Source organism: Phyllobates terribilis, unplaced genomic scaffold (assembly GCF_046119375.1).
Source record: "Phyllobates terribilis strain yellow unplaced genomic scaffold, ASM4611937v1 Scaffold_25__1_contigs__length_18738178, whole genome shotgun sequence".
Classification (NCBI taxonomy): Eukaryota; Metazoa; Chordata; class Amphibia; order Anura; family Dendrobatidae; genus Phyllobates; species Phyllobates terribilis.
Genome location: NW_027362785.1, coordinates 17,004,909 through 17,146,187, shown reverse-complemented (window position 1 = coordinate 17,146,187; position 141,279 = coordinate 17,004,909). Strand labels below are relative to the sequence as shown.

The 141,279-nt window shown below is 55.6% G+C and overlaps 3 protein-coding genes, 1 non-coding gene and 1 pseudogene across 14 annotated transcripts in view; 2 read left to right on the top strand and 3 right to left on the bottom strand.

The window, feature by feature from the left end:
* COPRS (coordinator of PRMT5 and differentiation stimulator) overlaps nucleotides 1-24,557 on the top strand; it is a 58,714-nt gene extending 34,157 nt beyond the window's left edge. The window contains exons 1-5 of one of the 8 annotated variants that reach the window (XM_073660379.1): nucleotides 17,653-17,715; nucleotides 21,207-21,294; nucleotides 21,837-21,894; nucleotides 22,012-22,215; nucleotides 22,606-24,557. In XM_073660379.1, the coding sequence (XP_073516480.1) occupies nucleotides 21,843-21,894; nucleotides 22,012-22,215; nucleotides 22,606-22,766 (417 nt within the window). In that variant the 5' untranslated portion in view covers nucleotides 17,653-17,715; nucleotides 21,207-21,294; nucleotides 21,837-21,842 and the 3' untranslated portion in view covers nucleotides 22,767-24,557. Of the gene's footprint in view, nucleotides 1-17,652; nucleotides 17,716-17,756; nucleotides 17,804-17,851; nucleotides 17,961-21,206; nucleotides 21,295-21,836; nucleotides 21,895-22,011; nucleotides 22,216-22,605 lie in introns of those variants that run through there. The other 7 variants (XM_073660380.1, XM_073660381.1, XM_073660378.1 and 4 more) reach the window with 7 other exon arrangements.
* A 14,726-nt stretch (nucleotides 24,558-39,283) lies between these two features.
* On the bottom strand, nucleotides 39,284-39,355 carry TRNAT-CGU (transfer RNA threonine (anticodon CGU)). Its single transcript has one exon. It is a non-coding gene; the product is annotated as a tRNA-Thr (tRNA).
* Nucleotides 39,356-66,706: 27,351 nt separating this feature from the next.
* RAB11FIP4 (RAB11 family interacting protein 4) lies at nucleotides 66,707-113,523 on the bottom strand. Of its 4 annotated transcripts, XR_012253144.1 has the most exons (16): nucleotides 113,283-113,523; nucleotides 108,355-108,442; nucleotides 90,758-90,846; nucleotides 76,334-76,542; nucleotides 71,346-71,534; nucleotides 71,142-71,276; nucleotides 70,966-71,001; nucleotides 70,793-70,892; nucleotides 70,612-70,715; nucleotides 70,313-70,453; nucleotides 69,903-69,984; nucleotides 69,623-69,760; nucleotides 68,971-69,129; nucleotides 68,639-68,782; nucleotides 66,937-68,430; nucleotides 66,707-66,876 (listed from the first exon to the last, which is right to left on the bottom strand). XR_012253144.1 is itself a non-coding variant. In XM_073660373.1 (15 exons), the coding sequence occupies exons 1-15, from the start codon at nucleotides 113,433-113,435 to the stop codon at nucleotides 68,314-68,316; spliced, it is 1,884 nt and encodes a 627-aa protein (XP_073516474.1). In that variant the 5' UTR covers nucleotides 113,436-113,523; the 3' UTR covers nucleotides 66,707-68,313. The 4 variants fall into 4 exon arrangements, 3 of the variants coding, with proteins under 3 accessions (XP_073516474.1, XP_073516476.1, XP_073516475.1); XM_073660373.1 differs by having other exon boundaries at nucleotides 66,707-68,430; XM_073660375.1 differs by lacking the exon at nucleotides 108,355-108,442 and having other exon boundaries at nucleotides 66,707-68,430; nucleotides 113,283-113,301.
* LOC141176435 (serine/arginine-rich splicing factor 9 pseudogene) lies at nucleotides 93,372-97,190 on the bottom strand (annotated as a pseudogene).
* On the top strand, nucleotides 113,519-115,455 carry LOC141176397 (uncharacterized). Its single transcript, XM_073660376.1, has one exon. It carries the CDS (start codon nucleotides 113,641-113,643, stop codon nucleotides 115,336-115,338), a length of 1,698 nt encoding a protein of 565 aa, XP_073516477.1. The 5' UTR covers nucleotides 113,519-113,640; the 3' UTR covers nucleotides 115,339-115,455.
* Nucleotides 115,456-141,279: the final 25,824 nt, after the last annotated feature.

Sequence of the window (141,279 nt, the reverse complement as noted above, 5' to 3'; positions counted from 1 at the left end):
GTGTGTGTGTGTGCGCGGAGCCCTGACTGCCCTGTGTGTGTGGAGCCCTGACTGCCCTGTGTGTGTGTGTGTGTGTGTGTGTGTGTGTGCGGAGCCCTGACTGCCCTGTGTGTGTGTGTGTGGAGCCCTGACTGCCCTGTGTGTGTGTGTGCGGAGCCCTGACTGCCCTGTGTGTGTGTGTGTGTGTGTGCGGAGCCCTGACTGCCCTGTGTGTGTGTGTGTGTGTGTGTGTGTGTATATGTATATGTATGTGCGGAGCCCTGACTACCCTGTGTGTGTGTGTGTGTGTGTGCGCGCTGAGCCCTGACTGCCCTGTGTGTGTGTGTGTGTGTGCGCGCGGAGCCCTGACTGCCCTGTGTGTGTGTGTGTGTGTGTGTGTGTGTGTGTGTATATGAGCCCTGACTGCCCTGTGTGTGTGTGTGCGCGGAGCCCTGACTGCCCTGTGTGTGTGTGTGTATATGAGCCCTGACTGCCCTGTGTGTGTGTGTGTGTGTGCGTGTGCGTGTGTGTGTGGAGCCCTGACTGCCGTGTGTGTGTGTGCGCGGAGCCCTGACAGTCGTGTGTGTGTGCGCGGAGCCCTGACTGCCCTGTGTGTGTGTGTGGCCCTGACTGCCCTGTGTGTGTGTGTGCGGAGCCCTGACTGCCCTGTGTGTGTGTGTGTGCGGAGCCCTGACTGCCGTGTGTGTGTGTGTGGAGTCCTGACTGCCCTGTGTCTGTGTGTGGAGCCCTGACTGCCCTGTGTGTGTGTGTGGAGCCCTGACTGCCCTGTGTGTGTTTGTGTGCGGAGCCCTGACTGCCCTGTGTGTGTGTGTGCTGAGCCCTGATTGCCGTGTGTGTGTGCGTGTGTGTGTGTGTGCAGAGCCCTGACTGCCCTGTGTGTGTGTGTGTGCGGAGCCCTGACAGCCGTGTGTGTGTGCGCGGAGCCCTGACTGCCCTGTGTGTGTGTGCGTGTGTGTGTGTGGCCCTGACTGCCCTGTGTGTGTGTGTGCGGAGCCCTGACTGCCGTGTGTGTGTGTGTGTGCGGAGCCCTGACTGCCCTGTGTGTGTGTGTGCGGAGCCCTGACTGCCCTGTGTGTGTGTGTGCGGAGCCCTGACTGCCCTGTGTGTGTGTGTGCGGAGCCCTGACTGCCCTGTGTGTGTGTGTGCGGAGCCCTGACTGCCCTGTGTGTGCGCGGAGCCCTGACTGCCCTGTGTGTGTGTGCGGAGCCCTGACTGCCCTGTGTGTGTGTGCGGAGCCCTGACTGCCCTGTGTGTGTGTGCGGAGCCCTGACTGCCCTGTGTTTGTGTGCGGAGCCCTGACTGCCCTGTGTGTGTGTGTGGAGCCCTGACTGCCCTGTGTGTGTGTGTGGAGCCCTGACTGCCCTGTGTGTGTGTGTGGAGCCCTGACTGCCCTGTGTGTGTGTGTGGAGCCCTGACTGCCCTGTGTGTGTGTGTGTGCTGAGCCCTGATTGCCCTGTGTGTGTGTTTGTGCGGAGCCCTGACTGCCCTGTGTGTGTGTGCGGAGCCCTGACTGCCCTGTGTGTGTGTGTGTGTGTGCGGAGCCCTGACTGCCCTGTGTGTGTGTGTGTGCGGAGCCCTGACTGCCCTGTGTGTGTGTGTGTGTGCGGAGCCCTGACTGCCCTGTGTGTGTGTGTGTGCGGAGCCCTGACTACCCTGCGTGCGTGCGTGTGTGTGCGGAGCCCTGACTGCCATGCGTGTGTGTGCGGAGTCCTGACTGCCGTGTGTGTGTGTGTGTGTGTGGAGCCCTGACTGCCGTGTGTGTGTGTGCGGAGCCCTGACTGCCGTGTGTGTGTGTGCGGAGCCCTGACTGCCGTGTGTGTGTGTGCGGAGCCCTGACTGCCGTGTGTGTGTGTGCGGAGCCTTGACTGCCGTGTGCGTGTGTGTGTGTGTTTGCGGAGCCCTGACTGCCGTGTGCGTGTGTGTGTGTGCGGAGCCCTGACTGCCGTGTGCGTGTGTGTGTGTGTGCGGAGCCCTGACTGCCGTGTGTGTGTGTGTGCGGAGCCCTGACTGCCGTGTGCGTGTGTATGTGCGGAGCCCTGACTGCCCTGTGTGTGTGTGTGTGTGGAGCCCTGACTGCCCTGTGTGTGTGTGTGTGTGTGCGGAGCCCTGACTGCCCTGTGTGTGTGTGTGTGTGAAGCCCTGACTGCCCTGTGTGTGTGTGTGCGGAGCCCTGACTGCCCTGTGTGTGCGGAGCCCTGTCTGCCATATGTGTGTGTGCGGAGCCCTGACTGCCCTGTGTGTGTGTGTGTGCGGAGCCCTGACTTCCGTGTGTGTGGGCGGAGCCCTGACTGCCCTGTGTGTGTGTGTGTGTGCGGAGCCCTATCTGCTGTGTGTGTGGCCCTGACTGCCCTGTGTTTGTGTGTGCGCGTGCGGAGCCCTGACTGCCCTGTGTGTGTGCTTGCGGAGCCCTGACTGCCCTGTGTGTGTGTGTGTGTGCGTGCAGAACCCTGACTGCCCTGCGTGCGTGCGGAGCCCTGACTGCCCTGTGCGTGTGTGTGTGCGTGCGCGCGGAGCCCTGACTGCCCTGTGTTCGTGCGCGCGCCCTCGGTGCCCCGACTGCCCAACACAAAATGCAGTTTATAAATGAAGGTTTTTATTATTAAGGGAAAAAGAAATCCAAACCTACAGGGTCCTGTGTGATAGTGATTGCCCCCCCATAAAACATAAATTAGCTGTGGTTTATCACATCTTTGGGAAGCGGAGTTCACTTTCCCAGTCACACACAGGCCTGATTACTGCCACACCTGTTCTCAATCAAGAAATCGCTTAACTAGGACCTGCTTGACAAAGTGAAGTAGACCAAAAGATCATCCAAAGCTAGACATCATGCTGCGATCCAAAGAAACTCTGGGACAAATGAGAAACAAAGTACTTGAGATCTATCTGTCTGGAAAAGGTTATAAAGCCATTTCTAAAGAGTTGGGACTCCAGTGAAGCACAGTAAGGCCACGGTCCCACTATCAGTTTTTGGTCAGTATTTTTTTCCCACGAGTGGGTGATAGATGCAGACTTGGTGACTTGTTTCTATTATGCCTTTTCTCTGATTGTTCCTCACCTGGTTTCGGCTCCCACTCCTGAGAATAATAACTGACCAAATACTGATAGTGGAGCCGTGGCCTAAGAGCCAGTATCCACAAATGACAAAAACATGGAATAGTAGTGAACCTTCCCAGGAGTGACCGGCCGACCAAAATTACCCCAAGAGCACAGCGACGACTGATCCAAGAGATCATAAAAGACCCCACAGCAACATTCAAAGAACTGTGGGTCTCACTTCAGTTAACGTCAATGTTCGTGACTCCACCATAAGAAAGAGACTGGGTAAAAATGGCAGAGTTTGAAGACGAAAACCACTGCTGAGCAAAAAAAGATAGGCTTGTCTCAGTTTTACCAGAAAACATCTTGATGATCGCCAAGACTTTTTTCTGTGGACTGACGAGACAAAAGTTGAACTCTTTGGAAGGTGTATGTTCCATTTACATTTGGCGTAGAAGTAACACATCATTTCAGAAAAGGAACATCATACCCACAGTAAAATATGGTGGTGGTAGTGTGATGGTCTGGGGCTGTTTTGCTGCTTCAGGATCTGGAAGACTTGCTGTGGTAAATGGAACCATGAATTTTGCTGTCCACCAAAAAAATCCTGAAGGAGAGTGTCCTGTCATCTGTTCATGACATCAAGCTGAAGCGCACTTGGGTTATGCAGCAGGACAATGATCCAAAGTACACCGGCAAGTCCACCTCAAAAAAAACAAAAAGAAGACTTTGGAGTGATCTAGTCACAGTCCTGACCTCAATCCGATTGAGATGCTGCTGTGGCCGGACCTTAAGAAGGCAGTTCATGCTCGGAAACCCTCCAATTTGGCTGAATTACAATTCTGCAAAGATGAGCGGCCAATATTCCTCCAGATCGTTGTAAAGACTCATTGCCAGTTATCGCAAACGCTTGATTGCAGTTGTTGCTGCTGAGGGCCCAACCAGTTATTAGGTTCAGGGGGCAATCACTATTACACAGGACCCTGTAGGTTTGGATTTCTTTTTCCCTTAATAATAAAAACCTGCATTTTGTGGTTACTCGTGTTATCTTTGTGTAATATTTACATTTGTTTTGTGATCTGAAACATTTAAGAGACAAACATGCAAAAGAATAAGAAATCAGGAAGGGGGCAAATACTCACTCTGTCCTCTCTGTGCCCCCTGGTTAATAATGTCTGCAGCTCCTCTAATCTCTCTGCTCCCCCCCGGGTCAGCGATGTCCACGGCTCCTCTCTGTGCCCTCTGGTCAATAATGTCTGCGGCTTCTCTCCTCTATGTACCCTCCCGGTCATTAATGTCTGCAGCTCGTCTCTTCTCTGTGCCCCTTCATCAGTGATGTTCGCATCTTTTCTCCTGTCTGTGCCCCCTGGTCAGTTGATGTCCGCGGCTCCTTTCATGTTGGGCACATAGCACAACTCCTGGCCACGTGAGGGAGGCACAAGTCGCTTATGATAAGTGAATACACAGACGATACAGCTGAGGATCGCAGCTGCTGGTAACACATTTCTCTGTCTGTTTTATCACAGGAACGAGGGTTTGTGCTGTGTCTCCAGCGCTCTGAACTCATGTCAGTGACTTGTGAGCTCAATGGCCGCCGGAGCTCCTACCTCACTGGCCTGATTCATGATGAGCTCAGGTTTGGGAGACGCAGGTGAAACACTCGCTCCTGTGATAAAACAGGCAGGGAAATGTTACCTGAGAGAGCAGCAGCTGCGGCTGTTTCCTCTGTAGACTCCCTTATAAGTGGCCACGAAATGTGGTATTGCTGTTCCTGCATGGTCAGAAATGGCCAGGACACAGCGGGGGAGGGGGCACAATATGTTCACACCTAGCAGGTTTTTTTCCAGACCAGAGAAAATTATCCACTTTTTGGTGTGTTTTTTGTGTGTTTTGCTGCAAAGGTGAAGATCAGACAGTTTCCTATGTCTTTTGTGTATGAATAATGCGTCTCAGGCCAGTAACGGCAGCAGGGTCACAGCTGTCTGGGGACGGGGTTCACATAGTTTTGGTGCTGAACGATTTTGATCTTAATGGATAAAAACTGCAGTAAAAGCTGAAGCAGTGTTCACATGGGCAGAAACGCTGCAGTTTTTTGTTACTATTGTGTAGGTGCCCTCTTCAAAGTCTGCGGTCACAATCTGCTCCAGTTGTTTTTGGAGTTTTCCTCTTTTGGGAAGTCGCGTGCTGTAGCGGCGTGGTGCAGCTCCCGAGAAGTGAGGGGATTTCTAGGAATCTCACGGCCTCTGCATTTATTCACGCAGCGTAATGCGACCGGCCATGCGTCCTACAACTTGTCCATTTCTCTTGTGGTAATTGTGAGGTTTCTTTGCTGATTTTACCCATAGACTTATATGAGAGGTGGGAAATCAGCAGGTAAAAATCACATGCAGCAGAAATGCTGTAAGAATCAGCTCCATCAATAACGTTTTACCAAATACCAAGAAGTATCCCCAAAAAAAGTTTTATGTACACCAGGAGCTACAAAAAGGCACAACTGCAGCGTCAGAACTGCAAGAAAAACTTAAGAAAAGCAATGAAAAGGCGAGCAACCAAAGGTATCGAATATCTGCAAGGTGAGAAACGCATCAAATCCTCATTGTGGGAACGTGGCCTATAAGGAAAAGCACAAATACCGATCCTGGGAACGTGGCCTATAGGGAAAAGCCCAGATACTGATCGTGGGAACGTGGCCTATAAAGAAAAGCACAAATACTGATAGTGGGAACGTGGCCTATAAAGAAAAGCACAAATACTGATAGTGGGAACGTGGCCTATAAGGAAAAGCCCAAATACCGATCCTGGGAACGTGGCCTATAAATAAAAGCACAAATACTGACCCTGGGGATGGGGCCTATAAGGAAAAGCACAAATACTGATAGTGGGAACATGGCCTATAAAGAAAAGCACAAATACTGATAGTGGGAACGTGGCCTATAAGGAAAAGCCCAAATACCGATCCTGGGAACGGGGCCTATAAGGAAAAGCACAAATACTGATCCTGGGAACGTGGCCTATAAAGAAAAGCACAAATACTGATCCTGGGAACGTGGCCTATAAAGAAAAGCACAAATACTGATCCTGGGAACGTGGCCTATAAAGAAAAGCACAAATACTGACCCTGGGAACGTGGCCTATAGGGAAAAGCACAAATACTGACCCTGGGAACGGGGCCTATAAGAAAAAGCACAAATACTGATCCTGGGAACGTGGCCTATAAAGAAAAGCACAAATACTGATCCTGGGAACGTGGCCTATAAAGAAAAGCACAAATACTGACCCTGGGAACAGGGCCTATAAAGAAAAGCACAAATACTGATGGTGGGAACATGGCCTATAGGGAAAAGCCCAAATACTGACCCTGGGAACGTGGCCTATAAAGAAAAGCACAAATACTGATCATGGGAATGTGGCCTATAAAGAAAAGCACAAATACTGACCCTGGGAATGTGGCCTATAAAGAAAAGCACAAATACTTATCCTGGGAATGTGGCCTATAAAGAAAAGCACAAATACTGACCCTGGGAACGTGGCCTATAAAGAAAAGCACAAATACTGACCCTGGGAACGTGGCCTATAAAGAAAAGCACAAATACTGATAGTGGGAACGTGGCCTATAGGGAAAAGCACAAATACTGATCCTGGGAATGTGGCCTATAGGGAAAAGCCCAAATCCTGATAGTGGGAACGTGGCCTATAAGGAAAAGCACAAATACTGATCCTGGGAACGTGGCCTATAGGGAAAAGCCCAAATCTTGATAGTGGGAACGTGGCCTATAAGGAAAAGCACAAATACTGACTCTGGGAACGTGGCCTATAAAGAAAAGCACCAATCCTGATAGTAGGAACGTGGTCTATAAGGAAAAGCAAATCCTGATATTGGGAACATGGCCTTTAGGGAAAAGTGCAAATACTGATCCTGGGAACGTGGCCTATAAGGAAAAGCACAAATCCTGATAGTGGGAACGTGGCCTATAGGGAAAAGCCCAAATACTGATCCTGGGAACGTGGCCTATAAGGAAAAGCAAATGCTGATCCTGGGAACGTGGCCTATAAGGAAAAGCAAATACTAATCCTGGGAGCGTGGCCTATAAGGAAAAGCACAAATACTGATCCTGGGAACGTGGCCTATAGGGAAAAGCACAAATACTGACCCTGGGAACGTTGCCTGTAGGGAAAAGCACAAATACTGACCCTGGAAACGTGGCCTATAGGGAAAAGCCCAGATACTGATCGTGGGAACGTGGCCTATAAAGAAAACAACAAATACTGATAGTGGGAACGTGGCCTATAAAGAAAAGAACAAATACTGATCGTGGGAACGTGGCCTATAAGCAAAAGCCCAAATACCGATCCTGGGAAAGTGGCCTATAAATAAAAGCACAAATACTGACCCTGGGGACGGGGCCTATAAGGAAAAGCCCAAATAGCGATCCTGGGAACGTGGCCTATAAAGAAAAGCACAAATACTGATCCTGGGAACGTGGCCTATAAGGAAAAGCCCAAATACTGATACTGGGAACGTTGCCTATAGGGAAAAGCACAAATACTGACCCTGGGAACGTTGCCTATAGGGAAAAGCACAAATACTGACCCTGGAAACGTGGCCTATAGGGAAAAGCCCAGATACTGATCGTGGGAACGTGGCCTATAAAGAAAAGCACAAATACTGATCCTGGGAACGTGGCCTATAAAGAAAAGCACAAATACTGACCCTGGGAACGGGGCCTATAAGGAAAAGCACAAATACTGATAGTGGGAACATGGCCTATAAAGAAAAGCACAAATACGGATAGTGGGAACGTGGCCTATAAGGAAAAGCCCAAATACCAATCCTGGGAACGTGGCCTATAAATAAAAGCACAAATACTGACCCTGGGGACGGGGCCTATAAGGAAAAGCACAAATACTGATAGTGGGAACGTGGCCTATAAAGAAAAGCACAAATACTGATAGTGGGAACGTGGCCTATAAAGAAAGGCACAAATGCTGATAGTGGGAACGTGGCCTATAAAGAAAAGCACAAATACTGACCCTGGGAACGTGGCCTATAGGGAAAAGCACAAATACTGACCCTGGGAACGGGGCCTATAAGGAAAATCACAAATACTGATCCTGGGAACGTGGCCTATAAAGAAAAGCACAAATACTGATCCTGGGAACGTGGCCTATAAAGAAAAGCACAAATACTGACCCTGGGAACGTGGCCTATAAAGAAAAGCACAAATACTGATAGTGGGAACGTGGCCTATAATGAAAAGCACAAATACTGATAGTGGGAACGTGGCCTATAGGGAAAAGCACAAATACTGATTCTGGGAACGTGGCCTATAGGGAAAAGCCCAAATCCTGATAGTGGGAACGTGGCCTATAAGGAAAAGCACAAATACTGATCCTGGGAATGTGGCCTATAGGGAAATGCCCAAATCTTGATAGTGGGAACGTGGCCTATAAGGAAAAGCACAAATAGTGACTCTGGGAACATGGCCTATAAAGAAAAGCACCAATCCTGATAGTAGGAATGTTGTCTATAAGGAAAAGCCCAAATACTGATCCTGGGAATGTGGCCTATAAGGAAAAGCACAAAAAGTGATAGTGGGAACGTGGCCTATAAGGAAAAGCCCAAATACCAATCCTGGGAACGTGGCCTATAAGGAAAAGCACAAATACTGATCCTGGGAACGTGGCCTATAAAGAAAAGCACAAATACTGATCCTGGGAACGTGGCCTATAATGAAAAGCACAAATACTGACCCTGGGAACGTGGCCTATAGGGAAAAGCACAAATACTGACCCTGGGAACGGGGCCTATAAGGAAAAGCACAAATACTGATCCTGGGAACGGGGCCTATAAAGAAAAGCACAAATACTGATAGTGGGAACGTGGCCTATAGGGAAAAGCACAAATACTGATCCTGGGAATGTGGCCTATAAAGAAAAGCACAAATACTGACCCTGGGAACGTGGCCTATAAAGAAAAGCACAAATACTGACCCTGGGAACGTGGCCTATAAAGAAAAGCACAAATCCTGATAGTGGGAACGTGGCCTATAGGGAAAAGCCCAAATACTGATCGTGGGAATGTGGCCTATAAAGAAAAGCCCAAATACCGATCCTGGGAACGTGGCCTATAAGGAAAAGCACAAATACTGATCCTGGGATCGTGGCCTATGAGGAAAAGCACAAATACTGATCCTGGGAACGTGGCCTATAAAGAAAAGCACAAATACTGATTATAGGCCACGTTCCCACTAAGAAAAGCACAAATACTGATAGTGGGAACGTGGCCTATAGGGAAAAGCACAAATACTGATCCTGGGAACGTGGCCTATAGGGAAAAGCCCAAATCCTGATAGTGGGAACGTGGCCTATAAGGAAAAGCACAAATACTGACTCTGGGAACGTGGCCTATAAAGAAAAGCCCAAATCCTGATAGTGGAAACGTGGCCTATAGGGAAAAGCCCAAATACTGATCGTGGGAACGTGCCATATAGAGAAAAGCACAAATACTGATAGTGGGAACGTGGCCTATAAGGAAAAGCACAAATCCTGATAGTGGGAACGTGGTTTATAAAGAAAAGCACCAATCCTGATAGTAGGAACGTGGTCTATAAGGAAAAGCACAAATCCTGATATTGGGAACATGGCCTATAGGGAAAAGCGCAAATACTGATCCTGGGAACGTGGCCTATAAGGAAAAGCACAAATCCTGATAGTGGGAACGTGGCCTATAGGGAAAAGCCCAAATACTGATCCTGGGAACGTGGCCTATAAGGAAAAGCCCAAATACTGATCCTGGGAACGTGGCCTATAGGGAAAAGCACAAATACTGACCCTGGGAACGTGGCCTATAGGGAAAAGCCCAAATACTGACCCTGGGAACGTGGCCTATAAGGAAAAGCACAAATACTGACCCTGGAAATGTGGCCTATAAAGAAAAGCACAAATACTGATCTTGGGAACGTGGACTATAAAGAAAAGCACAAATACTGACCCTGGAATCGTGGCCTATAGGGAAAAGCCCAAATCCTGATAGTGGAAACGTGGCCTATAAAGAAAAGCATAAATACTGACCATGGGAACTTGACCTATAAAGAAAAGTACAAATACTGATCCTAGGAACGCGGCCTATAAAGAAAAGCACAAATACTGATCCTGAGAAAGTGGCCTATAAGAAAAAGCCCAAATCCTGATCGTAGGAACGTGGCCTATAGAGAAAAGCCCAAATACTGATCGTGGGAATGTGGCCTATAAAGAAAAGCACAAATACTGATACTGAGAACGTGGCCTATAAGAAAAAGCCCAAATCCTGATCGTGGGAACGTGGCCTATAGAGAAAAGCCCAAATACTGATCGTGGGAACGTGGCCTATAAGGAAAAGCACAAATCCTTATAGTGGGAACGTGGACTATAAAGAAAAGCACAAATACTGACCCTGGAAACGTGGCCTATAGGGAAAAGCCCAAATACTGATCGTGGGAACGTGGCTTATAGGGAAAAGCCCAAATACTGATCGAGGGAACGTGGTCTATAAGGAAAAGCACAAATTCTCAAAAAGGAAAAGTACAAAAGGAAAAATCCACTGAAAGGCCAGTTATCGGGAAACTAACAGTGAGCGTATGGTATATACACCTCAGATTCCAATGCATAGAATATGTACATACCCCTGATATGGTCACTACTAGATCCACGATAACCCAAGTACTACTCGCTGCCAACACCAGTCATGTTTTATACCGGCTGACTGGAGGCCTGGTTCTGGTTCTGGTAGTGTATGGCTTCAGGGTGCCATTTACAGAACTAAAGGAACAGAACTATAAATGTTATATTTAATCCAGAACGATGGGCAGTGTTTATAACAAATATACAAAACATTTTACAATAAGGACAAAACAATACAGAATATACAGTTACATAAAATAAAAGGGATAAAACAGAAGAAACTTACTAGACAGATCGGAGAGACGAGTCAGCAGCGGATGGAAGCACTCCGATGGAAAACCTCTGGTTATCGGGATTAAGCCTCCACTGATGACATCTTCCGCATTGAACACCAATCATAATCTGCCTTCATCTTTTATCAGCCCCTGAGTTACACCCACACACACCCCCTTGATGGCGTCACGTGGGCCGGGTTGGGGGATGTCCTCAGCCCTTCAGGATTTTATTAAATCCCCCAACTTATACAATAGCTTCACTCCTGATGATCGCAAACGTTTGAGATCCACCAAAGCGCTGCACGACCAGCTGTAGCCTCACCTACTGTATCCTCACCCATCTCTTGTAGATTGTGAGCCCTCGCGGGCAGGGTCCTTGCTCCACCATAACGCTGTACGACCAGCCCTTCCTTCACCTACTGTATCCTCACCCATCCCTTGTAGACTGTGAGCCCTCGCGGGCAGGGTCCTCGCTCCACCATAGCGCAGCACGACCAGCTCTACCCTCACCTACTGTATCCTCACCCATTCCTTGTAGATTGTGAGCCCTCGCGGGCAGGGTCCTCGCCCCACCATACCGCTCCACGACCAGCTGTAGCCTCACCTACTGTATCCTCACCCATCCCTTGTAGATTGTGAGCCCTCGCGGGCAAGGTCTTCGCTCCACCATACCGCTGTACGACCAGCTCTACCCTCACCTACTGTATCCTCACCCATCCCTTGTAGACTGTGAGCCCTCGCGGGCAGGGTCCTCTCTCCACCATACTGCTGCACGACCAGCTGTAGCCTCACCTACTGTATCCTCACCCATCCCTTGTAGACTGTGAGCCCTCGCGTGCAGGGTCCTCGCTCCACCATACCGCTGTACGACCAGCTCTACCCTCACCTACTGTATCCTCACCCATCCCTTGTAGACTGTGAGCCCTCGCGGGCAGGGTCCTCGCTCTACCCTCACCTACTGTATCCTCACCCATCCCTTGTAGACTGTGAGCCCTCGCGGGCAAGGTCCTCGCTCCTCCTGTACCAGTCCCTCAATCGTTTTTGTACAAACTATTGTACTTGTTTGCTATTTATACCCTTTTTAAACATGTAAAGCGCCATGGAATTAATGGCGCTATAATAATAAATAATAATCGCCGCCATATTTTTTTATCAGTATTTTACCGTTGTACAGAGACCAAACATGAAAATGCTACTGTCAGCTATTTCCCACTATTGATTTGTGGCTTGTAGGCAGGGGTTACAGTTAGGAAAAAACATTGTACCTCTTTCCCCGATTTCATCCTGGAGCTGAAAATTAATGTCCCATTACTATCGGATTGATACAAATTCCAATATTCAATAGGGCTGCCTATTGTAGATAGAACATAATCCCTGGGGGAACAAAGCTTCCCAGGATGTACTTTTGAGAGAGACAATAGGCGTCCTGCCTTAAAGGGCTTGTCTTCGGGCTGCTCACAGGCGTCACCTGACCCCCGGCTGCAGCCGGCTCTTCCTTCCGCTGATGTGACATCAAGTGAGGCGTGACATCAGTGACGCGGTCCTGGCTGTGGATGCTGTGCTGTGGGCGGGGTTACCCCGCGTGTCACACCCAGCATCCACAGCGCACTTTCCTAATGAATGAGGAGAGGGAGAGTGTGTGGTGGATGCTGGGTGTGACTCGCTGGGTAACTCAACCTGGAGCGCAGCACTGAGTCACGCCCAGCTGCAGCCGGAACTTGACGTAACATCAGCGGATGCCAGAGCCGGCTGCAGCCGGGGGTCTCGTGATGCCTGTGAGCAGCCCACAATAGCGCCCCTCACAGGCAAAAACAGCAGCACAAGGTATTTACAAATAAACTTATTTCCACCATAAAAATACTTTGGCACATTATCAATAGTAGTGGACAACCCCTTTAATTACCTGTCCAATCTATAACTATTTGTCTACGCACAAAAGCCATCCCTAGTTTCCTACTCCATTGTAGCAGTCTAATTTCTAGGCGACCCTGACTGTCAGCTCTTTATTTCCTTACTGTAAATCTGTGTCAGAGGGGGTGAATGCCCCCTCACCAGGAGCTTCAGAGATTTCAATATTTTCTATGACCAGGTAGATAATGGATTTTATGGTTGCTTTTTATCCGGGGCTCTTACCTCTACCGGTCATAAATCTGCCCTTCTCCGCATTCTTGTGCATTCAAGCGAAGTATTGGCCTCACATCTGCTAGCCATTAGGATTTTCCTTAATTACCTGTTTCCAAATGAGGGGGATAGCTGCATAGAGGTCATGAAAATGTAACTTGTTAGATTGCAAGCTCTTGGTTAATTGAGACTTCTTATAGATTTGCAATCATATCTGACACCTCCCCCTATTAGAGACTACATGGGAGACCGTACAGGTAGCGAATGGCTTCGGGGATGCGGTTTATAAAGCAAGTGGAACAAAGCTATTAAATTTTATATATGTTTTAATCTGAAAAGTAGGCAATGTTATCCAAACCTTTTATATAGGGGAAAAAAGATATACAATTTATATAAAATAAGAAAGATGAACAAAATAATTTTACTAAACCTGGGTCACGGAAATGACTCAGATTTATGGAGGGAAGAACTCCAGTGAAACGTGGCTCAGTCCCACACAGCAATGTATCTTCCTGTCATTGAACAACGATCATAGTTGGCATTGGCTTTTTATTAACACAAGTTACACCCACATGCCTCCCCTCTGGTGACTGATAACAAGGCTAGACATCAGAGAGGTATAGGATGTGTCTTAGTCTTAGAAAGCTATGAGATTCCTAACTTCCACAATATCTTTGCCCCTAGAGGTCCCAGGTGGGAGATATTACCATCATCTTTCCTATCACTATTTTATCTGTCCATAGATGGAGTACAATATATATGCCATGTCTCCTATCTGGCCAGTATCCATTTGACAGACCCAGCGACGAGAAACTGTGCTTTGCGTTCTCCATTTTATCATGTTTCCGAAAATATGGCTATCCTATCTATTATATCGACGCAGTTCATAACGCGTTTCTGAAAATATGGCTATCCTATCTATTATATCGACGCAGTTTATAACACCTCACTTTATAATTTCCTTAAGGTGTAGTGAGTATTTTACATTTCTTTTTAGCTGGGGCTCTTATCTGTACTGGTCGTAAATCTGCCCTTCTCCGCATTCTTGTACATTCAAGCGAAGATTGACCTCACATCTGCTAGCCATTAGGATTTTCCTAAATTATATGTTTCCAAAGGAGGGGTAAGCTGCATAGCGGTCATATGTAAAGGTAACGTGTTAGATTGCAAGCTCTTGGTCAAGTATGAGACTTATTAAAGATTTGCAATCATTTCTATGACACTGATGTAAAAAGTTAGAGCTGCGCTAAGAAGTAACTCCAGAAGTAAAATGTAGAAATATCCGGATTTCATATGAATATAAACCAATTGGATATATAGGTAAAGGTTCCAGAAAACAGTGATTCCTACCTTTCAATATGATGATCCTTTTGTTCGCTCCAAATGAACTGTCCTGCAGAGCGTTGTACTTTGCTCGATGGAGATCCTGGCAAATGTGCTGCAGAACGTTGCGCTATGCTTAATACAGATCCTGGCTAAATGCCCCAAAAACTCCTCCGTCCCGTTGTACTGGGTACTGGATTGTGTCCGTGTGTCCCAATCTTTGGTGCACTCGTGGGGTGTATGTGTCCACAATCCACATGATGGAGAAGGAGCTGAGCGATATGGACGTGGTGCCGGCCGGTCACCGTATATCGCGCAGTGACTCCTGCCGGCTGCCGCCTTTGCAGGAAAGTGACGTCGCTCCGGCCATGTGGACTCTACGTCAGGAAATGAATTCCACAGGGAGTACCTTCATTATGCGGGACCTATGGCGGTGCTTATATAGGTGCCCGTGACCTATGGCGGTGCTTATATAGGTGCCCGTGACCTATGGCGGTGCTTATATAGGTGCCCGTGACCTATGGCAGTGCTTATATAGGTGCCCAAGACCTATGGTGGCGTTTATATAGGTGCCTGAGACCTATGGTGGCGTTTATATAGGTGCCTGAGATCTGTGGTGGTGTTTCTATAGATGCCTGTTACCTATGGCGGTGTTTATATAGGTGCCCAAAACCCATGGCAGAGTTTATATAGGTGCCTGGTACCCATGGCGGCTTTTATATAGGTGCCTGGTACCTATGGCAGTGTTTATATAGGTGCCTGAGTCCGGTGGCGGTGTTTATATAGGTGCACGAGACCTATGGTGGTTATATAGGTGCCTGGTACCTATGGCAGTGTTTATATAGGTGCCTGGTACCTATAGCAGTGTTTATATAGGTGCCTGAGACCTGTGGCTGTGTTTATATAGGTGCCTGGTACCTATGGCGGTGTTTATATAGGTGCCTGGTACCTATGGCAGTGTTTATATAGGTGCCTGGTACCTATGGCAGTGTTTATATAGGTGCCTGGTACCTATGGTGGTGCTTATATAGGTGCCTGAGACCTATGGCGGTGTTTATATAGGTGCCGGAGACCTATGGCGGTGTTTATATAGGTGCCCGAGACCTATGGCGGTGCTTATATAGGTGCCTGAGACCTGTGGCGGTGCTTATATAGGTACCTGCGACCTATGGCGGTGCTTATATAGGTGCCCGTGACCTATGGCGGTGCTTATATCGGTGCCCGTCACCTATGGCAGTGCTTATATAGGTGCCTGAAACCTGTGGCAGCGTCTATATAGGTGCCTGAGACCTATGGTGGCGTTTATATAGGTGCCTGAGATCTGTGGTGGTGTTTCTATAGATGCCTGTTACCTATGGCGGTGTTTATATAGGTGCCCAAGACCCATGGCAGAGTTTATATAGGTGCCTGGCACCCATGGCGGCTTTTATATAGGTGCCTGGTACCTATGGCAGTGTTTATATAGGTGCCTGAGTCCGGTGGCGGTGTTTATATAGGTGCCTGGTACCTATGGCAGTGTTTATATAGGTGCCTGGTACCTATGGCAGTGTTTATATAGGTGCCTGGTACCTATGGCAGTGTTTATATAGGTGCCTGAGACCTGTGGCTGTGTTTATATAGGTGCCTGGTACCTATGGCGGTGTTTATATAGGTGCCTGGTACCTATGGCGGTGTTTATATAGGTGCCTGGTACCTATGGCAGTGTTTATATAGGTGCCTGAGACCTATGGCGGTGTTTATATAGGTGCCTGGTACCTATGGCGGTGTTTATATAGGTGCCTGGTACCTATGGCAGTGTTTATATAGGTGCCTGAGACCTATGGCGGTGTTTATATAGGTGCCTGAGACCTGTGGCGGTGTTTATATAGGTGCCTGAGACCTGTGGCGGTGCTTATATAGGTACCTGTGACCTATTGCGGTGCTTATATAGGTGCACGAGACCTATGGCGGTGCTTATATAGGTGCCCGAGACCTATGGCGGTGCTTATATAGGTGCCCGACACCTATGGCGGTGCTTATATAGGTGCCCGAGACCTATGGCGTTGCTTATATAGGTGCCCGAGACCTATGGCGGTGCTTATATAGGTGCCCGAGGCCTATGGCGGTGCTTATATAGGTGCCCGAGACCTATGGCGGTGCTTATATAGGTGCCCGAGGCCTATGGCGGTGCTTATATAGGTGCCCGAGGCCTATGGCGGTGCTTATATAGGTGCCCGAGGCCTATGGCGGTGCTTATATAGGTGCCCGAGGCCTATGGCGGTGCTTATATAGGTGCCCGAGGCCTATGGCGGTGCTTATATAGGTGCCCAAGGCCTATGGCGGTGCTTATATAGGTGCCCGAGACCTATGGCGGTGCTTATATAGGTGCCCGAGGCCTATGACGGTGCTTATATAGGTGCCCGAGGCCTATGGCGGTGCTTATATAGGTGCCCGAGATCTATGGCGGTGCTTATATAGGTGCCCGAGGCCTATGGCGGTGCTTATATAGGTGCCTGCTTGAACTCTTGGATTTAGATGCAGATTATTCTTAGTGAATAGTCCAATCTCACGATGGTCTCGGTGTTTACAGTGAAGATCGGTCTATTTCTATTTTGACATTTGTGTAGATATCTCGCCTCCTCCGGAGTGTCTCACCTTTCTCTGTCCCCAGATACATTACCATTGTGAGCGGTGTTCTTGTGCTGCGATCCTGGATGGGAGAACTCAGTGTTATAATGATATTCTTCGTCTGATTCTTAGTTCCCACTTTGTCCTGTGTAGAGTCTGTGATACGGTATATACGGTATATTCTGCCTTTTCTCGGGGGCCTGTGATACGGTATATATGGTATATTCTGCCTTTTCTCGGGGGTCTGTGATACGGTATATTCTGCCTTTTCTCGGGGGTCTGTGATGCGGTATATACGGTATAGTCTGCCTTTTCTCGGGGGTCTGTGATACGGTATATACGGTATATTCTGCCTTTTCTCAGGGGTCTGTGATACGGTATATACGGTATATTCTGCCTTTTCTCGGGGGTCTGTGATGCCGTATATACGGTATAGTCTGCCTTTTCTCGGGGGTCTGTGATACGGTATATACAGTATATTCTGCCTTTTCTCGGGGGTCTGTGATACGGTATATACGGTATATTCTGCCTTTTCTCGGGGGCCTGTGATACGGTATATACGGTATATTCTGCCTTTTCTCGGGGGTCTGTGATACGGTATATACGGTATAGTCTGCCTTTTCTCGGGGGCCTGTGATACGGTATATACGGTATATTCTGCCTTTTCTCGGGGGTCTGTGATGCGGTATATACGGTATAGTCTGCCTTTTCTCGGGGGTCTGTGATACTGTATATACGGTATAGTCTGCCTTTTCTCGGGGGTCTGTGATACGGTATATACGGTATATTCTGCCTTTTCTCGGGGTCTGTGATACGGTATATACGGTATATTCTGCCTTTTCTCGGGGGCCTGTGATACGGTATATACGGTGTATTCTGCCTTTTCTCAGGGGTCTGTGATGCGGTATATTCTGCCTTTTCTCGGAGGTCTGTGATACGGTATATACAGTGTATTCTGCCTTTTCTCATTGCTGTCTGTGGGTTCATTGTACGTTTTTGTTATCGGTTTGTTCTCTGTAAATATTGTTTTGTCCAAAAAATTGAGTCTTTATTAATAGTCGATGTAAAATATAGATTAAAATCATTTTTATTTAAATTATTTGAAAATAATGTCAAAGAATCTTGGTCCTCCGCCCAAATAAAATATACATCATCTATGAATCATTTCCATAGGAGCAGATTCGCACCGACCTCTTCCCACCACCTCACGTACAGATTAGTGAAGCTGGGGGTGAATCTGGTCCCCATCGCGGTTCCCCCCGTCTGCAAGTAGAATTGTTCATCATATTTAAAATAATTCTGAGATAAATATGATATATACTTTAAATATGATGAACAATGTTGCTTGTTTATGTGGGGTGGTGGGAGGAGCGCACGCTCCGGCCTCGGGGAGAATCTGTTCCTATGGAAACGATTCATAGATGATGTTTATTTCATTTGGGCGGGGGACCAAGATTCATCCAAACCGAGCTTCATATATAGAAAAGCTCTTAATTTAGCGAGTAAAATAGCTCCCACAGTCGTAAGAAATCAACACCGGACTAATGGTACAGAGAAACTAATCAATATACAATAAAATCCCACATCACATGCCATACAAAAAGCGTAATATATTGTATCAAATGCCCTTACCAAAACTCTACAGGCACCTATATAAACACCGCCATAGGTACCAGGCACCTATATAAACACCACCACAGATCTCAGGCACCTATATAAGCACCACCACAGATCTCAGGCACCTATATAAGCACCGCCATAGGTCTCAGGCACCTATATAAGCACCACCACAGATCTCAGGCACCTATATAAGCACCGCCATAGGCCTCGGGCACCTATATAAACACCGCCACAGATCTCAGGCACCTATATAAGCACCGCCATAGGTCTCAGGCACCTATATAAACACCGCCACAGGTCTCAGGCACCTATATAAACACCGCCACGGGTCTCAGGCACCTATATAAACACCACCATAGATAGCAGGCACCTATATAAACACCACCACATGTCTCAGGCACCTATATAAACACCACCATAGGTACCAGGCACCTATATAAACACCACCACAGATCTCAGGCACCTATATAAGCACCACCACAGATCTCAGGCACCTATATAAGCACCGCCATAGGTCTCAGGCACCTATATAAACACCGCCACAGGTCTCAGGCACCTATATAAACACCGCCATAGGTACCAGGCACCTATATAAGCACCACTACAGATCGCAGGCACCTATATAAGCACCGCCATAGGTCTCAGGCACCTATATAAACACCGCCACAGGTCTCTGGCACCTATATAAACACCACCATAGATAGCAGGCACCTATATAAGCACCGCCACAGATCTCAGGCACCTATATAAACACCGCCACATGTCTCAGGCACCTATATAAGCACCGCCATAGGTCTCAGGCACCTATATAAACACCACCACAGATCTCAGGCACCTATATAAACACCGCCACAGGTCTCGGGCACCTATATAAACACCATCATACTGTACGGGCATCTATATAAAAACACTGCCATAGGTACCAGGCACCTATATAAACACCGCCATAGGTACCAGGCACCTATATAAGCACCGCCGCCGGTCTCAGGCACCTATATAAACGCCGCCATAGGTCTCAGGCACCTATATAAACACCGCCACAGGTCTCAGGCACCTATATAAGCACCGCCATAGGTCTCAGGCACCTATATAAACACTGCCACAGGTCTCGGGCACCTATATAAACACCGCCATAGGTACCAGGCTCCTATATAAACACCATCATACTGTACGAGCACCTATATAAAACTGCCATTGGTCTCAGGCACCTATATAAACACCACCACAGATCTCAGGCACCTATATAAGAACCGCCATAGGTAACAGGCACCTATATAAACACCGCCATAGGTACCAGGAACCTATATAAACACCGCCATAGGTACCAGGCACCTATATAAACACCGCCATGGGTACCAGGCACCTATATAAACACCGCCATAGGTCTCGTGCACCTATATAAACACCGCCATAGGTACCAGGAACCTATATAAACACCGCCATAGGTACCAGGCACCTATATAAACACCGCCATGGGTACCAGGCACCTATATAAACACCGCCACAGGTCTCAGGCACCTATATAAACACTGCCATAGGTACTAGGCACCTATATAAGCACCACCATAGGTACCAGGCACCTATATAAACACTGCCATAGGTACCAGGCACCTATATAAACACTGCCATAGGTCTCAGGCACCTATATAAACACCGCCATAGGTCTCAGGCACCTATATAAACACTGCCATAGGTCTCAGGCACCTATATAAACACTGCCATAGGTACCAGGCACCTATATAAACACTGCCATAGGTCTCAGGCACCTATATAAACACCGCCATAGGTCTCAGGCACCTATATAAACACTGCCATAGGTACCAGGCACCTATATAAACACTGCCATAGGTACCAGGCACCCATATAAACACTGCCATAGGTACCAGGCACCCATATAAACACTGCCATAGGTACCAGGCACCTATATAAACACCGCCATGGGTACAAGGCACCTATATAAATGCCGCCATAGGTACCAGGCACCTATATAAACTCTGCCATGGGTCTTGGGCACTTATATAAACACCGCCATAGGTAACAGGCATCTATAGAAACACCACCACAGATCTCAGGCACCTATATAAACACCACCATAGGTCTCAGGCACCTATATAAACGCCACCATAGGTCTTGGGCACCTGTATAAACACTGTCACAGGTTTCGGGCACCTATATAAGCACCGCCATAGGTCACGGGCACCTATATAAGCACCGCCATAGGTCCCGCATAAGGAAGGTACTCCCTGTGGAATTCATTCCCTGACGGAGACTCCACATGGCCGGAGCGACGTCCCTTTCCTGCAAAGGCGGCAGCCGGCAGGAGTCACTGCGCGATATACGGTGACCGGCCGGCACCACGTCCATATCGCTCAGCTCCTTCTCCATCATGTGGATTGTGGACACATACACCCCACGAGGGCACCAAAGATGGGGACACACGGACACAATCCAGTACAACGGGACCGACTTTTTGGGGCATTTAGCCAGGATCTCTATTAAGCATAGCGCAACGCTCTGCAGGACATTTGCCAGGATCTCTATTAAGCATAGCGCAACGCTCTGCAGGACATTTTCCAGGATCTCCATCGAGCAAAGTACAACGCTCTGCAGGACAGTTCATTTGGAGCGAACAAAAGGGTCATCATATTGAAAGGTAGGAATCACTGTTTTCTGGAACCTTTACCTATATATCCAATTGGTTTATATTCATATGAAATCCGGATATTTCTACATTTTACTTCTGGATTTACTTCTTAGCGCAGCTCTAACTTTTTACATTGGATTTTTGCTGCTTTCATTGGTCTGCACTTAGGTAAAGGTGCTCTTGAGTTTGCAGCTTGGAAGTTGGCAAACTCCGCGCTAGTGCAAAACCTTTTATCCATGACGGGACCGGGGGCTGGCTGACCGGCGACGGGACCCGGGGCTGGCTGACCGGCGACGGGACCCGGGGTTGCCTGACCGGCGACTGTCAGTGATTAAACAGGGATCTAGCTGAGCGGAGCTGGGTTGGCTGACCGGCGACGGGACCGGGGGCTGGCTGACCAGCGACGGGACCGGGGGCTGGCTGACCGGCGACTGTCATTGATAAGACAGGGATCTGGCTAAGCGGAGCTGGGTTGGGTGACTGTGAATGGTGGCACACTTTGGTATCTGCTTTCTCCTCTGGGTTCAGCGTTTCTTTTGCATTCTCTCCAGGCAGGTATGGTGGAGCTTCCTGACTGGGGAGTGAGGAGGAGCGACGCCATTGTTACCGGTAAGAGGCCATTGGCTCTGCATGTTTGGAATTAGTAGTTGTTGAGGGCTGCGGGTAGCAGCGTGACTGTTCAGATGCAGTGAGTTCACGCTCCCATGACCCTTCTGTCTGGACCAGACTCTGTGACTCCACAAGACGAATGCGTCAGAGAAGAGGACGATGGGTGGAGTGACATCTCGGAGGCCTCATCCGAAGCTTGGGTGGTGGACCAAAGCTTTCACTGTGGTGACAAATCCCCGAACATCAGTGACCCTTTCCCACGGGCCACGTATGAGCCGGAAGACTGGGAAGCAGAGATGCTGGCAAATGAGAGTCCTTATGGTAAGTAATGGTGGTGATTGGAGGTCCCACATGTCCTGTTAACATCACCTACCACCCTCATCGGTCCTCATCTGATTGGAAGTGTTGTCATGAGCGTCAGGTGTCTGGCATGTGTTGGGGCAGTTTGGTGTCTGACACGAGGCAGCAGGGCGGGAGCCTGGCATGGGGGAGTTTTGATGCCTGCCATGTTTTCGTGGGGCTGTTGGGTCCCGGCACAGGGAGGTTGGGTGCCTGGCACGGAGTGGTCGGGTGTCAAGCCTGTGGCGTCTGATTCCTGGCATGGCGTGTTCGGAGGGTGGTTAGGTGCCTGGCACGGAGTGTTTAGGGGGGGTCGGTTGTATGGCATGTACCAGTGGGGCATCTCTTGCTGACTGTCTCCGTTGCCTGTAGATGAGGAGGACGTGGTTGACCTATGTGAATGGAGGACTGGTGGCCAACAGAGCTTCAGCGAGGACTCCTATCAGCCCAGTTCACATCACACCCCGTCCATACAGCTTGCAGCATACAGCACGGGTCACATTGAGACCGGACAATTTGAAGATGCTGAATAGTGACCGTCTGTAAGGGATAAACTTCAGCCGTTGCTCCGAGGAGCTGCCCCGGGTCTAGACCATAAAGCCCGGATTACTTTGTCTGCCAATGTGATCAGCCACCTCCGATGTTCTCACATTGTATGCAGCAATCAGCTCTGGGGTGGAGGAATACACCCCCCATCAGACCAATAAACTGAGTTGGTGTTCAGGTTGTAGTGGTTGTGTTATAGCTAAAATAGGACCCCTTACATCTCGTATACATATAGTATACTATGTACTTTACATCCCGTATACATATAGTATATGTCATAGAGAAAAAAATAAAATCCATAAAGACCTCTCCAGAGAGGGGACATATCACCCTCACATTGAACATATGGGATTAATTGTGGCTGGGGAAGAGATAAATTAATTATAGCTGGGGAAGTGAGAGAGCTGACACTTCCATCTCCATTGGAGTGGGCCCCTCTGAAGTTACCAGGTAATTACTGCAGGTAGATTTGCTGAGCAGAACACATCAAGGCTGTGATTCGTTTACACAGAAGTGGGGAAGTAAGCTTACAAACCAAAGAGCTCCCTTTGATCAAAGAATCTTTCTGAGACATTTCGGAGCCAGTGGTCAGTGATGAATATTGGGGTCTGCATGGATGCAATATTTAATTAAGATATATTTTCAGCATCGTAGCAAAGGGACGAACATAACGCATTCACTCACATCACTGTAAGGCCAGTCTAACCCTTTCAACTTAATAACGGCTCGATGGATGATGCTATCCATGCCATGTTTCATTTTTATAGAAGGGTAAAATCGCCATAAGATACATGTAGGGAAAATATATGTATATTCTTCTAGCGTGTTAGCTAGTAGATAGAAAATCCCCAGCTACAATCCAAATCTGGAGGCGCTAAGAAGAGCTGCATGGAAACTACAACCCTTACTACAAAAAGATGCCCGATTACAATCCATATTTCCAGACCCCCCACTTCTGTGTTTCAGGCAGCCCCCAAATCTAAGAAGCATCATTGTCAGAAGCCCCCTGTCATCTCCTCCAGCTACAGGTACCTTTCCTTGTAACCAGAAAAAATGTAAAACCTGTCGGTTTATAATGACCACAGACAAGATCAAGATCCCCAACTCACATCAGGACTATAAGATCCCAGGTACGTTCAGCTGTATCACATCTAATGGGGTGTACTTAATTATATGTACCAAATGTCCAGCTGGGGGTCTGTATGTAGGGGAGACAGGGCAAAAACTTAGGACAAGGATGAATCATCATCGCCACACAATAAAAGAAAAAAGAATATATCTGCCTGTAGCCAAGCATTTTTGTTCCCCTGATCACAGCATAAAAGACATGAAATTACAGGTATCAAAAGGTAACTTCAAATCTCAAAGAGAAAGAAGAGTCTCGGAATATAAATTCATGGTGACCTTTCACACTTTCAGAGCAGGAATGAATGTGTCACATGGATTTATGTCATTCTACATCAACTAAGGAATGTGCTCCTCAGACTTGTGAGGCCATCATAACACTGGACCTGGTCATAGGACAATAAAACCTTCACACTCCTTATCTATTATCTGCTAAAACATTTATAGCCGGAACTGTTTATCTCTTCCATAATAACTCGGCTTTCCATCACCTGTCTCATATATTGCATTATTTTTGTGTCTTATTGTGTATAAATATGTGACTCTTCAGATTTTGTGGTATACTATGCCTGATGAAGAGACCTGAGTAGTCTCGAAAGCTTGCAATTTGTTACCATCTTTTCGGTTAGCTATTAAAAGGTATCAACCACTGAGGACTCTCAAATCTAAATATTTTTCATAAGATACATGATGACAATATCTGCCGCCTGGGACCTCCATTCGCTAAGATATCCTGTTAGGGAACTCATAAAATTCTGAAAGACCTAGCACATCCCACAACCAGCCCCCACATCAGCTCACCAAAAGGAAGTATGTGGGTATAACATTAATCTAATAAAAAGCACAAATTGGGTTTGGTCATTTGCCAGTCCTGGAAGGTACAGCTTGCTGTGGTTCTGTGGGTTTTCCTAAGGAGCACCTCCCTCATCTAAGCTCTGAGCCATGTCCGTGATCTTAGGTTTAGTAATTTTTCTTCGTTATTCTTTTTTATTCTATCTAATTGTGTAGACTGTATTGTGTTGTTCCCATTTTGCTTAATTTGTGTATATTTTTTTTTATAAACACTGCCTACCTTTCTGGATTAAGTGAATATAGCAAAGTCTCTGGATGGCCAGCGCTGTTGTCTCACAGGCTGGTGTAGCGTGTAGTGTCCAGTGTCCTGGCTTGGTTTGGAGACAACACACAGGAGGCCTTCTCCCTTCAAACACACAGTCCATGTGGCAAACAGTCTCCATTTTATAGGCTGTTAACCCAGAGGTGAGGTATGTGGGTAGCTAGAGCCACCCATTCTCTCCTAGCAACCCGTACCCCGGCTCCCAGGTGCAACGATTAGTCCTTTTAGTGCTTATGTGCACTAGAGAAAATACACCGGGTTACATCATAGAGACCAGCCATCTCTGTGATACATACCTCCTATCGACTACACGACCATTAGCCACCTTACATACCTCCCATCGACTACACGACCATTAGCCACCTTTGTTTATATAATTATAAACATTCCATGCGTTGGAATCAGAGGTATATATACAGTTGTGTTCAAAAGTTTACACACCCCGGCAGAACCTTTCCTTTCTTGGCCTTGTTTCAGAGAATATGAATGATAACCATAAACCTTTTCCTCCACTCATGGTTATTGGTTGGGTGAAGCCATTTATTGTCAAACTACTGTGTTTTCTCTTTTTAAATCGTAATGACAACCAAAAACATCCAAATGACCCTGATCAGAAGTTCACATACCCTTACTGTGAGTTCCCGAGTGGAAGCAGCCACCGTCTTGTCCATGACTTGTTAGTCAATTGCGTAATTGCCCTGATGATTCGAGGCAGCGGAGTTGCGTTCCCCTGACAAACTGGTGGCAGCGGTGAGATCTGTAACAAAGTGGTGACAGTGGTAGGTGTTACGCACACGCCCGGACTGACTGGCGTGAGCGTGGTTAGTGATCCCACTGTACCATGAACCGAGGAGTGCCTGGAGGGGCGTGACTAAGTATCAACTCGGTCCTTAGGGTCGCACGGCGGCTCAGTCCACTCCGTGAACCAGGGAGGAACCGAGCAGAGGGACCAGGTGCTACTCCAGGTCAGACCCCGGTCACAGCTGTTGACCCACACCGGGGAATGCAGGAACAGGCAGGTTAGGCTGACATACTGACAGGTGGGTACTGGCAGGCACGGCTGGTATGCAGACCGGTGGGTACTGGCTGGCACGGCTAGTATGCAGACAGGTGGATACTGGCAGGTAGGAACGCAGGCAGGATAGGGACCAGTACAGACTGGGATAGAAGAACAGAGCCGCAGATGCGGCAGACAAGCAGAGCAAAACCCGCAGATGCGGTAGACGAGCAGAGCAGAGCAAAACCCGCAGGTGCGGTAGACAAGCAGAGCAGAGCAAAACCCGCAGGTGCGGTAGACAAGCAGAGCAGAGCAAAACCCGCAGGTGCGGTAGACAAGCAGAGCAGAGCAAAACCCGCAGGTGCAGTAGACAAGCGGAGCCGAGCAAAACCCGCAGGTGCGGTAGACAAGCGGAGCCGAGTAAAACCCGCAGGTGCGCTAGACAAGCGGAGCAGAGCAAAACCCGCAGGTGCGGTAGACAAGCGGAGCAGAGCAAAACCCGCAGGTGCGGTAGACAAGCAGAGCAAAGCCGCAGGTGCGGTAGACAAGCAGAGCAGATACACACAAAGTACTTACAATGAAGTAGCGAGTGGACACTAAACTCACAAACAGAAGTGAGTACTGGCTGGCATGGCTAGTATGCAGACAGGTGGATACTGGCAGGTAGGAACGCAGGCAGGATAGGGACCAGTACAGACTGGGATACAGGAACAGAGCCGCAGATGTGGCAGACAAGCAGAGCAAAACCCGCAGATGCGGTAGACGAGCAGAGCAAAACCCACAGGTGCAGTAGACAAGTAGAGCAGAGCAAAACCCGCAGGTGCGGTAGACAAGTAGAGCAGAGCAAAACCCACAGGTGCGGTAGACAAGCAGAGCAGAGCAAAACCCGCGACAAGCAGAGCAGAGCAAAACCCGCAGGTGCGGTAGACAAGCGGATCAGAGCAAAACCTGCAGGTGCGGTAGACTAGCTGAGCAAAACCCGCAGGTGCGGTAGACAAGCGGAGCCGAGTAAAACCCGCAGGTGCGGTAGACAAGCGGAGCAGAGCAAAACCCGCAGGTGCGGTAGACAAGCGGAGCAGAGCAAAACCCGCAGGTGCGGTAGACAAGCGGAGCAGAGCAAAGCCGCAGGTGCGGTATACAAGCAGAGCAGATACACACAAAGTACTTACAATGCAGTAGCGAGTGGACACTAAACTCACAAACAGAAGTACAGAGACAGCGAGTTGGAGTTAGGTGCAGGTTCAGACACTGCAGGAAAAGGGAAGATACGAACATAGAGACAAACAAGTAATGGGCTAGGACACTGTTCAGACATGAACTGAACCAGGAATAAGATACAGGAACGAGCCTGGGAACATAGCCCCCAGGGTGGCGGAAACAGACTAGAAGTCACAGATACAGGTAACAGGCCTGGGTATACAGCCCCCAGAGTGGCGGAACAGACTAGAAGTCACAGATACAGGTAACAGGCCTGGGTATACAGCCCCCAGGGTGGCGGAAATAGACAAGATACAGAACAGGACCTGGCAACTCAGTTGCACGGAACACACTGAAAGAAAGTGTTGCTCAGGCACCTCCTACTGGGTGGAGGGGGTTTAAGTATCCAGTGACTTACAACAATAGGCTGGGGACGCATTAGGAGTGCGCACACAGTAACTATAAGAATCAGTCAGTAACCGCGACGCCGCCCTAAGCAATCAGACAAGAGACATGCACACAACAGGCACTGGAGCAAAGTGTGCAGCCTGGCTGATAGGTAAGATGGCGATCTTGCATGGTGGGAGGTGGTAAGCCATGCCAGCACGCCGCCAGGGATGTTACAGTACCCCCCCTTTACACCCTCTCTTCTTCAAGCCTGCAAGGATTTTCTACAGCGAATTTGGAGGCCGATCCTTCTCTTCAAGAAGATTACCTCTTCTGTCCACTAGAGGGAACGAAACTGGTCTCACCATCTTGGTGACTAGGATGCTTCCTCCCATCGAGCCATTCTCAGCAACAGATGAAGTGAGTGAAGTACCAGGAACAGAACACAGGAAAGTCTCTCTCCATTTGTTAATATCGGGTACCACCCCAAAGGATTCACGGGACAACTGGAGATCCTCCACCGGGTTGGAGGGGTGCAGAGACTCGGGGGTAACCACCGCCTTGACGTACATTTTGCCAAGCTTACTGGATGAAGTGGGCGAAGTACCAGGTACAGGGTGCAGAAAAGTCTCTCTCCATTTGTTATCAGGTAGCACTCCGGAGGATTCAGGAGACAACTGGAAGTCCTCGGCCTGGTTGGAGGGGTGCAGAGACTTGGAGGTAGCCACCGCCTTGATGGACTTATTGCCAGATTTATTAGAGATGGAGGATCCTTGCTTAGGGACCAACTTCAGTCTGGTTTCTGAGATGACACGTCTGCGAGGCGGGGCGGTACCTGAAGCCAGATCATTGGTACAATCGTCAAGACTGTGTGGGGACATTGCCTCCGCTTTCCTTCCTTCGGAGACTTCAGCACACAGCGAGTCAGCGACTAGCAGATCTGGTGAAGAAGAAGAAGACACTGCTGACTGTCCTGAAGATATGGGGACTGGACACCCCTTGTACCTCAGCAGTCCCCCAGGAAACACCATGCAGGATCTCCAGACCTGAGCGGGCACTAGATCTCTCGGCTCTGGATGACTTGTGGGTAAACCAGACAGCACCTGGAATGTGAACTTCTTCATGTGTAATGCTCCAATCTGGAGCTTAATTTGTACAGACATATTTTGACTGTTTCTGAGTAGGGCTCGTCCTTCCGCTGACAATGCCCAAACCAGATTCTGGAGTTGTCGGACGGGAATCAGACACCGATTCTTCAAGGCTTAATCCGAGGCCTTCACTTGCCACGGAGACAGTAACGGTCATCTGTGAAGAGGAAACACTAACGCCAAGGGCAGCCTCTCCTACAGGCCTAATGTCTTGGGTTTCTCCAACCTTCGCTGGACAAAGACCGTCAGGGTGTCCCAAACAACCGCAGTGGGACTGCAATCCGATTTTGTGACTGAGTTCCGGCCTCTGCTTTGCCTGACGAACATGGTCATCCTTCATGGATTCTGTGCAGGTAGCGGCCTCTACAGGCTGGGGAACTGGAGGTCTTTGGGAGGACAGAACCTGGCGTGACGCTTTACCTCTATGCCTTGCACGTCTGGACTGCCTCTTGAGGTTGGGAAGAGAAGTATTCTGTGGAGTATTGTCATCCTGTGTGGATTCTGGGTGGGCAGCAGTCTCTTCAGGCTGGAGAACTGGTAGGCTACCTACACACATCACCAATCGGGGCTGCTCCAGGATATTGGGAAGGGAAGCTTTAGCAGAAGCCTCAGGGTTACGGTCATCGAAGACCATTAGAAAGGCCACCAGGAAAGCCTGCAGGTCAGAGACGATAGGATCCCATGCTTCCCATAGGGGAGTGATGCAATTCAAGGCATCACCCGCTAAGTAGGACATCATAAATGCTACTTTAACCCGATCAGTGGGAAAATAGTGAGCATAGAATTTGAAATGCCGCATGCATTTCTCCACAAACTCACGGCTTTGTTTTGTATCCCCGTAGAACCGTGGTAGATCCGAGTGCTGATAGCTCCATTTGGGCTGGTGCGTAAATCGCCTGGACCTCAGCTTGAGAAAAATTTTTTTCCTTGGTGCACTTATTCGCCAGACAAGGATTCAGATGTCACCGAGAGCGAAGTGCCGTGGGGCTCAACGGGGACCATGGCCTGAGCAAACTGTTACGCACACGCCCGGACTGACTGGCGTGAGCGTGGTTAGTGATCCCACTGGACCATGAACCGAGGAGTGCCTGGAGGGGCGTAACTAAGTATCAACCTGATCCGACCAAGGTCGCATGGCGGCTCAGTCGACTCCGTGAACCAGGGAGGAACCGAGCAGAGGGACCAGGTGCTACTCCAGGTCAGACCCCGGTCACAGCTGTTGACCCACACCGGGGAATGCAGGAACAGGCAGGTTAGGCTGACATACTGACAGGTGGGTACTGGCAGGCACAGCTGGTATGCAGACAGGTGGGTACTAGCAGGCACGGCTGGTATGCAGACCGGTGGGTCCTGACAGGCACGGCTGGTGTGCAGACAGGTGGATACTGGCAGGTAGGAACGCAGGCAGGATAGGGACTAGTACAGACTGGGATACAGGAACAGAGCCGCAGATGCGGCAGACAAGCAGAGCAGAGCAAGACCCGCAGATGCGGTAGATGAGCAGAGCAAAAGCCGCAGGTGCTGTAGACAAGCAGAGCAAAACCCGCAGGTGCTGTAGACAAGCAGAGCAAAACCCGCAGGTGCGGTAGACGAGCAGAGCAAAACCCGCAGATGCGGTAGACAAGCGGAGCAGAGCAAAACCCGCAGGTGCGATAGACAAGCGGAGCAGAGCAAAACCCGCAGGTGCGGTAGACAAGCGGAGCAGAGCAAAACCCGCAGATGCGGTAGACAAGCGGAGCAGAGCAAAACCTGCAGGTGCGGTAAACAAGCGGAGCAGAGCAAAACCCGCAGGTGCTTTAGACAAGCGGAGCAGAGCAAAACCGCAGGTGCGGTAGACAAGCGGAGCAGATACACACACTGTAGACAGCAGCTCAGATTAGAGACCAGGTCAATGCCACACAGAGTTCTAGCAGCAGTCACATCTCTACAACAACTGTTAAGAGGAGACTTTGTGCAGCAGGCCTTCATGGTAAAATAGCTGCTAGGAAACCACTGCTAAGGACAGGCAACAAGCAGAAGAGACTTGTTTGGGCTAAAGAACACAAGGGATGGACATTAGACCAGTGGAAATCTGTGCTTTGGTCTGATGAGTCCAAATTTGAGATCTTTGGTTCCAACCACCGTGTCTTTGTGCGACGTAGAAAAGGTGAACGGATGGACTCTACATGCCTGGTTCCCACCGTGAAGCATGGAGGAGGAGGTGTGATGGTGTGGGGGGGCTTTGCTGGTGACACTGTTGGGGATTTATTCAAAATTGAAGGCATACTGAACCAGCATGGCTACCACAGCATCTTGCAGCGGCATGCTATTCCATCCGGTTTGCGTTTAGTTGGACCATCATTTATTTTTAAACAGGACAATGACCTCAAACACACCTCCAGGCTGTGTAAGGGCTATTTGACCAAGAAGGAGAGTGATGGGGGGCTACGCCAGATGACCTGGCCTCCACAGTCACCAGACCTGAACCCAATTGAGATGGCTAGGGGTGAGCTGGACCACAGAGTGAAGGCAAAAGGGCCAACAAGTGCTAAGCATCTCTGGGAACTCCTTCAAGATTGTTGGAAGACCATTTCCGGTGACTACCTCTTGAAGCTCATCAAGAGAATGCCAAGAGTGTGCAAAGCCGTCATCAAAGCAGAAGGTGGCTACTGTGAAGACCCTAGAATATAAGACATATTTTCAGTTGTTTCACACTTTTTTGTTAAGTATATAATTCCACATGTGATAATTCATAGTTTTGATGCCTTCAGTGTGAATGGACAATTTTCATAGTCATGAAAAGACAGAAAAATCTTTAACCCCTTAAGGACCGGAGCATTTTTCGTTTTTTGCTCTCCTTGTTCCCAGAGCCATAGCGTTTTTATCTTTTGGTCAATACGGCCATGTGAGGGTTTATTTTTTGCGGGATGAGTTGTACTTTTCAACACCATCACTGGTTTTACCATATCTTGTACGGGAAAATGGGAAAAAAATTCCAAGCGCCGTGAAATTGCAAAAAAAGTGCAATACCTCAGATGTTTTTTTTACATTTTTTTTACCACGTTCACTGAATGCTAAAACTGACCGGCCATTATTGTTCTCCAGGTCATTACGAGTTCGTAGACACTAAACATGTATAGGTTCTTTTTTATTTAAGTGGTGAAAAAAAATTCCAAAGTTTGGTAAAAAAAAAAAAAAAAAAAATGGTGCCATTTTCTAAGACCCGTAGCGTCTCCATTTTTCGGGATCTGGGGCAGGTGAGGGCTTATTTTTTGCGCACCAAGCTGAAGTTTTTATTGATGCTATTTTGGGGTAGATCCGATGTTTTGATCGCCCGTTATTGCATTTTATTGCAATTTTGCGGCGACCAAAAAACGTAATTCTGGCGTTTAGAATTTTTTTCTCGTTACGCCATTTACCGATCGGAGATTCTAATAAAAATATGAAGGCTGGAGCCCAGCCCACGTGAGGTCATCACAGGGGGTGTATGGGCCGGTCTCCCCCCTTCAGCATAAAAGACACAGACGAATGAGGGGGGGGGTCAGTGTTCATTGCCGGGGGGTATAGATTCTATAAGCAAAGGATCACGTTCGATAACGGTCAAATCATTGGGGCGCCCCCCCCCCTCCAGCTATACTAAGTCGTCTCTGCGAGCTTTATAGTAAGTTTCTTCTTTAATCCTGTTTTGTGTATCTGTATACTCTGTACTGCACATGTCCATTTGTGAAATCTTGTATATATTTTTCCTAAACACTGTCTCCCTTTTGGATTAAATATAAAATGTAATAGTCTTGTTTCTTTTGTTCGGCAATCGTTCCCTTCCCCGAAGCCATATACGCTACCAAAACGCAGGCGTCCTGCCAGGCCTGTATTATATTTCAAACTCGGCCGGTGGTGGCAGCGAATAATATTAATTGGGCTATGGTGAAGCTGACAGTGACCGTATGGGGGCGTATACACATATTCCAAGTGTTGGAATCCGGAGGTGTGACGCCATACGCTCACTGGTCGCTTGCCGATAGCTGCGCAGTAAGTAATTGGGATCTTAGGTGTGCGAATCCCTGCTCAATCCTGACAGAGTGACAGCAGCGGTGGGATATTGTGTGATCTCCCGGTGTCGTCCCTGACAGGGGGGCTGAGTGAGGTAGGGGAAATTCAGTGATGACTTCTGTTTTATCCATGTTAAGTGGACCTAGCAAAGAAGAAGGATGAGATAGCGGACAGACATTGTGGGATTCTGGTTAGTAGGGAGGAGATATCGGGTTCAGAGAGGTAGATCTGTGTGTCGTCTCTTTATAAGGGTTCGTCTCTAGGCCCCGTCCCTCAATACCTGGTTAACCCTTCCCAGTCTTGGAGACGATGCTCAGGCACATGTTAGGGGTGATTCTATGGTTACGGTGGCCATTATTGCGGTATGTTACGTACCACATCAGGCAGTCAGTGCGGTGCCGACTGTTTGCTCCCAGTTTCCACATTCAGTGTCTGGCTGCAGGACGCGCAGGTGTCACCAGCATGTGTGAATGATGCCCTATGTGATACCCATGTCCTGCTCTTCCCGCTAGTGTCTGGGCACAGAGCACCGGACCCCGTAACGCGGTGAGACAATGCTTCCAGATCAGACTGGACGCAGCGCTGTGAGTGGTCACCACGTGTCCTGCCATTCTCCTGATCTTCGTCCTCCTTGTCCCCCAGTCTGGATGACCCTGGCCTCCGTCTAGGACACGTTTCCTTCCGCCGCCATGAGCTGCCCAGTAGGGACGACGCTGGGCCCAGGGTGCGGCACCTGCTGCTGTTACCCGAGACCACTGTACACAGCGGAGGTCTGCCCCGGTCCTGCTTCTACCCTCCAGTGTACACAGGACTGATACCCTCCCGGTGCCATGAGACGCTAAGTTATCATTCACTGTTGATAAAATGTTGCGGGGAGTGCTCTTCCCAGATTATAATAATGTCGTCTGCGGGGGACGGATAGTAAGGAGACATTCCTCTTCCCACCAAGCAGCAGATGCCGTAAAGCAATGCTGCCGAGCCGCAGGTGTTGGCGGTATACAGTGTGTATCGCGCACAGCAAAAGGACAACATGACAGGTGGTCTGGGTTCCACCGCTAAACCCCTGTACGTCTGCAGTCAGGACCCCTCAACACCGCCCCTCACACAGGACGACATGGGGAAGGGGCACCGCACTTCTCATCCAGATGTCACCCTCCTATGATGTGTGATCCCCCAGACTGTGGCCTCGTCCCCCCACCCTGAAGTGAATGCAGTGGATAAAGCATCATCCACACCGTGCCTCTGACACCGAAGGCCGGAAGACCAAGCTGTGGTAGTACGCAGTGGTGAGAGATCTTGGGGCCCGTGGTGATGGGGGGGTCTGCGGCGGATGTCGGAGGTCAGTAGCGATGGGGGTGGTCTGTGGGGGATGTCGGAGGCCAGTAGCGATGGGGGTGGTCTGTGGGGGATGTTGGAGGCCTGTAGCGATGGGGGTGGTCTGTGGGGGATGTCGGGGCCAGTGGTGATGGGGGCGGTCTGTGGGGGATGTCAGGGGCCAGTGGTGATAGGGGGGTCTGCGGGGGATGTCGGGGGCCAGTGGTGATGGGGGGGTCTGCGGCGGATGTCGGAGGTCAGTAGCGATGGGGGTGGTCTGTGGGTGATGTCGGAGGCCAGTAGCGATGGGGGTGATCTGTGGGGGATGTCGGGGGCCAGTAGTGATGGGGGGCGGTCTGTGGGGATGTCGGAGGCCAGTAGTGATGGGGGTGGTCTGTGGGGGATGTCAGGGGCCAGTGGTGATGGGGGCGGTCTGTGGGGGATGTTGGAGGCCAGTAGTGATGGGGGGGTCTGTGGGGGATGTCGGGGGCCAGTGGTGATGGGGGTGGTCTCTGGGGGATGTTGAGGGCCATTGGTGATGTGGGTGGTCTCTGGGGGATGTTTGAGGCCAGTGGTGATGGGGGTGGTCTGTGGCGGATGTCGGAGGCCAGTAGCGATGAGCCGTCTCTGGGGGATGTCGGGGGCCAGTGGTGATGGGGGCGGTCTGTGGGGATGTCGGGGGCCAGTGGTGATGGGGGCTGTCTGTGGGGGATGTCGGAGGCCAGTAGCTATGGGAGTGGTCTGTGGGGGATGTTGGAGGCCAGTAGTGATGGGGGTGGTCTGTGGGGGATGTCGGGGGCCAGTAGTGATGGGGGTGGTCTGTGGGGGATGTCGGGGGCCAGTAGTGATGGAGGGGTCTGTGGGGGATGTCGGAGGCCAGTAGTGATGGGGGTGGTCTGTGGGGGATGTCGGGGGTCTGTGGGGGATGTCGGGGGCCAGTAGTGATGGGGGTGGTCTGTGGGGGATGTCGGGGGCGGTCTGTGGGGGATATCGGAGGCCAGTAGTGATGGGGGTGGTCTGTGGCGGATGTCGGAGGCCAGTAGCGATGGGCCGTCTCTGGGGGATGTCGGGGGCCAGTGGTGATGGGGGCGGTCTGTGGGGATGTCGGGGGCCAGTGGTGATGGGGGCTGTCTGTGGGGGATGTCGGAGGCCAGTAGCTATGGGAGTGGTCTGTGGGGGATGTTGGAGGCCAGTAGTGATGGGGGTGGTCTGTGGGGGATGTCGGGGGCCAGTAGTGATGGAGGGGTCTGTGGGGGATGTCGGAGGCCAGTAGTGATGGGGGTGGTCTGTGGGGGATGTCGGGGGTCTGTGGGGGATGTCGGGGGCCAGTAGTGATGGGGGTGGTCTGTGGGGATTGTCGGGGGCGGTCTGTGGGGGATATCGGAGGCCAGTAGTGATGGGGGTGGTCTGTGGGGGATGTCGGGGGTCTCTGGGGGATGTCGGGGGCCAGTGGTGATAGGGGCGGTCTGTGGGGGATGTCGGGGGCCAGTAGTGATGGGGGCGGTCTGTGGGGGATGTCGGGGCGGTCTGTGGGGGATGTCGGGGGCCAGTAGTGATGGAGGGGTCTGTGGGGGATGTCAGAGGCCAGTAGTGATGGGGGTGGTCTGTGGGGGATGTCGGGGGCCAGTGGTGATGGGGGCGGTCTGTGGGGGATGTCGGGGGCCAGTGGTGATGGGGGCGGTCTGTGGGGGATGTCGGGGGCCAGTAGTGATGGGGGCGGTCTGTGGGGGATGTCGGGGCGGTCTGTGGGGGATGTCGGGGGCCAGTAGTGATGGAGGGGTCTGTGGGGGATGTCGGAGGCCAGTAGTGATGGGGGTGGTCTGTGGGGGATGTCGGGGGCCAGTGGTGATGGGGGCGGTCTGTGGGGGATGTCGGGGGCCAGTAGTGATGGGGGCGGTCTGTGGGGGATGTCGGGGCGGTCTGTGGGGGATATCGGGGGCCAGTAGTCATGGGGGGGTCTGTGGGGGATGTCAGGGGCCAGTAGTGATGGGAGTGGTCTCTGGGGGATGTCGGGGGCCAGTGGTGATGGGGGTGGTCTGTGGGGGATGTCGGGGGCGGTCTGTGGGGGATATCGGGGGCCTGTAGTGATGGGGGGGTCTGTGGGGGATGTCGGGGGCCAGTAGTGATGGGGGTGGTCTCTGGGGGATGTCGGGGGCCAGTGGTGATGGGGGCGGTCTGTGGGGGATGTCGGGGGCCAGTAGTGATGGGGGGGTCTGTGGGGGATGTTGGAGGCCAGTAGTGATGGGGGTGGTCTGTGGGGGATGTCGGGGGCCAGTAGTGATGGGGGTGGTCTGTGGGGGATGTCGGAGGCCAGTAGTGATGGGGGTGGTCTGTGGGGGATGTCGGGGGTCTGTGGGGGATGGCGGGGGCCAGTAGTGATGGGGGTGGTCTGTGGGGGATGTCGGGGGCGGTCTGTGGGGGATATCGGAGGCCAGTAGTGATGGGGGTGGTCTGTGGGGGATGTCGGGGGTCTGTGGCGGATGTCGGAGGCCAGTAGCGATGGGCCGTCTCTGGGGGATGTCGGGGGCCAGTGGTGATGGGGGCGGTCTGTGGGGATGTCGGGGGCCAGTGGTGATGGGGGCTGTCTGTGGGGGATGTCGGAGGCCAGTAGCTATGGGAGTGGTCTGTGGGGGATGTTGGAGGCCAGTAGTGATGGGGGTGGTCTGTGGGGGATGTCGGGGGCCAGTAGTGATGGAGGGGTCTGTGGGGGATGTCGGAGGCCAGTAGTGATGGGGGTGGTCTATGGGGGATGTCGGGGGTCTGTGGGGGATGTCGGGGGCCAGTAGTGATGGGGGTGGTCTGTGGGGGATGTCGGGGGCGGTCTGTGGGGGATATCGGAGGCCAGTAGTGATGGGGGTGGTCTGTGGGGGATGTCGGGGGTCTCTGGGGGATGTCGGGGGCCAGTGGTGATAGGGGCGGTCTGTGGGGGATGTCGGGGGCCAGTAGTGATGGGGGCGGTCTGTGGGGGATGTCGGGGCGGTCTGTGGGGGATGTCGGGGGCCAGTAGTGATGGAGGGGTCTGTGGGGGATGTCGGAGGCCAGTAGTGATGGGGGTGGTCTGTGGGGGATGTCGGGGGCCAGTGGTGATGGGGGCGGTCTGTGGGGGATGTCGGGGGCCAGTGGTGATGGGGGCGGTCTGTGGGGGATGTCGGGGGCCAGTAGTGATGGGGGCGGTCTGTGGGGGATGTCGGGGCGGTCTGTGGGGGATGTCGGGGGCCAGTAGTGATGGAGGGGTCTGTGGGGGATGTCGGAGGCCAGTAGTGATGGGGGTGGTCTGTGGGGGATGTCGGGGGCCAGTGGTGATGGGGGCGGTCTGTGGGGGATGTCGGGGGCCAGTAGTGATGGGGGCGGTCTGTGGGGGATGTCGGGGCGGTCTGTGGGGGATATCGGGGGCCAGTAGTGATGGGGGGGTCTGTGGGGGATGTCAGGGGCCAGTAGTGATGGGAGTGGTCTCTGGGGGATGTCGGGGGCCAGTGGTGATGGGGGTGGTCTGTGGGGGATGTCGGGGGCGGTCTGTGGGGGATATCGGGGGCCTGTAGTGATGGGGTGGTCTGTGGGGGATGTCGGGGGCCAGTAGTGATGGGGGTGGTCTCTGGGGGATGTCGGGGGCCAGTGGTGATGGGGGCGGTCTGTGGGGGATGTCGGGGGCCAGTAGTGATGGGGGGGTCTGTGGGGGATGTTGGAGGCCAGTAGTGATGGGGGTGGTCTGTGGGGGATGTCGGGGGTCTGTGGGGGATGTCGGGGGCCAGTAGTGATGGGGGTGGTCTGTGGGGGATGTCGGGGGCGGTCTGTGGGGGATATCGGAGGCCAGTAGTGATGGGGGTGGTCTGTGGGGGATGTCGGGGGTCTCTGGGGGATGTCGGGGGCCAGTGGTGATAGGGGGGTCTGCGGGGGATGTCGGGGGCCAGTGGTAATGGGGGCTGTCTGTGGGGGATGTCGGGGGCCAGTAGTGATGGGGGTGGTCTCTGGGGGATGTCGGGGGCCAGTGGTGATGGGGGCGGTCTGTGGGGGATCTCGGGGGTCTCTGGGGGATGTCGGGGGCCAGTGGTGATAGGGGGGTCTGTGGGGGATATCGGGGGCCCGTAGTGATGGGGGCGGTCTGTGGGGGATGTCGGGGGCCAGTAGTGATGGGGGGGTCTGTGGGGGATGTTGGAGGCCAGTAGTGATGGGGGTGGTCTGTGGGGGATGTCGGGGGCCAGTGGTGATGGGGGCGGTCTGTGGGGGATGTCGGGGGCCAGTGGTGATGGGGGCGGTCTGTGGGGGATGTCGGGGGCCAGTAGTGATGGGGGCGGTCTGTGGGGGATGTCGGGGCGGTCTGTGGGGGATATCGGGGGCCAGTAGTGATGGAGGGGTCTGTGGGGGATGTCGGAGGCCAGTAGTGATGGGGGTGGTCTGTGGGGGATGTCGGGGGCCAGTGGTGATGGGGGCGGTCTGTGGGGGATGTCGGGGCAGTCTGTGGGGGATATCGGGGGCCAGTAGTGATGGGGGGGTCTGCGGGGGATGTCAGGGGCCAGTAGTGATGGGAGTGGTCTCTGGGGGATGTCGGGGGCCAGTGGTGATGGGGGTGGTCTGTGGGGGATGTCGGGGGCGGTCTGTGGGGGATATCGGGGGCCTGTAGTGATGGGGGGGTCTGTGGGGGATGTCGGGTGCCAGTAGTGATGGGGGTGGTCTCTGGGGGATGTCGGGGGCCAGTGGTGATGGGGGCGGTCTGTGGGGGATGTCGGGGGCCAGTAGTGATGGGGGGGTCTGTGGGGGATGTTGGAGGCCAGTAGTGATGGGGGTGGTCTGTGGGGGATGTCGGGGGTCTGTGGGGGATGTCGGGGGCCAGTGGTGATAGGGGGGTCTGTGGGGGATATCGGGGACCCGTAGTGATGGGGGCGGTCTGTGGGGGATGTCGGGGGCCAGTAGTGATGGGGGCGGTCTGTGGGGGCCAGTGGTGATAGGGGGGTCTGCGGGGGATGTCGGGGGCCAGTGGTGATGGGGGCTGTCTGCGGGGGCCAGTAGTGATGGGGGTGGTTTCTGGGGGATGTCGGGGGCCAATGGTGATAGGGGGGTCTGTGGGGGATGACGGGAGCCAGTAGTAATGGGGGGTCTATGGCTCAGCAGTAAAACTCTGGCTGACATGTGACCTCCCGCCTCTCTCTGTGATTCCGGTATAAATGATGACCGTGGATTAAAATGTTTCTCTTCCTCAGGCGCGGACGGGGCTCGAACCCGTGATCTTCGGTTTACGAGACCGACGCCTTACCACTTGGCCACCGCGCCTGCGTGCTGTATGGTAGGAGGGACACGTGCTGACGGCGCTGCACGGGGGCGTGGTCAGTGCTGCAGGGAAGGAGAGATTAAGCGGTGACGTCACTGGGAGGGCGCTGGCCATCAACTCAGGCGCGTACACCCAGCGGGGAGGGGCCAACCGCATCCCCTGCCATTGAGCTTACCATATAAGGGAATGAGGGGAGGGGCAAATGGAGATGTGTGAGAAAAACTGGAGACTGGAAGATGCGTAATATAGCACGTGACCTGCGATGTACCACGTGATGTGCCTGTACCACGTGATGCCCACCTATATATAACATCTCAGCTGCAGGGGATGAGGCAGAGCTGTGTTCACACCACGCCGTTGATGTTTCCGCTCTCGTGGTTTTGCCGTCATGGCTTTCTCAGGACAGTTTATCAGTTGCGCACAGAATCTTTTCCCGGACACCTCCTCATAATGGAGCCCTGGAGCCGGGAGACGCCACCGCGACCCGAGGAGCCGGAAGACGCCACCGCGACCCGAGGAGCCGGTAGACTCCGCCGCGACCCGAGGAGCCGGTAGACGCCGCCGCGACCCGAGGAGCCGGTAGACGCCACCGCGACCCGAGGAGCCGGTAGACGCCGCCGTGACCCGAGGAGCCGGGAGACGCCGCCGCGACCCGAGGAGCCGGGAGACGCCACCTCGACCCGAGGAGCCGGTAGATGCCGCCGCGACCCGAGGAGCCGGTAGACGCCGCCGCGACCCGAGGAGTCGGGAGATGCTGCCGCGACCCGAGGAGCCGGGAGACGCCACCTCGACCCGAGGAGCCGGTAGATGCCGCCGTGACCCGAGGAGCCGGCAGACACCGCCGCCGTGACCCGAGGAGTCGGCAGACACCGCCGCCGCGACCCGAGGAGCCGGTAGACGCCGCCGTGACCCGAGGAGCCGGTAGACGCCGCCGCGACCCGAGGAGTCGGGAGATGCTGCCGCGACCCGAGGAGCCGGGAGACGCCGCCTCGACCCGAGGAGCCGGTAGATGCCGCCGTGACCCGAGGAGCCGGCAGACACCGCCGCCGTGACCCGAGGAGTCGGCAGACACCGCCGCCGCGACCCGAGGAGCCGGTAGACGCCGCCGCGACCCGAGGAGCCGGTAGACGCCGCCGCGACCTGAGGAGCCGGCAGACGCCGCCGCCGTGACCCGAGGAGCCGGCAGACGCCGCCGCCGTGACCCGAGGAGCCGGCAGACGCCGCCGCCGTGACCCGAGGAGCCGGCAGACGCCGCCGCCGTGACCCGAGGAGCCGGCAGACGCCGCCGCCGTGACCCGAGGAGCCGGCAGACGCCGCCGCCGTGACCCGAGGAGCCGGCAGACGCCGCCGCCGTGACCCGAGGAGCCGGCAGACGCCGCCGCCGTGACCCGAGGAGCCGGCAGACGCCGCCACCGCGACCCGAGGAGCCTGGAGACGCCGCCCTGACGTGAGGAGAGTCACAGTCACCATCTTGTCCACAGGATGAGGCCGCTGGTTACTGACGTCTGGAGGGCGGTGGCCTCATCCACACATTCACCGTCTCATTCATGGAGAAAGCGATTGACGCTCTGACGACTGCGTTCACACTACTGTAATTCTTATTACTGGAGTCTGACCGTCCCCACTGACTAATCAGCTCCGTCACCTTCCTGCCAGGCGTCCATCACAATTCACACCTAAGCTGTTGTTCCTGTCAGTCCACACTCAGGCCGTCTCCTCAGCGCTCCCTTCTACACTCAGGCCGTCTCCTCAGCGCTCCCTTCTACACTCAGGCTGTCTCCTCAGCGCTCTCCGGCCGTCTCCTTGGCGCTCCCCTGTCTGCAGTCAGGCTGTCTCCTTGGCGCTCCCCTGTCTGCAGTCAGGCCGTCTCCTCGGCGCTCCCCTGTCTGCCCTTAGGCCGTCTCCTCGGCACTCCCCTCTCTGCCCTCAGGCCGTCTCCTCGGCGCTCCCCTCTCTGCCCTCAGGCCGTCTCCTCGGCGTTCCCCTCTCTGCCCTCAGGCCGTCTCCTTGGCGCGCCCCTGTCTGCAGTCAGGCCGTCTCCTCGGCGCTCCCCTGTCTGCAGTCAGTCCGTCTCCTCGGCGCTCCCCTCTCTGCCCTCAGGCCATCTCATCGGCGCTCCCGTGTCTGCAGTCAGGCCGTCTCCTCGGCGCTCCCGTGTCTGCAGTCAGGCTGTCTCCTCGGCGCTCCCGTGTCTGCAGTCAGGCCGTCTCCTCGGCGCTCCCGTGTCTGCAGTCAGGCCGTCTCCTCGGCGCTCCCGTGTCTGCAGTCAGGCCGTCTCCTCGGCGCTCCCTTGTCTGCAGTCAGGCCGTCTCCTCGGCGCTCCCATGTCTGCAGTCAGGCCGTCTCCTCGGCGCTCCTCTGTCTGCGGTCAGGCCGTCTCCTCGGCACTACCCTGTCTGCAGTCAGGCCGTCTCCTCGGCGCTCCCATGTCTGCAGTCAGGCCGTCTCCTCGGCGCTCCTCTGTCTGCAGTCAGGCCGTCTCCTCGGCACTACCCTGTCTGCAGTCAGGCCGTCTCCTCGGCGCTCCCGTGTCTGCAGTCAGTCCGTCTCCTCGGCGCTCCCCTGTCTGCAGTCAGGCCGTCTCCTCGGCACTGCCCTCCCGCTATAGTGTGAGCTCTGCAGGTCGGTGCTCTACAGTAATGAAGGCATGGCGGGACATTCAGCAGACGACCGGGACAGCAGAACACAGACCCAAATCCAGAACTGACCCACTGGACCCTGGACAGTTGGGAAATATGAATATAAGTGTATATACCATGCGTGATTTTTGTGTATATCTGCTATATGTACGGTATATAATGATTCTAGTGTCTCCACTCTCTGTTTCCTGATGGACAATCCTCTCTGTCCAGTGTCTACTCAGGGAAGAACAGTGCTCTCTGATGTCTCCGGAAGGATAATAATAATAACTTTTATGTATTATTTTTATGAAACATTTATGCGGGGGCATTTATACATACAGCATTTATGTATACTTTATCAAAGTGCCATAGCTCATCAAAGTGCCACGGCAGTTAGGTATGGCAGTTCTAATATTCATCTTTCTTCTCTTCTTACAGGTATATATATATATATCTCATTCCTCTGCTGTGTGTCACCCCTTCTGAAATCTTGACAAAGGAGAAAACATGAGTATAACGGCATAAAAAGCATTATTTTATTCAGGAAAGGTTACATAACAACATATACAAAAATCACATCACAGGATGGGAGACATAAAGTGCAAGGTGCCAGACATAAGAGGGTCACATGGATGATGGGTCATGAAAAATATACAAATGTGTATAGCTCTGTGTAGATATTAAAGGTGAGTGTGGGAATATGTGTCATGGGAGTCACCATTTCATAGTATACTGCTCAGTGCTAGTAGAAACCTCTTGGACTAAAGTGTGTAGGTAATCCCATTTCACACATAACACACCCCCCTAACCTGATAACATCGCAGGAAACACCCAGAGATTCGAGCTATAAGGCCCTCAAGCCCCTGTGACCCCCTGACAGGCGTGGTGATGGTGGCAGAACGCCCCGACGCGCGTTTCGCCTGTCTTTCTCAAGAGGCGCATGTCTTTGAACGCCAGAAGGACCTTCTATATAAACGCCCCTAACTGGTCACAGAATTCAGGGAAGCCTATTGGGATTTGATGGCGCGTGCGCCCGGAGCCCCACCCCACCGCCGCACGGACCCAGGCCGTCATACCCCAGACGCGTGCCTGTGAGACCTACTCTAAGCTATCTTATCCAACAGCCTCCTTCTCTGCTGCCCTTCAGGGAATTTTAGCTCGTGCCTGAGAGCGGGGGACGATAGATAAGAGGACTGTGGAGGCTTTAACTGTGCGCCTTCCTAAAACTGCTACTTTCTATTTGCTTCCAAAAATACATAAGGACACCGTCAAACCACCGGGACGTCCGATCGTGTCAGGTCTGGGTGGTCTATGTGGCCCTATCTGCCAATATATTGATAGCCACCTGAGACCACTGGTGGAGACTCTTCCATCATACATCAAAGACACGACGGACGTCCTGATTAGGGTTGACAGTGTCCTTTTGGAGTCTGGAGCTATCATAGTCACGGCCGATGTGGAAAGCCTCTACACCTGCATCAGTCATGATCTGGGCCTTGCAGCTGTCCGCCTTATCTTGGGGACCTCCGACCTGGACGGCCCATCGCGTGAGTTCATCCTTGAGCTCCTCCACTTCGTCCTCTGCCACAATTATTTCTCTGCAGCGGCATGGCCATGGGGGCGGCCTGTGCGCCCTCGTACGCCAACCGCTTTCTGGGAGCATGGGAGAGGGATATTTTTGGTGACGAGGGCGTGTGGGGTGGAGACCAGGTCGTGATGTGGCTCAGATACATTGATGATGTTCTATTCTTTTGGCGGGGGAGCTCGACGAATTCATGAGGCAGCTAAATACAAATTTGTGGGGGATCAAACTCATGTATTCTTATCATCACCAACGCATGGACTTTCTGGACGCCACTCTGGAGGTAAACTCACACTCCTTTATCCAGGCTGACGTCTACAGAAAGCCCACTGCGGTTAACTCTTTGGTTCATGCTGCCTCTGCACATAACTCAACGATTAGGGCCGTCCCGGTCGGACAGTTCCTAAGGGTAAGACGTATATGCTCCACTGATTCTAACTTTGAAAAACAGGCTGCAGATATGACTGATCGGTTTAGACAGAGGAGATATAGCAATAGGTGCATCGGCTGTGGCTATGGTAGGGTGCGCAGCACACCTCGCAGTCTTCTTTTGTACCTCGCCCAAAGGCATCCACAACAGATCCCTGAGAGAACCCGCTTCATTTAACCATGAATGGGGCACCATGAGACGGGTCCTCTCCCGACACTGGAATATCCTCAGCACGGAGCCCTCCCTGAGGGATCACGTGGGCGATTACCCACTAATGACGGCCAGACGTGCCAACAATCTGGGGGATCTCCTCGCTTCCAGCCATTATGCCCCCCCACCATCCAATCCCTTTGGTTCACGTGGTCCCATGGTGGGCTCTATTCCCTGTGGTCACTGCGTGGCGTGCGCCAATGTCCTTCGCTTTACGTCTTTTATTTCATCTGATGGTTCCCGCACCTTCAAAATCTCAAAATTTATTTCATGCAGTTAAACCCATGTGATGTATTACGCCACATGTGGTTGCCAAAATATCTATGTTGGATTAACCACCAGAGAGTTGAGGATTAGAGTGCAGGACATTGGCGCGGCCTAATCAGTGACGGACCCCCGGGAGCTGAAAACACTACCACGTCACTTTAAAGCGGCTCACAACTGCGATCCACGCACCTTGCAAGTGAGTGGCATAGACGTGGTACAATTGGGCTCCCGGGGAGGGAATGCCAAACAACTTCTGGCTCAAAAAGAGGCCAGGTGGATTACCGTTCCGGACACCATGGCCCCGCGTGGCCTAAATGAAAGTTTGGGATTTTCATCTTTTCTCTAGTTATGGTTTTTTGCTTTTGATGCTCTCCCGTTTCTCCCTCTCCGGATATTACATCCGGTTGTGGGGATGTTTTTAGTTGTTTTTATTATTTTCCTTTTTAACTTTCTTATGTTTTTCCTTCATTCTGCATAATTAGTGCCACTATTTCAACAAGCCTTTGAGTGCCCGACCTTGGCCCGGATGTAGAACCTGGGATACGACCGGACTGGTTTGGAGGATGAGCAGGAGATGCCCTTCTCTCTGATATGCTTGATGTTCATGGGATACTGCTGACTTCACCCTATATCTTTATTACATTTCTTGGTTTTGTATATGCATATCCTCTGTTTTTTGGTGGGGGCTTTTCGCTGTCCTCTTTGCCCACTGAACATGGGGCTGATGTGTGCATGCCCCTTGCCTTTGTACATGTGTGCACGCACCCACCCGCAAGAGGCAACTCGTGCCTTCTAAGCATTTTTTGACGCGCTCACGGGCGCGTGCCTGGGGCATGACAGCCTGGGTCCGTGGGGCGGGGCTCCAGGCGCACGCACCATATCAAACCCCAATAGGCTTCCCTGAATTCTATGGTCACATGACCAGTTAGGGGCGTTTATATAGAAGGTCCTTCTTGCGTTCAAAGACATGCGCCTGTTGAGAAAGACAGGCGAAACGCGCGTCGGGGCGTTCTGACACCATCACCACGCCTGTCAGGGGGTCACAGTGGCTTGAGGGCCTTTTAGCTCGAAACTCTGGGTGTTTCCTGCGATGTTATCAGGTTAGGGGGGTGTGTTATGTGTGAAATGGGATTACCTACACACTTTGGTCCAACAGGTATCTACTAGCACTGAGCAGTATACTATGAAATGGTGAATCCCATGACACATATTCCCACACTCACCTTTAATATCTATACAGAGCTATACACATTTGTATATTTTTCATGACCCATCATCCGTGACCCTCTTATGTCTGGCACCTTGCACTTTATATCTCCCATCCTGTGATGTGATTTTTGTATATGTTGTTATGTAACCTTTCCTGAATAAAATAATGCTTTTTATGCCGTTATACTCATGTTTTCTCCTTTGTCAATATGTTTATTGTATGAGTAGGCAACAACTGGTCCATGGTCTGGCACTCACGACCGGGTACCATGGTCTGTTTAGCTTCATAAGGTGGGCCACCGTTTGTGCCCTTCTGAAATCTGCATTGTACCTCCATGTTATTTACAATGCTCTGCAGGATGATGCCCTCTCTAGTGTTTCCTGAGAGACCATCCCTGCTCTCTGATGTCTCCAAAAGGACGATCCTCTCCCTCTGATGTCTCCCGAGGGACGATCCCCTCCCTCTGATGTCTCCCGAGGGACGATCCCCTCCCTCTGATGTCTCCCGAGGGACGATCCCCTCCCTCTGATGTCTCCCGAGGGAAGATCCCCTCCCTCTGATGTCTCCCGAGGGACGATCCCCTCCCTCTGATGGCTCCCGAGGGACAATCCCCTCCCTCTGATGGCTCCCGAGGGACAATCCCCTCCCTCTGATGGCTCCCGAGGGACAATCCCCTCCCTCTGATGGCTCCCGAGGGACAATCCCTGCTCTGTAATGTCTCCGGAAGGATGATGCTCACTCTCTAGTGTTTCCTGAGGGACAATCCCTGCTCTCTGATGTCCCCGGAAGGACGATCCTCGCTCTTGATGGCTCCTGAGGGACAATCTCTGCTCTGTAATGTCTCTGGAAGGATGATGCTCACTCTCTGTTTCCTGAGGGACAATCCCTGCTCTCTGATGTCCGCGGAAGGATGATCCTCGCTCTTTGTCTCTTGAGGGACGATCCTAGCTCTCTGAAGTCTCCTGAGGGACGATCCTCGCTCTCTGAAGTCTCCCGAGGGACGATCCCCTCCCTCTGATGGCTCCCGAGGGACGATCCCCTCCCTCTGATGGCTCCCGAGGGACGATCCCCTCCCTCTGATGGCTCCCGAGGGACGATCCTCGCTCTCTGATGGCTCCTGAGGGACGATCCTCCCTCTGATGGCTCCTGAGGGACAATCTCTGCTCTGTAATGTCTCTGGAAGGATGATGCTCACTCTCTAGTGTTTCCTGAGGGACAATCCCTGCTCTCTGATGTCCGCGGAAGGATGATCCTCGCTCTTTGATGTCTCTTGAGGGACGATCCTCGCTCTCAGAGGTCTCCCGAGGGACGATCCTCGCTCTCAGAGGTCTCCCGAGGGACGATCCTCGCTCTCAGAGGTCTCCCGAGGGACGATCCTCGCTCTCAGAGGTCTCCCGAGGGACGATCCTCGCTCTCAGAGGTCTCCCGAGGGACGATCCTCGCTCTCAGAGGTCTCCCGAGGGACGATCCTCGCTCTCAGAGGTCTCCCGAGGGACGATCCTCGCTCTCAGAGGTCTCCCGAGGGACGATCCTCGCTCTCAGAGGTCTCCCGAGGGACGATCCTCGCTCTCAGAGGTCTCCCGAGGGACGATCCTCGCTCTCAGAGGTCTCCCGAGGGACGATCCTCGCTCTCAGAGGTCTCCCGAGGGACGATCCCCGCTCTCAGAGGTCTCCCGAGGGACGATCCCCGCTCTCAGAGGTCTCCCGAGGGACGATCCTCGCTCTCTGAGGTCTCCCGAGGGCCGATCCTCGCTCTCTGATGTCTTTTGAGGGACGATCCTCGCTCTTTGATGTCTCCCGAGAGACGATCCTCGCTCTCTGATGTCTTTTGAGGGACGATCCTCGCTCTTTGATGTCTCCCGAGAGACGATCCTCGCTCTCTGATGTCTCCCGAGGGACGATCCTCGCTCCCTGATGTCTCTTGATGGACAATCCCTGCTTTCTGAGGTCTCCTGAGGGACGATCCTCGCTCTCTGATGTCTCCTGAGGGACGATCCTCGTTCTCTGATGTCTCCTGAGGGACGATCCTCGCTCGCTGATGTCTCCTGAGGGACGATCCTCGTTCTCTGATGTCTCCTGAGGGACAATCCCTGCTCTGTAATGTCTCCGGAAGGATGATGCTCACTCTCTGTTTCCTGAGGGACAATCCCTGCTCTCTGATGTCCCCAGAAGGACGATCCTTGCTCTGATGGCTCCTGAGGGACAATCTCTGCTCTGTAATGTCTCTGGAAGGATGATGCTCACTCTCTGTTTCCTGAGGGACAATCCCTGCTCTCTGATGTCCGTGGAAGGATGATCCTCGCTCTTTGTCTCTTGAGGGACGATCCTAGCTCTCTGAAGTCTCCTGAGGGACGATCCTCGCTCTCAGAGGTCTCCCGAGGGACGATCCTCGCTCTCAGAGGTCTCCCGAGGGACGATCCTCGCTCTCAGAGGTCTCCCGAGGGACGATCCTCGCTCTCAGAGGTCTCCCGAGGGACGATCCTCGCTCTCTGATGTCTTTTGAGGGACGATCCTCGCTCTTTGATGTCTCCCGAGAGACGATCCTCGCTCTCTGATGTCTCCCGAGGGACGATCCTCGCTCTCTGATGTCTTTTGAGGGACGATCCTCGCTCTCTGATGTCTTTTGAGGGACGATCCTCGCTCTTTGATGTCTCCCGAGAGACGATCCTCGCTCTCTGATGTCTCCCGAGAGACGACCCTCGCTCTCTGATGTCTCTTGATGGACAATCCCTGCTTTCTGAGGTCTCCTGAGGGACGATCCTCGCTCTCTGATGTCTCCTGAGGGACGATCCTCGCTCTCTGATGTCTTTTGAGGGACGATCCTCGCTCTCTGATGTCTCCCGAGAGGCGATCCTCGCTCTCTGATGTCTCCCGAGGGACGATCCTCGCTCTCTGATGTCTCTTGATGGACAATCCCTGCTTTCTGAGGTCTCCTGAGGGACGATCCTCGCTCTCTGAGGTCTCCTGAGGGACGATCCTCGCTCTCTGAGGTCTCCTGAGGGACGATCCTCGCTCTCTGATGTCTTTTGAGGGACGATCCTCGCTCTCTGATGTCTTTTGAGGGACGATCCTCGCTCTCTGATGTCTCTTAATGGACAATCCCTGCTTTCTGAGGTCTCCTGAGGGACGATCCTCGCTCTCTGATGTCTCCTGAGGGACGATCCTCGCTCTCTGATGTCTTTTGAGGGACGATCCTCGCTCCAGGGGAGGAGTCCTGAGGAGATAATTTGCATATTCCCACTGCATTTTGGGGTAAGTGAAGAGTCTCCGCGAGCTCAAAGAACACTGGATTTTGGCTGTTGGAGCTGAAAAGAGGACATCGGTAAACCAGGGGAGGAGTCCTGAGGAGATAATTTGCATATTCCCACTGCATTTTGGGGTAAGTGAAGAGTCTCCGCGAGCTCAAAGAACACTGGATTTTGGCTGTTGGAGCTGAAAAGAGGACATCGGTAAACCGCGCGCCTACCGGCGCGCGCATTTTGAAGTTTTTTTTTTTTAAGCTTTTTTTCACTGTTTTCAGAACATTAACAATAAAAACATGGAAGAGTCCAGGAGCCATTTGGTGAGCTGCATATCCTGCTACATGTTCACAGACTTGCCAGTGGAAAAGCCAGACTTCACATGCCAGAAATGCAGCTTGTGTCCCTGTTGGAGGAAAAGTTGCGAAATCTAGAAGAGAGGTTAACTACCTTGAAAATCATTAAGGAAGGTGAAGAGTTCTTAGACAGAGCAGAATTATCTCTTCATGATTCAGAAAGAGAAGAAATTCGAACTGCACCTGACGAAACAGAGGAATGGAAGCATGTGACCCACAGAAGCAGGAGGATCGAGAGGCAGTCAGCAACCATAATGCTCAGGAACCAGTACCAGGCTCTCACGCAGGAGAACCATGAAGAAATACAGCAAGATAAGACTTTGCCAGCAATGAAGAACCTTGTAAGCCCTCAGAATCCTCCTGGATGGAGAAAGAAGAATGTTGTGAAGAAAAAACGGAGAGTGGTGGTCATGGGGGATTCCCTGCTAAGAGGAACAGAGGCCGCTATCTGCAGACCAGACATAACCTCAAGAGAAATGTGCTGTCTTCCAGGAGCAAAAATTAAAGATGTGTCTGACAGGATATCAAGACTCTTCAGACCTACAGATCACTACCCATTCCTGCTAATACATGTGGGGACAAATGACACCGCAAGAAAGGACCTGGAAACCATCTGCAGTGACTTTGAAGACTTAGGCAAGAAAGTGAAAGAATTGGGAGCGCAGGTGGTCTTCTCATCCATCCTCCCAGTGGATGGCCATGGAACAATGAGGTGGAATAAGATTCTACAGGTGAACAACTGGCTACGTCGATGGTGCCGTCAACAAGGATTTGGATTTCTGGATCACGGAATGAATTACCTATACGATGGACTACTTGCTAGAGATGGGGTGCACCTTACGAAGACTGGAAAACATGTATTTGGAAGTCGCCTTGCTACACTCATCAGAAGAGCTTTATACCAGAACAATGTGGGAAGGGAAGCAAAAGGCCAGAAAAAGCCATACAGCTGACAAATACTATTGAGATCTCTGCTACTGGAAGTGGAAAGGAAGAACAAAGACTAAACAATTTAAATAATAAAAATATGGGAGGAAGAGAAACCAATCACAAACTAAAATGTTTTTATACAAATGCACAAAGCATGGGCAACAAACAAGGAGAATTGGAACTACTAATGCAGGAAAAGGAATATGATGTCATTGGAATCACTGAAACTTGGTGGGACGATACACATGATTGGAATAAAAGGCTAAAAGGATACAACTTATTTGCAAGAAACAGACTTGATAAACGAGGAGGAGGTGTTGCATTGTATGTTAGAAAAGCGTATATCTGCACAGAGATTGAAGCTTCAGAGACTGGGAGTTCTGTGGAAACTGCTTGGGTAAGAATACAAGGAGAGAACAACAGAAAGGACACCATTGTAGGCATTTACTACAGGCCACCTGGGCAAGCTGAAGATATGGATGAACTCTTTATGTATCAAATGACCAAGTTCTCCAAAAAATATGACGTAGTGGTCATGGGAGATTTCAACTATCCAGACATTTGTTGGGAATCTCTCTCAAGTAAAACTAACAGGTCAAGCAAATTCTTATCCTCTCTTGCTGACAACTTTATCTTCCAAAAGGTAGGGGAGAAAACAAGGGGATCTGCTACTTTGGATCTAATCCTTATAAACAGGGAGGAAATGGTTGAGGAGGTAAAGGTGGCTGGGACCCTAGGAGGCAGCGATCATGCTATTATAGAATTTTGGATAACTAGAGGAGGAAGACATGTGAAGACTCAAACTTCAAGGTTAGATTTTAGAAAGGCAGATTTTAAGAGACTCAGAAAGAGAATAGGAGGGATCCAATGGCTGGATGTCCTTAAGGACAAAAATGTCCAGGAGGGATGGGAAATTTTTAAAAATGAGATTCTCAAAGCACAATCGTTAACAATCCCGAAAAGTAGGAAGAATGGGAAGCATTTAAGGAAACCAGGATGGATGAACACAGAACTTAAACACATGCTAAAAAGAAAGAAAGAAATGTTTATTAAATGGAAAGAGGGAGGCATATCTAAAGAAGATTATAATGCAGTCTGCAGATCCTGCAGGGCACGTATCAGGTTAGCTAAAGCTGACAATGAATTAAGGCTTGCAAGAGATGTCAAAAGCAATAAAAAAGGATTTTGGGGGTATGTCAAAAGTAAAAGAAAAGTCAAAGATGCTATAGGATTTTTACAGGATGAAAATGGAGAAATGGTAAGAGGATGTTGAGAAGGCCGAACTTTTTAATTCCTATTTTGCATCTGTTTTCTCTCAGAAAGAAAATGTAACATCAGCTGATCTTCACTGTCCTTTTAAAGGAATAGAGGAATCCAAGTTATCAGTAAACAGAAAGATTGTGAGGGAATATTTAGCTAACATAAATGAGTTCAAGTCTCCAGGTCCAGATGAATTACACCCCAGAGTACTGAAGGAGATTGTAGAAGAAATTTTAGAACCACTCTCCATAATCTTTGAAAATTCTTGGAGAACAGGAGAAGTCCCAGAAGACTGGAAAAGAGCAAATGTTGTTCCTATCTTCAAAAAGGGGAAGAAGGTGGACCCAGGGAACTATAGGCCGGTGAGTCTGACTTCTATACCAGGAAAGATCTTTGAACAAATTATTAAACAACATGTATGTAAGTACATGGATAAGAATGAAGTGATTAACCAGAGTCAGCATGGGTTTGTAACTAACAAGTCATGTCAGACTAACTTAATTTCCTTCTATGACAGAATCACTGACTGGGTGGATCAGGGAAATGCTGTAGATATAGTATATCTTGACTTCAGCAAAGCATTTGACAAAGTATCTCACATCATCCTTATTGAAAAAATGACCAAGTATGCAATGGACCAGGCAACTGTTAGGTGGATTCATAACTGGCTTAGTGATCGGACTCAAAGGGTGGTTGTAAATGGCTTCACATCCAGCTGGATGAATGTCTCAAGTGGGGTACCACAGGGCTCCGTCCTGGGACCTGTATTGTTCAACATCTTTATCAATGATTTAGATGAAGGAATTGAGGGTAAACTGATTAAATTTGCTGATGACACAAAGCTAGGAGGGATAGCTAATACTAGAGAAGAGAGAGAGAGGATTCAAAAAGACCTAAATAAACTGGAGCAGTGGGCAGCAACCAACAGAATGGTTTTTAACAGGGAAAAATGCAAAGTACTACATCTGGGCAATAAAAATGAAAAAAGCATATACAGAATGGGAGGAATAGAGCTAAGCAACAGTACATGTGAAAAAGACTTAGGTATACTAATAGATCATAGACTGAACATGAGTCAACAGTGTGATGCAGCAGCAAAAAAGGCAAATACAATTCTGGGATGTATTAACAGAAGCATACAGTCTAGATCACGTGAAGTCATTATCGGTCTTTACTCCTCTTTGGTCAGACCTCATCTGGAATACTGTGTACAGTTTTGGGCACCACATTTTAAAAAAGACAGACAAACTGGAACAAGTTCAGAGAAGAGCGACCAGAATGGTGACTGGTCTGCAAACCATGTCCTATGAGGAACGGTTGCAGGATTTGGGAATGTTTAGCTTGCAAAAAAGAAGACTGAGAGGAGACTTAATAGCTGTCTACAAATATGTCAAGGGCTGTCACATTGTAGAAGGATCATCTTTATTCTCATTTGCACAAGGAAAGACTAGAAGCAATGGGATGAAACTAAATGGGAGGAGACACAGATTAGATATTAGAAAAAACTTTTTGACAGTTAGGGTGATTAATGAGTGGAACAGGCTGCCACGAGAGGTGGTGAGTTCCCCTTCAATGGACGTCTTCAAACAGAGGCTGGACAGACATCTGTCTGAGATGATCTAGTGAATCCTGCTTTGAGCAGGGGGTTGGACCAGATGACCCAGGAGGTCCCTTCCAACTCTACCATTCTATGATTCTATGATTCTTTGATGTCTCCCGAGAGACGATCCTCGCTCTCTGATGTCTCCTGAGGGACGATCCTCGCTCTCTGATGTCTTTTGAGGGACGATCCTCGCTCTCTGATGTCTTTTGAGGGACGATCCTCGCTCTTTGATGTCTCCCGAGAGACGATCCTCGCTCTCTGATGTCTCCCGAGGGACGATCCACGCTCTCTGATGTCTCTTGATGGACAATCCCTGCTTTCTGAGGTCTCCTGAGGGACGATCCTCGCTCTCTGATGTCTTTTGAGGGACGATCCTCGCTCTCTGATGTCTTTTGAGGGACGATCCTCGCTCTTTGATGTCTCCCGAGAGACGATCCTCGCTCTCTGATGTCTCCCGAGGGACGATCCTCGCTCTCTGATGTCTCTTGATGGACAATCCCTGCTCTCTGAGGTCTCCTGAGGGACGATCCTCGCTCTCTGAGGTCTCCTGAGGGACGATCCTCGCTCTCTGAGGTCTCCTGAGGGACGATCCTCGCTCTCTGAGGTCTCCTGAGGGACGATCCTCGCTCTCTGAGGTCTCCTGAGGGACGATCCTCGCTCTCTGAGGTCTCCTGAGGGACGATCCTCGCTCTCTGAGGTCTCCTGAGGGACGATCCTCGCTCTCTGAGGTCTCCTGAGGGACGATCCTCGCTCTCTGAGGTCTCCTGAGGGACGATCCTCGCTCTCTGAGGTCTCCTGAGGGACGATCCTCGCTCTCTGAGGTCTCCTGAGGGACGATCCTCGCTCTGAGGTCTCCTGAGGGACGATCCTCGCTCTCTGAGGTCTCCTGAGGGACGATCCTCGCTCTCTGAGGTCTCCTGAGGGACGATCCTCGCTCTCTGAGGTCTCCTGAGGGACGATCCTCGCTCTCTGAGGTCTCCTGAGGGACGATCCTCGCTCTCTGAGGTCTCCTGAGGGACGATCCTCGCTCTCTGAGGTCTCCTGAGGGACGATCCTCGCTCTCTGAGGTCTCCTGAGGGACGATCCTCGCTCTCTGAGGTCTCCTGAGGGACGATCCTCGCTCTCTGAGGTCTCCTGAGGGACGATCCTCGCTCTCTGAGGTCTCCTGAGGGACGATCCTCGCTCTCTGAGGTCTCCTGAGGGACGATCCTCGCTCTCTGAGGTCTCCTGAGGGACGATCCTCGCTCTCTGATGTCTCTTGAGGGACGATCCTCGCTCTCTGAGGTCTCCTGAGGGACGATCCTCGCTTTTTAGGGTTTCCTGTCCTGAGGGATGATCCCTGCTCTCTAGCGTCTGCTGTGTGACGATCTTTTGCCTCCAGTGCCCTCGAGCGGCATGCAATATATTCTCCTTCCAATCAGACCAGTCCATCCCCGTTCTCCATCTCTGAGGAATGGTTTGAGGGTCCTGGAGTCTGTATGATGGGCATAGCTGAGGTGGTCGCCTCTGCCTCTAGGACCTGCTCTAGATATTGAGACCCATATATCTCTCCCGGCCCTGTCCATGATATGACTGCAGACGGGCCTGGACGAGCTCTGTGTCATATTTCCTCTATCCCTATTATCTCCAGTCGCCACTCTTAGAGGGAAGATCAGGTGTTGCTTCCCATCTCATTTACCAGTAGGCGACAACCATGATCATCAGCCAATGTGTGCAGAGACTACTGGAGTGACGATCATACGATTTATCTGCCCAAGATGAGCACTTTCAGAATTTTATTTCATTATTAAATGTTCCTCTGAGTGACCTTAGCTCTTGTTGGCACCGTATGCCGAGCTGAGACTCATGTCTTGTAATGTCACATCAATTCCACCCTTACTCCGGGCACTTGATTTTGACATAACATGACCCAAACTTCAGAGCAGGCCGGAGGGCGGGGAGGCGACGCGTGGCGCAGGCCCGAGGGCGGGGAGGCGACGCGTGGCGCAGGCCCGAGGGCGGGGAGGCGACGCGTGGCGCAGGCCCGAGGGCGGGGAGGCGACGCGTGGCGCAGGCCCGAGGGCGGGGAGGCGACGCGTGGCGCAGGCCCGAGGGCGGGGAGGCGACGCGTGGCGCAGGCCCGAGGGCGGGGAGGCGACGCGTGGCGCAGGCCCGAGGGCGGGGAGGCGACGCGTGGCGCAGGCCCGAGGGCGGGGAGGCGACGCGTGGCGCAGGCCCGAGGGCGGGGAGGCGACGCGTGGCGCAGGCCCGAGGGCGGGGAGGCGACGCGTGGCGCAGGCCCGAGGGCGGGGAGGCGACGCGTGGCGCAGGCCCGAGGGCGGGGAGGCGACGCGTGGCGCAGGCCCGAGGGCGGGGAGGCGACGCGTGGCGCAGGCCCGAGGGCGGGGAGGCGACGCGTGGCGCAGGCCCGAGGGCGGGGAGGCGACGCGTGGCGCAGGCCCGAGGGCGGGGAGGCGACGCGTGGCGCAGGCCCGAGGGCGGGGAGGCGACGCGTGGCGCAGGCCGGAGAGGCGACGCGTGGCGCAGGCCGGAGAGGCGACGCGTGGCGCAGGCCCGAGGGCGGGGAGGCGACGCGTGGCGCAGGCCCGAGGGCGGGGAGGCGACGCGTGGCGCAGGCCCGAGGGCGGGGAGGCGACGCGTGGCGCAGGCCGGGGAGGCGACGCGTGGCGCAGGCCGGGGAGGCGACGCGTGGCGCAGGCCGGAGAGGCGACGCGTGGCGCAGGCCGGAGAGGCGACGCGTGGCGCAGGCCGGAGAGGCGACGCGTGGCGCAGGCCGGAGAGGCGACGCGTGGCGCAGGCCGGAGAGGCGACGCGTGGCGCAGGCCGGAGAGGCGACGCGTGGCGCAGGCCGGGGAGGCGACGCGTGGCGCAGGCCGGGGAGGCGACGCGTGGCGCAGGCCCGAGGGCGGGGAGGCGACGCGTGGCGCAGGCCCGAGGGCGGGGAGGCGACGCGTGGCGCAGGCCCGAGGGCGGGGAGGCGACGCGTGGCGCAGGCCCGAGGGCGGGGAGGCGACGCGTGGCGCAGGCCCGAGGGCGGGGAGGCGACGCGTGGCGCAGGCCCGAGGGCGGGGAGGCGACGCGTGGCGCAGGCCCGAGGGCGGGGAGGCGACGCGTGGCGCAGGCCCGAGGGCGGGGAGGCGACGCGTGGCGCAGGCCCGAGGGCGGGGAGGCGACGCGTGGCGCAGGCCCGAGGGCGGGGAGGCGACGCGTGGCGCAGGCCCGAGGGCGGGGAGGCGACGCGTGGCGCAGGCCCGAGGGCGGGGAGGCGACGCGTGGCGCAGGCCGGGGAGGCGACGCGTGGCGCAGGCCGGGGAGGCGACGCGTGGCGCAGGCCCGAGGGCGGCGCGTGGCGCAGGCCGGAGAGGCGACGCGTGGCGCAGGCCAGAGAGCCGACGCGTGGCGCAGGCCAGAGAGGCGACGCGTGGCGCAGGCCAGAGAGCCGACGCGTGGCGCAGGCCAGAGAGGCGACGCGTGGCGCAGGCCAGAGAGGCGACGCGTGGCGCAGGCCCGAGGGCGGGGAGGCGACGCGTGGCGCAGGCCCGAGGGCGGGGAGGCGACGCGTGGCGCAGGCCGGGGAGGCGACGCGTGGCGCAGGCCCGAGGGCGGCGCGTGGCGCAGGCCGGAGAGGCGACGCGTGGCGCAGGCCACAGAGGCGACGCGTGGCGCAGGCCACAGAGGCGACGCGTGGCGCAGGCCAGAGAGGCGACGCGTGGCGCAGGCCAGAGAGGCGACGCGTGGCGCAGGCCAGAGAGGCGACGCGTGGCGCAGGCCAGAGAGGCGACGCGTGGCGCAGGCCAGAGAGGCGACGCGTGGCGCAGGCCAGAGAGGCGACGCGTGGCGCAGGCCAGAGAGGCGACGCGTGGCGCAGGCCAGAGAGGCGACGCGTGGCGCAGGCCAGAGAGGCGACGCGTGGCGCAGGCCAGAGAGGCGACGCGTGGCGCAGGCCAGAGAGGCGACGCGTGGCGCAGGCCAGAGAGGCGACGCGTGGCGCAGGCCAGAGAGGCGACGCGTGGCGCAGGCCAGAGAGGCGACGCGTAGCGCAGGCCAGAGAGGCGACGCGTGGCGCAGGCCAGAGAGGCGACGCGTGGCGCAGGCCCGAGGGCGGGGAGGCGACGCGTGGCGCAGGCCCGAGGGCGGGGAGGCGACGCGTGGCGCAGGCCGGGGAGGCGACGCGTGGCGCAGGCCCGAGGGCGGGGAGGCGACGCGTGGCGCAGGCCCGAGGGCGGGGAGGCGACGCGTGGCGCAGGCCCGAGGGCGGGGAGGCGACGCGTGGCGCAGGCCGGGGAGGCGACGCGTGGCGCAGGCCGGGGAGGCGACGCGTGGCGCAGGCCGGAGAGGCGACGCGTGGCGCAGGCCGGAGAGGCGACGCGTGGCGCAGGCCGGAGAGGCGACGCGTGGCGCAGGCCGGAGAGGCGACGCGTGGCGCAGGCCGGAGAGGCGACGCGTGGCGCAGGCCGGAGAGGCGACGCGTGGCGCAGGCCAGAGAGGCGACGCGTGGCGCAGGCCAGAGAGGCGACGCGTGGCGCAGGCCCGAGGGCGGGGAGGCGACGCGTGGCGCAGGCCCGAGGGCGGGGAGGCGACGCGTGGCGCAGGCCGGGGAGGAGACGCGTGGCGCAGGCCCGAGGGCGGGGAGGCGACGCGTGGCGCAGGCCCGAGGGCGGGGAGGCGACGCGTGGCGCAGGCCCGAGGGCGGGGAGGCGACGCGTGGCGCAGGCCGGGGAGGCGACGCGTGGCGCAGGCCGGGGAGGCGACGCGTGGCGCAGGCCGGAGAGGCGACGCGTGGCGCAGGCCGGAGAGGCGACGCGTGGCGCAGGCCGGAGAGGCGACGCGTGGCGCAGGCCGGAGAGGCGACGCGTGGCGCAGGCCGGAGAGGCGACGCGTGGCGCAGGCCGGGGAGGCGACGCGTGGCGCAGGCCGGGGAGGCGACGCGTGGCGCAGGCCGGGGAGGCGACGCGTGGCGCAGGCCGGGGAGGCGACGCGTGGCGCAGGCCGGGGAGGCGACGCGTGGCGCAGGCCCGAGGGCGGGGAGGCGACGCGTGGCGCAGGCCCGAGGGCGGGGAGGCGACGCGTGGCGCAGGCCCGAGGGCGGGGAGGCGACGCGTGGCGCAGGCCCGAGGGCGGGGAGGCGACGCGTGGCGCAGGCCCGAGGGCGGGGAGGCGACGCGTGGCGCAGGCCCGAGGGCGGGGAGGCGACGCGTGGCGCAGGCCCGAGGGCGGGGAGGCGACGCGTGGCGCAGGCCCGAGGGCGGGGAGGCGACGCGTGGCGCAGGCCCGAGGGCGGGGAGGCGACGCGTGGCGCAGGCCCGAGGGCGGGGAGGCGACGCGTGGCGCAGGCCCGAGGGCGGGGAGGCGACGCGTGGCGCAGGCCCGAGGGCGGGGAGGCGACGCGTGGCGCAGGCCCGAGGGCGGGGAGGCGACGCGTGGCGCAGGCCCGAGGGCGGGGAGGCGACGCGTGGCGCAGGCCGGGGAGGCGACGCGTGGCGCAGGCCGGGGAGGCGACGCGTGGCGCAGGCCCGAGGGCGGCGCGTGGCGCAGGCCGGAGAGGCGACGCGTGGCGCAGGCCAGAGAGCCGACGCGTGGCGCAGGCCAGAGAGGCGACGCGTGGCGCAGGCCAGAGAGGCGACGCGTGGCGCAGGCCCGAGGGCGGGGAGGCGACGCGTGGCGCAGGCCCGAGGGCGGGGAGGCGACGCGTGGCGCAGGCCGGGGAGGCGACGCGTGGCGCAGGCCCGAGGGCGGCGCGTGGCGCAGGCCGGAGAGGCGACGCGTGGCGCAGGCCGGAGAGGCGACGCGTGGCGCAGGCCACAGAGGCGACGCGTGGCGCAGGCCAGAGAGGCGACGCGTGGCGCAGGCCAGAGAGGCGACGCGTGGCGCAGGCCAGAGAGGCGACGCGTGGCGCAGGCCAGAGAGGCGACGCGTGGCGCAGGCCAGAGAGGCGACGCGTGGCGCAGGCCAGAGAGGCGACGCGTGGCGCAGGCCAGAGAGGCGACGCGTGGCGCAGGCCAGAGAGGCGACGCGTGGCGCAGGCCAGAGAGGCGACGCGTGGCGCAGGCCAGAGAGGCGACGCGTGGCGCAGGCCAGAGAGGCGACGCGTGGCGCAGGCCAGAGAGGCGACGCGTGGCGCAGGCCAGAGAGGCGACGCGTAGCGCAGGCCAGAGAGGCGACGCGTGGCGCAGGCCAGAGAGGCGACGCGTGGCGCAGGCCCGAGGGCGGGGAGGCGACGCGTGGCGCAGGCCCGAGGGCGGGGAGGCGACGCGTGGCGCAGGCCCGAGGGCGGGGAGGCGACGCGTGGCGCAGGCCCGAGGGCGGGGAGGCGACGCGTGGCGCAGGCCCGAGGGCGGGGAGGCGACGCGTGGCGCAGGCCCGAGGGCGGGGAGGCGACGCGTGGCGCAGGCCCGAGGGCGGGGAGGCGACGCGTGGCGCAGGCCCGAGGGCGGGGAGGCGATGCGTGGCGCAGGCCCGAGGGCGGGGAGGCGACGCGTGGCGCAGGCCCGAGGGCGGGGAGGCGACGCGTGGCGCAGGCCCGAGGGCGGGGAGGCGACGCGTGGCGCAGGCCCGAGGGCGGGGAGGCGACGCGTGGCGCAGGCCCGAGGGCGGGGAGGCGACGCGTGGCGCAGGCCGGAGAGGCGACGCGTGGCGCAGGCCGGAGAGGCGACGCGTGGCGCAGGCCGGAGAGGCGACGCGTGGCGCAGGCCGGAGAGGCGACGCGTGGCGCAGGCCGGAGAGGCGACGCGTGGCGCAGGCCCGAGGGCGGGGAGGCGACGCGTGGCGCAGGCCCGAGGGCGGGGAGGCGACGCGTGGCGCAGGCCCGAGGGCGGGGAGGCGACGCGTGGCGCAGGCCGGGGAGGCGACGCGTGGCGCAGGCCGGGGAGGCGACGCGTGGCGCAGGCCGGAGAGGCGACGCGTGGCGCAGGCCGGAGAGGCGACGCGTGGCGCAGGCCGGAGAGGCGACGCGTGGCGCAGGCCGGAGAGGCGACGCGTGGCGCAGGCCGGAGAGGCGACGCGTGGCGCAGGCCGGAGAGGCGACGCGTGGCGCAGGCCAGAGAGGCGACGCGTGGCGCAGGCCCGAGGGCGGGGAGGCGACGCGTGGCGCAGGCCAGAGAGGCGACGCGTGGCGCAGGCCAGAGAGGCGACGCGTGGCGCAGGCCCGAGGGCGGGGAGGCGACGCGTGGCGCAGGCCAGAGAGGCGACGCGTGGCGCAGGCCCGAGGGCGGGGAGGCGACGCGTGGCGCAGGCCCGAGGGCGGGGAGGCGACGCGTGGCGCAGGCCCGAGGGCGGAGAGGCGACGCGTGGCGCAGGCCAGAGAGGCGACGCGTGGCGCAGGCCCGAGGGCGGGGAGGCGACGCGTGGCGCAGGCCCGAGGGCGGGGAGGCGACGCGTGGCGCAGGCCCGAGGGCGGGGAGGCGACGCGTGGCGCAGGCCCGAGGGCGGAGAGGCGACGCGTGGCGCAGGCCGGAGAGGCGACGCGTGGCGCAGGCCGGAGAGGCGACGCGTGGCGCAGGCCGGAGAGGCGACGCGTGGCGCAGGCCGGAGAGGCGACGCGTGGCGCAGGCCGGAGAGGCGACGCGTGGCGCAGGCCGGAGAGGCGACGCGTGGCGCAGGCCAGAGAGGCGACGCGTGGCGCAGGCCGGGGAGGCGACGCGTGGCGCAGGCCCGAGGGCGGGGAGGCGACGCGTGGCGCAGGCCCGAGGGCGGGGAGGCGACGCGTGGCGCAGGCCCGAGGGCGGGGAGGCGACGCGTGGCGCAGGCCCGAGGGCGGGGAGGCGACGCGTGGCGCAGGCCCGAGGGCGGGGAGGCGACGCGTGGCGCAGGCCCGAGGGCGGGGAGGCGACGCGTGGCGCAGGCCCGAGGGCGGAGAGGCGACGCGTGGCGCAGGCCGGAGAGGCGACGCGTGGCGCAGGCCGGAGAGGCGACGCGTGGCGCAGGCCGGAGAGGCGACGCGTGGCGCAGGCCGGAGAGGCGACGCGTGGCGCAGGCCAGAGAGGCGACGCGTGGCGCAGGCCCGAGGGCGGGGAGGCGACGCGTGGCGCAGGCCAGAGAGGCGACGCGTGGCGCAGGCCCGAGGGCGGGGAGGCGACGCGTGGCGCAGGCCGGAGAGGCGACGCGTGGCGCAGGCCGGAGAGGCGACGCGTGGCGCAGGCCGGAGAGGCGACGCGTGGCGCAGGCCGGAGAGGCGACGCGTGGCGCAGGCCGGAGAGGCGACGCGTGGCGCAGGCCGGAGAGGCGACGCGTGGCGCAGGCCGGAGAGGCGACGCGTGGCGCAGGCCGGAGAGGCGACGCGTGGCGCAGGCCGGAGAGGCGACGCGTGGCGCAGGCCGGAGAGGCGACGCGTGGCGCAGGCCGGAGAGGCGACGCGTGGCGCAGGCCGGAGAGGCGACGCGTGGCGCAGGCCGGAGAGGCGACGCGTGGCGCAGGCCGGAGAGGCGACGCGTGGCGCAGGCCGGAGAGGCGACGCGTGGCGCAGGCCGGAGAGGCGACGCGTGGCGCAGGCCGGAGAGGCGACGCGTGGCGCAGGCCGGAGAGGCGACGCGTGGCGCAGGCCCGAGGGCGGGGAGGCGACGCGTGGCGCAGGCCCGAGGGCAGGGAGGCGACGCGTGGCGCAGGCCGGAGAGGCGACGCGTGGCGCAGGCCGGAGAGGCGACGCGTGGCGCAGGCCCGAGGGCAGGGAGGCGACGCGTGGCGCAGGCCGGAGAGGCGACGCGTGGCGCAGGCCGGAGAGGCGACGCGTGGCGCAGGCCGGAGAGGCGACGCGTGGCGCAGGCCGGAGAGGCGACGCGTGGCGCAGGCCGGAGAGGCGACGCGTGGCGCAGGCCGGAGAGGCGACGCGTGGCGCAGGCCGGAGAGGCGACGCGTGGCGCAGGCCGGAGAGGCGACGCGTGGCGCAGGCCGGAGAGGCGACGCGTGGCGCAGGCCCGAGGGCGGGGAGGCGACGCGTGGCGCAGGCCCGAGGGCAGGGAGGCGACGCGTGGCACAGGCCGGAGAGGCGACGCGTGGCGCAGGCCCGAGGGCAGGGAGGCGACGCGTGGCGCAGGCCAGAGAGGCGACGCGTGGCGCAGGCCAGAGAGGCGACGCGTGGCGCAGGCCAGAGAGGCGACGCGTGGCGCAGGCCAGAGAGGCGACGCGTGGCGCAGGCCAGAGAGGCGACGCGTGGCGCAGGCCAGAGAGGCGACGCGTGGCGCAGGCCAGAGAGGCGACGCGTGGCGCAGGCCAGAGAGGCGACGCGTGGCGCAGGCCAGAGAGGCGACGCGTGGCGCAGGCCAGAGAGGCGACGCGTGGCGCAGGCCAGAGAGGCTACGCGTGGCGCAGGCCAGAGAGGCTACGCGTGGCGCAGGCCAGAGAGGCGACGCGTGGCGCAGGCCAGAGAGGCGACGCGTGGCGCAGGCCAGAGAGGCGACGCGTGGCGCAGGCCAGAGAGGCGACGCGTGGCGCAGGCCAGAGAGGCGACGCGTGGCGCAGGCCAGAGAGGCGACGCGTGGCGCAGGCCAGAGAGGCGACGCGTGGCGCAGGCCAGAGAGGCGACGCGTGGCGCAGGCCGGGGAGGCGACGCGTGGCGCAGGCCGGGGAGGCGACGCGTGGCGCAGGCCCGAGGGCGGGGAGGCGACGCGTGGCGCAGGCCCGAGGGCGGGGAGGCGACGCGTGGCGCAGGCCCGAGGGCGGGGAGGCGACGCGTGGCGCAGGCCCGAGGGCGGGGAGGCGACGCGTGGCGCAGGCCCGAGGGCGGGGAGGCGACGCGTGGCGCAGGCCCGAGGGCGGGGAGGCGACGCGTGGCGCAGGCCCGAGGGCGGGGAGGCGACGCGTGGCGCAGGCCCGAGGGCGGGGAGGCGACGCGTGGCGCAGGCCCGAGGGCGGGGAGGCGACGCGTGGCGCAGGCCCGAGGGCGGGGAGGCGACGCGTGGCGCAGGCCCGAGGGCGGGGAGGCGACGCGTGGCGCAGGCCCGAGGGCGGGGAGGCGACGCGTGGCGCAGGCCGGAGAGGCGACGCGTGGCGCAGGCCCGAGGGCGGGGAGGCGACGCGTGGCGCAGGCCCGAGGCCGGAGAGGCGACGCGTGGCGCAGGCCGGAGAGGCGACGCGTGGCGCAGGCCAGAGAGGCGACGCGTGGCGCAGGCCCGAGGGCGGGGAGGCGACGCGTGGCGCAGGCCGGAGAGGCGACGCGTGGCGCGGGCCCGAGGGCGGGGAGGCGACGCGTGGCGCAGGCCCGAGGGCGGGGAGGCGACGCGTGGCGCAGGCCCGAGGGCGGGGAGGCGACGCGTGGCGCAGGCCCGAGGGCGGGGAGGCGACGCGTGGCGCAGGCCCGAGGGCGGGGAGGCGACGCGTGGCGCAGGCCGGAGAGGCGACGCGTGGCGCGGGCCCGAGGGCGGGGAGGCGACGCGTGGCGCAGGCCCGAGGGCGGGGAGGCGACGCGTGGCGCAGGCCCGAGGGCGGGGAGGCGACGCGTGGCGCAGGCCGGAGAGGCGACGCGTGGCGCAGGCCCGAGGGCGGGGAGGCGACGCGTGGCGCAGGCCCGAGGCCGGAGAGGCGACGCGTGGCGCAGGCCGGAGAGGCGACGCGTGGCGCAGGCCAGAGAGGCGACGCGTGGCGCAGGCCCGAGGGCGGGGAGGCGACGCGTGGCGCAGGCCGGAGAGGCGACGCGTGGCGCGGGCCCGAGGGCGGGGAGGCGACGCGTGGCGCAGGCCCGAGGGCGGGGAGGCGACGCGTGGCGCAGGCCCGAGGGCGGGGAGGCGACGCGTGGCGCAGGCCCGAGGGCGGGGAGGCGACGCGTGGCGCAGGCCCGAGGGCGGGGAGGCGACGCGTGGCGCAGGCCCGAGGGCGGGGAGGCGACGCGTGGCGCAGGCCCGAGGGCGGGGAGGCGACGCGTGGCGCAGGCCCGAGGGCGGGGAGGCGACGCGTGGCGCAGGCCGGAGAGGCGACGCGTGGCGCAGGCCCGAGGGCGGGGAGGCGACGCGTGGCGCAGGCCCGAGGCCGGAGAGGCGACGCGTGGCGCAGGCCGGAGAGGCGACGCGTGGCGCAGGCCAGAGAGGCGACGCGTGGCGCAGGCCAGAGAGGCGACGCGTGGCGCAGGCCAGAGAGGCGACGCGTGGCGCAGGCCAGAGAGGCGACGCGTGGCGCAGGCCAGAGAGGCGACGCGTGGCGCAGGCCAGAGAGGCGACGCGTGGCGCAGGCCAGAGAGGCGACGCGTGGCGCAGGCCAGAGAGGCGACGCGTGGCGCAGGCCAGAGAGGCGACGCGTGGCGCAGGCCAGAGAGGCGACGCGTGGCGCAGGCCAGAGAGGCGACGCGTGGCGCAGGCCAGAGAGGCGACGCGTGGCGCAGGCCAGAGAGGCGACGCGTGGCGCAGGCCAGAGAGGCGACGCGTGGCGCAGGCCAGGGAGGCGACGCGTGGCGCAGGCCAGAGAGGTGGCGCAGGCCAGAGGGAGGGGATGCTACCCGTGGTGCAGGGCGGGGTGGGGGTAGCAGCAACTCGTGTCGCAGGCCGGAGGGCGGGGAGGCAACCTGTGGCGCAGGCCGGAGGGCGGAGAGGGGACCCATGGTGGAGGGCGGGGAGGGGGTAGCAGCAACTCTTGGCGCGGACAGGAGACCCGCGGAAGTGGTGACGTGTTTCTATTATGTAAATAGACATAAAAGCCGCCTCACCGTGTCCTATTTACATGACTCAGTCCGTCTTACAATGTTCTGGGTCTCCAACCCGTAGCCGTGACTTACGGCTTCACATAAGAAAATAATTTTGGTAAGTCCCAAAAATAATTAATATCCTCAATTTATTACAAAATAATTTAAAAGATCCTACAGGTTGGGAATAGATCTCAACGTGTTTCTGGCAAAAAAGCCCTTATTCACTGAGATACAGATTCCTTATGATACATGGTCTAAAAACAAATGGTGACCGACCGCTGATCAATAAACACGTGTTATCAATCACAAGGATAAATCGCCAGGAAACCTTTGATGAACGATGTGTATTCTTACTTTAGAGGTGAATCAGGTGAAGTCGATCTAATAAATCTTGATACAAAGGATTCTGAATCTATTTCAACTTTTCAGTCTTTAATTGAAAAGAGATTTGATGGAACTTTCTCAAAAAATTAAACAGAGTATCAAATAAAAGAAAATAATCCAACTATAGATGAGAGGAAAGCGATCACCAACTTATCCTAAAGAGATAAGAAACCCCACACAGCAGGCGGCATTGTCCTGATGGATAAGAAACTCTACGAAATATGTATTTATGATATCCTGGATGATAACGAGACGTAGAAGAGGATAAAATCTAATCCTACAGAAAGATCTTGAGTAAATTGGTTGAAGATGGAGAAAAAAAAATCCGATAACACCAATTTTTCATGGGCTCTCTAAACCCCACAAAACTAGAATTTCCTCCACCTTTACGCCCCGTTATATCGAGTATTTCTTCTTTGAATGAAAATTTAAGTCGATGGGTAGATTTTTATCTCCCGCCATTAATTCCCAGAACACCGGGTTACTTAGAAGACACGTCATCAGTGATTGATTATATGAAAAATGGTCATTTCTGTGGTAAATCTGTTCTCATCTATTCCACATAATCGGCTGTATTCCACCATTTACACAAATATACGGACGAAACGAAGGTAAATGATGATCCGGAGTATTGAGTATCTCCTTCAGAATCATTTATTTATGGTCAATGAAGAATATTATTTCCAAATCAAAGGGTACCCAATGGGCTCGTGTTTCTCCCCATCTTTAGCCGTAATTTTTGTATCACGGTGGGAAGAAAGCACTATTCTCACAGACAAAAAGCCTTTTAAAAAATGACATAGGAAATAAAAACCAACATATGATTCAATTATAAACAGATATGACCTTGTATTATTCCAAGATCGGGACTCAAAGAAAATCCTGAAAAATGGATTAGTATGTGTGCCGAGAAAAGGGAGATCAGTAGGTGCAACTCCGTCCCCTGTAAGTCCAGACATGCCACAAAAAAAGCCATAAAAAAACCGGGCTAACTTGTAAAGTTTTTTGTAAATGTACGATGTGCCGGTAGACACTTAAAAAAGTGGATATTCCTATTAGAGGAAAAACTGCTCCTAAGAGAATTATTTTGGATCATTAAACTTGATACAAAATATCCCAACGGCATGAACCATAGGCTGATACTCTGTATCTAGATTACATCTTAGTTTGTTTTCTCTCCTTCCGGTTTTCCTTGTGATTTTGCTAATTATTCTCTAATGTGATTGATAACATACGTGTTTATTGATCAGCGGTCGGTCACCATTTGTTTTTAGACCATGTATCATAAGGAATCTGTATCTCTGTGAATAAGCTGCCAGAAACGCGTTGAGATCTATTCCCAACCTGTAGGATCTTTTCAATTATTTTGTAATAAATTGAGGATATTAATTATAATAGAAACATCAGAAAATACTTTTCCTCTGATTGTTCCACTCCTGGTTTTTGACTTCCAACAATACTTATGTAAGATACTGACCATGTGAACGTAGCCTTAACCTGCACCACAGGCCGGAGAGCGAGGAAAGAAGCGCCCATCAGTACTGGAGGGCGGAGGGAGTGATGGCATTGTGGGACTTGTAGTACCAGGACACAGGCGGCCGGGGGGAGTGATGCCGGCAGGATGATGGAGGATAAATAACACAATGGATTTCAGCATTTAACAGAACAACAAGATTTATTACGAAAACCCAGGATCAGGGTGCGGAGACCTCTAGTGGTCCAGAGACCCTCCGTCGCGGTCCGGAGACCTCTAGTGGTCCAGAGACCCTCCGTCGCGGTCCGGAGACCTCTAGTGGTCCAGAGACCCTCCGTCGCGGTCCGGAGACCTCCCATCACAGTCCGGAGGGTCTCCAGACCACTAGAGGTCTCCGTTGCGGTCCGGAGACCTCTAGTGGTCCAGAGACCCTCCGTTGCGGTCCTGAGACCTCTATTGGTCCAGACACCCTCCGTCGTGGTCCTGAGACCTCTAGTGGTCCAGAGACCCTCCGTTGCGGTCCGGAGACCTCTAGTGGTCCAGAGACCCTCCGTCGCGGTCCGGAGACCTCTAGTGGTCCAGAGACCCTCCGTTGCGGTCTGGAGACCTCTAGTGGTCCAGAGACCCTAAGTCGCGGTCCTGAGACCTCTATTGGTCCAGAGACCCTCCGTTGCGGTCTGGAGACCTCTATTGGTCCAGAGACCCTCCGTCGCGGTCCGGACTCTCGCACATCATGGTGGCTACGTCGTTTCCGCCTCCAATATATATATTTTTTTTTACAATTTTCAACAGGAGTTAAAAAAATAAATAAGTCGCCGCCGTCCACATCCGAGCGCTAGAAAGGTCCGATATCTGTACAAAGCAGTAACAAAACACCGGGGGTCCCGTGTGCCCCCACAAGAGCAGCTCATCATCTGTGACATCACGCCGGCGGCTCGTGACCGTGGCACAACGTGTACAAATCACCGTGTATTTACACCTATGTACAGTGAGTCCAGGATGGCACCGCCGCGGCTTAAAGGCACGGCGCCATCACAAGTAAAAGCTGGGCTACATTCAGTATCTACAACATACTGCCCCCTAGAGGCCACATATGTACACGAGTTCAGCGTGAGGAGCGCCTTCTGGTGGCGACCGAGGGCAGTGCAAGTGACGGAGACGTGTGCGCTTCAAGTAGTGAGTCTATTCAGGGGGACGGGGACCCCAGATTTCTTACTGTGAACATCAGTGCAGAGGGGGGGGGCGTACAGGCTGCGCCCCCCGGTATGTGTAGGGTAAGAGGTGACGTGGGGTTATAGTGCGGTACCGATTACGGAGCAGCGATGGAGATTCACAACTTCCAGCACAATTATCCATAGAAGCCTCCCGATCTCTGCCGGTCAGACGGTGGCCCCGGCTCCAGGAGCCACAACGGGACCAGACAAGTCCACACTGCCCCCAGAGGAGGCGGCATGGTATAGTGCACGCTATTGTACCCCATTGTCAGCCATCTTGAATTATTCCAGTGCTTGTGGTGAGAAGCCGCAGGTCCGTCCACCACGGGCAACGCCAGGGAGCCCCGGGCTACACCGGGGGGGGGGGGAATCCTGTCACGTTACGGTCTGCAGAGCAGCGCTCCTGTGTTCCAGTTTAATCCAGTTCTGCTGAAGGAGCCTCAAGTCTTAAAAAGGAAGAGGGAAGGTCCAGAAGAAGCTCCGCCCACAGGGAAGCTCCGCCCACAGGGAAGCACCGCCCACGAGGAGCTCAGGTGTAGAAAACCAGTAGAGCGGCAGTAGGGCCGGAGCAGCGCTCAGTACTTGATCTCCAGGATGGACGGGTTATGGTCCAAGATGGCCAGAATGATCTTATCCATGTACTGGCGGAGGCGAAGGTTAATCTCCTCTTGCTCCTTTAAGGCTTCCATCAGCTAAGAGGGGAAAGAAGACCAGGTTTACATCCAAAGGGACCAGCTCCACCACTCCTACTACCACCGTAATCCTGAGATGGAGGTGACCCCCCCATCTGTGCCGCAGCATTACTCTGACGCACTGTAACGCCCCTGCAGCCGTCTACAGCCCGCCAGCTACAGCCCGCCGTCTACAGCCCGCCAGCTACAGCCCGCCGCCCGCTCTCACCTCATCCTTGGAGGCCGTGTCGATCTCTGCGGCCAGAGACTGGGCCTTGGTTTGGGTGGATAACAGGTTCTTGGCTTCGTACAAGCTGAGGCTCAGGATCTGCCCGTTCAGGTCGTCGTTCTGGTCCCTTAGTTTCTGGTTATCCTATAGGAGGGGAGACAGCAATTACTAAGCGACGCCCGCGCCCCCCACGGACGCCCTCGTCCTCACCACCATGGCAATCCACATTACATAGACTTGGTAAAACTGTGTCGCCTGCAGAGCTGCACTCACAATTCTGCCTCATGTTTTCGGCTGTATGATCTGCCTTTGGCAGTGGGGATGTTCCTCACCTGTTTGAGGCGCCTGATCTCCTGCTCCAGCTCGGTTTCCCGGGTTTTGGCATTAAACTCGTAGAGTCCGGATGACGAGCTGCGTCCTCGGCCGGCGCGCTCACAGTCCAGGCGGTAAATCTGCAGATGTTCTAGTTCTTTCCGCAAGTCCTCGATGAGCTGGAGGAGAAAGCAGAGGAGGAGGCTCAGCACCGGCCTGCGAGCACACGCAGCGGCCCCGGGGGCGCTCAGCACACGCAGCGGCCCCGGGGGCGCTCAGCACACGCAGCGGCCCCGGGGGCGCTCAGCACACGCAGCGGCCCCGGGGGCGCTCAGCACACGCAGCGGCCCCGGGGGCGCTCAGCACACGCAGCGGCCCCGGGGGCGCTCAGCACACGCAGCGGCCCCGGGGGCGCTCAGCACACGCAGCGGCCCCGGGGGCGCTCAGCACACGCAGCGGCCCCGGGGGCGCTCAGCACACGCAGCGGCCCCGGGGGCGCTCAGCACACGCAGCGGCCCCGGGGGCGCTCAGCACACGCAGCGGCCCCGGGGGCGCTCAGCACACGCAGCGGCCCCGGGGGCGCTCAGCACACGCAGCGGCCCCGGGGGCGCTCAGCACACGCTGCGGCCCCGGGGGCGCTCAGCACACGCTGCGGCCCCTCAGCACACGCACCTCCTGGGTGGCCTCCCGCTCCTGCTGGAACTTCTGCCGGTTCTGTCGCAGTTTGTCCATCATTTTCTTGTACAGATCTATCTCGTCTTTAAGACGCAGACTGGTGTCCTCCAGCTTATCTGACATCCTCTGCCGCTCCTGAGGAAGAGAGGAGGCTAGATAGAGGGCGCTGCGGGGGAAGGGCGACACACCATCCACAGGGTGACACACCACCCCCAGGGCGGCCCCGCGCCATCCACATTTACGCAACACTGTGCACACACGCAGCGGCGGCGCGCACCTCGTCCATCCTCTCACTGTGGGACTTCAGTCGGGTGATTGTCGTCAGTAAATCGTCGTTTTCTTCCTCCAACTCCTGAACTCTGAAAATCAGAAACAAGATGTTACCCCAGGGACTACAACTCCCAGCCTCCTGAACCCCACAGTGAGGAGTCCTGATACCACCGCAGTCTCCACACCGCTCCTGGCTTTATCTATTCCCCACACAGAGTCATGTGACAGGTAAGACCCCCGAATACCACCATGTCTGACCTGAGCCACAAAGGGGGATTGAGGGAGCCGGGGACGGAGTGGAGCCCCGGCCGAGGGGGCAGCAGGGGACAGAGCTCAGATGGTCAGCGAGACTCCAGAATGGTGAGTGGGCCTTGTCAGACCCTCAGCCATCCTTCTCCTCCGCACTTCAGGCCGTACCTGGCGTTCAGCAGCTCCATCTCCACACTCTTCTCCTTCTCCAGGCGGTTGTAGGTGTCTCTGTGACGCTTCAGTTCGTCGTCCAGGATCTGCTCTGACCTCGTCTCCTGGTCCTTCAGCATCTCCTCCAGTTCATGGACTCTGCACAAAAGCAACCGCAGTCACTGCCGGCATCAGACACTCCCAAGACCCCGGCCTAGTAACCAGTACGGTGATATCCATGGAAGATGAGACAGTCGCCCGAGGCCCGGGGTAGCCGCCCGAGGCCCGGGCACCGCCGCCGCCTGGTTGGGGCTCACCTCAGTACGAGCTGCGTGTTCTCCAGCCTCAGTTTGCTCTTCACGTCTCCATTGGTCTGGTTGTCGTTCTCCAGCTCCGTCACTTTCTTCTCCAGGAAGCTGACCTGTCAGGACAGTAACGTCAGCATTAGAGGAGTCCTTAGATGGGGTCACTAGTGGGGTCACCGCCCAGACTCCTCACCTTCTCGGTGATGTCGTTGTCACAGGAATCAATGCTGTCTCTGAACAAGTCCTCGGTGCTGCCATTGCTGCTGCTCAGGTTACTGGTGTTCATCAGTTGCCTGCAAGAGAGCGGGGGTCACTGAGCGCCCCACCATCACCAATGACCACCCAGTCACCATCAGTGACCCTTACCTCCCGAACGCCGTGCTGGAGATCTTCCTGTTGGGGCTGTGAAAAAAATACAAATAAAGAAAAAAAGTCACAAACCCAGAAAAGCCGAGACCCCATCATGATGTACCCCCAGCACCACCCCAGGAGACACGTCATGTACAGGAGATGAGTGCTCAGTCCTCGGTCCCAGGCCTCACCTGTTGGCTCGGAGGTTCCTCAGTCGGGCCTCCAGGTCGTTGAGGAGGGTAATCTTCTTGGAGCACTGGCTGCAGTACATGTCCAGGATCTCGCTGTGGTACAGGCTCCTCATCTTACGTGGAGTTTGCCCGGCACTGTAAGGAGACACAAGGTTACAGGGTCCTACAGATGACAGACCCCACAGGACATAGAGGGAGGGCTACCTGGAGGAGACCGAGGAGCCCAGGTCAGAGAGGGCATTGGTCCGGCTTTCATCATCGGGGCAGGGGCTGCTCGGGGTGTAGTCCACATCATCACCTTCACCGTAGTCTTCAAACTGCTCCTCGTTACTTATCAGGGAGGCCGAGGAGCGACTGGAGAAGTATGAGGAGGCCGCGGGAGTGAGGAGGCTCCTGGGAAAGATGAAAGACCATCGTCAGAGACAACTGCCTGCCCCTCCACCAGAAAGAGGCGGGCCGGACCCACCAGGGAGGAGGTCGCGGGAGGGAGGAGGTCGCGGGAGTGAGGAGGGTCCTGGGAAAGATGAAAAATCATCAGAGACAACTGCCTGCCCCTCCACCAGAAAGAGGCCGGCCGGACCCACCAGGGAGGAGGTCGCGGGAGTGAGGAGGGTCCTGGGAAAGATGAAAGACCATCGTCAGAGACAACTGCCTGCCCCTCCACCAGAAAGAGGCCAGCTGGACCCACCAGGGAGGAGGTCGCGGGAGGGAGGAGGTCGCGGGAGTGAGGAGGGTCCTGGGAAAGATGAAAAATCATCAGAGACAACTGCCTGCCCCTCCACCAGAAAGAGGCCGGCCGGACCCACCAGGGAGGAGGTCGCGGGAGTGAGGAGGGTCCTGGGAAAGATGAAAGACCATCGTCAGAGACAACTGCCTGCCCCTCCACCAGAAAGAGGCGGGCCGGACCCACCAGGGAGGAGGTCGCGGGAGGGAGGAGGTCGCGGGAGTGAGGAGGGTCCTGGGAAAGATGAAAAATCATCAGAGACAACTGCCTGCCCCTCCACCAGAAAGAGGCCGGCCGGACCCACCAGGGAGGAGGTCGCGGGAGTGAGGAGGGTCCTGGGAAAGATGAAAGACCATCGTCAGAGACAACTGCCTGCCCCTCCACCAGAAAGAGGCGGGCCGGACCCACCAGGGAGGAGGTCGCGGGAGGGAGGAGGTCGCGGGAGTGAGGAGGGTCCTGGGAAAGATGAAAAATCATCAGAGACAACTGCCTGCCCCTCCACCAGAAAGAGGCCGGCCGGACCCACCAGGGAGGAGGTCGCGGGAGTGAGGAGGGTCCTGGGAAAGATGAAAGACCATCGTCAGAGACAACTGCCTGCCCCTCCACCAGAAAGAGGCCAGCTGGACCCACCAGGGAGGAGGTCGCGGGAGGGAGGAGGTCGCGGGAGTGAGGAGGGTCCTGGGAAAGATGAAAAATCATCAGAGACAACTGCCTGCCCCTCCACCAGAAAGAGGCCGGCCGGACCCACCAGGGAGGAGGTCGCGGGAGTGAGGAGGGTCCTGGGAAAGATGAAAGACCATCGTCAGAGACAACTGCCTGCCCCTCCACCAGAAAGAGGCGGGCCGGACCCACCAGGGAGGAGGTCGCGGGAGGGAGGAGGTCGCGGGAGTGAGGAGGGTCCTGGGAAAGATGAAAAATCATCAGAGACAACTGCCTGCCCCTCCACCAGAAAGAGGCCGGCCGGACCCACCAGGGAGGAGGTCGCGGGAGTGAGGAGGGTCCTGGGAAAGATGAAAGACCATCGTCAGAGACAACTGCCTGCCCCTCCACCAGAAAGAGGCGGGCCGGACCCACCAGGGAGGAGGTCGCGGGAGGGAGGAGGTCGCGGGAGTGAGGAGGGTCCTGGGAAAGATGAAAAATCATCAGAGACAACTGCCTGCCCCTCCACCAGAAAGAGGCCGGCCGGACCCACCAGGGAGGAGGTCGCGGGAGTGAGGAGGGTCCTGGGAAAGATGAAAGACCATCGTCAGAGACAACTGCCTGCCCCTCCACCAGAAAGAGGCCAGCTGGACCCACCAGGCAGGAGGCCCTGGCCAGGACCCACCACGTAGGAGGCCACGGGAGAGAGGAAGATCATGGGAAAGATGAAAGACCATCAGAGACAACTGCCTGCCCCTCCACCAGAAACAGGCCGACCGGACCCACCAGGGAGAAGGCCGCAGGAGTGAGGAGGGTCCTGGGAAAGATGAAAGACCATTGTCAGAGACAACTGCCTGCCCCTCCACCAGGGAGGAGGCCTTGGCCAGGACCCACCAGGGAGAAGACCGTGGGAGTGAGGAGGGTCCTGGGAAAGATGAAAGACCATCATCAGAGACAACTGCTTGCCCCTCCACCAGAAAGAGGCCGGCCGAACCCACCAGGGAGAAGACCGTGGGAGTGAGGAGGGTCCTGGGAAAGATGAAAGACCATTGTCAGAGACAACTGCTTGCCCCTCCACCAGAAAGAGGCCGGCCGAACCCACCAGGGAGAAGGCCGCGGGAGTGAGGAGGGTCCTGGGAAAGATGAAAGACCATTTGTCAGAGACAACTGCCTGCTACTCCACCAGGATCATGATCTGGTAGATAGTCCGGTGACTTCGACGCCACAATCGATATGGCAAGAAGATGGGAAGGACGAGCAGATTCAGCGCAGATGTGGAATGGACGCAACCAGGACGGTGCGGATCATGATCCTGGTTGTGTATTCTGTGGGTGGTTGTAGGCAAGGTGACAGGAGGCTGATGTGCGCGGCGAGGAGCTGGCCACTTAAGACTTTTCCAGCACGGAGCGCCCATTTTCATCAATCTTATTGTTGTGTTTTGTTAGTGATTTGTTTGCTCATCAGCTCAACCTCCGGTATCAATTCCATTCAATGACCTTATCTCAGGGGCCTTAAACCATTGGTATATAAGGAAGGTGGTACATCAGATACACATTAGAGCCGGACGTCTATGCTCCACGGATGAGAGCTATATACATGGATGTGACGTACTGAAGCGCAGGTTTATACATAGAGGTTATTCACCGTAATATAGCCTTTCACAAAACACAGACATCTTTACTGGAGAATAGCACGGATTGTCGCCCTTCTCCTGCCACCCATCACCACAGGGGTCAGCAGTGATGGGTGTCTGAAAGATTTTTCATTCTTACAGCTAAAAGCAAATGTCTAAGAGGGAGGTGGCTGATCCCAGACAGGGAGAAAAGAGAAGCCATATGTTTAGTCAAGAGAGTTGGTGGAATGACATAGAAGGAATAGGATCGACACGGAGGACCTGGAAGGATGGATGGATGGATTGATGACATATGAAGTGTTGGAGATCAGTTACTAACTGGACTGGATAAACATGTTACAGTTGTGGGATCTGTCATTTGGATTTGAACTTTCTTAAAGGATTGTTGCTACTGGATACCTGTGCTTCCATCGTTTTAGCCGTCATCTGGAGGATCGGGGACTGTGACTACAGACTATACTGGCACAAAGGCAGTGGAACTACCGTCCTGGGAAGAGGATCTTGTGGACTGAGACAGTTGTATTTTGGACATTTACCTGGACTTGCTGTATTACCATGGATGTGAGGAATAAAATATTGTTGCATCGTTAACTTGCCGAGGGGATTATTAAAACCCACAGTATCAGATTTTCCCATGTGCGGCAAGACGACGAGAGGCCGATGTGAGCGGCGAGGCCAGTGTGGAGATGAGAGCACTGCTCACAGAGTTATCCAGGGGAAAGAGGGTGGCGCCAAGATAAAGGGGTGGAGCTTGCATGAACGGCAGACTTGCGCGTGCTTGATTGGCAGGCTTACGCATGCTTGATTGGCCACCGGGAGAGCAAATGAAGCCAGGGCCTAAATTAGAGTCCCAGCCCCGGTGGACAAACTGAGTGACCGTAAAAGAAGTGGTGCAGCCAACAACAGCAGCCAGGAATCAGCTGGGACATCGGAGGTATCAGCATGGACCCGAGTCAGAAGGAGCTCTGCGCAGGGTGAAACGTCACAGGTGTATGAAGTACCCGCTGGAGAAGGAGCTGTGCACAGGGTGAAACGTCACAGGCGTATGATGTACCCGCTGGAGAAGGAGCTCTGCGCAGGGCGAAACGTCACAGGCGTATGACGTACCCGCTGGAGAAGCTCTGCGCAGGGTGAAACGTCACAGGCGTATGACGTACCCGCTGGAGAAGGAGAGCTGCGCAGGGTGAAACGTCACAGGTGTATGACGTACCCACTGGAGAAGGAGCGCTGCGCAGGGTGAAACGTCACAGGCGTATGACGTACCCGCTGGAGAAGGAGCTCTGCGCAGGGTGAAACGTCACAGGCGTATGATGTACCCGCTGGAGAAGGAGAGCTGCGCAGGGTGAAACGTCACAGGTGTATGACGTACCCACTGGAGAAGGAGCGCTGCGCAGGGTGAAACGTCACAGGCGTATGACGTACCCGCTGGAGAAGGAGCTCTGCGCAGGGTGAAACGTCACAGGTGTATGACGTACCCGCTGGAGAAGGAGCTCTGCGCGGGGTGAAACGTCACAGGCGTATGACGTACCCGCTGGAGAAGGAGCGCTGCGCGGGGTGAAACGTCACAGGCGTATGACGTACCCGCTGGAGAAGGAGCGCTGCGCGGGGTGAAACGTCACAGGCGTATGACGTACCCGCTGGAGAAGGAGCGCTGCGCGGGGTGAAACGTCACAGGTGTATGACGTACCCGCTGGAGAAGGAGCGCTGCGCAGGGTGAAACGTCACAGGTGTATGACGTACCCACTGGAGAATGAGCGCTGCGCAGGGTGAAACGTCACAGGTGTATGACGTACCCACTGGAGAAGGAGCTCTGCGCACGGTGAAACGTCACAGGTGTATGACGTACCCGCTGGAGAAGGAGCGCTGCGCAGGGTGAAACGTCACAGGCGTATGACGTACCCGCTGGAGAAGGAGCTCTGCGCGGGGTGAAACGTCACAGGCGTATGATGTACCCGCTGGAGAAGGAGCGCTGTGCAGGGTGAAACGTCACAGGTGTATGACGTACCCGCTGGAGAAGGAGCGCTGTGCAGGGTGAAACGTCACAGGTGTATGACGTACCCGCTGGAGAAGGAGCGCTGTGCAGGGTGAAACGTCACAGGTGTAAAGTGCTAGAGGAGTAATTTTTCCACGTGCTGTCGTCTTTCATTACACTTCGTGATGGATTAGGGGGCGCTGCAGACATTTCACGTCACTTACTGATCTCCAGGGAGGTAAAGTCCCCCCAGATCTTTGCCGTCATCTCCCCGACATTCATCGGAGGCCTCTGAGCTCTGGGTGCTCTCGATGGCGCTGTCCAGGTCCGACTCATGGTGGCCGAGGGTTATACCGTCCTCCTCCCGGTAGAGCTCAGAGTCGCTGTCCGCGCCGTCTGCGTCCACGTACATCCCATGTGTGAGGTCAGAGCTCTGCAAATACAAAGAGGGCGATGAGCAGAGCGCGGCGGCGCCCCAAAAGAGGAGGGCCGACGGGCGCGGCGCCCCAAAAGAGGAGGGCCGACGGGCGCGGCGCCCCCCTCTCTCCCCGGTCATTAGTCCCCCCTCTCTCTGGTCATTAGTCCCCCGTGTCCCCCCGCCCTCTCTCCCCGGTCGTTAGTCCCCCCCCCCCCCCCTCTCTCCCCGGTCGTTAGTTCCCCCCCCCCCCCCCCCTCTCTCCCCGGTCGTTAGTCCCCCCCCCCCCCCCTCTCTCCCCGGTCGTTAGTCCCCCCCCCCTCTCTCCCCGGTCGTTAGTCCCCCCCCCCCTCTCTCCCCGGTCGTTAGTTCCCCCCCCCCCCTCTCTCCCCGGTCGTTAGTTCCCCCCCCCCCCCTCTCTCCCCGGTCGTTAGTCCCCCCCCCCCCCTCTCTCCCCGGTCGTTAGTCCCCCCCCCCCCCTCTCTCCCCGGTCGTTAGTCCCCCCCCCCTCTCTCCCCGGTCGTTAGTCCCCCCCCCCCCCTCTCTCCCCGGTCGTTAGTCCCCCCCCCCCCCTCTCTCCCCGGTCGTTAGTCCCCCCCCCCCCTCTCTCCCCGGTCGTTAGTCCCCCCTCTCTCCCCGGTCGTTAGTCCCCCCCCCCTCCCCGGTCGTTAGTCCCCCCCCCCCCCTCTCTCCCCGGTCGTTAGTCCCCCCCCCCCCTCTCTCTCCCCGGTCGTTAGTCCCCCCCCCCCCTCTCTCTCCCCGGTCGTTAGTCCCCCCCCCCCCCCCTCTCTCCCCGGTCGTTAGTCCCCCCCCCCCCTCTCTCTCCCCGGTCGTTAGTCCCCCCCCCCCCCCCCTCTCTCCCCGGTGATTAGTCCCCCCCCTCTCCCCGGTCGTTAGTCCCCCCCCCTCTCTCCCCGGTCGTTAGTCCCCCCCCCTCTCTCCCCGGTCGTTAGTCCCCCCCCCTCTCTCCCCGGTCGTTAGTCCCCCCCCCTCTCTCCCCGGTCGTTAGTCCCCCCCCCTCTCTCCCCGGTCGTTAGTCCCCCCCCCTCTCTCCCCGGTCGTTAGTCCCCCCCCCTCTCTCCCCGGTCGTTAGTCCCCCCCCCTCTCTCCCCGGTCGTTAGTCCCCCCCCCTCTCTCCCCGGTCGTTAGTCCCCCCCCCTCTCTCCCCGGTCGTTAGTCCCCCCCCCTCTCTCCCCGGTCGTTAGTCCCCCCCCTCTCTCCCCGGTCGTTAGTCCCCCCCCTCTCTCCCCGGTCGTTAGTCCCCCCCTCTCTCCCCGGTCGTTAGTCCCCCCCTCTCTCCCCGGTCGTTAGTCCCCCCCTCTCTCCCCGGTCGTTAATCCCCCGTGTCCCCCCCTCTCTCCCCGGTCGTTAGTCCCCCGTGTCCCCCCCTCTCTCCCCGGTCGTTAGTCCCCCGTGTCCCCCCCTCTCTCCCCGGTCGTTAATCCCCCGAGTCCCCCCCCTCTCCCCGGTCGTTAGTCCCCCCCCTCTCTCCCCGGTCATTAGTCCCCCCCCTCTCTCCCCGGTCATTAGTCCCCCCCCTCTCTCCCCGGTCATTAGTCCCCCCCCTCTCTCCCCGGTCGTTAGTCCCCCGTGTCCCCCCGGTCGTTAATCCCCCGTGTCCCCCCCTCTCTCCCCGGTCGTTAGTCCCCCCCTCTCTCCCCGGTCGTTAGTCCCCCCCTCTCTCCCCGGTCGTTAGTCCCCCCCTCTCTCCCCGGTCGTTAGTCCCCCCCTCTCTCCCCGGTCGTTAGTCCCCCCCTCTCTCCCCGGTCGTTAGTCCCCCCCTCTCTCCCCGGTCGTTAATCCCCCGTGTCCCCCCCTCTCTCCCCGGTCGTTAGTCCCCCATGTCCCCCCCTCTCTCCCCGGTCGTTAGTCCCCCGTGTCCCCCCCTCTCTCCCCGGTCGTTAATCCCCCGAGTCCCCCCCCCTCTCCCCGGTCGTTAGTCCCCCCCCTCTCTCCCCGGTCATTAGTCCCCCCCCTCTCTCCCCGGTCATTAGTCCCCCCCCTCTCTCCCCGGTCGTTAGTCCCCCGTGTCCCCCCCTCTCTCCCCGGTCGTTAGTCCCCCGTGTCCCCCCGGTCGTTAATCCCCCGTGTCCCCCCCTCTCTCCCCGGTCGTTAGTCCCCCGTGTCCCCCCCTCTCTCCCCGGTCGTTAGTCCCCCCCTCTCTCCCCGGTCGTTAATCCCCCGTGTCCCCCCCCCCCCCTCTCTCCCCGGTGGTTAATCCCCCGTGTCCCCCCCCCCTCTCTCCCCGGTCGTTAGTCCCCCCCCCCCCCTCTCTCCCCGGTCGTTAGTCGTCCCCCCCCCTCTCCCCGGTCGTTAGTCGTCCCCCCCCCTCTCCCCGGTCGTTAGTCGTCCCCCCCCCCCCCTCTCTCCCCGGTCGTTAGTCCCCCCCCCCCCTCTCTCCCCGGTCGTTAGTCCCCCCCCCCCCTCTCTCCCCGGTCGTTAGTCCCCCCCCCCCCTCTCTCCCCGGTCGTTAGTCCCCCCCCCTCTCTCCCCGGTCGTTAGTCCCCCGTGTCCCCCCCTCTCTCCCCGGTCGTTAGTCCCCCGTGTCCCCCCCTCTCTCCCCGGTCGTTAGTCCCCCCCTCTCTCCCCGGTCGTTAGTCCCCCCCCTCTCTCCCCGGTCGTTAATCCCCCGTGTCCCCCCCCCCCTCTCTCCCCGGTCGTTAGTCCCCCCCCTCTCTCCCCGGTCGTTAGTCCCCCCCCTCTCTCCCCGGTCGTTAGTCCCCCCCCTCTCTCCCCGGTCGTTAGTCCCCCCCCTCTCTCCCCGGTCGTTAGTCCCCCCCCTCTCTCCCCGGTCGTTAGTCCCCCCCCTCTCTCCCCGGTCGTTAATCCCCCGTGTCCCCCCCTCTCTCCCCGGTCGTTAGTCCCCCGTGTCCCCCCCTCTCTCCCCGGTCGTTAATCCCCCGAGTCCCCCCCCCTCTCCCCGGTCGTTAGTCCCCCCCCTCTCTCCCCGGTCATTAGTCCCCCCCCTCTCTCCCCGGTCATTAGTCCCCCCCCTCTCTCCCCGGTCATTAGTCCCCCCCCTCTCTCCCCGGTCATTAGTCCCCCGTGTCCCCCCCTCTCTCCCCGGTCGTTAGTCCCCCGTGTCCCCCCGGTCGTTAATCCCCCGTGTCCCCCCCTCTCTCCCCGGTCGTTAGTCCCCCCCTCTCTCCCCGGTCGTTAGTCCCCCGTGTCCCCCCCCCCTCTCTCCCCGGTCGTTAGTCCCCCCCCCCCCTCTCTCCCCGGTCGTTAGTCCCCCCCCCCTCTCTCCCCGGTCGTTAGTCCCCCCCCCCCTCTCTCCCCGGTCGTTAGTCCCCCCCCCCCTCTCTCCCCGGTCGTTAGTCCCCCCCCCCCCCTCTCTCCCCGGTCGTTAGTCCCCCCCTCTCTCCCCGGTCGTTAGTCCCCCGTGTCCCCCCCTCTCTCCCCGGTCGTTAGTCCCCCCCTCTCTCCCCGGTCGTTAGTCCCCCCCCTCTCTCCCCGGTCGTTAGTCCCCCCCCTCTCTCCCCGGTCGTTAATCCCCCGTGTCCCCCCCCCTCTCTCCCCGGTCGTTAGTCCCCCCCCCCCTCTCTCCCCGGTCGTTAGTCCCCCCCCCCCCCTCTCTCCCCGGTCGTTAGTCCCCCCCCCCCCCCCTCTCTCCCCGGTCGTTAGTCCCCCCCCCCCTCTCTCCCCGGTCGTTAGTCCCCCCCCCCCTCTCTCCCCGGTCGTTAGTCCCCCCCCCCCTCTCTCCCCGGTCGTTAGTCCCCCCCCCCCCTCTCTCCCCGGTCGTTAGTCCCCCCCTCTCTCCCCGGTCGTTAGTCCCCCGTGTCCCCCCCTCTCTCCCCGGTCGTTAGTCCCCCCCTCTCTCCCCGGTCGTTAGTCCCCCCCCTCTCTCCCCGGTCGTTAGTCCCCCCCCTCTCTCCCCGGTCGTTAATCCCCCGTGTCCCCCCCCCCTCTCTCCCCGGTCGTTAATCCCCCCCCCCCTCTCTCCCCGGTCGTTAGTCCCCCCCCCCCTCTCTCCCCGGTCGTTAGTCCCCCCCCCCCCCTCTCTCCCCGGTCGTTAGTCCCCCCCCCCCCCTCTCTCCCCGGTCGTTAGTCCCCCCCCCCCCTCTCTCCCCGGTCGTTAGTCCCCCCCTCTCTCCCCGGTCGTTAGTCCCCCCCTCTCTCCCCGGTCGTTAGTCCCCCCCCTCTCTCCCCGGTCGTTAGTCCCCCCCTCTCTCCCCGGTCGTTAGTCCCCCCCTCTCTCCCCGGTCGTTAGTCCCCCCCTCTCTCCCCGGTCGTTAGTCCCCCCCTCTCTCCCCGGTCGTTAGTCCCCCCCCTCTCTCCCCCGGTCGTTAGTCCCCCCTCTCTCCCCGGTCGTTAGTCCCCCCCTCTCTCCCCGGTCGTTAGTCCCCCGTGTCCCCCCCCCCCTCTCTCCCCGGTCGTTAGTCCCCCCCCCCCTCTCTCCCCGGTCGTTAGTCCCCCCCCCCCCTCTCTCCCCGGTCGTTAGTCCCCCCCCCCTCTCTCCCCGGTCGTTAGTCCCCCCCCCCTCTCTCCCCGGTCGTTAGTCCCCCCCCCTCTCTCCCCGGTCGTTAGTCCCCCCCCCCCCTCTCTCCCCGGTCGTTAGTCCCCCCCCCTCTCTCCCCGGTCGTTAGTCCCCCCCCCCTCTCTCCCCGGTCGTTAGTCCCCCCCCCCTCTCTCCCCGGTCGTTAGTCCCCCCCCCCTCTCTCCCCGGTCGTTAGTCCCCCCCCCCCTCTCTCCCCGGTCGTTAGTCCCCCCCCCCTCTCTTCTCCCCGGTCGTTAGTCCCCCCCCCCTCTCTCCCCGGTCGTTAGTCCCCCCCCCCTCTCTCCCCGGTCGTTAATTCCCCGAGTCCCCCCCCTCTCCCCGGTCGTTAGTCCCCCCCCCTCTCCCCGGTCGTTAGTCCCCCGAGTCCCCCCCCCCTCTCCCCGGTCGTTAGTCCCCCCCCCTCTCTCCCCGGTCGTTAGTCCCCCCCCCCTCTCTCCCCGGTCGTTAGTCCCCCGAGTCCCCCCCCCCTCTCCCCGGTCGTTAGTCCCCCCCCTCTCTCCCCGGTCGTTAGTCCCCCCCTCTCTCCCCGGTCGTTAGTCCCCCCCTCTCTCCCCGGTCGTTAATTCCCCGAGTCCCCCCCCCTCTCCCCGGTCGTTAGTCCCCCCCCCCCTCTCTCCCCGGTCGTTAGTCCCCCCCCCCCCCTCTCTCCCCGGTCGTTAGTCCCCCCCCCCCTCTCTCCCCGGTCGTTAGTCCCCCCCTCTCTCCCCGGTCGTTAATCCCCCGGTCGTTAGTCCCCCCCCCCCCTCTCCCCCGGTCGTTAGTCCCCCCCCCCCTCTCTCCCCGGTCGTTAGTCCCCCCCCCCTCTCTCCCCGGTCGTTAGTCCCCCCCCCCCTCTCTCCCGGTCGTTAGTCCCCCCCCCCCTCTCTCCCCGGTCGTTAGTCCCCCCCCCCTCTCTCCCCGGTCGTTAGTCCCCCCCCCCCTCTCTCCCCGGTCGTTAGTCCCCCCCCCCCTCTCTCCCCGGTCGTTAGTCCCCCCCCCCCCTCTCTCCCCGGTCGTTAGTCCCCCCCCCCCTCTCTCCCCGGTCGTTAATCCCCCGGTCGTTAGTCCCCCCCCCCCCCTCTCTCCCCGGTCTTTAGTCCCCCGTGTCCCCCCCTATCTCCCCGGTCTTTAGTCCCCGGTCTTTAGTCCCCCGTGTCCCCCCCTCTCTCCCCGGTCTTTAGTCCCCCGTGTCCCCCCCTCTCTCCCCGGTCTTTAGTCCCCCGTGTCCCCCCCCTCTCCCCGGTCTTTAGTCCCCCGTGTCCCCCCCCCTCTCCCCCTCTCTCCCCGGTCTTTAGTCCCCCGTGTCCCCCCCCCTCTCCCCGGTCTTTAGTCCCCCGTGTCCCCCCCCCTCTCCCCCTCTCTCCCCGGTCTTTAGTCCCCGTGTCCCCCCCCTCTCCCCGGTCTTTAGTCCCCCGTGTCCCCCCCCCTCTCCCCGGTCTTTAGTCCCCCGTGTCCCCCCCTCTCTCCCCGGTCTTTAGTCCCCGGTCTTTAGTCCCCCGTGTCCCCCCTCTCTCCCCGGTCTTTAGTCCCCCGTGTCCCCCCCTCTCTCCCGGTCTTTAGTCCCCCGTGTCCCCCCCCTCTCCCCGGTCTTTAGTCCCCCGTGTCCCCCCCCTCTCCCCCTCTCTCCCCGGTCTTTAGTCCCCCGTGTCCCCCCCCTCTCCCCGGTCTTTAGTCCCCCGTGTCCCCCCCCCTCTCCCCCTCTCTCCCCGGTCTTTAGTCCCCCGTGTCCCCCCCCTCTCCCCGGTCTTTAGTCCCCCGTGTCCCCCCCCCCTCTCCCCCTCTCTCCCCGGTCTTTAGTCCCCCGTGTCCCCCCCCTCTCCCCGGTCTTTAGTCCCCCGTGTCCCCCCCCCTCTCCCCGGTCTTTAGTCCCCCGTGTCCCCCTCTCTCCCCGGTCTTTAGTCCCCCGTGTCCCCCCCCCTCTCCCCGGTCTTTAGTCCCCCGTGTCCCCCCCCCTCTCCCCGGTCTTTAGTCCCCCGTGTCCCCCCCCTCTCCCCGGTCTTTAGTCCCCCGTGTCCCCCCCCCTCTCCCCGGTCTTTAGTCCCCCGTGTCCCCCCCCCTCTCTCCCCGGTCTTTAGTCCCCCGTGTCCCCCCCCCCTCTCTCCCCGGTCTTTAGTCCCCCGTGTCCCCCCCCCCTCTCTCCCCGGTCTTTAGTCCCCCGTGTCCCCCCCCCCCTCTCTCCCCGGTCGTTAGTCCCCCCCCCCTCTCTCCCCGGTCGTTAGTCCCCCCCCCCTCTCTCCCCGGTCGTTAGTCCCCCGTGTCCCCCCCCCCCCTCTCTCCCCGGTCGTTAGTCCCCCGTGTCCCCCCCCCCTCTCTCCCCGGTCGTTAGTCCCCCGTGTCCCCCCCCCCCTCTCTCCCCGGTCGTTAGTCCCCCGTGTCCCCCCCTTCTCTCCCCGGTCGTTAGTCCCCCGTGTCCCCCCCCTCTCTCCCCGGTCGTTAGTCCCCCGTGTCCCCCCCCCCCTCTCCCCGGTCGTTAGTCCCCCGTGTCCCCCCCCCCTCTCTCCCCGGTCGTTAGTCCCCCGTGTCCTCCCCCCCCCTCTCTCCCCGGTCGTTAGTCCCCCCCCCTCTCTCCCCGGTCGTTAGTCCCCCCCCCCTCTCTCCCCGGTCGTTAGTCCCCCCCCCCTCTCTCCCCGGTCGTTAGTCCCCCCCCCCTCTCTCCCCGGTCGTTAGTCCCCCCCCCTCTCTCCCCGGTCGTTAGTCCCCCCCCCCCTCTCTCCCCAGTCGTTAGTCCCCCATGTCCCCCCCTCTCTCCCCGGTCGTTAGTCCCCCGTGTCCCCCCCCCTCTCTCCCCGGTCGTTAGTTCCCCGTGTCCCCCCCCTCTCTCCCCGGTCGTTAGTCCCCCGTGTCCCCCCCCCTCTCTCCCCGGTCGTTAGTCCCCCATGTCCCCCCCCCTCTCTCCCCGGTCGTTAGTCCCCCGTGTCCCCCCCCCTCTCTCCCCGGTCATTAGTCCCCCGTGTCCCCCCCCCTCTCTCCCCGGTCGTTAGTCCCCCGTGTCCCCCCCCCCTCTCTCCCCGGTCTTTAGTCCCCCGTGTCCCCCCCTCTCTCCCCGGTCTTTAGTCCTCCGTGTCCCCCGCTTCCTCCCTGGTCGTTAGTCCCCCGTGTCCCAGTGTTATCCGGGGGTCTCTCACCTCGGGGCGGCCGTGCCTCGCTCTGTACCGGAGGCTGCGGGTGACGAGAGCCGACATTCGCCGCCGGACTGCGGTCTTTGTAGTGAGAGCAGCAACCGCAGCACTGCAGCCCCGCCCCCGTCACCTAGACACCGGAGGCCCCGCCCACCGCCGGAAGTCACCAATAGAGGAAGAGGAAGCCGAGGCAGACCGCCCATTCTTAGCAGCCCCGTCACCTAGACACCGGAGGCCCCGCCCACCGCCGGAAGTCACCAATAGAGGAAGAGGAAGACGAGACAGACCGCCCATTCTTAGCAGCCCCGTCACCTAGACACCGGAGGCCCCGCCCACCGCCGGAAGTCACCAATAGAGGAAGAGGAAGCCGTGAGAGACCGCCCATTCATAGCAGCCCCGCCCCCGTAGCCTAGACACCGGAGGCCCCGCCCAGCGCCAGAAGTCACCAATAGAGGAAGAGGAAGCCGGGAAACCCCAACCACTCACTGCGCCCCCCTCCTCCTCCTCCTACCGCCCTCCTCCTCCCTCCACCTGCCCCCCTCCTCCTCCTGCCACCCCCCCCTCCTCCACCCCCCCTCCTCCTCCTGCCACCCCCCCCTCCTCCACCTGCCCCCCTCCTCCTCCACCTACCGCCCTCCTCCACCTCCACCTGCCGCCCTCCTCCTCCTGCCGCCTTCCTCCTCCTGCCGCCCCCCCTCCTCCTCCACCTGCCGCCCCCCTCCTCCTCCACCTACCGCCCTCCTCCTCCTCCACCTGCCCCCCTCCTCCTGCCACCCCTCCTCCTCCTGCCACCCCCCTCCTCCACCTGCCCCCCTCCTCCTCCTGCCACCCCCCTCCTCCTCCACCTACCGCCCTCCTCCTCCTCCACCTACCGCCCTCCCCTCCTCCACCTGCCCCCCTCCTCCTCCTGCCACCCCCCCTCCTCCACCTGCCCCCCTCCTCCTCCTGCCGCCCCCCTCCTCCTCCACCTGCCCCCCTCCTCCTCCTGCCACCCCCTCCTCCTCCACCTGCCACCCCCCTCCTCCTCCACCTGCCACCCCCCTCCTCCTCCTCCTGCCACCCCCCTCCTCCTCCACCTGCCCCCCTCCTCCTCCTGCCACCCCCCTCCTCCTCCACCTGCCGCCCTCCTCCTCCTCCACCTGCCGCCCTCCTCCTCCACCTGCCGCCCTCCTCCTCCACCACCTGCCGCCCTCCTCCTCCACCACCTGCCCCCCTCCTCCTCCTGCCGCCCCCCTCCTCCTCCACCTGCCGCCCTCCACCTACTGCCCTCCTCCTCCACCTGCCGCCCCCCCCTCCTCCTCCACCTGCCGCCCCCCTCCTCCTGCCGCCCCCCTCCTGCCACCCCCCCTCCTCCACCTGCCCCCTCCTCCTCCTGCCGCCCCCCTCCTCCTCCACCTGCCCCCCTCCTCCTCCTGCCACCCCCCTCCTCCTCCACCTGCCACCCCCCTCCTCCTCCTCCTGCCACCCCCCTCCTCCTCCACCTGCCCCCCTCCTCCTCCTGCCACCCCCCTCCTCCTCCACCTGCCGCCCTCCTCCTCCTCCACCTGCCGCCCTCCTCCTCCACCACCTGCCCCCCTCCTCCTCCTGCCGCCCCCCTCCTCCTCCACCTGCCGCCCTCCACCTACTGCCCTCCTCCTCCACCTGCCGCCCCCCCTCCTCCTCCACCTGCCGCCCCCCTCCTCCTGCCGCCCCCCTCCTCCTCCACCTGCCGCCCTCCACCTACTGCCCTCCTCCTCCACCTGCCGCCTTCCTCCTCCTGCCGCCCCTCCTCCTCCTCCACCTGCCGCCCTCCTCCTCCACCTGCCGCCCTCCTCCTCCACCACCTGCCCCCCTCCACCATCTGCCCCCCTCCTCCTCCTGCCGCCCCCCTCCTCCTCCACCTGCCCCCCTCCTCCTCCACCTGCCGCCCTCCACCTACTGCCCTCCTCCTGCCGCCTTCCTCCTCCACCTGCCTCCTCCTCCACCTGCCGCCCTCCTCCTCCTGCCGCCCCCCTCCTCCTCCACCTGCCCCCCTCCTCCTCCACCTGCCGCCCTCCACCTACTGCCCTCCTCCTCCACCTGCCGCCCTCCTCCTCCTGCCTCCTTCCTCCTCCTGCCGCCCCCCCTCCTCCTCCACCTGCCGCCCTCCTCCTCCACCACCTGCCCCCCTTCTCCTCCTGCCGCCCCCCTCCTCCTCCACCTGCCCCCCTCCTCCTCCACCTACTGCCCTCCTCCTCCACCTACTGCCCTCCTCCTCCACCTACTGCCCTCCTCCTCCACCTGCCGCCCTCCTCCTCCTGCCGCCCCCCTCCTCCTCCACCTGCCGCCCTCCTCCTCCACCACCTGCCCCCCTCCTCCTCCTGCCGCCCCCCTCCTCCTCCACCTGCCCCCCTCCTCCTCCACCTGCCGCCCTCCACCTACTGCCCTCCTCCTCCACCTGCCGCCCTCCTCCTCCTGCCGCCTTCCTCCTCCTGCCGCCCCCCTCCTCCTCCACCTGCCGCCCTCCTCCTCCACCTGCCGCCCTCCTCCTCCACCACCTGCCCCCTCCTCCTCCTGCCGCCCCCCTCCTCCTCCACTTGCCCCCCTCCTCCTCCACCTGCCGCCCTCCACCTACTGCCCTCCTCCTCCACCTACTGCCCTCCTCCTCCACCTGCCGCCCTCCTCCTCCTGCCGCCTTCCTCCTCCTGCTGCCCCCCTCCTCCTCCACCTGCCGCCCTCCTCCTCCACCACCTGCCCCCCTCCTCCTCCTGCCGCCCCCCTCCTCCTCCACCTGCCCCCCTCCTCCTCCACCTGCCGCCCTCCACCTACTGCCCTCCTCCTCCACCTGCCGCCTTCCTCCTCCTGCCGCCCCCCCTCCTCCTCCACCTGCCGCCCTCCTCCTCCTCCACCTGCCGCCCTCCTCCTCCACCACCTGCCCCCCTTCTCCTCCTGCCGCCCCCCTCCTCCTCCACCTGCCGCCCTCCTCCTCCACCTGCCGCCCTCCTCCTCCACCACCTGCCCCCCTTCTCCTCCTGCCGCCCCCCTCCTCCTCCACCTGCCGCCCTCCACCTACTGCCCTCCTCCTCCACCCACTGCCCTCCTCCTCCACCTGCCGCCCTCCTCCTCCTGCCGCCTTCCTCCTCCTGCCGCCCCCCCTCCTCCTCCACCTGCCGCCCTCCTCCTCCACCACCTGCCCCCCTCCTCCTCCTGCCGCCCCCCTCCTCCTCCTGCCGCCCCCCTCCTCCTCCACCTGCCCCCCTCCTCCTCCACCTGCCGTCCTCCACCTACTGCCCTCCTCCTCCACCTACTGTCCTCCTCCTCCACCTACTGCCCTCCTCCTCCACCTGCCGCCCTCCTCCTCCTGCCGCCTTCCTCCTCCTGCCGCCCCCCCTCCTCCTCCACCTGCCGCCCCCCTCCTCCTCCACCTGCCGCCCTCCTCCTCCTCCACCTGCCCCCCTCCTCCTCCTGCTGCCCCCTCCTCCTCCACCTGCCCCCCTCCTCCACCTGCCGCCCTCCACCTACTGCCCTCCTCCTCCACCTGCTGCCCTCCTCCTCCTGCCGCCCCCCCTCCTCCACCTGCCGCCCTCCTCCTCCACCTGCCGCCCTCCACCTACCACCCTCCTCCACCTGCCGCCCTCCTCCTCCACCTGCCCCCCTCCTCCTTCTGCCATCCTCCACCTACTGCCCTCCTCCTCCACCTGCCGCCCTCCACCTACTTCCCTCCTCCTCCACCTGCCCCCCTCCTCCTCCTGCCACCCCCCTCCTCCTCCACCTGCCGCCCTCCACTTACTGCCCTCCTCCTCCACCTGCCGCCCTCCACCTACCGCCCTCCTTCTCCACCTGCCGCCCTCCTCCTCCTGCCACCCCCCCTCCTCCACCTGCCCCCCTCCTCCTCCTGCCACCCCCTCCTCCTCCACCTGCTGCCCTCCAACTACTGCCCTCCTCCTCAACCTGCCTCCCTCCTCCTCCTGCCACCCCCCTCCTCCTCCACCTGCCGCCCTCCACCTACTGCCCTCCTCCTCCACCTGCCCCCCTCCTCCTCCTCCTGCAACCCCTCTCCTCCTACACCTGCCGCCCTCCACCTACTGCCCTCCTCCTCCTCCTGCCACCCCCCTCCTCCTGCCGCCCCCCCTCCTCCTCCACCTGCCGCCCTCCTCCTCCACCTGCCCCCCTCCTCCTCCTGCCACCCCCCTCCTCCTCCACCTGCCGCCCTTCACCACCGCCCTCCTCCTCCACCTGCCGCCCTCCTCCTCCACCTCCCCCTCCTGCCACCCCCCTCCTCCTCCACCTGCCGTCCTCCTCCACCTGCCGTCCTCCTCCACCTGCCGTCCTCCTCCACCTGCCGTCCTCCTCCACCTGCCGCCCTCTACCTCCCCTTCCTGCCGCCCTCCACCTGCCGCCCTCCTCCTGCTGCCCTCCTTCTCGCCACTCTCCTCTTTCCACCCTTCTCCTGCCTACCCTCCTCCTGCCACCCTCCTCGCCGCCCTCCTCCTCGCCGCCCTCCTCCTCTTGCCGACCTTTCCACTCTCCTCGTCCTAAGCACCCTTCTCCTGCCTACCCTCCTCCTCCACCTGCCGCCCTCCTCCTCTTCCTGCCGCCCTTCTCCTGCCTACCCTCCTTCTCCACCTGCCGACCTCCTCCTGCCTATCCTCCTCCTCCACCTGCCGCCCTCCTCCACCTGCCGCCCTCCTCCTCCTCCACCTGCCACCCTCTTCCTCCTCCACCTGCCGCCCTCCTCCTCCCCTTCCTGCCGCCCTCCACCTACCGCCCTCCTCCTGAAGCCCTCCTCCTTCTCGCCACCCTCCTCTTTCCACCCTTCTCCTTCCTACCCTCCTCCTGCCACCCTCCTCTTTGCCCTCCTCCTCGCCGCCCTCCTCCTCTTGCCGGCCTTTCAACTCTCCTCGTCCTAACCGCCCTTCTCCTGCCTACCCTCCTCCTCCTGACGCCCTCTCCCTGACGCCTTCCTCCTCTTCCTGCCGCCCTACTCTTCCTCTTGCGCCTTCCTCCTCTTGTCGCCCTTCTCCTGCCAACCTCCTTCTGTTGCCGCCCTCTTCCTCCTGCTGACCTCCTCCTGCCTACCTTCCTCCTCCACCTGCCGCCCCCTCCTCCTCCACCTGCCACCCCCTCCTCCTCCACCTGCCGCCCCCCCTCCTCCACCTGCCGCCCCCCCTCCTCCACCTGCCGCCCCCCCTCCTTCTCGCCACCCTCCTCTTTCCTTCCTCCTGCCGCCCTCCTCCTCCTGTCGCCCCCCTCCTCCTCCACCTACCCCCCTCCTCCTCCACCTGCCCCCCTCCTCCTCCACCTGCCCCCCTCCTCCTCCACCTGCCCCCCTCCTCCTCCTGCCGCCCTCCTCCTCCTGCCCCCCTCTTCCTCCTGCCCACCTCCTCCTCCTGCCGCCCTCCTCCTCCTGCCGCCCTCTTCCTCCTGCCGCCCTCTTCCTCCTACCGCCCTCTTCCTCCTACCGCCCTCTTCCTCCTACCGCCCTCCTCCTCCTACCGCCCTCCTCCTCCTGCCTACCCCCTCCTCCTGCCCCCCTCCTCCTCCTCCTGCCCCCCTCCTTCTCCTCCTGCCCCCCTCCTCCTCCTCCTGCCCCCCTCCTCCTCCTGCCCCCCTCCTCCTCCTGCCACCCTCCTCTTGCCGACCCCCTCCTCCTCCTGCCCCCCTCCTCCTCCTCCTCCTGCCCCCCTCCTCCTCCTCCACCTGCCCCCCTCCTCCTCCTGCACCTGTCACCCTCCTCCTCCTGCCGCCCCCCTCCTCCTCCTCCTGCCGCCCTCCTCCTCCTGCCGCCCTCCACCTGCCGCCCTCCCCCTTCTGCCCATCCGCCCTCCTTCTCCTGCCGCCCTCCTCCTCCACCTCCCTCCTCCTGCCACCCCCTCCTCCTCCTCCTGCCGTCCCCCTCCTCCTCCTGCCGCCCCCCTCCTCCTCCTGCCACCCCCCTCCTCCTCCTGCCTACCCTTCTTCTGCACCTGCCGCCCCCCTCCACCTGCCGTCCTCCACCTGCCATCCTCCTCCCCTTCCTGCCGCCCTCCTCCCCTTCCTGCCGCCCTCCTCCTGCTGCCCTCCTTCTTGTCGCTAGCCTCCTCGCCGCCCTCCTCCTCTTGCCGACCTTTCCACTCTCCTCGTCCTAAGCACCCTTCTCCTGCCACCCTCCTCCTCGCCGCCCTCCTCCTCTTGCTGACCTTTCCACTCTCCTCGTCCTAACCACCCTTCTCCTGCATACCCTCCTCCTCCACCTGCCGCCCTCCTCGTCTTCCTGCCGCCCTCCTCCTGCTGCCCTCCTCCTTCTCGCTAGCCTCCTCGCCGCCCTCCTCCTCTTGCCGACCTTTCCACTCTCCTCGTCCTAAGCACCCTTCTCCTGCCACCCTCCTCCTCGCCGCCCTCCTCCTCTTGCTGACCTTTCCACTCTCCTCGTCCTAACCACCCTTCTCCTGCATACCCTCCTCGTCTTCCTGCCGCCCTCCTCGTCTTCCTGCCGCCCTCCTCGTCTTCCTGCCGCCCTCCTCTTGCCACCCTCGCCGTCAGTAGAATGGTCGCTCGTGGACCGTCTCTGCACCGCGCGTTTCATGTCTCACACTGGTAACGCCATTTACAATAAGCGCTGGAGGCGGAGTCTCAGATCTGTGCCCCGCCCATATGAGGTGTCTCATGGCAGAGCTCACACCTGGCTGTTATCACTTACCTGATAGTGACACCCGACACAGCAGGGAGAGAACGGGGAGGACTTTCTGCTATTCACCCGCAGGACTCCCTGCAGCAGCTCGCTACACCCTAAAAAGAGATGGAGCCAGAGATCATCAGCAGTGCAAAACAAATCCATCATTACCATCATTATCATCATAAGGAGTCTGGTCAAGAGGACAAAGGAGTCTGAAGAAGCACAGAGGAGTCGGAAAGTGGCGGGATAAAGTCTTAAATAGAGGTGTCTTGTGGGAAAGATGGGTTTGGATGAGGACAGAAAAGTCCTGAGGAGGCAGAGCTAGTTAGTGGAGGACAGAAGAGTATGGAGGGGAGAGACAAATCTGGGGGAGGACAGTGAGGTTTGGAGTGGTACAGAGTAAGTCAGAGGAAGAGTCATAGAGAAAATCAATAAGACATCTCCAGAGAAGAGACCTATCGCCTTCCCATTGAATGTATGGGATTAATTATAACTGGGGAAGAGAGAGCCGACACTTCCATCTCCATTGAAGAAGGGGCCCCCTGCAGAGACCAGATAACCGCAGGGAGATTTACCGGGAAGAAGTCATCAAGTCTGATATCCCTTTACGTACCGGTGGGGAAATGCGCATCCCAGGCATAAGCTTCCTCTGATCACAGAATCTTTCCGAGACCTCTTGGAGCCAGTGGCCAGCGATGAATATTGGGGTTTGCATTGATCCGATATTTATTTTGGTATCGTAGCAAAGGAACTAACATAACACATTCACTCGCATCACCGTAAGGCCATTCTAACACCTCCAACTTAACATCGGACCAATGGATGATGCTGTCCAGGCCATGTTTCATCTCTATATAAACACAAAATCGTGATAAGACACATGACGACAATAACTACTGCCTGGGACCTCCAGGAGAGAAGATATCTTGTAAGTTGGGACTCTCATAAACTTCTAAAAGGCCTAGCACATCCAACAATCAGGCCCTCACATGAGCTCACCCAGGGTGAGGTATGTGGGCGTACTTTAAAGCTAATAAAAAGCAGTATTTGGGTCATTCGTCAGTCCTTGGAAAGTACAGCTTGCTGTGGTTCTGTCTGTCTGTTCCTCCCGCCGCTAAGCTCTGAGCCATTTGCGTGACATCAGGTTTAGTAATTCTCTTTCGTTATTCCTTTTTATGTTCTGTAATGGTATAGACCGTATTGTCTTGTTCCCATTTTGTAACATCTTTGTATATTTTTTATAATCACTGCCTACTTTTCAGATTAAATATATAAATTTAATAGCTCTGCTCCTCTTGCTCCGTAAACCGTACCCATAAAGCTATACGCTACCTGTAACGGGCGTCAAGTCGCCTGTGTAAACGATTGGTGGTGGCAGGAGCCAGATTCGGAGGTGTATTGTTAAGCCTATGTATGCAAATTGTCTCTTCGGAGAGGTAGAGGACTTGAACTCTAGTGCCACCCATTGGGATTAGCAATTCTACAAGTACAAGTCAATATCCACTCTTTCACGAGCCTTGCAATATACCTTAGGATAAAAGCCAAACCAGAATCCCAATTTGCAGACACGATGTTTCGAGGTATTGCCACTTGTCAGTGCCAAGTATGAGATCTGATTTGGCTTAGTGAGAGGCTAAGAGTGGGATCTAAGGGGTAAGGTTTCTCTTTGTAGAGAGTGTGAAGATCTGAGGTTGTGGGTTCTAATAAATCACCTCGGCAGGTTAACGATGCAACTATTTTTTATCCCTTACATCCATGGTCTTGCAGCCAAAATACATTGCCCCCAGTCCACAAGATCCCAACCATGGGCTCCACTATCCGTACCAGACAATATGGTCTCCCAACTTTTGGTTGGCCCACAGCTTTTGTATCTCCCGCCAGTATAGTCTGCAGTCACAGTCCACGCTCCTCCAGATGATTGATACCACGACCGTAACACTTGTATCCAGCTCCAGCCAGCAATAACATATAGTACAGTCTCAACAACTACACAAAATGGTGGAAATGACAGTCTCACCCTTCCGATGGCTCGCCGGGGATTAGAACCTCTGACTTCGGGGCATCCAAGGCCAACTACCCCAACCGGTAGCTCCCCGCTTTTGGTGGGCACCCACAGTGAGGAGGTAGCGGCAAGCTTAGGAGGCGGACTGAGCACAGCGAGGTTTGTGGCCAGGTGACCTGATTGTCCCAACCTGGGTTCTCCAAACATCTTTGTGATTTCAGTGATGGGCACCCACAGCTTCCATTCTGGAGATTAGTAAACCACTGGGGGCTGATAAAATACCTAGTCAGATGGCATTCTACAGATTAACATAGGAGAGTCAATGTTCAGGCTCATATTGTTACGAATCGGGGTTCTGTGCTCCCACCTGGGAATGAAGCAGGTCCGGTGCTACGCTACTCCGGTCACAGGCGCCACCATTGTCCTGACCTTGGAGGCCGAGCTACTACACGTGCAGGGAAACTGTCCCACAGTTGTTGAGCGTCGCGTTCTGGTGTTGTAGGATGCGTGTGGACATGGGACGCTGTGTCTCACTGATTTCTCTGCCCAGGGAAGATGGGACTCTGTCTTCCTTGGTTGCCAGGCAACGCAGGGTGCTTTTTGTCTGGTACTATGCAGTGGTGGGATGTTGTCCAGTCTTCTGTTGAAGCTAGCAGGGAGTGGCTGTTTGGGGATGATTGGGAGGTGATCAACACCTGATCATTAGGTGGGCTATATAATCCTGCTCCCTGCTCAGTGCTTTGCTGTTTATTGCAGTTCCTATGTGCAGTGGTGAGTGGTGCTAGCATCAGTCTTGCTATCTGTTCAGGGGTTTTCTCATTTTCTCCTCTGGTTTCACTTCCTGGGGTTTTTGCAGAGGTACTCACCTGGTTCGTGACTAGGCACCAGCCGCGTCATCAGATGCCAGCTGTCCGGCGACAGTGGGCCTGGGAAAGTCGTTCCATTTACTGGGAGCTGGGTGAAGAGTATTTATCATAGAATGGTAGAGTTGGAGGGGACCTCCTGGGTCATCTGGTCCAACCCCCTGATCAAAGCAGGATTCACTAAATCATCTCAGACAGATGTCTGTCCAGCCTCTGTGTGAAGACGTCCATTGAAGGGGAACTCACCACCTCTCGTGCCAGCCTGTTCCACTCATTAATCACCCTAACTGTCAAAAAGTTTTTTCTAATATCTAATCTGTGTCTCCTCCCATTTAGTTTCATCCCATTGCTTCTAGTCTTTCCTTGTGCAAATGAGAATAAAGATGATCCTTCTACAATGTGACAGCCCTTGAGATATTTGTAGACAGCTATTAAGTCTCCTCTCAGTCTTCTTTTTTGCAGCTAAACATTCCCAGATCCTGCAACCGTTCCTCATAGGACATGGTTTGCAGACCGGTCACCATTCTGGTCGCTCTTCTCTGAACTTGCTCCAGTTTGTCGATATCTTTTTTAAAATGTGCCCAAAACTGTACACAGTATCCAGATGAGGTCTGACCAAAGAGGAGTAAAGTCCAATAATGACTTCACGTGATCTAGACTGTATGCTCCTGTTACTACATCCCAGAACTGGGCACAGTATCCAGATGAGGTCTGACCAAAGAGGAGTAAAGACCGATAATGACTTCACGTGATCTAGACTGTATGCTTCTGTTAATACATCCCAGAATTGTATTTGCCTTTTTTGCTGCTGCATCACACTGTTGACTCATGTTCAGTCTATGATCTATTAGTATACCTAAGTCTTTTTCACATGTACTGTTGCTTAGCTCTATTCCTGTCCTCTATTCCTATTCTATTTCCGGCCCTCGAGGGCTCGCCTAGCTGGGCCGCTTGTGCCAAGTGCGTCTGTGGCAGCACATTTGCTGGTTTGGTGTCATTCTTGCTGGGTCCCTCTGCACAGCGCATAACACGTATGAAACAATGGCTCATGTCCAATGAACAATATGTCCGGCATAATTAAGAACAAATGCTGTGTCGTCATATTCCTTCCCCTTCTTAATTAGCCAGATGTGATAGGCTCCAATCATTCTTCTCCACTTGTCTGGGACAGTCCATTAGCATTTCTTTCACCACAGACATGAAGGTAAGAAGTTTCACCTTCATGAGAACGAAACTTTGCATCATCAAGTTTCCTCAAAGCATATTCCATGTCGTCCTTGCGAATAAACTTTACAATCCCTATTCCATCCTTGTGTAAATCCGAATAGCAGACATCTCCAGCTTCTCTCATGTGATCTTTCCGATCCTGCCAACTCCCCGATGGGGGAAGCCCTGAGACGAGGATTCTGTATTCAGTTTGCCGGGATGGGGGTCCATTCCTCCCGCGTGGTCCTCTATATCCTCCCCCTGATCTCTGGATTGACCTGGGAAACTCCACACGTAACCGACGAGAACCAAACTCATATCCATTGTGTCCAATCATGGCATCCTCCACATTCCGCGAATCCTGGAAGCTGATGAAGGCAAATGGTGTGGCACTGCTTCCCCTGCGATTCTTCAGCTAGATGGTACGTATCTGCCCGTACCAATGGAACAACTCCTCAAGCTTCTTCTCCCGTACATGAGCCGGTAAATTGCCCACATAATTGCACCCATCCCCAGAGCGCTGACCTCCAGTTTTGGGGGGACAATATCTGGGCTGACCAGGGTGATAGGAGACCCAGTGTCCAGAAGTCCCTGGGCCTCCTCCCTGATGTCATTTACCTCCCCCAGGACACATTCCTTCATGGTAACAGTCATTGCTACCTCTCGGCTGACGCAATGTGAACCGGTCCTTGGCTTCGGGTTACGACATTGGCCCAGGGGCACACCAACCCTGCTCCCAGATTGCTTCCCAGCAACACATCTACTGGTAGGTGCCGCACTACTCCTACATCCACCATTCCATGACTGTGACCCCAGTCTAAATGTAGTCGGGCCCTCCGAATGTTCAGAGATTCTTCTCCGACTACGTTCACTAACATATGGCTGCTGGGAACAATACATTGGTCCGGTACTAAATGTTCTTTGATCAATGTGACTGAGGCTCAAGAGTCACGGAGTCCCGGAGCCTCCACGCCCTCTACCCAGACCAGCTGCAGATGCTGGTTCATGGTCGCTGAGGTGTCCCATCTAGTCCGGGACATGTATGCCTATTCCGGTTGGGGTAGAGGGATCCTCTTTAACCAAGCATTCCAGCCCAATTGCAGCACAGTGTTCACCGGTTGGGGATGCGGAAGATGTGGGCTAAAACGTTCCTGGCAGTCTTTGGCAAAGTGTCCTATGCCTCCACAGTTATGGCGGCTTAACCCCTTCGCCCAGACGCGGGCCATACTTGGGGGCTTGGGAAACCTTCCCCTCTTTGTAAAGTCCGAAATCCCCACAGTTCCTCCTCTCGACGGTACATGGGTTTCACTGGCCTTCCTGTAAGCCCCAGTTCCCAACTCTCTGGGGCTGTACTTACACCTAGAGGTCAATTGGCAGACCAATCATCAGCCAATCTTGCTGCTTCATCCAGGCTGAGTGGTTTTCTATCCGCCACCTATTCTTGTAAGTCAGCTGGGAGCTTGGACATAAATTGTTCCAGTATGATTATATCCATTACATGTTCTGCTTCCCGAGTCTCAGTCCTTCTATCCACCGAGTGCATGCCGTACGTAGTGTGTTGGCAAACTCCCAAAGCACGTGTGCAGTGGGCTTGTCAGTCTCCCGAAACTTCCTCCGGTAAGATTCAGGCGTGACGGCATACCTCTCTAATAATGCACTGCAAATGGTAGAGTAACATCTCTGATCCCCAGAAGACAAGTTATTAAAAGCTTCTCTTGCTTGTCCGGTCAGGCCAACACTCAAATATCTGGCCCGGTCACTGATAGACACCTCATGCAGCAGGCCGAGGTGCTCAACTAACCGGAGATGTTCATCAATATACGGGGTGTCTTCATTGAACTCTGGTATATCCCGATACCTTAAAGATGTGGGCACCTCTCCTGTTATCTACTGTCATGTGTTCTGGGATGGGTGGAGGTACGGCTACATGCACACCAAGATATTTGCTTACCACTGCTGCCCGTTTTATTTTCGTGGCCCGCTCTCCTAGCATGGTCAGCATCCGCCTCAATGCAGTTGGTCAATCCTCCGCCATCTGGATGACAGCCTTTGGCTGTTGTCCCTCCACAGAGCTGCCCTCCTCCATGTCTGAACTGACCTCCTCCTGTGGTTGTTCACAGTCCCAGTCGGCAAAGCGTTGTATTAGGGTCGCCCGGTTGCCATCTCTCAACCACTCTTGCTCTCTCCCAGAGCAAAGGACTCACAGCTACTCCCTCTTGAGCCTCTTGTAGATGGAGTCTGCCTTTTCTTCTGTCACCGCTCTGGTATGCTGTCTAGATATAGGTGATCCCACTGCTGCCACCACTTGTGAAGATCTGAGGTTGTGGGTTGTAATAATCACCTAGGCAGGTTAATGATGCAACTGTTTTTTATTCCTTACGTCCATGGTCTTACAGAAACTCCGGGTAGATGGCCACAATGCAATGTCCCCAGTCCACAAGATCCCATCATGGGGCCGATAGTTCCACTGCCCCTGTACCAGGCAACTTTTTCTTAGGGTTAGTCTATAGTCACAGTCCATTCTCCTCCAGACGACGGATACCACGACCGTAGCACGTGCATCCAGCTTCAGCCGGCAATAACATGTAGTACAGTCCAAGCAACTATTCAAGATGTTGCAAATGACAGTCTCACCCTTCCAATGGCTCGCCGGGCATTAGAACCTCTGCAACTTTGGGGCATCCAGGGCCAACTACTCCAACCAGCAGCTCCCCACTTTTGCCGGGCACCCACAAAGAGGAGGTAGTGGCAAGCTTAGGAGGCTGACTGAGCAAAGAGAGGTACATGGCCAGGTGACCTGATTGTCCCAACCTTTGTTCTCCAAATTGTCACGGGTGTGTCAGGTTTGAGAGACAGTCATTCTGGATCCGGCTGTAGAAGGTCGCTGCGCTTGGCCTTGCAGACCCCTTCTTGATCCTTTCATCATCCCTTCCTCTCTAGGACCCATCGGTGATCTCCACCTTCTGCTATTAATTAACACACCCTTGCTGGATCTTTAAATACACTCTGTTTCTCCAGAGAATCACTGGTGATAGAGTATATTCCTCTGTTCAGGTCTGGAGTTCTAGCAGTCAGCTAGATTCTTCTTGGAGTTCCTTTGTGGATTGCAGTCTCTCTGCTGTGTTCTCAAAGCCAAGTGTATCCCTTTTATTATTATTATTTATTATTATAGCGCCATTTATTCCATGGCACTTTACATGTGAAAAAGGGGTATACATAGCGAAAACAATTACAATAATCTTGAACAAAACGTGACGGCGACTGGTACAGGAGGAGCGAGGACCCGGCCCGCGAGGGCTCACAGTCTACAAGGGATGGATGAGGATACAGTAGGTGAGGGTAGGGCTGGTCGTACAGCAGTATGGTGGAGCGAGGACCCTGCCCGCGAGGGCTCACATTTTACAAGGGATGGGTGAGGATACAGTAGGTGAGGGTAGGGCTGGTCGTACAGCAGTATGGTGGAGCGAGGACCGTGCCCGCGAGGGCTCACAGTCTACAAGGGATGGGTGAGGATACAGTAGGTGAGGGTAGAGCTGGTCGTGCAGCGGTATGGTGGAGCGAGGACCCTGCCCGCGAGGGCTCACAGTCTACAAGGGATGGGTGAGGATACAGTAGGTGAGGGTAGAGCTGGTCGTGCAGCGGTATGGTGAAGAGAGGACCCGGCCCGCGAGGGCTCACAGTCTACAAGGGATGGGTGAGGATACAGTAGATGAGGGTAGAGCTGGTCGTGCAGCGGTATGGTGGAGCGAGGACCCTGCCCCCGAGGGCTCACAGTCTACAGGGGATGGGTGAGGATACAGTAGGTGAGGGTAGAGCTGGTCGTGCAGCGGTATGGTGGAGCGGTGGTTACTGCAGGATGTAGGCTTGTCGGAAGAGGTGGGTCTTCAGGTTACTTTTGAAGGTTTCCACGGTCGGCGAGAGTCTGATGTGTTGGGGTAGAGAGTTCCAGAGTAGGGGGGATGCACGGGAGAAATCTTTTATGAGATTGTGGGAGGAGAAGATAAAAGGGGAGTAGAGAAGGAGATCTTGTGAGGATCGGAGGTTGTCTGTTTCCCTTGTTTGTCTTTAGGTGCAGTGGGGCTGACTAATGCTCACCCCTCCCGCTCCCTACCTAGGGCCTAGCTCTAGGGTCAGCCAGGGCTAAGGTTTCCAGCTCGGTGATAGGTGCTGAACTTATTTAGGGACGATAGGGGAGTCAGGGTGTTGTTAGATCTGCCTAAGGGTCTCCACTCTCCATTTACCTAGTTGCTGGGCTTCCCCCCTTTTCCCATAGTCGTACGCTGGGTCCTTCCCATACCTAGCATGACACAAACATGTCCGTGTGTTTAGTGAAGGGCAGTGGAGCATATCTGTATTCCACCAATTGGAGCCATAGTTCCTCTCCTTGGCTGATATCCTGTAGAGTCTCTCTGCAGAGGGAGCCAGAGACTTTATACCAACAACTCTCATTCAGGACATTCTCCCACAGGATTGGGGGAAGGTAATTCACCATTGTTTGACTGTTCAATTAACCCGCATCTTTGTCCTTCAAGTGGTGCCGATTAGTAAACCTCAGGGGGCTGTTACAATATGAAATCAGCAGGCATTCCCCAGTTTAACATACAAGAGTCAACATACAGGCTCATATTAAACAACGGCTCATGTCCAATTACTTACTGAACAATAAGTCTAGCATAATTAAGAATAAACGCTGTGTCGTCAGAGAGCGTGACAAGCCAGGTCTGGCATGCCACTAAGATGAGACTTAAACACTTTGCATGCTCTTCTGGGAAATTAAATATGCAAATTGTCTCTTCAGAGTCTTCAGAGAGGAAGAGCACTTGAACTCTAGTGCTACCTATTGGAAGAAGCTATCCTACAAGTCAATATCGACCCTTTAACGAGTCTTGCAATATGACTTAGGATAAAAGTAAAACCAGAATCCCAATTTGCAGAAACGGTATTTTGGCATATTGCCCCTCATCAGTGCAAAGTATGAGATCTGATTTGGTTAGGTGAGAGGCTAAGACTGGGATCTAAGGGCCTTTGTAGTAACTCACTTGGGAAAATAGGGTATACACTAAAAAACTGCAACTGACCCTACCGGCTCCTGTACAGACAAGATATCTTGACACCGCAGTCCCTAGTGGTGCCTTGCAGGTGCAGAGATAGCCCTAACCACAGACTAAGAGATGGCAACTTGGACCTAACTGCCTAAATGGCTGTCGAGTTGCTTCAGGTTCCTCCTAAAGAACCGGAGGGCAGAGCAGAGTGTGAATTACCTACAAGAGAAGTGTGCTGAACAAAGGAAAGATCTCAGAGTGAGTAAAGTAAATAACAAAATACCAAACAAAGAATAAAGCAAGTACTGTTAACAGACATACTGACTACTTCCTAATGATAAACAAAACATAGGAGCAAAGTATAGCAAAGAAACAGCAAAGCAAAAACCCTTTGCTGGAAACTTACAGACTGGCTCAAACATCAATAAAAGAAGATCCAAATAAATCTATCACCAGCAGGAAATGCCAGCTGGGGAACAAAATATAAAGCTGCACCCAAAAGATGATAGGCAGACAAATTAAAACATCTGTGTTAAGCTAGACAGACTGTAGCCAGAGTAGCCAAACCCAAACACCCAGAGAAAAGGTGTGTCTCCTGTGGCTCGGCAGAAAGAGAAGCTGACCACAGAACACAAGCTAAAGGTATTGAATCCAGAACCATGACATGTATATACCATATGCTCACTGTTAGTTTCCCAATTACTGGCCTAGTAGTGCAAGTCGCCCTGTCCATCACTCTTCATTCAATTGTGTAATTACTCTGACGATTGGAGGCAGCAGAGTTACGTTCCCCTGACAAACTGGTGGCAGCAGTGGGATCTGGGTGATCTCTCCGGTGTTATCTGTGACAAACTGGTGGCTGTGGTGGGATCTGGGTGATCTCTCCAGTGGTATCCTTGACAATTGGCGGCAGTGGGGGGATATTACAGAGCATTAGTGATCTGGTTCGAGCAATCATTCCCGTCACTAAAAACTGGCATGGTCCCTGCAAGGATTCTGTTCAGCGTTTTGAGGATCAGACTCAGTGTTTTTACTTTTTACCTGGGACAATACTGTACGTGTAGCAGTTATATCCTCCCTTCTCTTGTTTTTATAGTCTGTCTGTTATTTGGCAATCATGGTTACAGTTGGAGAGGTCTGGTACAATCAGCTGAAGAAGGACCTTCTTACTACTGTCTATATGGTCAAACAGATTGACTCCACTGGCAAAAACAGGTAGCAGATGATCATTGCGCCGGTGCAACATGACGCAGAGCAAGTCCGTCACCCATGCCCTGATGAAGGGGAGACCAGCCAAGGCATTGATGGCGCTGCTGCAGAGGTCCCACCTGTAGATGCAAGCTTCATCTGCAACCAGTATAGCATGGACCTGCACCTGCAGATGGCCATACTGCCACTCGACGCAGACGATCGAGATGGACAACTGTTTCAGCAATACCAAGAGCGAGCCGAGCGATAGGCCAAGCAAAAGGCTGCTGATCGTCAAGCCGAGCAAAAGGCAGAAAAAGCTGAGTGCCAGGCTGATGCCGAGCAAGATCACCAGCTCTGGAGGTGTTCACCTTTTTCCCTTGAGATCAAGACTGAGACTATGAGGTTATCAAACAGGCCCTGATAATGAAGTACCAGCTGACTCCGGAGGTTTACCGCAAAAAGTTCTGGGTCCTCCAATGTGGACCTCACGACAGTTACAGTGATGTGGTGGACGGGCTCAGAACCGACTTTAAGCAGTGGGTCCAGGGACTGTCAGTCACCACTTTCGAGAAACTGAAGGACCTGATGGTGAAGGACCAATTTTTTCATCTTTTGCCCTGTGGAGATGTGACAGTTCGTGATTGACTGAGAGCCAAAGGAGGCTGCCAAGGCTGCACAGATTGCAGATACCTATGAGGCCAACCATACACCTGAGGTGCAGAAGTCAGCCGTCACCAGCTGGAAAGGGGGTAAGCCGACATCCACTGCCCCTTCTAAGTTGTCCTCGGGGGGGTCTCGTCCCATCTTCCAGCACCCGGCTTGCATCTGACTCCCGCCGGTGCTATATCTACAACCGGACTGTTCACATCAGCCTCACCTACACGCAGAGGCAAAAGAAGAAGTCCCCATCCAGAGGCCTAGTGCAGCTGTTCTTTTTATGGGTGGTGTGATTGGGAGGGCAGACAGTTACTGTGGACGACACCATCACTGTGGGGCTCAAGGACATCGGCGCAGAATGAACTCTCATCCACCCTGAATTGGTGTCCCCTGAAGATCTTATCCCTGAGAAGACTATGATTGTCATCGGGATTGGGGATGTCCACTGAACTTTGCCGATGGTCTGGATTTTCATTTACTGGAGTGCCGGGAGGGCGTTGAAGGAAGTAGGGGTGTCCGAGAAGCTCCCCACCAATGTTTTGTTGGGAACTGATCTGGGACGGTTGGTTTGCTCAATATACGGTACTTCATGTGATTCCGATGTTGATAATGTGGACATCAATGTTATGCCTGATGATAATGTGCCTCATTGTATAGGTGAGCTCAGCCATGTCATGCTGCGTGGTGATGTTGCTGAGGATCCTAAAAGGAGCCAGCATCAGTGCAAAGTGTGATGGGGACAGGCGCTTGGATCATGGAGCAGGTGGTCTCGTGCAGCTGACCAGTGTCACGATGGACTGTGACATGGCTGGTGGTAGCTGCCCCATGATTAGCACTGCTCCTGAGGTATTAGGGGAGGATGGGAAAGTAGTACCCACAGCCTCTTCAGGATTAGGAGAAGGTGTTATTCCCCGGGGAGGCAGCCTATGTAGCCAATGTCATCCACAGTTGAGAGTGTCCAGAACGCAGATAACGCGCTTCCTTCTGGACCCACATCACCTAGCGGGAAAACCAAACCACTTACGGACCCAGAGCACTTCCCAGAGGGGTCCAGTGAGGTTGGGGCCTTAACGTTGCTTCTGGTTGCCTCTACCCAGGAGTTCCAGGCGGCTCTGCACTCAGATACCCATCTAGAGACGGTGAAGGACCTCTCAGAGAAGCCCATCTCTGAGTCCGATAAGGAGAGGGTATTCTGGGACTAGGGGAGGTTGTACTGGGAGATGGTTCCGGGTAACTCAAAACAGGAGTGGCTGAGGGAAAGACAGCTGGTCGTGCCCTATCAGTTTAGGGAGGAGTTGTTGTGGGTTGCCCATGAGATTCCGCTATCTGGACACTTGGGGGTCAGCAAAACCAAGGCCCGGCTGTCCCACCACTTCAATTGGCCCAAAATGGGAACAGATGTTGCCAACTACTGTCGCTCCTATATCACGTGTCATGGAGTGGGGAAGTCGGGGCGTGCGCCCAAGGCTCCCCTGATCCCTTTGGCAGTGATAGAGGAGCCGTTCCAGGGGGTTGCTGTGGACATCATTGGCCCGCTGGCCATCCCCAGCAGCTGTGGAAAACCGTTCATCCTTACAATGGTAGACTATGCCACCCGGTACCCGAAGGCAGAAGCTCTGTCCTTACTTAGGGCCGATAAGGTGGCAGGTGCCCTTTTGGCCATTTTTTCGCGAGTAGGATTTCCCAGGGAGATGCTTACCAACCAGGGGACCCAGTTCATGTCTCAGTTAATGGAAGTCCTCTGTAAGAAAGTGCAGGTGCAGCACCTGGTAACAAGTTTGTATCACCCACAGACCAATGGTTTGTGTGAACGATTCAATGGTACCCTTAATCAGATGCTTAAGATGCTGGTTGAGTCCCATGGGCATAACTAGGAGCGGTACCCCCCCACCTGCTCTTTGCTTACAGAGGTACCACAGGCCTCAACGGGGTTCTCCTCCTTTGAGCTCCTCTATGGCAGACGAGTCCTGGGACCCCTTGGTCTGGTAAGAGAATCCTGGGAAGGGGAACTGAACTCACCTGAAGTGTCCATCATAGAGTATGTCATGCGGCTCCGTGACAAAATGCAGGCAATGAGGCAGCTGGTGCATGAGAATATGGTGCAGGCCCAGGCCAGCCAGAAGCTGTGGTACGACCGGAACGCCCGGGAGCAGGTGTGCGAAGTGGGTCAGAAGGTGTGGGTCCTAGTCCCAATGACCCAGAACAAGCTTCAGGAGGCCTGGGAAGGTCCATACCTCATACATCAGTGCCTCAATGACATGAATTACATGTTCACCATTGACCATGCCAGGAAGAGGCAGAAGGTCTTCCAAGCCAACATGATGCAAGCTCATCATGACAGGGAGGCCTGTGCCCTTCCTGTGTGTAGCCTTCCCGCCAAGGGCGAGACAGAAGTCCCGGTGGATTTGCTAGCAGCAGCCCAGGACGGAGGGTCTTGCGGAAGCTGCATCCCTATCTATACGGGCGCAACGTCACCATAGTGACTAACCACAACCCTCTCAGGTGGCTGCATCAGGTGGCCAGTGACAATGGTAAACTACTGCGGTGGAGCCTGGCTCTACAGCAGTACGATTTTACCATTCAGCACAAGAGGGGTAGCGAACATGGCAACGCTGACAGGCTGTCCCGCCAGGAGGATGATCTGTAAGTCAGCCTCCTGTGGCATCTCATAGATATCATAGAGAAAAATTAAAATCCATACAGAGTGTACATATCCGCCTCACATTGGACCTGAGGGACTAATTATAACTGAGGAAGAGAAAAACTAATTAAAACAGATGAAGTAAGAAAGAGATCTGATACTTTGACCTCAATTGAAGCAGGGGCCCCCTGCAGTGACCATATAATTACAGGAGGAAGATTTACTAGAAAGAAGACATCAAGTCTGACATTAGAAGAGGGGAAATTCACTTGCAAACCACAGAGCTTCCTCTGTTCAAATAATCTTTCGTAGACGTTTCGACGTCAGTGATCAGTGATGAATATTGGGGTTTGCATTGATCCAATAATTATGGAAGATATATTTTCGGTGTCGTAGTGAACAGACCCAACATAACGCATTCACTCACATCATTGTAAGGCCACTCTAAGCCCTCCAATTAATCCATCAGATGGATGCTGCTATACAGGCCATGTTTGATTCCTATAAAAACGTAAAATCACGATAAGAAACATGACGACAATATCTACCGCCTGGGACCCCCAGGGGCCAAGATATCCTGTAAGTTGGGGATCTCATAAAATTCTGTTAGACCTAACACATCCCACAATCAGTCACCATATGAGCTCACCAAGGGAAAGTATGTGGGTGTAACCTTGAGCTCATAAAAAGAAGTATTTGGCTTTGGGTCATTCGTCAGTCCTTGGAAGGTGCAGCTTACTGTGGTTCTGTCTGTTTTCCTAAGGAGCACCTCCCTCCGCTAAGCTCTGAGCCACTTCTGTGACATCAAGTGTCAGGGAAATATTGAGAAAAATTTAAAATCTTTTCTTCTCCCCTGTCATATATATTGAGGATTCTTTCCTGCTTCCCCTGAAGCCCTTCTCAGCCCTCCCCTATTGTATTTGTCCAGAGATGACAATCTACAGTGTCTCCCTGCAAATTATCACTTATAGCCAAAATAGCTTACACAAACAAATGCCAGCCAAGAAGTCTTACAACCTAATTAAAATGCGAGCATCTTTCTCCCTGGCAGACACAGGGGGTGATTAGCTGCAGGATTGCAATAATTTGCATGTAACTGTTGAAGCTGCTACCTGAGCTTCAAAAGAAAATCTATAAACACGCCGACTCTGATAAAAAATATGAAATAACTAAAGTTCCATAACTCTGATCATAATGGGACCTATATTTTTAGTGGCAGTGTGAGCCGAGGAGCGATATGCTAATTTTTTTTTAGCCGAAAACCCCTCTGTGGAGCTGTAGCGCAAAAGCACCAGAATAATAGACCACAACGGCGTGATGCTTGGTCTCTAAATGAAGGTAAAATCATAATAGAAAACATGGTACCACGCTTGGGCTTCTGGGATCAACCAGCGCTAAGTTAGCCAAAAAAAAAGATTTTTAATACAAACATGAAGGGTGGAGCCCCAGCCCCTGTGATGTCGGCACAAGGGGGTGTGGACAGGTCCCTCCCTCAAGCATAAAATAGTTTGCTGAGGTTGGAGCAGTACTCATTGCAGGGAGCATATGTATCATAAGCAAGGGGTCCCGTTCCGCCGAACAGTCATAAGGATATCTCCCGTCCGGCTATATTGAATCGTCGCAGCGATATTTATAGAGTAAGTTTCTCCTTTAATCCTTATTATTTTGTGTAACTGCATATGTATTTTAATGTCTCCTTTGTAAAATCCTTGTATATATTTTTCATAAACACTGCCTCCCGTTTGGATTAAATATAAAATTTAATAGTTCTGTTTCTTTTGTCCTGTAATCGTTCCCTTCCTCGAAGCCATACGCTACTACAACGCAGGCGTTCACCCAGGCCTGTATTATATTTCAAACCTGGACGGTGGTGGCAGCGAATAATATTAAAAATCGGGCTATCGTGAAGCTGACAGTGACCGTATGGAGGGCGTAAACACATATTCCATGCATTGGAATCCCGAGCTGTGATGCCATACGCTCGATGGTCACTTGCCGATACCTAAGTAGAGAGTAGTCTGGATTATGTGCTCGCGATTCCGGTCAAAATCCGTGACACAATGACGGTCGGCCTGTATAAACGATTGGTGGAGGCAGCGAGTTGTTCCTTGAGTTATTGCGTAGATTGACATTGACAGTACCAGGGTATATATATATATTCCATGTCTTGGAATCGGATGTGTATATACCATCCGCTCACTGTGAGTTCCCCAATAACTGGCCTAGTAGTGGAAGCTGCCGCGGTCTTGTCAATCACTCATCAGAAAATTGCATAATGGTCCTGATGACTGGAGGCAGTGGAGTGTCATGGGTGTGTCAGATGTGACAGTCACTCTGGATCCGGCTGTAGAAGGTCACTGCGCTTGGCATTGCAGATGCCTTCTTGATCCCTCTGTAGTATAGTTATATCCTTCTCCCTTTAGGACCCAGCAGTGACCTTCACCTTCTGCTGCTGATTGACACACCCTTGCTTGGAAGAGAAATACTCTCAGTTTCTCCAGAGAGTTTCCGGTGATACTTCTATGTACCTCTGTGAAGGCTTGGAGCACTAGCAGTTGGCTAGTCTTGTCTTTGGTGCCCTTGGAGGACAGATGGCGTTATCTCTCTGGTGTCTGCTCAAGCTAAGTATATCCCCTTTGTTTACCTTGTTGTCTTTAGTTTGTAGTGTGGCCTGACTAGTGCTCACCCCATCCTCTCCCTATCTAGGGCCTAGCTCTAGGGACATTCAGGGCTTAGGTTCCTGCTTGGCAATAGGTGCAGAACCTATATAAGGACGACAGGGTAGGCAGGGTGATATCAGATCTGCCTAGGGGTCTCCACTCCCCCTTTCCCTAGTTGTTGGGCTCCTTTCCCCTCTTCCCGTCGTTGTACACTTATTCCTTCTCTCACCTTGCGTGACACGGAGTTGCGTCCCCTTAAACTGCTGGCTGTGATGAGATCTGTAGGATCTCTCCGGTTTCATCTGTGACAAAGTTGTAACAGTGGTGGAGTCTGTCGACCCCCCTGGCTGTTATTCTTGACAGGAGGAAAAAGGATTCTGGGGGGAGGAGGAGGAGGACAGAGGGGTCTGGAGGGAGGAGGAAGATGGAGGAGCTTGGAAGAAGGAGGAGGACAGAGGAGTCTGGAGGGAAGAGAAGGAGGACAGAGGGGTCTGGAGGGAGGAGGAAGATGGAGGAGTTTGGAAGAAGGAGGAGGACAGAGGAGTCTGGAGGGAGGAGAAGGAGGACAGAGGGGTCTGGGGGGAGGAGAAGGAGGACAGAGGGGTTTGGAGGGAGGAGAAGTAGGACAGAGGAGTTTGGGAAGAGGAGGAGGAAGACAGAGGAGTCTGGAGAGTGGAGGAGGACAGTCGAGTCTGGAGGGAGGAGGAGGACAGAGGAGCCTGGAGCGAGTAGGACAGAGAAGTCTGGAGGAAGATGGAGGGAAGGAGGAGGACAGAGGAGACTAGAGGAGGATGGAGGGAAGGAGGAAGACAGAGGAGTCTAGAGGAGGATAGAGAGAGGAGGAGGACAGAGGAGTTTGGAGGGAGGAGAAGAAGAACAGAGGTCTGGGGGAAGGATGAAGACGGAGAAGTTTGGAAGAAGGAGGAGGACAGAGGGTTCTGGAGGGAGGAGGATGATAACAGGGGGGTCTGGGGAAAGGAGAAAGATGGATGAGTTTGGAAGGAGGAGGACAGAAGTGTCTGGGGGAAGGAGGAAGACGGAAGAGTTTGGAAGAAGGAGGAGGAGGACTGAGGGTTCTGGAGGGAGGAGGAGGAAAAAGAGGTCTGGAGAGAGGAGGAAGATGGAGGAGTTTGGAGGGACACAGAGACCATGATGGACAGGTCTAGGAGATTTGCCCATCCTTAACCCTGTGGTTGCTGGAGCATGGGTGTTGGCACCTCCCCGCCCCTCTTGGTAATGCTGTGTGACGGGTGTTACATGCTGCACAGCTCTGGGGAGTCAGGGGCGCAGCGTACAGTGGTGGCAGGGAGGACAGCGGTCAGTGGGGTGGTTAGTGGGGTTCAGTCACGTGACACTTACCTTTAATGGCCAGCACCCCCTGACAGAAGTCCTTGAATGTGATTCGTCCCAGGTCATGAGGGTCTAAGTATTGTACAAGTTTTCCCACCTGAGAAGAAAATGTGACAATATATAGAAGTGACCGGAGGAGGGGGCGATATAAGGACTCTCCTCCCCCCGTAACATTATAAGATGATTATGGGACACTGGTGTAAGATATAACAAGGCCATTTCACAACTCTGCACATCACTCTCTGTACACAGGATGCCCTACACTGGGGGTCCCTATGATAACACTGGGGGGCAATAGTGGTTCTTATTACAGAGACCAGATGAATATGGATTCTATTGACAGCGTCAATCAGAAAAAACAGGAGCGACCCCACAAGTCAATGTCTGCCACTTTACCGAGACAAAAACAGTGGTACTGTGCGGTGTATACTGATATAATATGAGGAGTGGTACTGTGCGGTGTGTACTGTTATAATATGAGGACTGGTAATGTGCGGTGTGTACTGATAAAATCCTTCCTCCTTAGTTAGGGTTATCCTTCCTCCTTAGTTGGGATAATCCTTCCTCCATAGTTGGGATAATCCTTCCTACATAGTTATGATTATCCTTCCTCCTTAGTTGGGGTTATCCTTCTTCCTTAGTTAGTTGGGGTTATCCTTCCTCCTTAGTTATGGTTATCCTTCCTCCTTAGTCAGGGTTTTCTTTCCTCCTTAGTTGGAGTTATCCTTTCTCCTTAGTTGGGGTTATCTTTCCTCCTTTGTTGGGGTTATCCTTCCTCCTTAGTTAGTTGGGGTTATCCTTCCTCCTTAGTTGGGGTTTATTCTTCCTCCTTAGTTGGGATAATCCTTCCTCCATAGTTGTGATTATCCTTCCTCCTTAGTTGGGGTTATCCTTCTTCCTTAGTTAGTTGGGGTTATCCTTCCTCCTTAGTTATGGTTATCCTTCCTCCTTAGTTAGGGTTGTCTTTCCTCCTTAGTTGGAGTTATCCTTCCTCCTTAGTTGGGGTTATCTTTCCTCCTTAGTTGGGGTTATCCTTCCTCCTTAGTTAGTTGGGGTTATCCTTCCTCCTTAGTTGGGGTTATCCTTCCTCCTTAGTTAGTTGGAGTTATCCTCCCTCTTTAGTTAGTTGGGTTATCCTTCCTCCTTAGTTAGTTGGGGTTATCCTTCCTCCTTAGTTAGTTGGGGTTATCCTTCCTCCTTAGTTAGTTGGGGTTATCCTTCCTCTTTAGGGTTATCATTCCTCCTTAGTTAGTTGGGGTTATCCTTCTTCCTTAGTTAGGGTTATCCTTCCTCCTTAGTTGGGGTTATCCTTCCTCCTTAGTTGGGGTTACCCTTCCTCCTTAGTTAGTTGGGGTTATCCTTCCTCCTTAGTTGGGGTTTTCCTTCCTCCTTAGTTAGTTGGGGTTATCCTTCCTCCTTAGATAGGGTTATCCTTCCTCCTTAATTAGTTGGGGTTATTCTTCCTCCCTAGTTGGGGTAATCCTTCCTCCTTAGTTGGGGTTATCCTTCCTCCTTAGTTAGTTGGGGGTTATCCTTCCTCCTTAGTTGGGGTTATCCTTCCTCCTTAGTTAGGGTTATCCTTCCTCCTTAGTTAGTTGGGGTTATCCTTCCTCCTTAGTTGGGGTTATCCTTCCTCCTTGTTTGGGGTAATCCTTCCTCCTTAGTTAGTTGGGGTTATCCTTCCTCCTTAGTTGGGGTTATCCTTCCTCCTTAGTTAGTTGGGGTTATCGTTCCTCATTATCCTTCCTCCTTAGTTAGTTTGGGTTATCCTTCCTCATTAGTTAGGGTTATCCTTCCTCCTTAGTTAGGGTTATCCTCCTTCTTCAGTGAGAGAAATCCTTCCTCCCTAGTTGGGGCTATCTTTCTTCCATAGTTAATGCTATCCTTCCTCCTTAGCTAGGGTTATCCTTCCTCCTCAGGGTTATCCTTCCTCCTTAGTTGGGGTTATGCTTCCTCCTTACTTAGTTAGGGTTATCCTTCATCCTTAGTTAGAGTTATCCTTCCTCCTTAGTTAGGGTTATCCTTCCTCCTGAGTTGGAATTATCCTTCCTGCTTAGTTGGGGTTATCCTTACTCCTATGTTAGTTGGGGTTATCCTTCATCCTTAGTTAGGGTTATCCTTCCTCCTTAGTTGGAGTTATCCTTCCTCCTTAGTTGGGGTTATATTTCCTCCTTAGTTGGGGTTACCTTCCTCCATAGTTAGTTGGTGTTATCCTTCCTCCTTAGTTAGTTGGGGTTATCCTTCCTCCTTAGTTATCGTTATCCTTCCTCCTTAGTTAGGGTTGTCTTTCCTCCTTAGTTGGAGTTATCCTTCCTCCTTAGTTGGGGTTATCTTTCCTCCTTAGTTGGGGTTATCCTTCCTCCTTAGTTAGTTGGGGTTATCCTTCCTCCTTAGTTGGGGTTATCCTTCCTCCTTAGTTAGTTGGAGTTATCCTTCCTCTTTAGTTAGTTGGGTTATCCTTCCTCCTTAGTTAGTTGGGGTTATCCTTCCTCCTTAGTTAGTTGGGGTAATCCTTCCTCCTTAGTTAGTTGGGGTTATCCTTCCTCTTTAGAGTTATCATTCCTCCTTAGTTAGTTGGGGTTATCCTTCTTCCTTAGTTAGGGTTATCCTTCCTCCTTAGTTGGGGTTATCCTTCCTCCTTAGTTGGGGTTACCCTTCCTCCTTAGTTAGTTGGGGTTATCCTTCCTCCTTAGTTGGGGTTTTCCTTCCTCCTTAGTTAGTTGGGGTTATCCTTCCTCCTTAGATGGGGTTATCCTTCCTCCTTAATTAGTTGGGGTTATTCTTCCTCCCTAGTTGGGGTAATCCTTCCTCCTTAGTTGGGGTTATCCTTCCTCCTTAGTTAGTTGGGGGTTATCCTTCCTCCTTAGTTGGGGTTATCCTTCCTCCTTAGTTAGGGTTATCCTTCCTCCTTAGTTAGTTGGGGTTATCCTTCCTCCTTAGTTGGGGTTATCCTTCCTCCTTGTTTGGGGTAATCCTTCCTCCTTAGTTAGTTGGGGTTATCCTTCCTCCTTAGTTGGGGTTATCCTTCCTCCTTAGTTAGTTGGGGTTATCCTTCCTCATTATCCTTCCTCCTTAGTTAGTTTGGGTTATCCTTCCTCATTAGTTAGGGTTATCCTTCCTCCTTAGTTAGGGTTATCCTCCTTCTTCAGTGAGAGAAATCCTTCCTCCCTAGGTGGGGATATCTTTCTTCCATAGTTAATGCTATCCTTCCTCCTTAGTTAGGGTTATCCTTCCTCCTTAGTTGGGGTTATCCCTCCTCCTTAGTTGTGGTTATCCTTCCTCCTTAGTTAGGGTTATCCTTCCTCCTTAGTAAGGGTTATCCTTCCTCCTTAGTTAGGGATATCCTTCCTCCTTAGGGTTATCCTTCCTCCTTAGTTAGGGTCATCCTTCCTCCTTAGTTAGGGTTATCCTTCTTCCTCAGTTAGGGTTATCCTTCCTCCTTAGTTAGGCTTATCCTTCCTCCTTAGTTAGTTGGGGTTATCCTTCCTCCTTAGTTAGCGTTATCCTTCCTCCCCAGTCAGGGTTATCCTTCCTCCCCAGTGAAGGTTATCTTTCCTCCTTAGTTAGGGTTATCCTTCCTCCTTAGTAATGGTTATCCTTCCTCCTTAGTTAGGGATATCCTTCCTCCTTAGTTAGGGTTATCCTTCCTCCTTAGTTAGGGTTATCCTTCCTCCTTAGTTAGTGATATCCTTCCTCCTTAGTTAGGGTTATCCTTCCTCCTTAGTTAGGGTTATCTTTCCTCCTTAGTTAGGGTTATCCTTCCTCCTTAGTAATGGTTATCCTTCCTCCTCAGTTAGGGTTATCCTTCCTCCTTAGTTAGGCTTATCCTTCCTCCTTAGTTAGTTGGGGTTATCCTTCCTCCTTAGTTAGCGTTATCCTTCCTCCCCAGTCAGGGTTATCCTTCCTCCCCAGTGAGGGTTATCTTTCCTCCTTAGTTAGGGTTATCCTTCCTCCTTAGTAATGGTTATCCTTCCTCCTTAGTTAGGGATATCCTTCCTCCTTAGTTGGGGTTATCCTTCCTCCTTAGTTAGGGTTATCCTTCCTCCTTAGTTAGTTGGGGTTATCCTTCCTCCTTAGTTGGGGTTATCCTTCCTCGTTAGTTGGGGTTATCCTTCCTCCTTAGTTAGGGTTATCCTTCCTTCCCAGTCAGGGTTATCCTTCCTCCCCAGTGAGGGTTATCCTTCCTCCCCCGTCATGGTTATCCTTCCTCCCCAGTCAGGGTTATCCTTCCTCCCCAGTGAGGGTTATCCTTCCTCACCAGTCACGGTTATCCTTCCTCTCTTGGTATGGTTATCCTTCCCCCATATTTCTGATTGTATTTTTTGATGACCATTTGGGTGTTCCACCGCTTGTTTTTAGCGGTTCAGCCATCGCAGCAATATTTGGGAGCGCGGTACACGAGGAGGATGAGATGCTCCAATCACCGCATCACCACCAGGAACTTCGTGGATTAATCCTCCGGTCTGTAAATCTACTCTTAGTGATGGCGGTAATAATTACAGTATGTTGCCCCTTTGTCCTGTATTCGAGGGTCTTACTGTCAGTGGTCACCGTGGTGTTACAGGTGTTTATACCCTATATACTGTATATACACCCACACACACTGTATATAGCGGTACATAGAAGGGGGAGGGCACATTGGTTTACTTATAGTAACCCTTTCCCCACTGCCATCATTGATATCAGCTTTCTACATTAATATGGTGATCTGTGGGACGTCAAACATGACTACTACTCCTAGTCTCTGAAAAGATGAGCACTGCTGAGGCTTATAGCTCCACCACAGCTGTATGTAACATGCCTCAGACCAATCATCACTAGCAATTAGGAGGATTGTTTTAAGCAGAACTTCATTAGATGGATGCAGGATGTAAGGGGTTAACAATGCACCACCGGGGGCACCTGTGAATCCCCGGACCCATCAGTCATTCTCTCACCTCATCTCCCTGAGCAAACTGCTGCCCCAGATCCAGGAAATCGTCCACCCGGATAAATCCATCAGCATCCTCATCACACACGTCAAACACCTGGCGCAGCTTGTGGAGCAAGGGCTGCACCTGACCCTGCGCCTCCAGCCGGCCGCTGTCCATCAGGAGCACTATGAAGAGCAGAAGCTGCCAGATGCTGCCGCCATCATCATCCCCTCAATGATACAAAGCCAGAGGAGGAGGAAAAGGAGAGAAGGAAGGGAGGGAGAGGGAGCAGACAGGAGAGAGGGAGGGAAGGAGATGAAAGGAGAGGGGGAGAAAGAGAGAAGCAGACAGCAGAGCGAAAGAGAGGGAGGGACAGCAACGAATGGCAACAGAAAGAGAGGGAGGAACAGTGATGGAGAGCGAGAGAGAGAAGAGCAGCAAACAGAGCAAAAGAGAGGGAAGGACAGCGAAGAAGAGCAAAAAAAGAGAGGAAGAAACAGTGAAGAGCAAGAGAAAGAGAAGGAGGGACAGCGAAAAAGAGAAAAAAAGGGAGGGACAGCGATGGAGAGCAAAAGAAAGAGAGGGAATGACAGCGCAGAAGATCAAGAGAAAGAAAGGGAGGGACAGCGAAGAAGAGCAACAGAGAGAGGAACAGCGATGGAGAGCAAGAGAGAGAAGAGCAACCATCAGAGCAAAAGAGAGGGAAGGACAGCGAAGAAGAGCGAAAAAAAAGAGAGGAAGAAACAGCGAAGAGCAAGAGAAAGAGAGGGAGGGACAGCGAAGAAGAGCAAAAAAAAAGAGAGGAAGAAACAGCGAAGAAGAGCAAGAGAAAGAGAGGGAGGGACAGCGAAAAAGAGCAAGAGAAAGAAAGGGAGGGACAGCGATGGAGAGCAAAAGAAAGAGGGAGGGACAGCGAAGAAAAGCAGGAGAAAGAGAGGGAATGACAGCGATAGAGCGCAAGAGAGAGGGAGGAACAGCAACGAATAGCAACAGAAAGAGAGGGAGGAACAGTGATGGAGAGCGAGAGAGAGAAGAGCAGCAAACAGAGCAAAAGAGAGGGAAGGACAGCGAAGAAGATCAAAAAAAAAAGAGGAACCAACAGAGAAGAGCAAGAGAAAGAGAAGGAGGGACAGCGAAAAAGAGCAAGAGAAAGAAAGGGAGGGACAGCGATGGAGAGCAAAAGAAAGAGAGGGAGGGACTGCGAAGAAAAGCAGGAGAAAGAGAGGGAATGACAGCGATAGAGAGCAAGAGAGAGGGAGGAACAGCAACGAATAGCAACAGAAAGAGAGGGAGGAACAGTGATGGAGAGCGAGAGAGAGAAGAGCAGCAAACAGAGCAAAAAAGAAGGAAGGACAGCGAAGAAGAGCAAAAAAAAAGAGAGGAAGAAACATCGAAGAGCAAGAGAAAGAGAGGGAGGGACAGCGAAAAAGAGCAAGAGAAAGAAAGGGAGGGACAGCGATGGAGAGCAAAAGAAAGAGAGGGAGGGACAGCAACGAATAGCAACAGAAAGAGAGGGAGGAACAGTGATGGAGAGCGAGAGAGAGAAGAGCAGCAAACAGAGCAAAAGAGAGGGAAGGACAGTGAAGAAGAGCAAAAAAAAGAGAGGAACAAACAGCGAAGAGCAAGAGAAAGAGAGGGAGGGACAGCGAAAAAGAGCAAGAGAAAGAAAGGGAGGGACAGCGATGGAGAGCAAAAGAAAGAGAGGGAGGGACAGCGAAGAAAAGCAGGAGAAAGAGAGAGAATGACAGCGATAGAGAGCAAGAGAGAGGGAGGAACAGCAACGAATAGCAACAGAAAGAGAGGGAGGAACAGTGAAGGAGAGCGAGAGAGAGAAGAGCAGCAAACAGAGCAAAAGAGAGGGAAGGACAGCGAAGAAGAGCGAAAAAAAAGAGTGGAAGAAACAGCGAAGAAGAGCAAGAGAAAGAGAGGGAGGGACAGCGAAAAAGAGCAAGAGAAAGAAAGGGAGGGACAGAGATGGAGAGCAAAAGAAAGAGAAGGAGAAACAGTGAAGAAAAGCAGGAGAAAGAGAGGGAATGACAGCGATAGAGAGCAAGAGAGAGGGAGGAACAGCAACGAATAACAACAGAAAGAGAGAGAGGAACAGTGATGGAGAGCGAGAGAGAGAAGAGCAGCAAACAGAGCAAAAGAGAGGGAAGGACAGCGAAGAAGAGCGAAAAAAAGAGGAAGAAACAGCGAAGAAGAGCAAGAGAAAGAGAGGGAGGGACAGCGAAAAAGAGCAAGAGAAAGAGAGGGAGGGACAGCGATGGAGAGCAAAAGAAAGAGAGGGAGGGACAGCGAAGAAAAGCAGGAGAAAGAGAGGGAATGACAGCGCAGAAGATCAAGAGAAAGAGAGGGAGGGACAGCGAAAAAGAGCAACAGAGAGAGAGGAATAGCGATGGAGAGCAAGAGAGAGAAGAGCAGCCAACAGAGCAAAAGAGAGAGAAGGACAGAGAAGAATAGCAACAGAAAGAGAGGGAGGAACAGAAATGGAGAGCAAGAGAGAGAAGAGCAAACAACGGAGCAAAAGAGAGGGAAGGTCAGCGAAGAAGATCAAAAAAAGAGAGAGGAAGAAACAGTGAAGAAGAGCAAGAGAAAGAGAGGGAGTGACAGCAAAGAAGAGCAAGAGAAAGAGAGGGAGGGAAAGCGAAGAAGAGCAACAGAGAGAGGAACAGCGATAGAGAGCAAGAGACAGAAGAGCAAACAACAGAGCAAAAGAGAGGGAAGGTCAGCGAAGAAGATCAAAAAAAGAGAGAGGAAGAAACAGTGAAGAAGAGCAAGAGAAAGAGAGGGAGTGACAGCAAAGAAGAGCAAGAGAAAGAGAGGGAGGGAAAGCGAAGAAGAGCAACAGAGAGAGGAACAGCGATAGAGAGCAAGAGAGAGAAGAGCAAACAACAGAGCAAAAGAGAGGGAAGGTCAGCGAAGAAGATCAAAAAAAGAGAGAGGAAGAAACAGCGAAGAAGAGCAAGAGAAAGAGAGGGAGTGACAGCAAAGAAGAGCAAGAGAAAGTGAGGGAGGAACAGCGAAGAAGAGCAACAAAGAGAGGAACAGCGATGGAGAGCAAGAGAGAGAAGAGCAGCCAACAGAGCAAAAGAGAGGGAAGGACAGAGAAGATCAAAAAAAAAGAGAGGAAGAAACAGCGAAGAAGAGCAAGAGAAAGAGAGGGAGTGACAGCGAAGAAGAGCAAGAGAAAGAGAGGGAGTGATAGCGAAGAAGAGCAAGAGAAAGAGAGGGAGTGACAGCGAAGAAGAGCAAGAGAAAGAAAGGGAGGGACAGCGATAGAGAGCAAGAGAGAGGGAGGAACAGCAAAGAATAGCAACAGAAAGAGGGGGAGGAACAACGATGGACAGCAAGAGAGAGATCAGCCAACAGAGCAAAAGAGAGGGAAGGACAGTGAAAAAGAGCAAAAAAAAAAGAGAGGAAGAAACAGCGAAGAAGAGCAAGAGAAAGAGAGGGAGGGACAGCGATGGAGAGCAAGAGAAAGAAACGGAGCGAGAGTGATGGAGAGCAAGAAAAAAAGAGGGAGGGACAGCGAAGAATAACAACAGAAAGAGGGGGAGGAATAACGATGGAGAGCAAGAGAGAGAAGACCAGCCAACAGAGCAAAAGAGAAGGAAGAAACAGCGAAGAAGCGCAAGTGAAAGAGAGGGAGGGACAGCGATGGAGAGCAAAAGAAAGAGGGAGGGACAATAAAGATCAAAAGAAAGAGAGGGAGGGACAGCGAAGAAGAGCAGGAGAAAGAGAGGGAGGAACAGTGATGGAGAGCAAGAAAGAGAAGAACAGCCAACAGGGCAAAAGAAAGGGAAGGAAAGCGAAGAAGAGCAAAAAAAAAGAGGAAGAAACAGCGAAGAAGAGTGTCAGGCAAAATGTATTTTTGTCCTAGTTTTAAAAATGTTAAAAGGACAGCCAGAGATGTCTTAAATCTCCACCCCCTGCTCATTTAGAAGGGTCCTACATAGAACTCACTCTTTCTCCCCCCAAACAAGGAATTTTTATAACCGCCATAAAACCTCAGCCCAGAGCAAGCATTCTGGTCTAAACTGGAAATCCCCTCCAAAATCCTATTGTCTAACTGTACAAACTTTTAATGTCGATTTTAATAATGCACATGAATGTCACAAACACAGAGACCACATTTTTGAGATGTTCACCTTTTCCAATTGTGATGGTGTGGTTTTCCTGGCTGGGAGACCACCAGGAACCTGGGAAATGGGTTCTGAGCTTCTGAGCGCCATAGAGATATCATATTTGATAACAATCTTCATGAATATTGGTGACGGCAAACATGATGTCTCCATCTTGGATGTGGGACCCCCCCATACCAAGATATGAAATCTGAAGGATTTTTATGTCTTATGCAGCTGGGTGGGTTCACAAAACCAAGCCCCCGTGTGAGGTAAACAACATGGGTGTCTCCTAATGTTTTGGCCCCTTACTAAAAACCAGAACGGCCATTTTAAGTCATTCTTACCCGGGACGCAAAACGCAAGCACCCCTCGCTGCGTGGAGGAATCACACCTAATTTCCGGGGAGCCGTCCCCCCCACAGAATCTGAGACCATCACCTCGTGGCGCAGGTTTTGCTATCACTTATTCCTTTTATTCTAATAACTGTTTTATGCATATATGTAAATTGTCTCTTTTATAATATCTTGTATATCTTTTGTAAACACTGCCCCCCTTTCGGGAGTAAATCATTATTATTTACCAGCTTCGTTCTTCATGTCCTATGTCGAGCAAACACGTTCCTCACCCGCTAATTCACGTTACCTAACGGGTACCCGATCCACCTGTTAAGAGATCGGTGGTGGCAGTATACCGGTATTTATGTGATATTGTGGTTTGAGGGTGGCTGGTCGGAGGTATATATACGTTCCTGGAAGGAACTGGTGGTATATATACGTCCTGTCACATCATGTGCCACAATAGTCGACATAAATTAGAGCAGCTGCGCCCGTGCTTATCCTCGGTCAATACTGTGCTTGACCAGCAGGATAAGGGGGCGCCAGAGGGCTGCAGGGTCTGACTAAGTGTTTTTCGTGACAGACCATATCAATATAACCTAGGGTGCAATATAAAGGGACACAGTGTGGTATATACACTGTGCTGTATATAGAGTAAGGAAAGGGTAAAAATGACAGGTACAGAAACACAGAGCAGAGCGGCCATTATCTACGTTGTGGTCTAGATTCACAGCTACACTGCTTAGTACCATATAATGTTCTCCAGCTGAAGTTTCTAGTAAGTGTAAACTCTCACTCCTTTCTCCGAGCTGCTCTGAATGCTGGATGGAGAGTGATGACAACTTGTTCTTCACAATTCCCCGTAGGCATGAGGTTGTCAGATCAGGAGACACCGGCGACTCAACTGCCCACCCCCGACTCAACTGCCCCCACATAAGGAGTCGGCCTCCACCATGTCTCACTGTAGGATGTATTATGTCATCATCTTGTTCCTTCCAGACCCAGAAGACTCGGCGCAGTCATGGAGGTCACACACAACCCTAGATGGAGGAGTCATTCATGAGTGGTGTACTCACTTCTGCATCAACAAATTTGAGTAACACTGAAGGTTTTGTAGAGTTACATTATAACCGCACTGTCAGGTTATGGGGGAAATATTCTATGAAACGCAGAATAGTCAGAATGTGGAAACTGTTCCTGTGTTCTGTGCGATATACAGGGGGTGTACTCACTTATGTTGAGCACTGTACACACTGCTCGGTACAGCTGTATAACCTCTTCCATGCTATTGCTTCTAGTCAGTTTCTGGTCACCAGTTTCATAAAGTGACAGTTATTTAGTATAAACCTCTGTATAGTGTTTGGCTGCTGCATGTAGTGAGCGTTGTATCTCGGCAGGTGCTGGATGTGCAGCTACACGGCTCAGTACATGTGTGCGGTACCAGAGATCACAGCGCCGGATGTGCACCTACACGGCTCAGTACATGTGTGCGGTACCAGAGGTCACAGCGCTGGATGTGCAGCTACACGGCTCAGTACATGTGTGCGGTACCAGAGGTCACAGCGCTGGATGTGCAGCTACACGGCTCAGTACATGTGTGCAGAATTGGAGGTCACAGCCCTGGATGTGCAGCTACATGGCTCAGTACATGTGTGCGGTACCGGAGATCACAGCGCCGGATGTGTAGCTACAAGGTTCAGTACATGTGTGCGGTACCAGAGGTCACAGCACTGGATGTGCAGCTACACGGCTCAGTACATGTGTGTGGTACCAGAGATCAGAGCGCTGGATGTGCAGCTACACTGCTCAGTACATGTGTGCGGTACCGGAGATCACAGCGCCGGATGTGCAGCTACAAGGTTCAGTACATGTGTGCGGTACCAGAGGTCACAGCACTGGATGTGCAGCTACACGGCTCAGTACATGTGTGTGGTACCAGAGGTCACAGCGCTGGATGTGCAGCTACACGGCTCAGTACATGTGTGCGGTACCGGAGATCACAGCGCTGGATGTGCAGCTACACGACTCAGTACATGTGTGCGGTACCAGAGATCACAGCGCCGGATGTGCAGCTACACGGCTCAGTACATGTGTGCGGTACCGGAGATCACAGCGCTGGATGTGCAGCTACACGGCTCAGTACATGTGTGCGGTACCGGAGATCACAGCGCTGGATGTGCAGCTACACGGCTCAGTACATGTGTGTGGTACCAGAGGTCACAGCCCTGGATGTGCAGCTACACGGCTCAGTACATGTGTGCGCGGTACCAGAGGTCACAGCGCTGGATGTGCAGCTACACTGCTCAGTACATGTGTGTGGTACCAGAGGTCACAGCCCTGGATGTGCAGCTACACGGCTCAGTACATGTGGGCGCGGTACCAGAGGTCACAGAGCTGGATGTGCAGCTACACGGCTCAGTATGTGTGTGTGTGGTACCGGAGATCACAGCGCTGGATGTGCAGCTACACGGCTCAGTACATGTGTGCGGTACCAGAGATCACAGCGCCGGATGTGCAGCTACACGGCTCAGTACATGTGTGCGGTACCGGAGATCACAGCGCTGGATGTGCAGCTACACGGCTCAGTACATGTGTGCGGTACCGGAGATCACAGCGCCGGATGTGCAGCTACACGGCTCAGTATGTGTGTGTGTGGTACCGGAGATCACAGCGCTGGATGTGCAGCTACACGGCTCAGTATGTGTGTGTGTGTGGTACCGGAGATCACAGCGCTGGATGTGCAGCTACACGGCTCAGTACATGTGTGAGGTACCGGAGATCACAGCGCCGGATGTGCAGCTACACGGCTCAGTATGTGTGTGTGTGGTACCAGAGATCACAGCACTGGATGTGCAGCTACACGGCTCAGTACATGTGTGCGGTACCGGAGGTCACAGCGCTGGATGTGCAGCTACACGGCTCAGTACATGTGTGCGGTACCGGAGATCACAGCCCTGGATGTGCAGCTACATGGCTCAGTACATGTGTGCGGTACCGGAGATCACAGCGCCGGATGTGTAGCTACAAGGTTCAGTACATGTGTGCGGTACCAGAGGTCACAGCACTGGATGTGCAGCTACACGGCTCAGTACATGTGTGTGGTACCAGAGATCAGAGCGCTGGATGTGCAGCTACACTGCTCAGTACATGTGTGCGGTACCGGAGATCACAGCGCCGGATGTGCAGCTACAAGGTTCAGTACATGTGTGCGGTACCAGAGGTCACAGCACTGGATGTGCAGCTACACGGCTCAGTACATGTGTGTGGTACCAGAGGTCACAGCGCTGGATGTGCAGCTACACGGCTCAGTACATGTGTGCGGTACCGGAGATCACAGCGCTGGATGTGCAGCTACACGACTCAGTACATGTGTGCGGTACCAGAGATCACAGCGCCGGATGTGCAGCTACACGGCTCAGTACATGTGTGCGGTACCGGAGATCACAGCGCTGGATGTGCAGCTACACGGCTCAGTACATGTGTGCGGTACCGGAGATCACAGCGCTGGATGTGCAGCTACACGGCTCAGTACATGTGTGTGGTACCAGAGGTCACAGAGCTGGATGTGCAGCTACACTGCTCAGTATATGTGTGTGTGGTACCAGAGGTCACAGCGCTGTGTGAAACTACACGGCTCAGTACATGTGTGCGGTACCGGAGCTCACAGCGCTGGATGTGCAGCTACACTGCTCAGTACATGTGTGCGGTACCGGAGATCACAGCGCTGGATGTGCAGCTACACGGCTCAGTACATGTGTGCGGTACCAGAGGTCACAGCGCTGGATGTGCAGCTACACTGCTCAGTACATGTGTGCGGTACCGGAGATCACATCGCTGGATGTGCAGCTACAAGGTTCAGTACGTGTGCGGTACCAGAGGTCACAGCACTGGATGTGCAGTTACACTGCTCAGTATATGTGTGTGTGGTACCAGAGGTCACAGCGCAGTGTGAAACTACACGGCTCAGTACATGTGTGCGGTATTGGAGGTCATAGCTTTGGATGTGCAGCTACAAGGTTCAGTACGTGTGCGGTACCGGAGATCACAGCGCTGGATGTGCAGCTACACGGCTCAGTACATGTGTGCGGTACCAGAGGTCACAGCGCTGGATGTGCAGCTACACTGCTCAGTACATGTGTGTGTGGTACCAGAGGTCACAGCGCTGTGTGAAACTACACGGCTCAGTACATGTGTGTGGTATTGGAGGTCATAGCTTTGGATGTGCAGCTACATGGCTCAGTACATGTGTGCGGTATTGGAGATAACAGCACTGGATGTGCAGCTACACGGCTCAGTACATGTGTGTGGTACCAGAGGTCACAGCGCTGGATGTGCAGCTACACTGCTCAGTACATGTGTGCGGTACCAGAGGTCACAGCGCTGGATGTGCAGCTACACGGCTCAGTACATGTGTGCGGTACCAGAGGTCACAGCGCTGGATGTGCAGCTACACGGCTCAGTACATGTGTGTGTGGTACCGGAGATCACAGCACTGGATGTGCAGCTACACGGCTCAGTACATGTGTGTGTGGTACCAGAGATCACAGCGCTGGATGTGCAGCTACACTGCTCAGTACATGTGAGCGGTACCAGAGGTCACAGCACTGGATGTGCAGCTACACGGCTCAGTACATGTGTGTGTGTGGTACCGGAGATCACAGCGATGGATGTGCAGCTACACTGCTCACTACATGTGTGTGTGGTACCGGAGATCACAGCGCTGGATGTGCAGCTACACTGCTCAGTACATGTGTGCGGTATTGGTGGTCATAGCTTTGGATGTGCAGCTACACTGCTCAGTACATGTGTTTGTGGTACCGGAGATCACAGCGCTGGATGTGCAGCTACACGGCTCAGCACATGTGTGTGGTACCAGAGGTCACAGCGCTGGATGTGCAGCTACACGGCTCAGTACATGTGTGCGGTACCGGAGATCACAGCGCTGGATGTGCAGGTACACGGCTCAGTACATGTGAGCGGTACCAGAGGTCATAGCGCTGGATGTGCAGCTACACGGCTCAGTACATGTGTGCGGTACCATAGGTCACAGCGCTGGATGTACAGCTACACGGCTCAGTACATGTGTGTGGTACCGGAGATCACAGCGCTTGATGTGCAGCTACACTGCTCAGTACATGTGTGCGGTACCAGAGGTCACAGCGCTGGATGTGCAGCTACACGGCTCAGTACATGTGTGCGGTACCAGAGGTCACAGCGCTGGATGTGCAGCTACACGGCTCAGTACATGTGTGCGGTACCAGAGGTCACAGCGCTGGATGTGCAGCTACACGGCTCAGTACATGTGAGCGGTTCCAGAGGTCACAGCGCTGGATGTGCAGCTACACTGCTCAGTACATGTGTGCGGTACCGGAGATCACAGCGCTGGATGTGCAGCTACACTGCTCAGTACATGTGTGTGTGGTACCAGAGGTCACAGCGCTGGCTGTGCAGCTACACGGCTCAGTACATGTGTGCGGTACCAGAGGTCACAGTGCTGTTTGAAACTACACGGCTCAGTACATGTGTGCGGTATTGGGGGTCATAGCTTTGGATGTGCAGCTACACGGCTCAGTACATGTGTGCAGTACCGGAGATCACAGCGCTGAATGTGCAGCTACACGGCTCAGTACATGTGTGCGGTACCAGAGGTCACAGCGCTGGATGTGCAGCTACACGGCTCAGTAAATGTGTGCGGTACTGGAGATCACAGCGCTGGATGTGCAGCTACACGGCTCAGTACATGTGTGCGGTACCAGAGGTCACAGCGCTGGATGTACAGCTACATGGCTCAGTACATGTGTGTGGTACCGGAGATCACAGCGCTGGATGTGCAGCTACACTGCTCAGTACATGTGTGCGGTACCAGAGGTCACAGCGCTGGATGTGCAGCTACACGGCTCAGTACATGTGTGCGGCACCAGAGGTCACAGCGCTGGATGTGCAGCTACACGGCTCAGTACATGTGTGCGGTACCAGAGGTCACAGCGCTGGATGTGCAGCTACACTGGTCAGTACATGTGAGCGGTACCAGAGGTCACAGCGCTGGATGTGCAGCTACACTGCTCAGTACATGTGAGTGGTACCAGAGGTCACAGCGCTGGATGTACAGCTACACGGCTCAGTACATGTGTGCGGTACCAGAGGTCACAGCGCTGGATGTGCAGCTACACGGCTCAGTACATGTGTGCGGCACCAGAGGTCACAGCGCTGGATGTGCAGCTACACGGCTCAGTACATGTGTGCGGTACCAGAGGTCACAGCGCTGGATGTGCAGCTACACTGCTCAGTACATGTGTGCGGTAGCGGAGATCACAGCGCTGGATGTGCAGCTACACTGCTCAGTACATTTGTGTGTGGTACCAGAGGTCACAGCGCTGGCTGTGCAGCTACACGGCTCAGTACATGTTTGCGGTACCAGAGGTCACAGCGATGTGTGAAACTACACGGCTCAGTACATGTGTGCGGTATTGGAGGTCAGAGCTTTGGATGTGCAGCTACACGGCTCAGTACATGTGTGCGGTACCGGAGATCACAGCGCTGGATGTGCAGCTACACGGCTCAGTACATGTGTGCGGTACCAGAGGTCACAGTGCTGGATGTGCAGCTACACGGCTCAGTAAATGTGTGCAGTACCAGAGGTCACAGCGCTGGATGTACAGCTACATGGCTCAGTACATGTGTGCGGTACCGGAGATCACAGCGCTGGATGTGCAGCTACACGGCTCAGTACATGTGTGCGGTACCAGAGGTCACAGCGCTGGATGTGCAGCTACACGGCTCAGTAAATGTGTGCGGTATTGGAGATCACAGCGCTGGATGTGCAGCTACACGGCTCAGTACATGTGTGCGGTACCAGAGGTCACAGCGCTGGATGTACAGCTACACGGCTCAGTACATGTGTGTGATACCGGAGATCACAGCGCTGGATGTGCAGCTACACGGCTCAGTACATGTGTGCGGTACCAGAGGTCACAGCGCTGGATGTGCAGCTACACTGGTCAGTACATGTGAGCGGTACCAGAGGTCACAGCGCTGGATGTGCAGCTACACTGCTCAGTACATGTGAGTGGTACCAGAGGTCACAGCGCTGGATGTACAGCTACACGGCTCAGTACATGTGTGCGGTACCAGAGGTCACAGCGCTGGATGTGCAGCTACACGGCTCAGTACATGTGTGCGGTACCAGAGGTCACAGCGCTGGATGTGCAGCTACACGGCTCAGTACATGTGTGCGGTACCAGAGGTCACAGTGCTGGATGTGCAGCTACACTGCTCAGTACATGTGAGCGGTACCAGAGATCATAGCGCTGGATGTGCAGCTACACGGCTCAGTACAAGTGTGCGGTACCGGAGGTCACAGCGCTGGGTGTGCAGCTACATGGCTCAGTACATGTGTGCGGGGTACTAGAGATCACAGCACTGGATGTGCAGCTACACGGCTCAGTACATGTGTGCGGTACCGGAGATCACAGCGCTGGCTGTGCAGCTACACGGCTCAGTATATGTGAGCGGTACCAGAGGTCACAGCGCTGGATGTGCAGCTACACGGCTCAGTACATGTGTGCGGTACCAGAGGTCACAGCGCTGGATGTGCAGCTACACGGCTCAGTACATGTGTGCGGTACCAGAGGTCACAGCGCTGGATGTGCAGCTACACTGCTCAGTACATGTGAGCGGTACCAGAGGTCACAGCGCTGGATGTGCAGCTACACGGCTCAGTACATGTGTGCGGTACCAGAGGTCACAGCGCTGGATGTGCAGCTACACGGCTCAGTACATGTGCGGTACCAGAGGTCACAGCGCTGGATGTGCAGCTACACGGCTCAGTACATGTGTGCGCAGTACCAGAGGTCACAGCGCTGGATATACAGCTACAATGCTCAGTACATGTGTGGGGTACCATAGGTCACAGCGCTGGATGTACAGCTACACTGCTCAGTACATGTGTGTGTGGTACCGGAGATCACAGAGCTGGATGTGCAGCTACACTGCTCAGTACATGTGCGCGGTACCAGAGATCACAGCGCTGGATGTGCAGCTACACGGCTCAGTACATGTGTGGGGTACCATAGGTCACAGCGCTGGATGTACAGCTACACTGCTCAGTACATGTGTGTGTGGTACCGGAGATCACAGCGCTGGATGTGCAGCTACACTGCTCAGTACATGTGTGCGGTACCAGAGGTCACAGCGCTGGATGTACATTTACACGGCTCAGTACATGTGTGCGCAGTACCAGAGGTCACAGCGCTGGATGTACAGCTACACTGCTCAGTACATGTGTGGGGTACCATAGGTCACAGCGCTGGATGTACAGCTACACTGCTCAGTACATGTGTGTGTGGTACCGGAGATCACAGCGCTGGATGTGCAGCTACACTGCTCAGTACATGTGTGCGGTACCGGAGATCACATCGCTGGATGTGCAGTTACACTGCTCAGTATATGTGTGTGTGGTACCAGAGGTCACAGCGCTGTGTGAAACTACACGGCTCAGTACATGTGTGTGTGGTACCAGAGGTCACAGCGCTGTGTGAAACTACACGGCTCAGTATATGTGTGCAGTATTGGAGGTCATAGCTTTGGATGTGCAGCTACAAGGTTCAGTACATGTGCGGTACCGGAGATCGCAGCGCTGGATGTGCAGTTACACTGCTCAGTATATGTGTGTCGTACCAGAGGTCACAGCGCTGGATGTACAGTTACACGGCTCAGTACATGTGTGCGGTACCAGAGATCATAGCGCTGGATGTGCAGCTACACTGCTCAGTATATGTGTGTGTGGTACCAGAGGTCACAGCGCTGTGTGAAACTACACGGCTCAGTACATGTGTGCGGTACCGGAGATCACAGCGCTGGATGTGCAGCTACACGGCTCAGTACATGTGTGCGGTACCAGAGGTCACAGCGCTGGATGTGCAGCTACACTGCTCAGTACATGTGTGCTGTACCAGAGATCACAGCGCTGGATGTGCAGCTACACGGCTCAGTACATGTGTGTGCGGTACCGGAGGTCACAGTGCTGGATGTGCAGCTACAAGGTTCAGTACGTGTGCGGTACCAGAGGTCACAGGCTGGATGTGCAGTTACACTGCTCAGGATATGTGTGTGTGGTACCAGAGGTCACAGCGCTGTGTGAAACTACACGGCTCAGTACATGTGTGTGTGGTACCAGAGGTCACAGCGCTGTGTGAAACTACACGGCTCAGTATATGTGTGCAGTATTGGAGGTCATAGCTTTGGATGTGCAGCTACAAGGTTCAGTACGTGTGCGGTACCGGAGATCACAGCGCTGGATGTGCAGCAACACTGCTCAGTATATGTGTGTGTCGTACCGGAGATCACAGGGCTGGATGTGCAGTTACACTGCTCAGTATATGTGTGTGTCGTACCAGAGGTCACAGCGCTGGATGTACAGTTACACGGCTCAGTACATGTGTGCGGTACCAGAGGTCACAGAGCTGGATGTGCAGCTACACTGCTCAGTATATGTGTGTGTGGTACCAGAGGTCACAGCGCTGTGTGAAACTACACGGCTCAGTACATGTGTGCGGTATTGGAGGTCATAGCTTTGGATGTGCAGCTACAAGGTTCAGTACGTGTGCGGTACCGGAGATCACAGCGCTGGATGTGCAGCTACACGGCTCAGTACATGTGTGCGGTACCAGAGGTCACAGCGCTGGATGTGCAGCTACACTGCTCAGTACATGTGTGCGGTACTGGAGATCACAGCGCTGGATGTGCAGCTACACTGCTCAGTACATGTGTGTGTGGTACCAGAGGTCACAGCGCTGTGTGAAACTACACGGCTCAGTACATGTTTGCGGTATTGGAGGTCATAGCTTTGGATGTGCAGCTACACGGCTCAGTACATGTGTGCGGTATTGGAGATAACAGCACTGGATGTGCAGCTACACGGCTCAGTACATGTGTGTGGTACCAGAGGTCACAGCGCTGGATGTGCAGCTACAGTGTTCAGTACATGTGTGCGGTACCAGAGGTCACAGCGCTGGATGTGCAGCTACACTGCTCAGTACATGTGTGCGGTACCAGAGGTCACAGCACTGGATGTGCAGCTACACGGCTCAGTACATGTGTGTGTGGTACCGGAGATCACAGCGCTGGATGTGCAGCTACACGGCTCAGTACATGTGTGTGTGGTACCAGAGATCACAGCGCTGGATGTGCAGCTACACTGCTCAGTACATGTGAGCGGTACCAGAGGTCACAGCACTGGATGTGCAGCTACACGGCTCAGTACATGTGTGTGTGTGGTACCGGAGATCACAGCGCTGGATGTGCAGTTACACGGCTCAGTACATGTGTGTGTGTGGTACCGGAGATCACAGCGCTGGATGTGCAGCTACACTGCTCAGTACATGTGTGTGTGGTACCGGAGATCACAGCGCTGGATGTGCAGCTACACTGCTCAGTACATGTGAGCGGTACCAGAGGTCATAGCGCTGGATGTGCAGCTACACGGCTCAGTACATGTGTGCGGTACCAGAGGTCACAGCGCTGGATGTACAGCTACACGGCTCAGTACATGTGTGTGGTACCGGAGATCACAGCGCTGGATGTGCAGCTACACTGCTCAGTACATGTGTGCGGTACCGGAGATCACAGCGCTGGATGTGCAGCTACACTGCTCAGTACATGTGTGTGTGGTACCAGAGGTCACAGCGCTGTGTGAAACTACATGGCTCAGTACGTGTGTGCGGTATTGGAGGTAATAGCTTTGGATGTGCAGCTACACGGCTCAGTACATGTGTGCGGTATTGGAGATCACAGCACTGGATGTGCAGCTACACGGCTCAGTACATGTGTGCGGTACCAGAGGTTACAGCGCTGGATGTGCAGCTACACTGCTCAGTACATATGTTCGGTACCAGAGGTCACAGCGCTGGATGTGCAGCTACACGGCTCAGTACATGTGTTTGTGGTACCGGAGATCACAGCGCTGGATGTGCAGCTACACTGCTCAGTACATGTGTGTGTGGTACCAAAGATCACAGCGCTGGATGTGCAGCTACACTGCTCAGTACATGTGTGCGGTATTGGAGGTCATAGCTTTGGATGTGCAGCTACACGGCTCAGTACATGTGTGCGGTACCGGGGATCACAGCGCTGGATGTGCAGCTACACGGCTCAGTACATGTGTGCGGTACCAGAGGTCACAGCGCTGGATGTGCAGCTACACGGCTCAGTAAATGTGTGTGGTACCGGAGATCACAGCGCTGGATGTGCAGCTACACTGCTCAGTACATGTGTGCGGTACCAGAGGTCACAGCGCTGGATGTACAGTTACACGGCTCAGTACATGTGTGCGGTACCAGAGATCACAGCGCTGGATGTGCAGCTACACAGCTCAGTACATGTGTGCGGTACCAGAGGTCACAGCGCTGGATGTGCAGCTACACGGCTCAGTACATGTGTGCGGTACCGGAGATCACAGTGCTGGATGTGCATCTACACGGCTCAGTACATGTGAGCGGTACCAGAGGTCACAGCGCTGGATGTGCAGCTACACTGCTCAGTACATGTGAGCGGTACCAGAGGTCACAGCGCTGGATGTGCAGCTACACTGCTCAGTACATGTGTGCGGTACCGGAGATCACAGCGCTGGATGTGTAGCTACACTGCTCAGTATATGTGTGCGGTACCAGAGGTCACAGCGCCGGATGTGCAGCTACACGGCTCAGTACATGTGTGCGGTACCAGAGGTCACAGCGCCGGATGTGCAGCTACACGGCTCAGTACATGTGTGCGGTACCGGAGATCACAGCGCCGGATGTGCAGCTACACGGCTCAGTACATGTGTGCGGTACCGGAGATCACAGCGCTGGATGTGCAGCTACACGGCTCAGTACATGTGTGCGGTACCAGAGGTCACAGCGCTGGATGGGCAGCTACACGGCTCAGTACATGTGTGCGGTACCAGAGATCACATTGCTGAATGTGTAGCTACATGGCTCAGTACATGTGTGCGCAGTACCAGAGGTCACAGCGCTGGATGTACAGCTACACTGCTCAGTACATGTGTTTGTGGTATCATAGGTCACAGCGCTGGATGTACAGCTACACTGCTCAGTACATGTGTGTGTGGTACCGGAGATCACAGCGCTGGATGTGCAGCTACACTGCTCAGTACATGTGTGCGGTACCAGAGGTCACAGCGCTGTATGTACAGTTACACGGCTCAGTACATGTGTGCGGTACCAGAGATCACAGCGCTGGATGTGCAGCTACACGGCTCAGTACATGTGTGCGGTACCAGAGGTCACAGCGCTGGATGTGCAGCTACACGGCTCAGTACATGTGTGCGGTACCGGAGGTCACAGCGCTGGATGTGCAGCTACACGGCTCAGTACATGTGTGCGGTACCAGAGATCACAGCGCTGGATGTGCAGCTACACGGCTCAGTACATGTGTGCGGTACCGGAGATCACAGCGCTGGATGTGCAGCTACACTGCTCAGTACATGTGAGCGGTACCAGAGGTCACAGCGCTGGATGTGCAGCTACACGGCTCAGTACATGTGTGCGGTACCAGAGGACACAGCGCTGGATGTGCAGCTACACGGATCAGTACATGTGTGCGGTACCAGAGGTCACAGCGCTGGATGAGCAGCTACACGGCTCAGTACATGTGTGCGGTACCGGAGATCACAGCGCTGGATGTGCAGCTACACGGCACAGTACATGTGTGCGGTACCGGAGGTCACAGCGCTGGATGTGCAGCTACACGGCTCAGTACATGTGTGTGGTACCGGAGATCACAGCGCTGGATGTACAGCTACACGGCTCAGTACATGTGTGCGGTACCAGAGGTCACAGCGCTGGATGAGCAGCTACACGGCTCAGTACATTTGTGCGGTACCAGAGGTCACAGCGCTGGATGTGCAGCTACACGGCTCAGTACATGTGTGCGGTACCAGAGGTCACAGCGCTGGATGTACAGCTACATGGCTCAGAACATGTGTGTGGTACCGGAGATCACAGCGCTGGATGTGCAGCTACACTGCTCAATACATGTGTGCGGTACCATAGGTCACAGCGCTGGATGTGCAGCTACACGGCTCAGTACATGTGTGCGGTACCAGAGGTCACAGCGTTGGATGTGCAGCTACACGGCTCAGTACATGTGAGCGGTACCAGAGGTCACAGCGCTGGATGAGCAGCTACACGGCTCAGTACATGTGTGCGGTACCAGAGATCACAGCGCTGGATGTGCAGCTACACGGCTCAGTACATGTGTGTGGTACCGGAGATCACAGCGCTGGATGTACAGCTACACGGCTCAGTACATGTGTGCGGTACCAGAGGTCACAGCGCTGGATGAGCAGCTACACGGCTCAGTACATTTGTGCGGTACCAGAGGTCACAGCGCTGGATGTGCAGCTACACGGCTCAGTACAAGTGTGCGGTACCAGAGGTCACAACGCTGGATGTACAGCTACACGGCTCAGTACATGTGTGTGGTACCGGAGATCACAGCGCTGGATGTGCAGCTACACTGCTCAGTACATGTGTGCGCTACCAGAGGAAACAGCGCTGGATGTGCAGCTTCACGGCTCAGTACATGTGTGCGGTACCAGAGGTCACAGCACTGGATGTGCAGGTACACGGCTCAGTACATGTGAGCGGTACCAGAGGTCACAGCGCTGGATGTGCAGCTACACTGCTCAGTACATGTGTGCGGTACCGGAGATCACAGCGCTGGATGTGCAGCTACACTGCTCAGTACATGTGTGTGTGGTACCAGAGGTCACAGCGCTGTGTGAAACTACACGGCTCAGTACATGTGTGCGGTATTGGAGGTCATAGCTTTGGATGTGCAGCTACACGGCTCAGTACATGTGTGCGGTATTGGAGATCACAGCACTGGATGTGCAGCTACACTGCTCAGTACATGTGTGCGGTATTGGAGATCACAGCGCTGGATGTGCAGCTACACTGCTCAGTACATGTGTGCGGTATTGGAGGTCATAGCTTTGGATGTGCAGCTACACTGCTCAGTACATGTGTGCGGTACCGGAGATCACAGCGCTGGATGTGCAGCTACACGGCTCAGTACATGTGTGCGGTACCAGAGGTCACAGCGCTGGATGTGCAGCTACACGGCTCAGTACATGTGTGCGGTACCGGAGATCACAGCGCTGGATGTGCAGGTACACGGCTCAGTACATGTGTGCGGTACCAGAGGTCACAGCGCTGGATGTGCAGCTACACGGCTCAGTACATGTGTGCGGTACTAGAGGTCACAGCGCTGGATGTGCAGCTACACGGCTCAGTACATGTGTGCGGTACCAGAGGTCACAGCGCTGGATGAGCAGCTATACGGCTCAGTACATGTGTGCGGTACCGGAGATCACAGCGCTGGATGTGCAGCTACATGGCTCAGTACATGTGTGCGGTACCAGAGGTCACAGCGCTGGATGTGCAGCTACACGGCTCAGTACATGTGTGCGGTACCGGAGGTCACAGCGCTGGATGTGCAGCTACACGGCTCAGTACATGTGTGTGGTACCGGAGATCACAGCGCTGGATGTACAGCTACACGGCTCAGTACATGTGTGCGGTACCAGAGGTCACAGCGCTGGATGAGCAGCTACACGGCTCAGTACATTTGTGCGGTACCAGAGGTCACAGCGCTGGATGTGCAGCTACACGGCTCAGTACATGTGTGCGGTACCAGAGGTCACAGCGCTGGATGTACAGCTACACGGCTCAGTACATGTGTGTGGTACCGGAGATCACAGCGCTGGATGTGCAGCTACACTGCTCAGTACATGTGTGCGGTACCAGAGGTCACAGCGCTGGATGTGCAGCTACACGGCTCAGTACATGTGTGCGGTACCAGAGGTCACAGCGCTGGATGTGCAGCTACACGGCTCAGTACATGTGAGCGGTACCAGAGGTCACAGCGCTGGATGAGCAGCTACACGGCTCAGTACATGTGTGCGGTACCGGAGATCACAGCGCTGGATGTGCAGCTACACGGCTCACTACATGTGTGCGGTACCAGAGGTCACAGCGCTGGATGTGCAGCTACACTGCTCAGTACATGTGTGCGGTACCGGAGATCACATCGCTGGATGTGCAGCTACAAGGTTCAGTACGTGTGCGGTACCAGAGGTCACAGCGCTGGATGTGCAGTTACACTGCTCAGTATATGTGTGTGTGGTACCAGAGGTCACAGCGCAGTGTGACACTACACGGCTCAGTACATGTGTGCGGTATTGGAGGTCATAGCTTTGGATGTGCAGCTACAAGGTTCAGTACGTGTGCGGTACCGGAGATCACAGCGCTGGATGTGCAGCTACACGGCTCAGTACATGTGTGCGGTACCAGAGGTCACAGCGCTGGATGTGCAGCTACACTGCTCAGTACATGTGTGTGTGGTACCAGAGGTCACAGCGCTGTGTGAAACTACACGGCTCAGTACATGTGTGCGGTATTGGAGGTCATAGCTTTGGATGTGCAGCTACACGGCTCAGTACATGTGTGCGGTATTGGAGATAACAGCACTGGATGTGCAGCTACACGGCTCAGTACATGTGTGTGGTACCAGAGGTCACAGCGCTGGATGTGCAGCTACACTGCTCAGTACATGTGTGCGGTACCAGAGGTCACAGCGCTGGATGTGCAGCTACACGGCTCAGTACATGTGTGCGGTACCAGAGGTCACAGCGCTGGATGTGCAGCTACACGGCTCAGTACATGTGTGTGTGGTACCGGAGATCACAGCGCTGGATGTGCAGCTACACCGCTCAGTACATGTGTGTGTGGTACCAGAGATCACAGCGCTGGATGTGCAGCTACACTGCTCAGTACATGTGAGCGGTACCAGAGGTCACAGCACTGGATGTGCAGCTACACGGCTCAGTACATGTGTGTGTGTGGTACCGGAGATCACAGCGCTGGATGTGCAGCTACACTGCTCAGTACATGTGTGTGTGGTACCGGAGATCACAGCGCTGGATGTGCAGCTACACTGCTCAGTACATGTGTGCGGTATTGGTGGTCATAGCTTTGGATGTGCAGCTACACGGCTCAGTACATGTGTTTGTGGTACCGGAGATCACAGCACTGGATGTGCAGCTACACGGCTCAGTACATGTGTGTGGTACCAGAGGTCACAGCGCTGGATGAGCAGCTACACGGCTCAGTACATGTGTGCGGTACCGGAGATCACAGCGCTGGATGTGCAGGTACACGGCTCAGTACATGTGAGCGGTACCAGAGGTCATAGCGCTGGATGTGAAGCTACACGGCTCAGTACATGTGTGCGGTACCAGAGGTCACAGCGCTGGATGTACAGCTACACGGCTCAGTACATGTGTGTGGTACCGGAGATCACAGCGCTTGATGTGCAGCTACACTGCTCAGTACATGTGTGCGGTACCAGAGGTCACAGCGCTGGATGTGCAGCTACACGGCTCAGTACATGTGTGCGGTACCAGAGGTCACAGCGCTGGATGTGCAGCTACACGGCTCAGTACATGTGTGCGGTACCAGAGGTCACAGCGCTGGATGTGCAGCTACACGGCTCAGTACATGTGAGCGGTACCAGAGGTCACAGCGCTGGATGTGCAGCTACACTGCTCAGTACATGTGTGCGGTACCGGAGATCACAGCGCTGGATGTGCAGCTACACTGCTCAGTACATGTGTGTGTGGTACCAGAGGTCACAGCGCTGGCTGTGCAGCTACACGGCTCAGTACATGTGTGCGGTACCAGAGGTCACAGCGCTGTTTGAAACTACACGGCTCAGTACATGTGTGCGGTATTGGAGGTCATAGGTTTGGATGTGCAGCTACACGGCTCAGTACATGTGTGCGGTACCGGAGATCACAGCGCTGGATGTGCAGCTACACGGCTCAGTACATGTGTGCGGTACCAGAGGTCACAGCGCTGGATGTGCAGCTACATGGCTCAGTAAATGTGTGCGGTACCAGAGGTCACAGCGCTGGATGTACAGCTACACGGCTCAGTACATGTGTGCAGTACCGGAGATCACAGCGCTGGATGTGCAGCTACACGGCTCAGTACATGTGTGCGGTACCAGAGGTCACAGCGCTGGATGTGCAGCTACACGGCTCAGTAAATGTGTGCGGTACTGGAGATCACAGCGCTGGATGTGCAGCTACACGGCTCAGTACATGTGTGCGGTACCAGAGGTCACAGCGCTGGATGTACAGCTACATGGCTCAGTACATGTGTGTGGTACCGGAGATCACAGCGCTGGATGTGCAGCTACACTGCTCAGTACATGTGTGCGGTACCAGAGGTCACAGCGCTGGATGTGCAGCTACACGGCTCAGTACATGTGTGCGGCACCAGAGGTCACAGCGCTGGATGTGCAGCTACACTGGTCAGTACATGTGAGCGGTACCAGAGGTCACAGCGCTGGATGTGCAGCTACACTGCTCAGTACATGTGAGTGGTACCAGAGGTCACAGCGCTGGATGTACAGCTACACGGCTCAGTACATGTGGGCGGTACCAGAGGTCACAGCGCTGGATGTGCAGCTACACGGCTCAGTACATGTGTGCGGCACCAGAGGTCACAGCGCTGGATGTGCAGCTACACTGCTCAGTACATGTGTGCGGTAGCGGAGATCACAGCGCTGGATGTGTAGCTACACTGCTCAGTACATGTGTGTGTGGTACCAGAGGTCACAGCGCTGGCTGTGCAGCTACACGGCTCAGTACATGTTTGCGGTACCAGAGGTCACAGCGCTGTGTGAAACTACACGGCTCAGTACATGTGTGCGGTATTGGAGTTCATAGCTTTGGATGTGCAGCTACACGGCTCAGTACATGTGTGCGGTACCGGAGATCACAGCGCTGGATGTGCAGCTACACGGCTCAGTACATGTGTGCGGTACCAGAGGTCACAGTGCTGGATGTGCAGCTACACGGCTCAGTAAATGTGTGCAGTACCAGAGGTCACAGCGCTGGATGTACAGCTACACGGCTCAGTACATGTGTGCGGTACCGGAGATCACAGTGCTGGATGTGGAGCTACACGGCTCAGTACATGTGTGCAGTACCAGAGGTCACAGCGCTGGATGTGCAGCTACACGGCTCAGTAAATGTGTGCGGTACTGGAGATCACAGCGCTGGATGTGCAGCTACACGGCTCAGTACATGTGTGCGGTACCAGAGGTCACAGCGCTGGATGTACAGCTACACGGCTCAGTACATGTGTGTGATACTGGAGACCACAGCGCTGGATGTGCAGCTACACGGCTCAGTACATGTGTGCGGTACCAGAGGTCACAGCGCTGGATGTGCAGCTACACGGCTCAGTACATGTGTGCGGTACCAGAGGTCACAGCGCTGGATGTGCAGCTACACGTCTCAGTACATATGTGCGGTACCAGAGGTCACAGCGCTGGATGTGCAGCTACACTGGTCAGTACATGTGAGCGGTACCAGAGGTCACAGCGCTGGATGTGCAGCTACACTGCTCAGTACATGTGAGTGGTACCAGAGGTCACAGCGCTGGATGTACAGCTACACGGCTCAGTACATGTGTGCGGTACCAGAGGTCACAGCGCTGGATGTGCAGCTACACGGCTCAGTACATGTGTGCGGTACCAGAGGTCACAGCGCTGGATGTGCAGCTACACGGCTCAGTACATGTGTGCGGTACCAGAGGTCACAGCGCTGGATGTGCAGCTACACTGCACAGTACATGTGAGCGGTACCAGAGATCATAGCGCTGGATGTGCAGCTACACGGCTCAGTACAAGTGTGCGGTACCGGAGGTCACAGCGCTGGGTGTGCAGCTACATGGCTCAGTACATGTGTGCACGGTACTAGAGATCACAGCGCTGGATGTGCAGCTACACGGCTCAGTACATGTGTGCGGTACCGGAGATCACAGCGCTGGCTGTGCAGCTACACGGCTCAGTATATGTGAGCGGTACCAGAGGTCACAGCGCTGGATGTGCAGCTACACGGCTCAGTACATGTGTGCGGTACCAGAGGTCACAGCGCTGGATGTGCAGCTACACGGCTCAGTACATGTGTGCGGTACCAGAGGTCACAGCGCTGGATGTGCAGCTACACTGCTCAGTATATGTGAGCGGTACCAGAAGTCACAGCGCTGGATGTGCAGCTACACGGCTCAGTACATGTGTGCGGTACCAGAGGTCACAGCGCTGGATGTGCAGCTACACGGCTCAGTACATGTGTGCGGTACCAGAGGTCACAGCGCTGGATGTGCAGCTACACGGCTCAGTACATGTGTGCGCAGTACCAGAGGTCACAGCGCTGGATGTACAGCTACAATGCTCAGTACATGTGTGGGGTACCATAGGTCACAGCGCTGGATGTACAGCTACACTGCTCAGTACATGTGTGTGTGGTACCGGAGATCACAGAGCTGGATGTGCAGCTACACTGCTCAGTACATGTGCGCGGTACCAGAGATCACAGCACTGGATGTGCAGCTACACGGCTCAGTACATGTGTGGGGTACCATAGGTCACAGCGCTGGATGTACAGCTACACTGCTCAGTACATGTGTGTGTGGTACCGGAGATCACAGCGCTGGATGTGCAGCTACACTGCTCAGTACATGTGTGCGGTACCAGAGGTCACAGCACTGGATGTACATTTACACAGCTCAGTACATGTGTGCGCAGTACCAGAGGTCACAGCGCTGGATGTACAGCTACACTGCTCAGTACATGTGTGGGGTACCATAGGTCACAGCGCTGGATGTACAGCTACACTGCTCAGTACATGTGTGTGTGGTACCGGAGATCACAGCGCTGGATGTGCAGCTACACTGCTCAGTACATGTGTGCGGTACCGGAGATCACATCGCTGGATGTGCAGTTACACTGCTCAGTATATGTGTGTGTGGTACCAGAGGTCACAGCGCTGTGTGAAACTGCACGGCTCAGAACATGTGTGTGTGGTACCAGAGGTCACAGCGCTGTGTGAAACTACACGGCTCAGTATATGTGTGCAGTATTGGAGGTCATAGCTTTGGATGTGCAGCTACAAGGTTCAGTACATGTGCGGTACCGGAGATCACAGCGCTGGATGTGCAGTTACACTGCTCAGTATATGTGTGTGTCGTAACAGAGGTCACAGCACTGGATGTACAGTTACACGGCTCAGTACATGTGTGCGGTACCAGAGATCATAGCGCTGGATGTGCAGCTACACTGCTCAGTATATGTGTGTGTGGTACCAGAGGTCACAGCGCTGTGTGAAACTACACGGCTCAGTACATGTGTGCGGTACCGGAGATCACAGCGCTGGATGTGCAGCTACACGGCTCAGTACATGTGTGCGGTACCAGAGGTCACAGCGCTGGATGTGCAGCTACACTGCTCAGTACATGTGTGCTGTACCAGAGATCACAGAGCTGGATGTGCAGCTACACGGCTCAGTACATGTGTGTGCGGTACCGGAGGTCACAGTGCTGGATGTGCAGCTACAAGGTTCAGTACGTGTGCGGTACCAGAGGTCACAGGCTGGATGTGCAGTTACACTGATCAGGATATGTGTGTGTGGTACCAGAGGTCACAGCGCTGTGTGAAACTACACGGCTCAGTACATGTGTGTGTGGTACCAGAGGTCACAGCGCTGTGTGAAACTACACGGCTCAGTATATGTGTGCAGTATTGGAGGTCATAGCTTTGGATGTGCAGCTACAAGGTTCAGTACGTGTGCGGTACCGGAGATCACAGCGCTGGATGTGCAGCAACACTGCTCAGTATATGTGTGTGTCGTACCGGAGATCACAGGGCTGGATGTGCAGTTACACTGCTCAGTATATGTGTGTGTCGTACCAGAGGTCACAGCGCTGGATGTACAGTTACACGGCTCAGTACATGTGTGCGGTACCAGAGGTCACAGCGCTGGATGTGCAGCTACACGGCTCAGTACATGTGTGCGGTACCAGAGGTCACAGCGCTGGATGTGCAGCTACACGTCTCAGTACATATGTGCGGTACCAGAGGTCACAGCGCTGGATGTGCAGCTACACTGGTCAGTACATGTGAGCGGTACCAGAGGTCACAGCGCTGGATGTGCAGCTACACTGCTCAGTACATGTGAGTGGTACCAGAGGTCACAGCGCTGGATGTACAGCTACACGGCTCAGTACATATGTGCGGTACCAGAGGTCACAGCGCTGGATGTGCAGCTACACGGCTCAGTACATGTGTGCGGTACCAGAGGTCACAGCGCTGGATGTGCAGCTACACGGCTCAGTACATGTGTGCGGTACCAGAGGTCACAGCGCTGGATGTGCAGCTACACTGCACAGTACATGTGAGCGGTACCAGAGATCATAGCGCTGGATGTGCAGCTACACGGCTCAGTACAAGTGTGCGGTACCGGAGGTCACAGCGCTGGGTGTGCAGCTACATGGCTCAGTACATGTGTGCGCGGTACTAGAGATCACAGCGCTGGATGTGCAGCTACACGGCTCAGTACATGTGTGCGGTACCGGAGATCACAGCGCTGGCTGTGCAGCTACACGGCTCAGTATATGTGAGCGGTACCAGAGGTCACAGCGCTGGATGTGCAGCTACACGGCTCAGTACATGTGTGCGGTACCAGAGGTCACAGCGCTGGATGTGCAGCTACACGGCTCAGTACATGTGTGCGGTACCAGAGGTCACAGCGCTGGATGTGCAGCTACACTGCTCAGTATATGTGAGCGGTACCAGAAGTCACAGCGCTGGATGTGCAGCTACATGGCTCAGTACATGTGTGCGGTACCAGAGGTCACAGCGCTGGATGTGCAGCTACACGGCTCAGTACATGTGTGCGGTACCAGAGGTCACAGCGCTGGATGTGCAGCTACACGGCTCAGTACATGTGTGCGCAGTACCAGAGGTCACAGCGCTGGATGTACAGCTACAATGCTCAGTACATGTGTGGGGTACCATAGGTCACAGCGCTGGATGTACAGCTACACTGCTCAGTACATGTGTGTGTGGTACCGGAGATCACAGAGCTGGATGTGCAGCTACACTGCTCAGTACATGTGCGCGGTACCAGAGATCACAGCACTGGATGTGCAGATACACGGCTCAGTACATGTGTGGGGTACCATAGGTCACAGCGCTGGATGTACAGCTACACTGCTCAGTACATGTGTGTGTGGTACCGGAGATCACAGCGCTGGATGTGCAGCTACACTGCTCAGTACATGTGTGCGGTACCAGAGGTCACAGCACTGGATGTACATTTACACGGCTCAGTACATGTGTGCGCAGTACCAGAGGTCACAGCGCTGGATGTACAGCTACACTGCTCAGTACATGTGTGGGGTACCATAGGTCACAGCGCTGGATGTACAGCTACACTGCTCAGTACATGTGTGTGTGGTACCGGAGATCACAGCGCTGGATGTGCAGCTACACTGCTCAGTACATGTGTGCGGTACCGGAGATCACATCGCTGGATGTGCAGTTACACTGCTCAGTATATGTGTGTGTGGTACCAGAGGTCACAGCGCTGTGTGAAACTACACGGCTCAGTACATGTGTGTGTGGTACCAGAGGTCACAGCGCTGTGTGAAACTACACGGCTCAGTATATGTGTGCAGTATTGGAGGTCATAGCTTTGGATGTGCAGCTACAAGGTTCAGTACATGTGCGGTACCGGAGATCACAGCGCTGGATGTGCAGTTACACTGCTCAGTATATGTGTGTGTCGTAACAGAGGTCACAGCGCTGGATGTACAGTTACACGGCTCAGTACATGTGTGCGGTACCAGATATCATAGCGCTGGATGTGCAGCTACACTGCTCAGTATATGTGTGTGTGGTACCAGAGGTCACAGCGCTGTGTGAAACTACACGGCTCAGTACATGTGTGCGGTACCGGAGATCACAGCGCTGGATGTGCAGCTACACGGCTCAGTACATGTGTGCGGTACCAGAGGTCACAGCGCTGGATGTGCAGCTACACTGCTCAGTACATGTGTGCTGTACCAGAGATCACAGAGCTGGATGTGCAGCTACACGGCTCAGTACATGTGTGCGGTACCAGAGGTCACAGCGCTGGATATGCAGCTACACGGCTCAGTACATGTGTGCGGTACCGGAGGTCACAGTGCTGGATGTGCAGCTACAAGGTTCAGTACGTGTGCGGTACCAGAGGTCACAGGCTGGATGTGCAGTTACACTGATCAGGATATGTGTGTGTGGTACCAGAGGTCACAGCGCTGTGTGAAACTACACGGCTCAGTACATGTGTGTGTGGTACCAGAGGTCACAGCGCTGTGTGAAACTACACGGCTCAGTATATGTGTGCAGTATTGGAGGTCATAGCTTTGGATGTGCAGCTACAAGGTTCAGTACGTGTGCGGTACCGGAGATCACAGCGCTGGATGTGCAGCAACACTGCTCAGTATATGTGTGTGTCGTACCGGAGATCACAGGGCTGGATGTGCAGTTACACTGCTCAGTATATGTGTGTGTCGTACCAGAGGTCACAGCGCTGGATGTACAGTTACACGGCTCAGTACATGTGTGCGGTACCAGAGGTCACAGAGCTGGATGTGCAGCTACACTGCT

Excerpts from the sequence above, each read along its gene's own strand:
- RAB11FIP4 (XM_073660373.1), bottom strand. The coding sequence starts at position 113,435 with ATGGACAGCGGCCGGCTGGAGGCGCAGGGTCAGGTGCAGCCCTTGCTC. Across the intron at positions 108,443-113,282 it reads AGTTTGCTCAGGGAGATGAG|GTGGGAAAACTTGTACAATA; the intron begins GTGAGAGAATGA and ends TTTTCTTCTCAG. Across the intron at positions 70,454-70,611 it reads AACACGCAGCTCGTACTGAG|AGTCCATGAACTGGAGGAGA; the intron begins GTGAGCCCCAAC and ends GCTTTTGTGCAG.
- LOC141176397 (XM_073660376.1), top strand. The coding sequence starts at position 113,641 with ATGGCAACAGAAAGAGAGGGAGGAACAGTGATGGAGAGCGAGAGAGAG.